The sequence below is a fragment of the Pomacea canaliculata genome, linkage group LG10, assembly GCF_003073045.1.
Source record: "Pomacea canaliculata isolate SZHN2017 linkage group LG10, ASM307304v1, whole genome shotgun sequence".
NCBI lineage: Eukaryota > Metazoa > Mollusca > Gastropoda > Architaenioglossa > Ampullariidae > Pomacea > Pomacea canaliculata.
In genome coordinates this window covers 25316604-25459329 of record NC_037599.1, presented here as the reverse complement: position 1 = coordinate 25459329, position 142726 = coordinate 25316604, and the positions used below count along the sequence as shown (strand labels likewise).

At 44.8% G+C, this 142726-nt stretch overlaps 10 protein-coding genes, 2 long non-coding RNA genes and 1 pseudogene across 21 annotated transcripts in view; 8 read left to right on the top strand and 5 right to left on the bottom strand.

The window, feature by feature from the left end:
* The window catches only part of LOC112574003, a 6671-nt gene extending 6381 nt beyond the window's left edge, over positions 1–290 (top strand). The window contains exon 2 of the mRNA XM_025254772.1: positions 1–290. This exon is cut by the window's left edge and continues 948 nt beyond it. The gene's annotated coding sequence lies outside the window, so the exon portion shown is untranslated.
* Positions 291–23753: 23463 nt separating this feature from the next.
* LOC112574288 (ADP-ribosylation factor-related protein 1-like) lies at positions 23754–28558 on the top strand. The gene is made up of 8 exons (XM_025255270.1): positions 23754–23905; positions 24968–25060; positions 25420–25507; positions 25765–25847; positions 26406–26487; positions 27474–27544; positions 27889–27989; positions 28409–28558. Exons 2-8 carry the CDS (start codon positions 24968–24970, stop codon positions 28497–28499), a joined length of 609 nt encoding a protein of 202 aa, XP_025111055.1. The 5' UTR covers positions 23754–23905; the 3' UTR covers positions 28500–28558.
* Positions 28559–32324: 3766 nt separating this feature from the next.
* LOC112574436 lies at positions 32325–43621 on the bottom strand. Of its 2 annotated transcripts, none has more exons than XR_003101441.1 (13): positions 42831–43621; positions 41565–41713; positions 40663–40785; positions 40372–40510; positions 40079–40226; positions 39767–39915; positions 39212–39255; positions 38680–38798; positions 38299–38370; positions 37294–37425; positions 36703–36826; positions 34451–34571; positions 32325–33993 (listed from the first exon to the last, which is right to left on the bottom strand). XR_003101441.1 is itself a non-coding variant. In XM_025255511.1 (13 exons), exons 1-12 carry the CDS (start codon positions 43587–43589, stop codon positions 34462–34464), a joined length of 2064 nt encoding a protein of 687 aa, XP_025111296.1. In that variant the 5' UTR covers positions 43590–43621; the 3' UTR covers positions 32325–33993; positions 34451–34461. The 2 variants fall into 2 exon arrangements, 1 of the variants encoding a protein (XP_025111296.1); XM_025255511.1 differs by having other exon boundaries at positions 36707–36826.
* A 727-nt stretch (positions 43622–44348) lies between these two features.
* Positions 44349–56625, bottom strand: LOC112574437. Its single transcript, XM_025255512.1, has 9 exons — positions 56620–56625; positions 55545–55706; positions 54799–54877; positions 54299–54527; positions 50834–51017; positions 50089–50241; positions 48846–48984; positions 48501–48647; positions 44349–44809 (listed from the first exon to the last, which is right to left on the bottom strand). The coding sequence occupies exons 2-9, from the start codon at positions 55671–55673 to the stop codon at positions 44373–44375; spliced, it is 1497 nt and encodes a 498-aa protein (XP_025111297.1). The 5' UTR covers positions 55674–55706; positions 56620–56625; the 3' UTR covers positions 44349–44372.
* A 224-nt stretch (positions 56626–56849) lies between these two features.
* On the top strand, positions 56850–60638 carry LOC112574441 (exosome complex component RRP40-like). The gene is made up of 4 exons (XM_025255519.1): positions 56850–57229; positions 58850–58999; positions 59267–59418; positions 60127–60638. The coding sequence occupies exons 1-4, from the start codon at positions 56999–57001 to the stop codon at positions 60338–60340; spliced, it is 747 nt and encodes a 248-aa protein (XP_025111304.1). The 5' UTR covers positions 56850–56998; the 3' UTR covers positions 60341–60638.
* Positions 60639–60943: 305 nt separating this feature from the next.
* Positions 60944–77736, top strand: LOC112574440 (RNA 3'-terminal phosphate cyclase-like). 3 transcript variants are annotated; one of them, XM_025255516.1, is made up of 12 exons: positions 60944–61083; positions 64539–64556; positions 68606–68706; positions 69580–69723; positions 72910–73033; positions 73525–73583; positions 73699–73840; positions 74126–74250; positions 74548–74606; positions 74902–74996; positions 75951–76055; positions 77045–77736. In XM_025255516.1, the coding sequence occupies exons 2-12, from the start codon at positions 64542–64544 to the stop codon at positions 77126–77128; spliced, it is 1053 nt and encodes a 350-aa protein (XP_025111301.1). In that variant the 5' UTR covers positions 60944–61083; positions 64539–64541; the 3' UTR covers positions 77129–77736. The 3 variants fall into 3 exon arrangements, with proteins under 3 accessions (XP_025111301.1, XP_025111300.1, XP_025111299.1); XM_025255515.1 differs by lacking the exons at positions 60944–61083; positions 64539–64556; positions 72910–73033 and adding exons at positions 68137–68461; positions 72486–72609; XM_025255514.1 differs by lacking the exons at positions 60944–61083; positions 64539–64556 and adding an exon at positions 68146–68461.
* On the bottom strand, positions 61238–68071 carry LOC112574443 (iron-sulfur cluster assembly 1 homolog, mitochondrial-like). Its single transcript, XM_025255521.1, has 4 exons — positions 67988–68071; positions 67552–67605; positions 66997–67102; positions 61238–63152 (listed from the first exon to the last, which is right to left on the bottom strand). The coding sequence occupies exons 1-4, from the start codon at positions 68069–68071 to the stop codon at positions 63004–63006; spliced, it is 393 nt and encodes a 130-aa protein (XP_025111306.1). The 3' UTR covers positions 61238–63003.
* LOC112574442 (dynein light chain 1, axonemal-like) lies at positions 77726–79890 on the bottom strand. Its single transcript, XM_025255520.1, is given in 4 exon segments — positions 77726–78247; positions 78898–79032; positions 79556–79629; positions 79632–79890. Coding segments are annotated over 4 exon segments (543 nt in total). The 5' UTR covers positions 79765–79890; the 3' UTR covers positions 77726–78046.
* A 1983-nt stretch (positions 79891–81873) lies between these two features.
* On the top strand, positions 81874–91552 carry LOC112574439 (L-threonine 3-dehydrogenase, mitochondrial-like). Its single transcript, XM_025255513.1, is given in 10 exon segments — positions 81874–82046; positions 85580–85780; positions 86021–86063; positions 87988–88058; positions 88183–88398; positions 88635–88741; positions 89040–89055; positions 89058–89129; positions 89389–89655; positions 89868–91552. Coding segments are annotated over 9 exon segments (1101 nt in total). The 5' UTR covers positions 81874–82046; positions 85580–85626; the 3' UTR covers positions 90023–91552.
* A 3723-nt stretch (positions 91553–95275) lies between these two features.
* LOC112574247 lies at positions 95276–112423 on the top strand. 7 transcript variants are annotated; one of them, XM_025255175.1, is made up of 4 exons: positions 95276–95448; positions 96939–97037; positions 109925–110177; positions 110612–112423. In XM_025255175.1, the coding sequence occupies exons 2-4, from the start codon at positions 96997–96999 to the stop codon at positions 111008–111010; spliced, it is 693 nt and encodes a 230-aa protein (XP_025110960.1). In that variant the 5' UTR covers positions 95276–95448; positions 96939–96996; the 3' UTR covers positions 111011–112423. The 7 variants fall into 7 exon arrangements, with proteins under 7 accessions (XP_025110960.1, XP_025110964.1, XP_025110962.1 ...); XM_025255176.1 differs by lacking the exons at positions 95276–95448; positions 96939–97037 and adding exons at positions 105023–106091; positions 106331–106398 and having other exon boundaries at positions 110612–112422; XM_025255179.1 differs by lacking the exon at positions 96939–97037 and having other exon boundaries at positions 95293–95448; positions 110612–112421.
* Positions 112424–116648: 4225 nt separating this feature from the next.
* On the top strand, positions 116649–117897 carry LOC112573856. Its single transcript, XR_003101291.1, has 2 exons — positions 116649–116915; positions 117115–117897. It is a non-coding gene; the product is annotated as an uncharacterized LOC112573856 (long non-coding RNA).
* A 246-nt stretch (positions 117898–118143) lies between these two features.
* On the bottom strand, positions 118144–120907 carry LOC112574601. The gene is made up of 3 exons (XR_003101462.1): positions 119731–120907; positions 118890–119084; positions 118144–118634 (listed from the first exon to the last, which is right to left on the bottom strand). It is a non-coding gene; the product is annotated as an uncharacterized LOC112574601 (long non-coding RNA).
* A 7265-nt stretch (positions 120908–128172) lies between these two features.
* On the top strand, positions 128173–141378 carry LOC112574610 (annotated as a pseudogene).
* The last annotated feature ends 1348 nt before the right edge of the window (positions 141379–142726 follow it).

The following is a 142726-nucleotide window of genomic DNA, read 5'->3' as shown; positions in this document are numbered from 1 at the left end:
AGTACCTGTAACACAGTACTCGCTGTAATATACTGCTGTCTGTAACAGTCACGTGGTCAGTACTCAGTTGTGTGCTGTGTATATATATATTGCAGTCTATGTCGACCTGCACATTTACCGCTATATATATACATGCCAGGTGTTTATATTTAACTGTGCCACGTGACAGATGTGTAAGTCAGCGTGTGGATAGTGATTGTATATATATATTGTAGTGTATATGGTGTACGATGGTTGATGTGCCGCTCTGGAGGTGTAAATGTGACAGAGTATATTTACTTGTGATATACACGTGGTCACCGTGCACATTGAGTGGTTCATACGAAATATATTTGTGATGTCTACATGTACACTAGAGGATCATACGGGAGGTGTATATTGTATATTTGTGATGTCTACATGTACACTACAGGATCATACATACAGGAGGTGTATATTGTATATTTGTGATGTCTACATGTACACTAGAGGATTATACATACAGGAGGTGTATATTATATATTTGTGATGTCTACATGTACACTACAGGATCATACGGGAGGTGTATATTATATATTTGTGATGTCTACATGTACACTACAGGATCATACATACAGGAGGTGTATATTGTATATTAGTGATGTCTACATGTACACTACAGGATCATACATACAGGAGGTGTATATTGTATATTTGTGATGTCTACATGTACACTACAGGATCATACATACAGGAGGTGTATATTGTATATTAGTGATGTCTACATGTACACTACAGGATTATACATACAGGAGGTGTATATTGTATATTAGTGATGTCTACATGTACACTACAGGATCATACGGGAGGTGTATATTGTATATTTGTGATGTCTACATGTACACTACAGGATCATACATACAGGAGGTGTATATTGTATATTAGTGATGTCTACATGTACACTACAGGATTATACATACAGGAGGTGTATATTGTATATTAGTGATGTCTACATGTACACTACAGGATCATACGGGAGGTGTATATTGTATATTTGTGATGTCTACATGTACACTACAGGGTCATACATACAGGAGGTGTATATTATATATTTGTGATGTCTACATGTACACTACAGGATCATACGGGAGGTGTATATTATATATTTGTGATGTCTACATGTACACTACAGGATCATACATACAGGAGGTGTATATTGTATATTTGTGATGTCTACACGTACACTACAGGATCATACATACGGGAGGTGTATATTATATATTTGTGATGTCTACATGTACACTACAGGATCATACATACAGGAGGTGTATATTATATATTTGTGATGTCTACATGTACACTACAGGATCATACGGGAGGTGTATATTGTATATTTGTGATGTCTACACGTACACTACAGGATCATACATACGGGAGGTGTATATTGTATATTTGTGATGTCTACATGTACACTACAGGATCATACATACAGGAGGTGTATATTGTATATTTGTGATGTCTACATGTACACTACAGGATCATACATACAGGAGGTGTATATTGTATATTTGTGATGTCTACATGTACACTACAGGATCATACATACAGGAGGTGTATATTGTATATTTGTGATGTCTACATGTACACTACAGGATCATACGGGAGGTGTATATTATATATTTGTGATGTCTACATGTACACTACAGGATCATACGGGAGGTGTATATTATATATTTGTGATGTCTACATGTACACTACAGGATCATACATACAGGAGGTGTATATTGTATATTTGTGATGTCTACATGCTCACTACAGGATCATACATACAGGAGGTGTATATTGTATATTTGTGATGTCTACACGTACACTACAGGATCACTAGAGGATTATACATACAGGAGGTGTATATTATATATTTGTGATGTCTACACGTACACTACAGGATCATACATACAGGAGGTGTATATTGTATATTTGTGATGTCTACACGTACACTACAGGATCATACATACAGGAGGTGTATATTGTATATTTGTGATGTCTACATGTACACTACAGGATCATACATACAGGAGGTGTATATTGTATATTTGTGATGTCTACATGCATAAGGATCATACATACAGGAGTATATTGTATATTTGTGATGTCTACATGTACACTACAGGATCATACATACAGGAGGTGTATATTGTATATTGTGATGTCTACATGTACACTACAGGATCATACATACAGGAGGTGTATATTGTATTTGTGATGTCTACATGTACACTACAGGATCATACGGGAGGTGTATATTATATATTTGTGATGTCTACATGCTCACTACAGGATCATACATACAGGAGGTGTATATTATATATTTGTGATGTCTACACGTACACTACAGGATCATACATACAGGAGGTGTATATTGTATATTTGTGATGTCTACATGTACACTAGAGGATTATACATACAGGAGGTGTATATTATATATTTGTGATGTCTACATGTACACTACAGGATCATACATACAGGAGGTGTATATTGTATATTTGTGATGTCTACATGCTCACTACAGGATCATACATACAGGAGGTGTATATTGTATATTTGTGATGTCTACATGTACACTAGAGGATTATACATACAGGAGGTGTATATTATATATTTGTGATGTCTACATGTACACTACAGGATCATACATACAGGAGGTGTATATTGTATATTTGTGATGTCTACATGTACACTAGAGGATTATACATACAGGAGGTGTATATTATATATTTGTGATGTCTACATGTACACTACAGGATCATACATACAGGAGGTGTATATTGTATATTTGTGATGTCTACACGTACACTACAGGATCATACATACAGGAGGTGTATATTGTATATTTGTGATGTCTACACGTACACGTGGTCCACGTGCACATTGAGTGGTACACCTGTAGACGGCAGGTGTATACATATATCTGTAATACACTCGGTGTACACATCTAGCGATACACGTGGTGAGTGTATATTTGTGTTCTAGACATCGGTGTGTAGATGTTGGGATGTCAACATCTACATGTCTATGGTGATTTGGGGCGAGATGTCGTACGTGTAGCTCGCTGACGGTCAGGTTCTCTCCCCTGACAAGAGCTACAAGGAGGGAATGAAAGATGGAAATGGGAGGACGTCACGTGCAGTCACTTGTCCTCCAGTTACGTGATGACGTCACGTGCAGTCACTTGTCCTCCAGTTACGTGATGACGTCACGTGCATACATACGTCACGTGCAGTTAGTGACCTCTGTAGACAAGAATACTGCCCCCCACTCTCGCCTTCACTGCCTCGTATCACTGACAGCAAAGAAGTAAGCAATCCAGTCAGCCTCTCCTCCCTCACAGCGGGAGGTACCAGTGCCTGTCCACGTGACCCTCACTGTGAGGTCATGCTGACGTCGAGACAACTGTAACGAGTGGTTGATGACCAGCCATTGCATGTGGAGAGGAAAGTCATCAAACTCGTGAGTTCAGTTCGGTGGCTGTTGTCAGTGACGTCACAGTCTTCACCACAACCTTGACCTGCGGGTCAAGAAGCCGATCATTGATCTCCAGGTTCACAGTAGTGACGGGCAGCTGCTCCCCCCAACCCCCAATCAAGCATCCTCATCTGAACCAGTGTCGTCTGCTCCACCTTTCCATCGACGACTTTCCCTCCCCCTCTTACCCCCCTGCTGCACATGCGCGCTAACTGCCGCTTGCCTCTCACCTCGTGCCGCCAGCGCCGCCCGGCGGAGTGAAGTGTGGTTGAGCGTGGGGGGAGGGCGAAGGGAGAGAATAGAAGGGAGGGGAGGAGGAGGGGGGCGACGATTAGTGTAATCGCCAAGCGGCCACCATGACACAAGGCGGCGAGAGCAGCGGAATGCGGCCCCCCCTGTCCTCCCCCCTCCCCTCACCCCCCCGCCCAGCCCCGGGAGGCGTGTTTACGGACGGCGAGCGGCGACAGTGAGTCTGGCCAACACCTGGGCCTCGCCGCTTATCGGCCCTTTGCTGCGCTCCTCCATTCTCTCACAAGCAAGCGTACGGGGGCAGATAACTGCGACTGGCTGCCGACCTCCTACGCCCCGCACCGGGGGCAGGGGGGTGTAATGTTGGAGGGGGGGGACGAGAGGTCCTACGGGGAGTGACACGCTCTCTTGAGTCGCTGGTGTGTGTGTGCTTAGCATCCAGCCTGCGGGCGCTACCCGCCTAGTCATCTGCAATCACAGTGTGTGTATGTGTGTGTGAGCAGTCTGCACCTCAGTCACGTCACTCGCAACCCGCGTGTCGACATCTACAAAGTCTTGGAGAAACATATCGACACACATATATCGACAAACACATCGACAAACATATCGACACACATATTGACAAATGTTTTAGTATTTTCAGCTTTGACAAGGGCTTACAGTTGAAATGTGTGGAGCAGCTGAACCTGACATTAGACAGTCAGCACCTCACCGCACTCTACAGCATGTAGAGCATCTGCACAACAGTTACAGTCGTCTTACAGTATATCTACAGAACACTTACAGTATGTCTACAGAATACTTACAGTGTATCTACAAAACACTTACAGTATATCTGCAGAACACTTACAGTATCTGCAGAACACTTACAGTATATCTACAGAACACTCACAGTGTATCTACAGAACACTTACAGTATATCTACAGAACATTTACAGTATATCTACAGAACACTCACAGTGTATCTACAGAACACTCACAGTATATCTACAGAACTCTTACAGTATATCTACAGAACACTTACAGTGTATCTACAGAACACTTACAGTATATCTACAGAACACTTACAGTATATCTACAGAACACTTACAGTGTATCTACAGAACACTTACAGTGTATCTACAGAACACTTACAGTATATCTACAGAACACTTCAACAGTGTATCTACAGAACACTACCTATGGTGTAGGTCAAAGACCAATGCGAACACTTGCTGCAATCCGTCAGTAAACGGCGACGGACGTCACTAACGGCTGAAACTGCAGAAAATCTACAGAACAAAAATGTTAGTGACGTCAGGAGCACCAACAGGTCACAGTCACAGTAAACAACAGTAGACACAGTGCACGACATTCACTTCACACTTCAGTGACAAACATGTCACGTGACTCACGTGTTTACAGACATCACACTCACAACCACAACAAACATCAAGGAGAACTACAATGAGTAGAAAACAAGCGCGCGCGCACACACAGACCATAAAATATCTCTTTATTCAGCAAATAAAAGCCGGAGTGATGGAGGCTGCACACAGACATGTTCGTCTTTCACTCTTCCCGTCGTCCAGGCCGACTATAGACGCTGCGTGTAGACAAAAACACTCGTGTAGTCCTCAAGGTCTGTGATTGCGTATCTCAATGTGTTTGTGTGCTTGTCCCTGCAATCCTCCGTCACTCCCTGTAGGACCGGAAAGGCCGCCAGGGGGCGGTGAGTGAGTGAGGGAGGATTTCCCACAGTCGGGGTCGCGCGGGGCCAGACAGCACGGCGCTATGAGGCGGCAATCTCTTTATCCTCCTCTCGCCACCGTCTGATCGACCTGAAAAGGTGTTAAACGATTAAAACTTCTTTGAAACACACTGGGCTTCCCCCCGGACTGGTGAGAGAGAGACTCACAACTCCACACCTCCTCCTGTCCCACGTGGAGACCTCGGCCCTCGCGTGTTTTCACGGAAGACCAGAGACAGGTGGGTGGGCAGGTACTTACACAAGTTACAGTAAGTGTCGGGACCAAAGGCTGACAGCTTGCTGATCTTCTGGCATCTTCTGTCGTCGTCAGTGCCAGACTGACCCCTAGTGTCTGCCGTTTGATTTCGCACCTGTTGCTAGCCTAGTCACCTGCCATGTGACGGCACGCTCACCTAGGGAGCTGTTTCCTTGTCTCCAGTTGAACCCCACCCCCACACACACCCGACCCTTGTGGAGACGATCGCCCTGAGCGTGGGAAGTAGACTATTGCAGCAGCAGCAGCCCGCAGGTGGACAGAGCGGACGTCATCGCCAGGTAACCGCCCGACAAGCAGTTGACCTGTCCGCGTGTCTGCTGACCCCTTGGGGTCAACACCATCAGCATCTAATTATCCCACTGAGCTAAAGGCACGAGAAAGGCACCGGATGGTCAGCCTTCCCTCGGACAAAGTACAGTCGCCGTCAGGGGCCGTGAGGTGGCGCCAGAGTGACCTCCCCTGGCGACATGTCGTCTGCCGACTTACGTGGCCGCGACGTACTTGCGACGTTCCTGTGTCTCGAGCCCCGTCCTCCCGACAGGTGGAGCCGCCAGCCTGGCGCCGCATTGCGTGGTCAGGGTCCCTCCTCTCCCTTGTCTACACCCCCTCTCCTCCTGGGGCCGCTCACCTGTGTCAAGAGGAACTAACTTCTCCTCCCAACTGCTCGCCCACCCTCCCCACCCCTCCACCCTCCCTGCTGAGTGTCGCTCACTGCCTCACTGTGGGGTGGGATGGGGTGATAACTCACTGTGGGGGGCAGGAGGAAGAGGAGGTTTCCTCCATCACTGGCGGCGCCGTGTAATGACGAGGACGAAATGTCAGCCCCGCACGTGCACGACACTACTGCGAGTTACGGGCCCTGAGCTGCGGCATTGCAGGACAGCTTGACCAGGCCGCCAGAGGGCGTTGTTATTAACCTTAGGTTAGAGTAGGTTAGAGTGTGTTGATTATTCCGACAGCAGCAATAAACTAGTCAGAGGACGAAAACCACATTTTGTAGGAAAACTTGGTTTTTGATGAGATGTAGCGGCAGTTGGTGTAGTTGATGAGATGTAGCTGCATGTGGCGCCATCTGGGATTAAAAACCGGAAATCACCTGCACACCTGTGTGGTGCTGACTGTATGGATGATGTAATGTTCATACATGAGGCTGACGTCTACATAGTTACATACTTACCAAATATTGTTTGATAATTAGTGCTTTGACACTGTCTGCAGTATACAAACTATCCAGGCCAGACGTCACGCCACTATGTGACGTGCATCTCGATGTCACTGCTACAGGTGGCTGGTCACTTCCTCCCCTCCCCCCACCTCGTCTCCGCCCTCGCACCACGTGATCAGAGTGCAGCCCAACGGCCAGACTCTGACGTCAGCCACAAAGTACCGTTAGTAGACTCGGCTACTCGGACAGCAGTCACCTGTCACCTGTCACTCGACACGAGGCGGTGCTGAGGAGATTAGGTTGATGTTTTAAATGTTAGGGGACAGTGGGGAGGGTCTGTACCTCCTGTTCATGATTTAATTTAAATGTTAGGGTCTGTACCTCTTGCTAATGTTTTAAATGTCAGAGGACAGCAGGGAGGGTCTGTACCTCCTGTTCATGATTTAAATGTCAGAAAACTGTAACCACGGCAACGCTTTCTTTCTCTGACATGCACAACACATGCTGTTGTTGACACATTGTAGTAACACCACAAGCACCACGACGATTCCTCAGCCTGTCGGTCCCTCCACCTGCCCTCTGCACCCACAGGCCCCTGGTCTTCAGGTGAGGTGGTCACGTGCACAGTGGCTTTGTGGAGACCACGTGACCGTTTGTGCAGACCCTGTATGGCACAGCAGCATGCTGCGTTTTTCACCTGCAAACATTTGTGACTGTCATCTCAACAATGACGTGCAAGCACCTGCGATATTGATTAAGAAATATTTGCATTCAAGGCCACCCCACGTGTTGACGGCTGACACCGCGTGTGAACGCTCACCGCCACACGGACGCCACCTGGAGGTCGATGACAACATTCAAGTGTCGAACTCCTGTCGTCAGGTCGTCAACATGATTATCGGTCATCCTCGTGCAGTAACCACCAGAGAAACCTCCTTGTGGACGCTGACATACAGTGGTTGTGCCGAGTCCCACTGGACCGCGGCCTGACACCGCCAGGTAGGTCACGGACGTCACGTGACACCAGAGCGCAGCACCTGTAGTTACCTGAGATGTGCACAGGTGGACGTGGAGTTGGATGGACGTGTGGCGGGGGCTGCTCAATGAAATGACTGTTGGCGGCGTGTCTGGCTGGTTGACAGTGCAGGTGTCTGCTCATTAGCCTGCCGCACAGGACACCCAGCAGATGGCGATATTAGAATTATTGTCAAAGACGTTTTTAACGTCTTCGCAGGTGGCGCTGTCTGTCTTTCTCTCGCTCGCTCTCCCGAATAATACAGTTATTTTTAGCTGTGTAGGTGTCCACTACATGTCTGGACAAAAAGTAAGATTATCCACCTGTTTGAACGCTCTGATCACGTGACTTTTGTGTGGGCACGGGGGGGACTAGTGACGTGATGGCATGACGTTACCACTTTCGTCACGTGACCCGGCAAGACTGTCAGTTCTCACAGTGTCGAGTTTTCTCGCGAGGAGGCCAGTAACATAACACACACAACATACACACATACAACATACACAACAGACATCCACAGTTTATGTTTGTACACACATCCACAGTTTATGTTTGTACACACATCCACAGTTTGTGTTTGTACACACACATCCACAGCTGTTTATGTTTGTACACACATATCCACAGCTGTTTATGTTTGTACACGCACAGTCGAGAGCTCGGATGACATTATCGTCAACAACAAACATAAAGATGCTAATGTGGACTTTGAGGACTTTGCCCAGTTTGACCTGACCTGACCTTTGAGTGTCTGACAATAACAACTCGCCACAAGACTGTGATTACAAACTATTTTCCCTCACTGCCACACCAGAGACCATCACAACCATCTGTTGTTGGAAACTATTTTGTTCAAACTGTCAAGACTGTTCTTGTCAACCATTCTCCGACTAATTTCTTAGACAACAAGACTGTCGGTGATTGTAAAATATTTCTGTAGTTTTGTGACACAACAAGACTGTCTGTGACTGTAAAATATTTCTGTAGTTTTGTGACACAACAAGACTGTCGGTTGTTGTAAAATATTTCAAGAGTTTTGTGAGACTAACAAGACTGTCGGTGATTGTAAAATATTTCAAGAGTTTTGTGACACAACAAGACTGTCTGTGACTGTAAAATATTTCTGTAGCTTTGTGACACAACAAGACTGTCGGTTGTTGTAAAATATTTCTGTAGTTTTGTGACACAACAAGACTGTCTGTGACTGTAAAATATTTCTGTAGTTTTGTGAGACTAACAAGACTGTCTGTGACTGTAAAATATTTCTGTAGTTTTGTGACACAACAAGACTGTCGGTGATTGTAAAATATTTCTGTAGTTTTGTGACACAACAAGACTGTCTGTGACTGTAAAATATTTCTGTAGTTTTGTGAGACAACAAGACTGTCGGTTGTTGTAAAATATTTTCCATAATTTTTAAAACTGTCAAGACTGTTTTAAACTATTTTTCATGACTGCCACCCACTGAGCAAGCTGACTGTTTTTCCCAAACAATAATTGGTGTGTGATGTAACATGTGTGATGTAACAGGTGGGGCGAACCGTGTGACATCACCAATAATACACATCACCACCATTAAAACTGTTTTAGCGGGAAGAAATCTGTTTTATGTCAGTTGTCATTAGCTGCACGGAGGTTGATTGCCATCCTGAGTGCTGTGTGAGCAAGTCAAGTCGTGTCATGTCATGTCATGTCATCTCAACGGTGGAATTAATTTCTCGCGAAGTTAGGAGACAGTCACATCCTTGCTTCCTCTTCTTCCATCTCTTCTGTCTTCCATAGCATGTTCGTTCACCAGGCGGCGCCAGTGGCAAGTCCACGCATCTACACACAGAGAAGGGGGTGCAGGAGGGGTGGGGGTATTCCCTCCCCCAGCCCCTCTACCCTCCCAGCCTCCCACCCGTTCTTAAGCTGAGCGACATGATTGCTGTCTCCTCTGTGACGAATTCACCTCTTGGAACACTGAGTGGAATGTGGAACCCTTACTTCATCTGGCAGTTGACATGTTTTCAGTTTTCGGGTATTTACTGGTATCATCACAGTCCTACCCTGATTGTCGATGTCTGACGTATAAAACTTTGTTGTAAATGGCAATAAGACAGATGTTTCCTACACACTTGGAAGATTGCTGTTCACCAATTAAGTTCCGTGTATTTCTGTCAGTCGGGTGGCCAGGGTCGGGCTCTGATCCTCTCCGTCTAGCTGTCAAAGCCGCTCTGTCCTCGTGTGTCGGGTGTATGGCTAGTCCACCAACGTCCGCCACCAACACCACAAACAACATTCATCGCCTGAATGTAACAACCGTCGGTTTTTAATGTATGCAAGAGGCAAAGATAATTATTATCAACGAAAATACATGTTTGGAGTCCGCAATGAGGTGACTGGACTTGTAGGAAGATGTGACAGCTTGTTGGGCTGTGGTCAGTTGACGGGTGGACACTGGGGTACTGGAGTATCAACACTTCTACAAATGTCCTCGCTGTCAGCATCGTCAATAAGACATCCTCCCCCACACTGCCTCGTCCACTATACAAGAGTATAGATGATAGAGATGAGTATGGATGAGTATGGATGAGTATAGATGAGTATACGAGTACTCAGGACGAGCACACGGTGATTACACAGGCTGACAGCAATCATCTTCGTGAGGGTCTTGACTGAGGCAACTGTGGCTACAACGGATGTCAATGCATCTGTTTATAACTGGGAGGGCCGCGGGTTATTGTCATCACCTCTGACCAAAAGCAGAAGAAAGACATTTCACTTCAGAGAACATCTCGATGGGTGTGACGGCCAGCCTCTCCCCTACCTCTCCTTGCTGAGCCACCCGTAGAGGACTGCTCATCTTGAGGACAGACATCGAAATTATCTCATGTTGCAAATATTCTGTGAAAACCTCGTCCGTGATTGATGATGTTTTACTGTTGCGGAGGTTGGTGGGATGAACACGTGACAATATTGGAGGTGAGTGGCGAGTGTCCACAGCCAGCAGTGTCCTGGCAAGTCCACCCGCCGTGACAACTATTACTTACCATCGCCACCCGCTCCTGGCCGAGGATGCACCCGGCTGGCCAATCACAGCCGCCGAGACTTGCACCTCGGGACACGAGCGAGGGACCCCTGGGCGGAGCCTGGCTGCGGCGGTAGGCGGGTCGGAGGTGCAAGAAGGGGCGGAGCCAGGGGCGTGCGGGGAGGTGGAGGGGCGGGTGGGAGGACTCACAGGTGTGCGGCGGCCACGCTAACACTTGAGACTAGCGGCGCCAGGCTGTCTGGCCCTGCGAGCTTTGCCTTCAATACCTCCACACACTCCGCGCCAGGTGTGTTGCTACATCAGCCAGCAACAGGACAAGTCGGCTCCACACCCCCTCCCCTGCCAGTCTGGCACCATCCCACCCCCCCACTGCTCACGTGCGAGAGTGGGATAAAGCAACACACCTTGAAGGGAAAGTAAGTGAAAAAAGAAGTTTGAAGACATGAGCGCATCTAATTAAAAAATACCGCAAATGGAGGGCGGCGATAAGGACACGGGGCTGGACTTCCTCTCCTCGCCGTCTGTAGCTTCGGTCGGTGAACCATCTTCACGAGGAAAGTCCACCCCCACCCTCATCATCACCCCCCCCTCCTACCCCTATGTGCAAGTGAGGAAAGTTGGTGCTGTGAGGAGCACGAATCCACCCCGTGTACCCGACACACGTGCTGAGGTGGCGCTGGTGAGGGACAACTGCAACAGCAACAACCTTCAGCTGATTGTTGGCATGTCACGAGTCTCGCCAGCGCCTTTCGTGAGATAAAGATGTTAGTCTGCCAGTGACAGGTCCACAACCATCTTGTACTTGACGTGAAACAATGAAGATAATGTGATGGAGGGCGATGATTGTAGCGATGGGTGATAACAAAGCCTGCTACAAGCCCTGGCGGTCCACACACCTCAGTCTCCGCCTGTACCTGAGGTCACAGGACTCTACAATCCTCGAGCTGGAGACTTCGGACTGGAGGGCTTCAATCAACAGTAATGAAATAGAACAAAAAGTGAAAATCAGACATAGTGGTCTGTGACGTGACATCGTCTAGTGACGTGTCCTGTCCGATTGCTGCCATTTGTGTGTCACGTAACACGTGACATCGTCTAGCAACGTGCACACGTGTCCTGTCCGACTATCGACATATTTGTGTGTGACGTGAGATTATTTTGTAATAACAGGATGCTAGGAGTAGCAAGGAATGAGCTAACTAACATGGATGTTTGTCCTACAAGACTTGCGGTGACGTTCATCCCGTGTAGGAAGCTTGTGTGAGTCTCGTGACTGTCGTGTTTCCCCGTGAAAATATTTGTAATTTGTCTCGTGCTATGGAGAGAGAATTCTCTATGATAACTCGTCACATTATGTGTGATCTAGTGAGAATATTTTGTGATAAAATGTAAATGTGTGGTGTTTTGTGATGTCATGTGAGTTGTGTGATTACACGCGGTGTTACGCACTCACTGCTCCCCCTGTTCATCCACTGCTCACCCTCTGTTCATCTACTGCTCACCCTTGTTCAATCACACCTCTGTTCATCCACTGCTCACTCTCTGTTCATCCACTGCTCACTCCCTCTGTTCATCCACTGTTCATCCACTGCTCACCCTCATGCACCCCAACCCTACGACGAAAGCGACTGAAGGAAGAGTAGACACGAACCGCCAGGAACAAGTCGGAAAACGCACAGACAAATACGCGAATAAAACACAAGACAAACGGGAATACAAGCAGACGCGCAGAGTAACATATGGTGAAAAAGTGGGAGACAGAGACATGGCCAGCCAGCCAGCCATCCAGCAAGGGCTGGTGTGGGGAGATGCATGGCTTAACGGCTTGTGTTCTACACAGATATCGAGTGATCACCTGCTTTGATTGCGTTGTTGAGGGATTGAGAGAAGACGGGAGGTGGCAGAGGTCAGAGACAGGTTCAAACACGAAAGGTCGGGTGTAAGCGCTTTGAACTGTCATCTGTTGGCACCTGTGCTACAGACTGACGCAGTCAAGCGGATCAGGACCCAGGTGGATCTCTCCCTCCATCCAGCCACCAAGGACGAGGCTACTGCACGGGTGTTACCTGTCCCTCCCCCACACACACACCACCCGTAAGACTTTGCAGGGTGTCACCGGCCGTCTTCATGTTCTACCCAGGATATTGCCTCCCCTTCTTCAAGGATTGTCTGCCGTATCCAGGCTATTGTCTCCAAGTGCCAGGAGGATTATCCTTGTTTCCAGGATACAGTTGCCAGTACTCGGGGTGCTGATACCCGTTTGTAGACTATGCTGCACCAGTACACTTGTTTCGTATGGGCGCCGAGCTACACCATGCTTTGATGTTTATAGAATTGATAAACAGCTACACCATTGTGTACCTACATAATGTAGTCTATACTTACACAATTCAGGTCTGTAGGTAGGGAATGAACTTGACAGCGATAGAATACACTGTAAGTATAAATTATAAAAACATTGTATACAGTAGGGATGAACTGTCGAAGCGATAGAATTTAAGTAAAAATAAATACATTGGTATAAAAGGGTATGAACTTGACAGAAATAGAATACACTGTAATATAAATTATAAAGACATTGTATAAGTAGGGAATGAACTTGACCAGCGATAGAATACACTGTAAGTATAAATTAAAATACATGTATAAGTAGGATGAACTTGACAGCGATAGGATGCTGTAATATAAATTATAAAACATTGTATAAGTAGGAATGAACTTGACAGCGATAGAATGACACTGTAAGTGTAAATATAAATAACATTGTATAGAGTAGGGAATGAACTTGACAGCGATAGGAATACACTGTAAGTATAATATTATATAATACATTGTATAATAGGGGAATGAACTTGACAGCGATAGAATACACTGTAAGTATAAATTATAAATACATTGTATAAGTAGGGAATGAACTTGACAGCGATAGAATACACTGTAATATAAATTATAAATACATTGTATAAGTAGGGAATGAACTTGACAGCGATAGAATACACTGTAATATAAATTATAAATACATTGTATAAGTAGGGAATGAACTTGACAGCGATAGAATACACTGTAAGTGTAATTATAAATACATTGTATAAGTAGGGAATGAACTTGACAGCGATAGAATACACTGTAATATAAATTATAAATACATTGTATAAGTAGGGAATGAACTTGACAGCGATAGGATACACTGTAAGTGTAAATTATAAATACATTGTATAAGTAGGGAATGAACTTGACAGCGATAGAATACACTGTAAGTATAAATTATAAATACATTGTATAAGTAGGGAATGAACTTGACAGCGATAGGATACACTGTAAGTGTAAATTATAAATACATTGTATAAGTAGGGAATGAACTTGACAGCGATAGGATACACTGTAAGTGTAAATTATAAATACATTGTATAAGTAGGGAATGAACTTGACAGCGATAGGATACACTATAAGTATAAATTATAAATACATTGTATAAGCACAGAATTCATTCATCAATGGAGTCTACACCTATAAATTCATTCTATACGTGTATAATGTATTGTATAGTTATAAAATTCCATTGTGTAAGTATAGAATGCATTCTGTAGCTGTACATTACATTCTGTACGTATACAGTGTATTCCCTGTAAGTACAGAGAGCGTCCCACAGTCACAGAGAGAGACTCATTTCACTTGTATTCTACATTCTCTACATCTACATCTACATCTACATCTACAGTGTGTAAGTACAGAGAGCATCCCACAGCCACAGAGAGAGACTTATTTCACTTGTATTCTACATTCTCTACATCTACATCTACATCTACAGTTTGTAAGTACAGAGAGCATCCCACAGCCACAGAAAGGAAGACTCATTTCACTTGTTTTCTACATTCTCTACATCTACATCTACAGTTTGTAAGTACAGAGAGCATCCCACAGTCACAGAGAGAGACTTATTTCACTTGTATTCTACATTCTCTACATCTACATCTACATCTACATCTACAGTGTGTAAGTACAGAGAGCATCCCATAGCCACAGAGAGAGAGACTCATTTCACTTGTATTCTACATTCTCGATCTACATCTACATCTACAGTTTGTAAGTACAGAGAGCATCCCACAGTCACAGAGAGAGACTTATTTCACTTGTATTCTACATTCTCTACATCTACATCTACATCTACATCTACAGTGTGTAAGTACAGAGAGCATCCCACAGTCACAGAGAGAGACTCATTTCACTTGTTTTCTACTCAGACGTCGCTCTCCTCATCATTTCATACACACACCTCCATTTCAACTGTATACTCATACAATGAATTCTGTAACCCATAGTTGAAACGAGGCTGGCTCATTTGCATATGGGCCAAGAAGGTCACAGATCAACCAATCAGCGCCCAGGAAACATGACCTTACATTCTTGTGTGTATAATATAAATGAAATATTTTGGTTTTTACCGAGTTCATCTGTCTAACTGTCTTTAGCTAGAGAATAACCTTCTGTAACCAGAGAGAGAGAGAAAGTTTGAGGACGTTGCCGTCATGGCGTCCCCGTAGTTTCCGGTACCCACACCCGCTGGCCAGTCAGTCGCCATGACAACCCTGTAGTGCAGAGACTCCAGCACATCAGTTGCAAGGTGTTCCGGGTGTACAAACCCCGGCTGGCGGGTGTTGCAAGAAGCAGCAGGCGGACAAGTTTCTCAGCGATGCTCTGCTGTTGACTAGAAAAGGTCACGTGGCACAAGGCATCAACCTGTTTGTGGAACTTCTGGACCAACCCTGCCTTCAGCCTCTTCCACCGCAGCTTGCAGCACACAGACTGACCGCCACGCCATGGAAACCTTGGAGACAAGCTGACTGCAGGGGTAGGATGCTCCCGTAGACATCACAGAGCAAAACACTGGCCGGCGAGGCGCATGCGCACAACGTGGGGACACGTCAGCGAGCGGACTTGTTGATAGAGTCGCCCCTTCTCCCACGCTGTCACCTGTCGCACACCTGCTACTCTACGTGTGCAGGCCGATTAGCCAGTGTCCACTAATCGCACACCTGTTGATTACCACCTGCAGCCACACAGTCGCCCACAGAATTAGTTGAGCAACATTGGCCACGCCCTGTGGGTGGAGGGCTGAGTCCCCGTACACACGTCATAGCGGTAAACACACCTGGTTAAATGTATGATTAGTATCATTACAGTATACACACCTGAGTGTTAGTATCATAGCGGTAAACCCACCTGGTTATATGTATGATTAGTATCATTACAGTATACACACCTGAGTGTGAGTATCATAGCGGTAAACACACCTGGTTATATGTATGATTAGTATCATTATAGTATACACGCCTGAGTGTTAGTATCATTACAGTATACACACCTGGCTATATGTATGACTAGCGTAGTTTAATCTCAGTTACTGTGTAGTTGATCTCAGTCACTGTGTAGTTGATCTCAGTCACTGTGTAGTTGATCTCAGTTACGGTGTAGTTTATCTCAGGTACTGTATTGTTTAATCTCAGTCACTGTGTAGTTTAATCTCAGGTACTGTATTGTTTAATCTCAGTCACTGTGTAGTTTATCTCAGTTACGGTGTAGGTTATCTCAGTTACTGTATTGTTTAATCTCAGTCACTGTGTAGTTGATCTCAGTCACCAGGGCCTACATGTACTCAGCCCCCTGTAACTCTGTGGCAGTTTCCAAGGACTTACCTTCCACTAACTAAACATTACATTACAGGGTCACCTCGTGTGAACACAATGGCTCTGTTCACTCTGTAGCTATTTTAAGCCTCACAGGACACATACATCAAAACAGCAGACGGCCACTGGGTCGTCAGACAGGTGTTTGTGATTTACACCTGATAAACACCTCACGGAGCTCAGCCCGCCACACACAGAGGACCACGCTTTGTTAATCAGATTAACGTCACGTGAGCAGAGCTCTCTGACAATTTTCCTTCTTCCTCTGCCACTTCCTGCTGTGACGTCACCAGACCTCGGCTAGGCCTCGTATTCATTCACTTAACACAGGCGCCAACGCCAGTCTGACTGTACGTGTTGTGTGCACGTGGGTCGTGACAGCGGTCACGTAGTGTGGTCAGGAGCTTGATGTAGTGGTCAGGGTGGTTGTCGGTCTATAGCTTGATGTAGCGGTCAGGGTGGTTGTCGGTCTGTAGCTTGATGTAGCCGTCAGGGTGGTTGTCGGTCTGTATAGCTTGATGTAGCGGTCAGGGTGGTTGTCGGTCTGTAGCTTGATGTAGCCGTCAGGGTGGTCCTGACCACTAGTCACCTATCGGCTATAGTGACCTGACCACTAGTCACCTATCGACTATAGTGTAGTGACCTGACCACTAGTCACCTATCGTCTTTAGTGTAGTGACCTGACCTCTAGTCACCTATCGACTATAGTGTAGTGACCTGACCACTAGTCACCTATCGTCTATAGTGTAGTGACCTGACCACTAGTCACCTATCGACTATATAGTGACCTGACCACTAGACATCTATCGACTATAGTGTAGTGACCTGACCACTAGTCACCTATCGACTATAGTGTAGTGACCTGACCACTAGTCATCTATCGTCTATAGTGACCTGACGACAAGTGACTTGCAGTCTGATGACCACTCACCACCGCTGCGCTGCCCTCAAGCAATCGGTGCGATGCCAGACCCACAATAATCAGCAGACAGCGGGCTCTGGGAAGTTTCAGTATCATTATTACTAGTAGAGGGGGAGGTCAAAGGTTGATATCACAACACAAGAACATGTGATGGTACAGCGAGAGAAACAAACTCAAGAGGCGACCGGTGGAACAATGTTGTCCAGGACAAGTTGCCGGCGGATGTAGGAGTCTGGTGGAGAAGCAGGAAGCAAGAATTTCCAGCTCGGTTTTTCCACCCGTCAGGTGTCTGTTCCACAGAAAATATCTCAATTTCGATACGACCTCCTGCCTGACGGTCAGAGTTGCCTCCCTCCCTCCTTGGCGGCGCTGGTCGCGGTGCTATCAGTGGCCGCAGTGTTTATTAGCTCCCCGTGACAACACACCACCCGCCTTTATCTCGGCCTGGAGCCCCACGAGCTGGCGTTGGTGACAAGCGGCCAATGGCGAGATGCCGTTTATCGGTGTTATGGCAGACCCCTCAGCGTGTGGACAAGATAGTACACGAGGAGAGCCTGCCCTTGATGCTTTCATGATGTACACTGGCGCCGTCTGTAGGCGCCACTGGGTCGGGTGGGGTCGAGAGGTCGGGTGGGGTCAAAAGCGCTGTACGCAGTCTGCAGTCTGGTCGTTTTATTTATTTCTTGGCTCGTGTTTTGGTTGTTTACTACAATTCAGTTTGTGGCGTCGGGGTTAACTTTACCCGTCTAACTATCTTACACACACACGCGCACGCACGAGCGAAACACAAACACATAGGTGTTCACATTTGCACACAGGCCCCTGCAAGTAGTACAACATCACACGTGTGACCTGCAAGGCACATGTCAGTCGCTTGCAACAAGAGGCGGCACGATCTGTGATAGTCTGCCTCCCAACAGTACCCTGGTCACCCTGGGGGGTACCTGCCCCCCTACCCGCATGTACAACCCGCTTCTCACCCCCCACCACACACTCACACACACACACAACCACACACACAACCACACACACACAAACCACACACACAACCACACACACAACAACCACACACACACAACCACACACACGACCACACACACACACGACCACACACACACAACCACACACACACACGACCACACACACAACAAACCACACACACAACCACACACACAACCACACACCACACACACACGACCACACACACAACCACACCTGTCCCGACATTTATAGACCATCACCATGATCCTCCATGTTGCCACCCCTATAGAGTCCCGTGGTTCACATGTAGACCTCTGTGGTCCACACTTTCTCAGACCTGAGTGTGTAAAGTGCACGAGACTGCACGTGAAACACGCGCACATCCACCGTCATCACACTACTTGCTACTAAATCCTTATTTGCGACATGTGCACGTGACACATTTTTCAGCTGCAATGTGTTGTTAGTGTCACCAAACTTGTCTTCGCTGTCCACGAGAGTCCATGGGACTCAGAGTTCTCTCCCCCAAAAGATGAAGTTGATGATGGCGGTCAAGACAACCAGCAGGCTCACTGGCTTCCTGGGAAAGACCACGAGGTGGTCCATACACCGGGATCGTGAGGTCAGCTGTCAGCATCACCACAAACTCCTCTCACCCATCACATCACGCGCCTCCGACAACTGCTGCGAGGAGGTGGAGGTGGGATGTAAGTGTACCTGTGAGAGTGGTGAGGTGTGACCGTGTTTTCTTTATCTTATTACTCACGAAGCGTTCCAACAAAGGAAATTTTCTATCTCTGTTGTGGATTGCTGCAGACAGACCCCAGCTGACCCCGACAGGTCTCGTCAAAACAACCCCAACCCCTGGGGCACTCGCTCATTGAGCGCATCTTTGTGATGCGGATACTAGCGCGCTACAAAACTACATCATCATCATCATCATACAAACTTGCAAGAACGGAATGAAGACTAGCGCAGTGTGTCCTTCCTTCTGGTTGTGTGTTCGCGCGCCCGCGTGCTTTTTGAAAATTCTAAGTTCCTCGGGATCATTGTTCAAAATTGTGAGCATGCGATGTGATGTGATGTGATGTGATGTGATGTGATGTGAAGATCAAGTTCACCGACACAGTGAGCTGTATTTTAATGTAGTTGCAGATGTCACTTATTATATTAGTTATATATACTTACATTAGTTTATTTATCGCTTACATCGTGTTCAGGTGCAATAGATGCAGTCCACTGTGTGCAGGTAACATTGTACCAACGCCGTTCTTGTCTTTCATCAAGCATCCAAGGCTTCGTGTTCTCACTGTTGCATCATGGGATGCTCAGCTGTGGACGAGGCGCCACAGTATCAGGGAGATAGCTTTCCGATGTCAGCAGTTTCGTGTCCTAACCTGCTTTATTTCAGACATTCACTAGGAAGATATTCGCCCAGTGACGGTAGCTGTGTCTTGAAGTCAGTGGGCAGCCATGACGGGAGGGAGCCGGTGGTGGGACGAGACGCGGTGCATACCTGTGCGCCACACGGGCCACACGACAGCCCCGGGGGCAGGCTTATGGCGGCGCCAGATTATCTGTCCTGTGTCAGCCATGTCATCACGTTTTATGCCGCCAGGTGGCGTTACTATCATAAACATGGCTTCCTGCGCATGCAAAATCCGGTTGCATAAATTTGCTGTGGCACGTGATAGCTAGCGATGCTGGGCTCCCCCTCCCCCCACACCAAAATGGAGCAAAGACAGAGGAGGTGGATGCACAACCTCAATGTGTGTAACCACACACTTGCCTCCCCCACCCCCATCCCCCTAGAGCCGCTAGCAGCACACACGGTGATCTCTGCCATAGCCTGCTCGCTAGTGAATATGGCTGAAGCTTCAGAAAACCTCCGCAGGTCAAGTTTATGTCAGGGGTGAGAGGTCAGAGGTCTACAGTGAAGACGTGGAGAGAAAGATGAACAGTTTTCCCAGTTTTGTAAGAGAAGTAGCGTTCCCCACCTCTCGATGTTGATATGAGCAAAAGTTTGAAGGTGTTTAGTGGATGCACCGTTATTATCCAATGACGTCAACCCATAGCTCAAGAAGCGCCATCTGTCGGCGGATTTTTCGGTGACTTCCGTCTCGTGCAGCGACACCTATAGTCGCGTCCACAATGGGTGATAACTGCGAAATGGTCAGCCGGCTGGAAGAGCTGCTGGTACGAGCACGCATGGCTGCTTGAGGTAAGCCAGAGACAAGAGGGGGACCGGGGTGTGCGTGTGATGACGGGTGGCGCTCGTCAAATCCAACCCTGCATGCATCATGTAGCGACTCTGCTGTCAGACCCCAGACAATAGCGCGACAGGAAGTTGCTGACCCCAACACTGCTTTATGTTTGACAATTGCTGACCCCGAACACTCCTTGATGTCTGACGATTGTCCTCGCACGCATCTCGGAGTGCTGTCTCGATCCCCCCCTCCTCCCACTCCGCCAGACAACTGTGACCTGTGACAAACGTAAGCTTTTACACCAGGTTCAGCTGATATTTACTCCCCCTGTCGTCAGCATGATGTACACAAGCAGCTACAGCTGATTCTCTGACTGACAGCCTCTGTCGTGTGCTACCCGAGATCTTGACCCCAGTCATCCAAGACAGCAATGGCCACCTTCTCACCTCCAGCAATGCTGTACTCAACCCGTGGACTGAGCACTGTAGAGACAGCGAACTTGCAGACCTACCAGACCCACAGGAAGAGGTGGAGAAAGCAGTACATAGTGTGAAGGGAGGAAAGTCGCCAGGCGTGGACAATGTGCTGACTGAGCTGCTGACACAGGGTGGAGAAATAACTACAAAGGCTCTACCGAGTCACGCGGAAGGTCACAGAACCGCATCACAACCACCGCAGGAGAGCTGCTAGCAGCAGAACAGGCTTCACACCAGCTGAGCAGATCTTCAACTGTCGCATTTTCATCGAAAGCATTTTCAGCACCAGCGGGACCTCTACCACAACTTTATTGACTTTAAAATGGCATTTGACAGTCTGGCACGTGGCCTATGGCAAGAGCTGCGAAAATTTAACATCGAAGAATGTGTCCTCGTGTCCTCGTTCAAGTCGTCGCAGTGCTGTACAACAGCTCAGTGAGTACAGCAATGGTCAACAACCAAATAGGAGATTGCTTTCACACCACAGTAGACGTACGTCAATGATGTCCACCCAACCCAATCACCGGTGTTCTTTAATATCTTCGCGGAGGACATATGATGGGGCTCTCCACGACGATCATACTTCACCTCAACTGATGAAAGACCGATCTGCAACCTACGGTTTTCAGACGACAGACCTGTTAGCAGGCACTGACACAGACACTGACACAGACACAGACACTGACACAGACACAGACACTGACACAGGCACTGACACAGACACTGACATCTGACTACTTACATACACAGACCTGCAAGACCTCACCCACAGACTGACTGACAGTTCACATTCACATGGAATGGCGACCAGCACTGACAAGACCAAAGTCACTGCTCGTAGTCTTCAGACACTTTCAGCAAAACCTCTTAATTCAGAAATCGTGTCCCTTCAGCTGTCCAGCTTCCCACTACTTGAAAACATCGATGTATCGTTGGGGTGGGGAAGAAACAAACGTGTCACTTCTTTCCAACCTAAGAGGTGACAATCACTGGGTCAACATCCTCCCAACTCGCCGTGCATGGGAGATAACCACATGGCTGTTTTATAAATTCTGATATTTACTTACCTTTACCTTTGCTTTTTTTCTGGTGTCAAACATCACATCATTGTTGTGCTTTGACAATTAAAGTTAAAGAGATTGAGAAAGTTGATGAGAAAGTATTTGAGCTTGAAGTTAGTAAGTCTGATGCCTAACCTCCTGTTCATTGCCAACTTTCCTGTTGGAGTCCACCTTGAAATCCCCTGACACTGCAACTTTCGGATTTTTCGTTGGTTTTCTTACCTGTTAGACGTAAACTCAGGGCCGTTGAGAGCCAGCACGGGCCCCGGGGCAGATGACTTGGTCAAACTAGTAGCTGGTCAAGCTCGTAGATTCCAGAGTGACAAGAGGCGACAGACAGACAAAAGTCATGTCAGACAAATTAGTGACAAATCATTGTATTAGTTCCTAATCTCAACTGTCTGATTCTCCACCAGCAAGTCAGCCTGAAGACATCACCTCCCCACCGTCGTCAGAAAACAAGGTGAAGGTCACTCTCAACATCAACGAGTCATCGTCATCAGAAGAGATCATCGTGCAGTTTGACAGTGTGGCATGTGTCTATCAGCTGTATGCAGCAATAGGCAAAGTCACAAAGATACAGCCACAGTGCATCTATCTCAGCATCACCAGCAGGACTGCAGGTGGTTGTTAAACGGATTGTTAAACTTACATCACGAGTTGTCTTGTGTACAGAGAGAAGTTGTATTAACCAAGCAGCTACAACATGAGACTTCTCTCACATTACGATATCTTCGTCCATTGCCATGAACTGTGGACAGTCAGTAACGGTGGGGAACGCGCTATACAAATAAACATTTTTATTATCAAGTTTGCCTTCTGTGTAAGTCTTTTTTTGTGAAAAAAATTCTCTCTTGACATCGAATTAATAGCTGACGGTATTTTTAAACAGAAGATTGACTTGAACTACAAGCCTGAGAGGGAGATGACAGACGAGGTAGCCGACGAGGAAAACTTTTACACAGAGAAATGCTGTGGTGGACTTGTGTGCAATGACTAGACACTAACTCGGGAGTTGAAATGTTGTGGTGGACTTGTATGCAATGACTAGAGCAGTGGTTCTTCAGCTTGTTTGAGGTACCGAACCCACAAGTTTCATCTGCACATTCGCCGAACCCTTCTTTAGTGTCATCACGAATTGCGGGTGTGTCTCGACCTCCGTGGCGGAGGCTCCGCCGAACCCCTGAGACCGACTCACCGAACCCCAAGGGTTAAGAACCACTGGACTAGAGACTTAGACATTAACTCCGGAGTTTGGTGAGAGAAGACGTGAACAAGAAAACTAAGACACACCCCCTCCCCCCCAAAAAAAAAATGTCTATTACCGTGAAATAGATTTGGAGAAACACCAGAAGTAATCATTATTAGGTATTCAGTTTTCAAGAACAGTATGTATATGATCACCACTTGAATATTCTATAGTTGTCCGTGTATCAGCCCAGCGAGCAGCGGTTCAGGGAAGACAACTCTGTGGTAGCGTTCGTCATTCACGACTTCCGGTTGCAGAGAGTTACCTTCCCGTGTGTAACAAGTGTTGTGTGGGCTGGTGATTCATTCCATTATCAATTTTTCATATTTATTTGTTTCCACAGGATATGATTTGTAATGTGACATAAAAACACGTAAACGTGAGTATTTTCATTCGTAGTATTTCAGTGCTTATCTGTACTAGGGTATCTATGATTCACATAAGATGGTTTAGTTTGTAATTTTACAATCTTATTCTGTGTCCCATCCCACCTTAGAATCACATAGGATTTATGTGGGCTATATGGGGGGTGGGGGGTGGTATCTGGTGACAATTTTTGCGTTAGGTCATTATTCCTGCTATTTTTGTTAAGTCGATATGGGCGATGTTGATGTCTTTAGGTATTTATAGGGTAAACTGTGTAACGTAAGTTTTAAGCAGGTTTATGAACAGTATTACATTTTTTTTCATAATAATCGGATGTTTTTATTCATGGCGTTATTCCGACGCTAGACCATGTCTCACTGTGTGACGTTGACGAAGTTTGGCTCAGCTGACACATATGAAGATAAAGCAAGGACTGCATCAACATATGTTTGAGATCATGGGGTGTTGGAGCATGTGAAGTAATCTTAGCGCAAATTAAAATTTAGATAGCAGTTGTGACAGCTCCATAAGATCGACAAAGCATTTATCATGTCACAGTAAAGAAGACAGTAAGCAAGTGATGTGTTCTGATAAACATAGCTGTGTGTGAAACGAAGTTGTTATCTTTTTAAATGTGACTTTTGACCTCTCTGTCTTTCCAGTGGCACAATATCTTTAAGGATTTTTAAAGAAAAATGTCTAGTGCTTGCCCACATTATTGAAATTTTCATTTCTTTGTGATGATCGAAAGGTTCTTGCCAGAAGTTGTATCTTTCTTCAGTGAGATTTTTTTCTTTCTGTACAAGCTCCTACAGAATCTCTTTGTTCATATTTTTGGGGTTGACATCTAGCTCTCTTGTGCAGACAAAACATTTGAGATGATAGAAGATTGAGAAAAAGTAGTGATAGTACAAATTTTGCAGTAGGTTCAGAATGTAAATGACTTCAGGTTTCAGATTGTCATAACAGTTCTTTTAATTTATATTAAATAACACATCGATATATTTACAATCATGTTGTCATTACTACTTCTGACACAACTTCCATTATCATCACCATTGTTGATTTTTTGCAGATGTACTCCCTGTTATCAGGACTTTGGAAATATTTATTCCAGAAGGATGAATTTTTTGTTCTTATCCTTGGATTGGACAATGCTGGAAAGACAGTAAGTTTAATCAACTCAAGGTATGCGGCATATATGCTATCTGGAAACAAGCTGCTTGCATATTTAAAAAAATACAGAGCAGGAAAGTTATTCTAGAAAAGCAGTTGTTGGAAAAAAATAAATAACTCCACATTTAGATCTCTACAGATGAATGTAATAATGAATACAAAGAGCTGAATAAACTAGATATTTTGATGACGATAATCACAGAGTGCCATATAATGACAGTTATTACAAGTTTTGTCAAGACATCTTCTTCTGTTATTCACTTCAAAATTCATTCACAAATTCTTCTAGTCACTGTTGGTATACATTCCCTTTCTAGTTGGTTTCTTTATTTGTAGAACTATTTCTTTCAGACATTTTTGGAGCAAACAAAAACAAAATTCAACAAGGGCTACAAAGGCATGAATTTGGCTAAAGTCACTACAACAGTTGGACTGAATAGTAAGATTGTGATGCACAGTGTCTGTTTAGATCAAATTTATGAAACTGCTCTGAGTTATTACTTTAGTGCTAAGATTCTAAAGTATTTCCTTTCTTATTAATGTTACTATTTAAAAAAGTTATACATTTTAGCATCACTTTAATACCATTTTAGTAACTTATCTTTAGAGTTGTTTTAGTGTGAATTAATATTAGAAAAATTGGTGTTATTTATTAAATCTTGCCAACTTAATAATAGTTTTGTCTCCTTCATACAGTTGGCAAGATTGACCTTGGGAAAACACGATTGAATTTCTGGGACCTTGGTGGTCAGGAGGAACTGCAGTCCCTGTGGGATAAGGTCAGATGATCTTGCAGGGTCAAGAGACATTTACAGTCCAGGTCACTGGAAAGAGCTCTTTGGCAGAGCCTTCCAAAATACAGACCTACATTTTTAAGTAGGCTACATTGTAGAAATGTATCAGTATAGTCATCGCTTGTTATGAAAATCAATTTCAAAACAATAAAGTGCCTTTTTTATGTTAACCACAAGATTTTCTTTCTGGAATTTAAATACGGGGATAGATATGTAGAGTTTCACTAGCTGTATTTCTATTTTTGTTTTCTTATTCAGTGTTTGTATTTTTGGTGTCTTATGCAGTGTCTGTGCTCAGTGTCTTATGCAATATTTATGTTATCAATTTTTCACATTATTAATGTTCTTACTTCTGTCAGAAGTGTTTGGGTTCTCACTGTTTTATATAGTGCTTGTTTTCTTGCTGTCTTATACAGTGCTTGTGTTTTCATTGTCTTAAACAGTGTTTATGTTGTTATTGTCCTATGAGTGTGCATATGCAGTTCATATGTCTTATGCAGTGTTTGATTCTTACTATCTTATACAGTATTTGCATTTTTGCAGTATTATGCAGAAACACATGCAGTCATCTATGTTGTGGATTCTTCAGACAGAGATCGGATTGAGGAATCCAAAATGGCATTTGGTATGTATCTGCTCGATTTTACAAAAAGTAAAGAAGTAGTTATCATGATTCTCACCTGTAAGTAATTAACCTGAAGACAAACAGTGATACAAGAACAGGAAGTGTATATTTACATTCTCCCACTTCTTCAGCGAAAGCATTCATCTCTTTCAATGCTTCAGCTGTGCCAGGAACTTCAGTCTTACTTTGTGTGCATCATTCTTTTTGCTATAAATGTGTTCAAGAATGTAAAAGTATAGACATGTTCAATAGTAATCATGTTTTGAGCTTTTATAGCTTAGCATCCCCGGCTCTCCATACTTTACAAATCACAAAAACACAAGACAACTAAAAAATTCCAGTGAATCTGTAAAGTTAATGGGAATGCCAGGTCATTCTTCTGCCGGATGACATTCATAGATCAAGATGTCAATGAGTGAGAAGATCTACAGTCATTGGACTGGCGCATAATAGACCAGTTATCAATCACATAGATCAAATTGTCAGGAGAATATCCAGGTGATCACAAAGCAGAAATTGCAGTGCAATAACTGATTGGCACTATCCCATGGACGACTTGTAAAAATAAGGAAACTGTGATGACGCTAACCAAAGAGAATTGATGGCGATGAGAAAGTTGAAATAAGCAAAGGAATAGATAAAAGCCACAGGCAAGTAAACAGTCAAACTCAACGCTGATGACATTTTTAAAAAAGTGCAGGTAGTACAACAGGATTACAAGCACAACAAATCCAAGAAAAAAAACAAATCCAGGGAGTGTGCCCCCTCAAGTCTTTAAGTCAAAGGGACACCACTTTCGATATAAAAATGTTGATGCTATTGCTATCCTAGTTGTTTTGCACGAGGTGTTGTCTTGCAGATTTCTACGATCACACTCTTATTCATTTGTGCTGCCCATTGTATTTTCATAATATTTTGTCAAGACATTGTAAACAGTATTTTCATGTGCTAGGCTTGTCATCGACAAGAAATGTTTTTTTCTGTAGACAAAATGGTCTTCAATTCCTCTTTGAGAGGTGTACCGCTCCTGCTGCTGGCTAACAAGCAGGACTTAGAGGTGAGTCCCTAACCCAGTGACATGCAAGCTGTTGTGTGAGATGGTGATTAATCATGACCTGATTTTGTGTAGAGAATGTGTTTTAAAAATGTGCATGTCAAAATGATTGTCATTTTTGGAATCTCACAAACTAGAAATGGTTTGTTGGCAAGCCTAAGCAATGAATTTGACTAAACCGGAAGCTTTGTATACGCCAGGCTCATTCTAATAGTTAAGCTGAAACATGGCTAAACCAAAAGCTTTGTATACACCTGCCTTCTTTAAGTAGTTAACTGAAAAAATTATCAGCAAGCAGTCCAGTAATACACATTCATGAGTAAACTTCTTGTGTCACTAACTTGCAGGATTGCCTGACTGTGAGTGACATCAGACATGTATTTAACCCGACTCCTGAGGTTGTTGGCAGCAGAGACTGTCGAACAGATGGGGTTTCTGCACTGAGAGGGTATGTAGAGGAAACCTTTTGCTGTGTGTACGTGGTGTACCTAGTTGTATAGAGGGTTATGATGTACAAAATTATATGGAGGGTGTGGTGTACATAGCTGTATATAGAGGTGTAGCTAGTTGAATAGGGCTAGTGATGTAACATACATATAGCAGGTGTGTGATATACATAGCTGTAGATGGGTATATAGTGGATACCGTTTGCTTCATGTACATGATGTACCTAGTTGTACAGAGGCTGATGTACATAACTACATAGAGGGTGTGTGATACGCATAGCTCTATATAGAGGGTGTGTGGTGTTTATAGCTGTATACAGAGGGTTACATGCTGTACATAGCTGTAAATAGTGGATGTATAGTTATGCTTTGCATTGAGCACTGACTTCTTTTTTCATGTGGGTAATATCTTTTTGTGCAGTGATGGCGTACAAGAAAGTATCAACTGGTTGTCAAACTGTATCAAAAGAAATACACACTCCCGGCCACCCACACAACGAGATATCACCTGAATGATTTTCCCACTTGTCACTCACTAAGACTATTTATTTTTTACACTGGCTTCCAATGTTGCTTGTATTTGAAGACACCTAGTCAGCATCATGATCTGTTGCCCAGTTTACTGTCAGGTTGACACTGGGTTTTCTTTCCCAGGGATAAGATTGATGGCATGTTAGGACCTTCTTGAGGAAGACTGTTATCAGAGAACACCAGCAATATGTTGATGAGCTCTGTTTGTCACTTATAACATATGAACCACTGATTTTGCTCATTGCAGTCAGATCTTCTTGATCAAAGGTAGGGACTATATCTGTAGTTGTTTAGAATTTTCAGGTCTTTTCTACTCTAGGTTAGAATGGGACTCATTATGAGCACTGGATTGTGCATCCTGTCTGTAAATATGCATGGATGTGCCTTTGCACACCTCTGTATGTGTGTGTATACGTGCACGCTTATACAAAAAAAAGCTCAACTGTTGGCATGTTGTTAAGGTGTTTGTAAAGAAGATCAAAAGAGATTTGCTGGTGGGCTTGGCTGTTAAGGGCATGGTCAGTAGGAACTGGTGATAAACACAGACCTACTGTGGACTTCTTGTAATTTTAGGACTGGTAGGTACACTTGCTGAAAGGCTAGGCAGAATACAGAAAACCCTTTTTTTCTCTTTTGATAAGATTTGGCTGTGCCCTGAGATTTTTAGTATTTTGTAACAGAACTTAGTACAATCATGGCCAGAATAGCCAAGATATTTCCTTTTAATGCTTTGAACAGGTAAGTTATCAGGTGAAAGGTACAATCCAAGATGTCGGGTAGGCATGAATCAGGTTATCATAAATTATTTGCTGCAATATTGAAAGAATTGTGTGTTAAAATCTTGTCACTTCTGTGGGTGGTAGTTTTGTACTAAGTATGTATCACCCATCATGTTAAAACAGACCTGAGCTGTTTATGTCCATGCATGTATATATGGAAAGAGTGAGCTACAAAGCTAATGTTAGTATTTATCTTGCTGGCTTAAGTGGCATTATCCTCGTACATTTTGTGTCCTCTCCGAATTTAAATAGTACAGTGGAACCTCGGTTAACGAACTTAATCCGTTCTGGAAAGCTGTTCGTTATCCGAAATGTTCGTTATCCGAAACAATTTTTTCCATAAGAAATAAAGGAAATAGATTTAATTGGTTCCCAGCCCCTGTTGACTCGCTAATATTTTAAAGTTACAGGCTATATAGGTATTTGTTTTAATGAGAACAGTTATAATACAACATGAATGGAGTTAAATAAACATAAAAACATTAACGAAAGCATTTAAACATAAGAAAACTCGCCGTTTTGACGGCTTGGGTGGGAGCAGGTGTGGGGAGGAAGGGGTGGAATGACTGCTTTGATTCCCCCTCCATGAGCACACGTGACATTATAAAATCGGGGGTGACTTCCCTTTTCTTTAACTTTTAGGTTAAAGGAAAAAGCTTGTCCAGTGTCTGTTCCTTCTGTCTTTTTTGTAAAACTCTTCGGTAATACAACATCACACATCCGACAGACGCATGCCACCTTCATACTTTGAAATCATTTCCTTTTTCAATTCATTTGTTGGCCGCTTCCTTGTCATTACCTCGCTACTATTAATTGCTCTTAATCTTCTTTGGAGCCATGATTGAGGATTATCTTATTAAAATAAAGCAAAAAATCACTAAATAAGAAGGATGCACACAGATAAGTAACGACCGATCGTAACTGTGTCTCGAGCGCGAATGATGACATGCTGGTCGGTCACGTGGCTGTTCGTTATCCGAAATTTTGTTCGCTATCAGAGACAAACTTTTAATGAAACTTTTGTTCGTTAACCGAAATATTCGCTATCCGAGGCGTTCGCTAGGTTCCACTGTACATATAAAAGGATGGATATCCTGCCCGGAACAGAAATTTAGGCACATTCTGGGTTATCATCATGGGAGATACATAGTGGGGAATATGGTGATGTGTTGTTGAGTTGCATTGTGGGAGAGTTTCAATGACTGGGTTAGGGTAGCATAGCATTGTGGGTAAGACTGTGCGTTTTGCTTTATTTTGAAATAAATGTAGTCATCTGCTGTCTGCAGTCTTGGCAGCAGAGGCTCTTGTACATAGCGGTTATAGGGTTGATAAGTATAGTTTACTCAGCAAGTGGGAGAAAATATAAGGGCCAAATGCTTGTGACATTTTTAGGTCAGAATTTTTAAGTGCTTAGTAAAGCCATTTAAAGCTAAAGGTACCCAAGTTATGCTGCTACACTTGCTGTAAGGTACAAAAATGAAGGTACCATGGCAGACGAGCAATAACTGTAACCAAAATGGGTTATGTAAATGGACAGTAACCGTAAATGGCTTGCTGTTTGAAAATCATTTTCTGTACTTCGTATTATCCGCCTTTCTCCCTGTGTTGTTGTGGTAGGACATGAGAAACAATTCTTTTATTGTAGTCTACCCTCAGCTATATGTTAGATGCTGTCTTCTGCAGCAGAGTTGGGATGTTAAGATGGGGTCAAGTCTGTGTTCAGACCAGCTTTTGGGCCATTTCCTTTTATTACTTATTACAGAATAATCTTGGCATGGCTTGTGTGCATGCCATAACAACTTCCTCTTCTCAAATGAAGAAGAATGTGGCTTTTTAAAGACTGGCTACAATGTGTACTCTGCTACATACATAGTTTCTGTGTGTGTTAAGATACTGAGAAGCTTCTGGAAGTAGCTAGATTTAATCATCTTCCTCAGGCTAGCTTTTAGGGTCCGTCTTTCACAGTCCTCCCAGTGACTATTGTAGAGACTTGAGTTTATACAGAAAGCAAATGTTACTATTTCTTCATATTCTACTGAGTTTGGGGATATTTTCTTCTGCAGTCAGAGAAAGTCTAGTCTTTAGTTGTTGATATGCCATTCTTTGGGAAAGTTGCTGCAAGGTATTTCAGTCTTCACTTTAGGTGCTCTCTCTTCACACCCGGTTGGCACCATACCGAGTATACAGAGATAGGTGTCTAAAAGGCATACTCAGCATGCGACAAAAGCTGTCCTGACGTTCCTGTAGTCTGTCACCGCATACTCAGTATAGTGGCCAGAGGGTTAGGGTTAGTAATATTATGTATATAATATTATAATGGGTTAGGGTTAGTAATATTATGTATATAATATAACAATGGGGTTAGGGTTAGTAATATTATGTATAAAATATATGATGTAGTCGGTGACAGCATACTCGGTGTTCCTGTTGTCTGTCGCCACATACTCAGTATTCAATGCTCTACACTAACAAGGGATTTAACTCTGTGGCCACTATACTGAACATGCGATGACAGACTACTGGAACGTCAGGACAGCCTTTGTCGCCTGCTGAGTATGCCTTTTAGACACCTATCTCTGTATACTCGGTATGGTGTGAACCGCCTGCTCTTCATGATGATGTTGGAGTGTCAGCTGTTTAACCATGCTTTGAGGTCACATCCATTGTACAAAGGCATGACCCTGCTGACATGATCAGGCACCTGCAATGGTTGCCTGGCTTCATTGGTCAGATATTTCAGGATTACCTTTTAGTTTTGAGCATGGGCCATTTTTTTCTCTCTGACAGGAGGTGAGCACTGTAACTTTATAAACATAAAGGGAGATATGGTGTCTATAAACACCACTTGCCAATATTACTGCTCCCCAATTTTTCCACTAGGAGCATTACTGGAGATGAAAAATATCAAATTAAAAAATGTGGTCTTGTAAGTAAAAGATGTTTGTGTAAGATGCAGAAGTGTGATGGCATGTTATATCGGCATGCTGTTTAATACAAATGTTAATAAACCATGTGCACCAATAATTGTTTTGCCTTTAACTTGTTTTAATCCTTGGATCAAGTTGTAATGAAACTATTGTCTTTCAGCATCAATTATAATGTCATGCATAGCAAGAAAAATGCACCACCTTTTAAAGACATATTGCTTTAAAATAACAAACACTTTTAAAACCTTTAACAAACAATCATAAAAAGTACTTCTATACAATATCTGTGCAAAGGCTTGCTTTTATCTTAAGTCATAGATTATGTTTTAATTATATTTTTTAAAGCTTTATTATCTGCAAAAAATGTACAATCAAAGAAAAAAGTCAAATCTACAGGAAGAACACAAGGACTGTAATTCCGCTTTTCAAGTAGTACCACCTTCCCTTGAAGAATGCTTCTCAAATTAAAAAAGTAACATTTGTGAAGAAAACTGATCATAGCAGTGATTGTTTACGTTCTTTATCAGACCTGAGCAATGTTTATGGACTGTACATATACAAGCACACATGGGCATGCTTACAGGTGGACACACACTATGGCAGGAGAAGTATTAAGTGTGTATCCAAAACATTGAGGTGGTGATGATTGGACTGATTTTACATAGTTTTTCAGTTATAAAGCAATATGCTGGTGTTTAATGCTGAGCCAGCCAACTGTGGACAAACAATGGTAATTAAGACATGCATGGACAAACAATGGTGATCAAGACATGCTGGATTTAAAAAACTTCTTGGGGATAGCTCAACACACTTGTCATTCTTTGCTCCTGATGTATGTATTCAGGCAACTGACAAAATGAGATAATAGACATTTCCCATAAAACCATTCACACTCCATCAAACCTGGAAAACATGATGCACGTAATAGTGGTGCTGGACAACAAGTACAGGCATGAAAGGTATCGCCACCAAGGGAACCATCTTTCAAACAAAAAAGCCCATCCTGACTGAAAGGGAGGCAATGCACCATCAGCTAACCAGAGGTGATGAGTGACTGACACCCACAAATTCTGGAGCATTTATTCATCAACATTCACCACAGTTGCAAAGATTGTTTACACAACATCAACATTCACACTAGTATATTTTCACTACACCAAAGCAAGCGTGAAAACCTGCATAAAGTTGTTTTTTTTAACAGCCAAGCCACTCAATCTTTACACTGCCATGTGGCAAAGAATGCACCTTCAATAATTCTTGAACCATACCACTGTCTTTTGGCTCCAACACAACATGCACACCTTCAGTAATTCTTCAACCTTATCTCAACATTCCAGTATGGTATTCATACAGAAAGCATTCCTTCAACAATTCATCAACCAGCGCCAGCTGAAAGTGTAAGCCCTGGAAGACATCTGGAGTGGTGATTTTGTGTAGATGTCTACATAAACATTTACTGTGAAACTTAGCCTTCTTCCTGGCTCTTGTTACGCTGTCTGCAACACCAACAACTTTCTCCTGACCTGCTGCAGCCTCATGGTGCCGAGTCAGCAGAAGACTGTGTTGAAATTGCTGACTGTTACCACCTGACTGCTGTAAGCGTTTTATCTGTAGATCAGCCTTCAGCACACACACAAGAAGATCCAAAAACTGTGCACAGTCCTCAGCAGAAGCAGTGACTGTGACGTCAGCATCCCCTAGCACCTGGCTGTACAGAAATGAGGAGGGTGGCAGGTGCCCTGTACAAGACGACTGGTGGGATAATAAATCTGGACAGAAAAAAAAAGGCTACAGGTTTCTTAAATAACTGAAAATATTCTTACAAGATAAGACTTCAGTTTCACAAAATTAAAATTAAAACCATAACCACTAAACACCAAACCTTAACTCAGGAAAAAAGCAAGGCAGTTTTGGGCAGCAACACAGCAACTGTACAGGTCTCTGGCATCAGTCATCACCGTTCTATTCACTTGTCACTGTCTGACTCTCCTTTTCTGGTGTCCTTATAAGAGCACATTAAACAGGATGATGATGATGTCTCAGAATGAGAGACAGGCTGTGTCATACACTAAAACAAAACACACCTTCAGCTCCATAGCAACCAAGATTCTTTGTGTTCACTAAGCTGCTCCAGTTGCAACATTCAATCCTAACAATTAGTGTGAGTAGGATACAGCCAAACTGTACTTTCCTGAGTTCTTGCAAGTTAAGCAAAGCCACTGATACCTTGTGACAGCTTAGGTGTCCACAGACTTTGCAGAAGTCAGCACCTGTCGCATCTCCTCTGTCCTCGCAAGATCCAAAGGCGTGTTGCCAAGGACAGTTCTAGCCTGGAGTAAACTGGTACCTAGTTCAGAGAATCAAAACATGATGAAATTAAGATCTGGTATGTGGGGATTACAAGAGGATTTGGCTTTACACAACACTTTATTCACAACATTAGACACTATCCTCAATAGTTCATTTCATTTTCATCTGAAATGAGTGTTTCTAGAAAACTAAAGGCATACAACTTTAATAAATCCACTTTACCTTAAAAAAAAAAACAGGAAGAGAAATGCTCTAGAAATATCTGATAAATATAGCAACATGTCACAACATACAGAAAGATAAAGATCTCCTCCAAAATCATACAGAGAAGATTAGTTCACTGAATGACTGATCTATGACTGACCTCATCCAGCAGCTTGAGAGACAGACCCTCATCTACAGCCTTCATACAGGCCTAGTGGTTTGAATGCTCATCAAGACAGTGTCAGTGTAGTGAGTTGTGGTAGGTCTTGTATTGTTTTGGTGAATGGTGTCTTGTGTCTGATGTCTTGTGTGCGTCATTTGTTCCACGTCACTTGAAGCAGAAAAAGACTCCCCAAAAGGGGTAGACCTTGAGACCTTCGGACCCAACTCTGCGAATAAGAAAGGACCACCGCCACACCAGCTTTTTACCTTGTAGTGGTGTGGTGACTTGCGTGCCTTGTCGATCCACAGAGCAGGTCTAACCAAGCCAACCAAGCCTGTCAGGGTAGAGGCCAATTAAAATGTTGCACCCTGGCTCATTAGGTTGGAGGTTTTGCTTTGGGCTAACAACCCACTCATGTAAAAAAGAGATGTTACAGAAACCGCAACAGTACCACAACAGGGGCCTGGTCGGGAAGATTCCTCATGTGGCCTTATGCTGCTCGAGGAGTAATAAGGAATAAACTAAACACCAGCTTTGTAGCATCCATTCATGAAGACCTGAGAGCTTAGTTGTCACATGCAGAAGAAAACGATAGTCCATTAAATCAGTTTTTTTGTTTGTGTCATCATTACAATTTGAATAGCAATAGAAGATTTTGTTAGTAAATTATAATACCGGCAAAACCCTTTGTTTCTAGTAGGTCATAGTACATAGGCTGTACTGCTATGACAAAAACAAAATACTGACTTTTCCGACTTTTTCCAGGATAGACTTCACTCATCCAGTCCACACACAAGCATATTTCAGAAGAAAGCACCAAATTTTATACATTTAAATAGTTTGCATTTGTCTATTACTTTGGCATAATCAAAAAAAAAAGCTAGCAGTAGTTGTCACTGATGATTTTTGTGAAAGGAGCCTTTTGTGCCTGCTACCTTATGCATGGCATCTATACCCATGTTTGAAAGTTTCCCTTCCTTGCCACAAAGATCAGATTTATATTTGGCTTTGTCGTTCTTTCTTTCTTGAACAACATTCCAAAAATTGTTGTATTTTTCGTCTGTAAACCACAGCTCATTGAAAAAAGTTCCTTTATTGACACTGTAAGAGGATGATGACGCCAGTGCAAACGGCGACACTAAAATCTGCAGCCATGTGCTGATTTTTGGCTTATACAGAACAATGAACAAGCACAGTAAATCTAAAAATATTTTAATATAATGCTTCAAAGATTTAGCATAAACAATTTTCAGCAGATATTATGGACCCAGATAACAGGTCATGATTTTTGAAATGATATTTCCCAAAACTTATTTCAATTTACTTGAAGTCATTGAATTTTGAGCTGAATTTTAAGAATATTTCCTCCCTAACAAGATATATAAAGCTAAATAAGGCATCCAGGATATTTCATCAAATTTTCAACAATCACTTGTGTGTCTAAGAGAATCAACAAAATTTTAGCCACGTTGCCAAGAACAGAGATGCTTGCTGTTAGAGGGAAAAGCAAATGGTTCATGTTCCAAATTTCAAACTGGAAACTTTCAAAAATAACCATTAACGGATCAAGAAAAGATGATTTGGGACCTTTAGAAATAACTTCAAGACTATTACAAGTTCAGGTATGTGGCTCTAATGATATGCACCAGCATGGCACAAATGATGTGTGTATAACAAAGGGTCAAATATGAGCCTCATTTTGGTTCTGATATAGTTTTTCAGGACAGTATAACACATACACAGCATATACATTGCACACACACACACACACACATACACATGCACACAGACTGATACATACCCACCTCCATATTGGAGAAGCAGTGTAACAACGCTGACATGGTTCTTCAGGACAGCATCATGAAGAGGGGTGATCTTCTCCTCACTGAGTGCTCGAATATCAACACGCTTCAATTTCCCTGCTCCTGGGAAGAACAAAAGCCGGAACTGATATTTTGTTTTAGAAACATCGAAGACATTTGTCCCTGTAATATGATTAATTTTCAGGAATAATTTTAGTTTGTATTCTTTTTAGATTGCAGTATTTTATTTTGTTGGCATTGTAGTCTTATGTTGTACTGTTGATGTTTCAAACAGCTGTTATCCTTCTCCTTGGTGCAGCTGACAATCACCTTTCCATTTAGTTTCAGTTTGAGTGAAATAGAAAAGCACCAGTCTATTTATTAAGTAACATTGGTGCATCCAGGTAAGGGTCCTCTTGAATGTGTGCAGCATCACTACAAAGAATCCTGGAAAGATAATCTGAACTGCAGTGCAAATGACAACAACTGGCTGACGTCCACTTATACTGATAGTTATAGAAATCCTTTTAGAGACAGTTAACAGATTTTATAAAAAAAAAAACAACAAAAAAAAACCGAAAAGACATTACCAGAAGTATATGCGTCAATAGTCTTCTTAGGAACAAACTTAAGCAGTGCTCTGACGCACTCCACATTGCCATGATGACAAGCTTCATGTAAAGGTGACCAACCAGCATTGTCCTGGGCATTGACATCTACACCTGCAAGGAAATAAAGTGTGCTTATTTTTCAAGAAAATTTCATTTTTTCAAAAAACCTAAGCAACAGATTTCAAAATGCTCCAAACTAAATTTCCACAGCTGACTTCAGTCCCCTTACCAGCGTCCCAGACACTAAGCCCAATACTTTAGTTGCTAAATCATTTACTTCCTAGTCCAGCTTCTAACACTTGCCACAGACACAGAATTAATATCCTTGATGTCTCTGACACTTTCCTATCCTGTCACAAAGAGTTACCCAAACTATGCCACAAGCTGTCAGAGATCTACCCATAGTGTGCCACAAGATATCTTACAGAGCTGCACACAACATATCAGACAGCTACACAGACAAGCACCTAGTTCTCCCCACCAACATTCTGTGTAACACTCAAGTTTGTACTTCTGTGTCACATTTACTTCTCTGTAAACGTACTCCTTGAACTCTGTCCTATATATAAAACTCTATAAATGTATTTCTTGAAGTCTGTCCTATATACAAAACTATTATATATATATAACAGACTTCAAGGAGTACATTTATAGAGTATATATGTATATAGGACAGACTTCAAGGGATAGATTTATAGAGTATGTATTATATAGGGCAGACTTCAAGTACATTTATAATGTCTCCACTGAAGTCTGTCCTATATACATATATACCCTACAAATCTATCCCTTGAAGTCTGTCCTATATACATAGTTCTACAAATGCATTTTATAGTAAACTCCAAAGCCAGTCACATATACCTCTCTAAAAATGTCTGATACAAGCCTCTTTAACACTGCAATGTAGACCTATACACCAGTTTCCCAGCTTGGCTTGTGCAAATGGCAGATATGTAACTACAGATCAAGCAAGGAAAGTTGTACCTGGGACTGATAACATTTGTTTCAGAAGGACAACATCATTTTTGATGGCTGCTCGGTGAAGCAATGTCTCCCCTGCCAGTCACAATAAAATGGGTTACTGGCAATAAGCATGATCTCCCTTGTGATGCAATATAATCATCAATCATACAATCCCATTTCTGAGCTTTGTCATGAATGCTTACACATAATCCAACTGATTGATTCGTCACTGACACTTACACATATACTGAAAGTCTACCCACCATACACCCAACCATTCCAACTAACACACCACAACACACATCTAACCCAAAGCCACCCCACATCACAATGCACAATGCCCACTGTTATGCCCAAAGCCCACATGAAATTTATTTAAACACTGGCTTTACAGTCGCATGCCTTTTGGATTCCTTTTGTTGATCCTGTCTGCAGTGAGTCGTTGGCCAGCCAATGATGTTGATACATCTGGATCCACAATGTCTGTTTCTGCTGTCTTTTTTCTGGTGAACTCACTGTCACTAAAAATAAGAAAGCACTTTGCTATGATAAGGGATGTGTAAGAACAAGGCAGACATGAACAAGATACTTTAAAGAAAAGGTATCACACAGCACAGAACACGAGACTCAGATTCTCTTTCCTCTCTAGAAACGAACAAGGTACCTATATTCTCTGCTCATATTGATTGCTTATAATTTCGCTTATTGTTATCCAGGCAGTTAACTGCTAAATGCTCATGGTTAAAGCATGGAAGAATGGAAGATGGAAGAATATGACAATGTATTACAAAAGAAAATATCATTACATGCATGTATGTGTATGTATGCTTCCACACTCATGAACTCACACATCCTACTAAAGAGATTTTGTTCAGCACAATGCTTAAGTGTCTGAGATAGATAGAGACACAGAATAAAGACAGCTATAACTTGCCTGGTGTGACTCATATTGGGCAGAAGATAAAAGAACTGCGACACCTACAAACAAGAAACAACCTGTTAAATAAGGGAGTCCAATGTCAAACACAAGCACAAACTTATTTCTTTGTTTTCAGTTACTTACCCACATTTGCTGTCCTGACCAATATCTTTGTTCTCAGCTAGCTACTCACCTATCTTTTTTTCCTGATAATATCTTTCATCCACTCCATATAGTTGAAGGTTACAGGCAGATGATCTGCCACAAACTTGTAGAGCCTACAGTATGTGCTACAGTGTATCATGTAATGTGGGAACATGCAATCCTGTAATGAACATGTAACCATGCTCCCAGAGCTGTGAAGGTGATGTAGCCAAGAAGCAGTCTACATGCACTGTCACTGTCCTGAGGCTGTCAACATGCAGTTTGACATGTGCAGGAATATAGTATCAAATAACAATTGTTAGATAGTGAACAATTTTTATTTGATTGACAAAATGTTTTAAAAGCTAAATACCTATTTCAATATATCAATCTCCATGAAAAGAACAAAACAAAACCTAAACTCACAATTTTGGCCAGTGACCACTGGTCTGACAACAAGCCACCAGGAACAAGGTAGTCATCGTAGTTGGACAGCAGGGCTGCTGACAACTGCCCCCGGAGCCAGGGCGCTGGGATTCTTGACAACACCAGCTGAAGGATTTGTCTGTCACAAACTGCAGTAGAAATCATCATATGCACATGATTCAGTTACTGGAAAAATAATTCAGTTTCTTGCAAAACAAAATAATAAAAGATAAATTCCTTTCACAAACAAAATAATAAAAGATAAATTCCTTTCACAAACAAAATAATAAAAGATAAATTCCTTTCACAAACCAGAGACTGATGCTGCAAGCTCCTGTACGAAGTAAGTTGTGCTAACCCCTCCTGAGCACACGGCCTCCCCCCACTGCCAGTTATTGTCTGCAAGATGGCAGCACTGAGCCACCATTGCAAGTAAACCTAGGATTTCCTCCCAGCATGCCTAAATGAAATGAGAAAAAAAACCACAATATTTTAGAAAACTCACAGAATACTTCAGACAAAACCTCTAATAATAATAATTCACAGAAGATATTGGCCAAAACAATCTAGAAACAAGAAAATAAAACTAGTAACTATTGCATCACCTGTGCTGATTTGAAGGCCTTAAGAGATCTCTGTAGAAATGTGAGAAGCCTTCGAATACGAGGGTTGCAGCAGATCTGGTAGGAAGGGGCCCAGAGGCAGCGGATGAGCAAGCAATTACATGCCCCTTGCTTGTTGATGCTAAAGTACAATGTGCAATAGTTAGCAGCTTCTCTGTAACATTGGTATGTTGTGGTATGCGGTGCAGAAATTCTTTTAATCAATAGGTGTTATAACGCAAATACCTATATAACAATAAATGTGCACTAAAACCTAACACAGGCAGTACTTACTTGTGTAGAAAGTGCAGAAAGTTGCATTCTAATGTTGCCAGCAGGAATTTTAGATGCAGCCGTGCCCCACCCCAAGATGCCAGCAGCTGCTCAGTCTCGCCTGCTGCTGTATCTACTGACAGCCTGCATTTGATAAAACAAACAACAAACCTCTTCCTTTAGATTATCTTTGGTCCCATTGTCTAAGAGTGATGCGACACCACCTTAGGTAAATGATTATCCAGTTTGAGAAGCTGGACACCTGAATATTAACAACAGCCACGAATCTCTGTCTTAGCAGATATACCAAAGACCATCTTTATTGCTTCTGTATGCTTTGTGCATTCAAGAACAAGTGCCTGAGTGCCTGCCACACTGGACACCAAGAACCTCTACTTTCAACAGTCAGACTGATCTTCTTTGATCACGTGACCCAGCACGACAACCTGCTGAAGACTGTCCTTCAAGGCACCTTGGAGGGTAGTGGACGCCGCGGTGGTCAGAGGAAGAACAGACAGGAAGACCAAAGACTGGACAGGTCGTCCTGTACAGGACCTGCTGACTCTCGCCCACAATAGGCAAGAGTGGCGGCCCTGTCAGCTGTCGTGTCTATCCATGTGATCCCCCCAACCACAGGTCAAGGGACGGCTGACTGTATACTGGTACTACTGGTACATCAGATACATACTGGGTATGACCTTTGACATGACCCATTTGATAACACAGCAAGTGAAACATGACTGATATCACAGTGAGGTGGTCTGAAGACTTCATAAGGGATAAAAAAAGAATGACAATACAGCAGCCATCACCTACATATGCTACATATTCTTGATCATTCATCTGTTGAAACTTTATCTATCACCACATACTCAATATTCTATGTTTCAACAAACACACTATCAACATCTGCGACAACTTACTCTATTATTTCTTGAACAGAATCCCAGTCATACAGCTTGAGTCCTTTTTCATACAAAATCCTGATGTCGGAATCAATAGGAGGATGTTGCTTCAGCCACGTCATAAGCAAAGAGTAAGCTGCATTCAATGTACTCTCCTCTTTAGCTTCCTGTTACAAACAGGCAGGTCATTAAGCTTCACACATTGATATTACATTGAATATTATAATACTAACAGCACAATATGTACAACCATTACACTAAACATCATAATACAAACATCAGGATCAATATAACCATTAATAGCAATAAATGCAAAATTTGTAAAGCTCCTACTCACACTCCTAAGGAGCAAGCTCTTAGTGCTTAAGAACAAGAACGAAACATGGACAGCATACGAGGGACAGGAAAACAAACAAATAACATATGAGCTATAACAGAATAAACAACCGTACTAAACGAAGAATTAAGTCAAATACAGAAAACACAAAGAGGAACCAAATAACAAGAACAAGAGCTGAGAGTAACACGATATTGCAGAAGAAAGGGTGTGACAAAGGTTGTTAAGAGTCATGTTTACAGAAGAGGTGTGTTTACAGTGCACGTGTAAAGGATTCAATAGTGGGTAGGTGGCGGGTTTCGCTGCACAATAACTAAACATCCTGTGGCCATATGCTGTTGTTCTAATGACAAGAAGAGTAAGAAGACAATCATTAGAGAAGGAGGGGAGTTGTTTAGCTGGGTCGTAAGGGAAATGCACTTCACATAATACAAGCAGCATATCATTACATTACACTATTGTGTCATTACTATATTGAAATGGCATAATACAAAGAGCCAGCACATCAAGCTTTACATATCAACATGTACAACCATTACACTAAACAGCATCAAAATAATTTCTGCAAATTTTAAACTTTAAATTTAATTACAAATTTTTATTTTTGCTCATTTTATTTATAATTAATTTATTTATGTTTGTGAATTTCACGCGCATCTAGGTGATTTTGAATGTCAAGATCACACTCCAAATAATTTAAGAAACTTAAGCAAGGAAATGATCCTGCCCAAACAATATTGCAGTTAAAAAAAATTGTCAGGTGTTTTTATGTTGACTGCAGCAACAAACTATACAATGAAAAATTTAGATTATAGATGGAGGTCAAACTTTCAGAAATGTTAATTTTACTATACATGTATGTTTCTGTCGAGGTCATGCGTCAACTAGTGTCTATGTGGCTTTACAAGTCTCTATGCACATTAACATTCATCTACTGAAAGTCTCACCTTTAATATGCTCACTAGACACCAAATCATCTGCTCCGATGGGCACTGTGATGTCAGCAAGTGTGCAGTGGCAATGGTAGTATTGTAACATCCCTCCTCTAAGCTGCTGGTCAGCAGAAAGTTGAGGGATGTCAATGTATTCTGATGCACAACATCAGGATCCTTCAAGGACCACTTGGCCCTGTCATTCATTAACACAACTCCTTCTATAGGTGAGTGCAAGAAATGCCATCGAGGTCTTACAAATATCTGCTGGCTAGACTGATTCCATCGGTTTTTGTTACAAATAGCAGCTCCACCACGAGCAGACTGAGAGCAAGTACTCGGCTCAAACTGTGAGCTTGCTCCATAGGCAGCAGTCTGCAGCAGACGATCTTCCACTGGCCTCAATCGGGATATGAGAGGTACAGATGCAGTGAAACTCTCCTTCAGATCTGAGCATTCACCGCACATTGTGATCAGGATGCTGTTTGACTTCAGATCTCCATGTTTATCGATGTTGACCATGTCATTTGGTCCATTTGTGTTCACTACATCCATCAGGCCATTAGTGGATACCTTTAAGAAGTCATTTTTGTCTACAGGCAAATCAAGATTCTGACTTTCACAGTGTAAAGTGCATGATTGGATCACTCTTCCATTTTCTGCACCTCTTGCAAGAGCAGCTTGAACTGTCAAGTCACTGTCTGGCTTCTCCACTTCATGCATCATTGACTTGGACACCTTTCTATCTTGCAGGTTCTGCATAAATCCTGCCATTCGAGATGTCAGCACCCGCTTTCTGACGCTAGATATGTTTTTATTAATACTGTCACTGCTGGACTGGAAAGATCTTAATTTTGCAGACCCCGAGATTTCAGTAACTATAGATCTCTGTGAGAAGTTTTTTTTCCTAGATGTCTTTCGAGGAAGTTCCACTAAGAACTTCTCTGACTCGTTGTCAGTACTGTGGACAGTGTCTGGACTTTTGTGGGCTGTACCAGCAGTCAAGCCATCTTGAGAACCCAGCAGCTCATTATCAACCTGAATATTTACACAACTCTTTTCATTCACTTTATCATCAGACTTCAAATCAGCCTGCCTTATAAGATTCTTATCCTTCAGCTCTCCATGCCTGTTACTTCTGGTTGCTATCAAGTCTAAATGCTCTTGATAAAACTCATCCCTTAAGCTTTACTTTCTGTCTAGTCCTACCTTCTGAAACCATCTGTGACAGGTGCAGACCATCAGCAGCTTTTTGACAACCTTCTGTTACCTTGGAGTCACCTTGGAGACCCTGCTGACACTCTTCCTGTTGATGAGCAATGACAGATTTCTCTGGCACATCTCTACAAAAGATTGATTTGCTTGACCGTTTTTTACCTCCACAACCATTTCTCTTTTTCTTCGACTGTACAGCTGACATAAATAAGGTCATTCGTTCTGTGGGAATGCTGCGTCTCTTTTGGTTTTGTATGACACCACTCACCTGATGGAAGCTGACATCACTCTGATGGCTAACTTGCAAAACCCTTGTAGAAGGCATCTCTACAGGTTTTCCTCTCAACTTTGTGTCTTTTTCTCTACCATATGCACTACAGGTTCACCACCAGATTTATGAGACTCCTTTGAAATCGGCTTTGTTTTCTCATTCTGGGACAACTTATCAAGATGTTTAATATTTCTTGTCATCAGTGCAACATAAGTTGACTGCATAAGTTCCCATGTTGAAACTCCCTCAACTTCTGAACTGCACTTTCTTAAACTGTGATTTTCTTGGTCAGTCGAGACTGTTTTTTTCTTTAGGAATTTTGTGATTTTGACTGGAGGCGAAAAGCATGCTTCTAATTTAAGTTTTTTCTTAGGAACTTCATGCAACTGTTTGTCAACTCCGCCTGTATGCTTGAGATTTTTCCCAGTCCTGCTGTTCATGACCTGGGCTGGGTCTACATCTATATTTTTAGATAACTGTCTCGTTGTTGGTCTATCTTGACAATGAACTGAAACAGAACAAAAGCATAAAAATTATTCCATACAGAAATCAAAAATTTAATCCAACGTAACAGGACCAACCCAAACAGATGAGAAAACAGATAAGTAAAATATTAAGACATCTCCTATCTCCACTTATCTCAACCCTCATCTGTCAAGAAGAGGTAAAAAAAAGGTAACGGTCATCCCCTAGCCTTTTCAGGTTGTTGAGGGGTGAGGTGTTAGAGACCTCACTTTTCTCAGGGCCAGTCTTTTACATGAGGGTGGTGGCCATCTCTCCCTCGTTGCCTTACCTTCCCCAACCCTCTAAGGAGTCATTCCCGCCAGCTGGGTTGACTGGGGGAAGTTTGCTGTTCTAATCAGTCATTGAACCAGTATGCTCTAATCACCTGCCTATCTGCTTACACCAAGAAGAGGGTTGTGTGTGTGTGGGAATTGGTGTTTTATGCTGAGCCAGCAACTAAGGCTATATCACAGCAAAGCAGCCAGCCCTGTAAACAGATGCCACATGCAGTGAAAAGCAGCTTGCTCAAGACAAGAGCTAAACCCAGGACACTGTATTGGTGACAGGCACTAACTGTTGCACCACCAGATGACCTATCTGACAAGAGATTTCTTGACACATGACAAGTCACCACTGCACTACGTCTGAAGCACTCTGCACAACAACTTTTTTTAGTGCATTTGTAGTTCAGGTTATTGAAGCATAAAACATTATTGTAATAAATGCTCCTGTTCCCATATGCATGCATGAATATTTGTAGAATCTAACAAGTGCCTGCAGGAATTACACCACAGAGGAACCTTATATTCATCAGATTGTTCTTACAGAGGATTTATGAGACAAAAGAAAACAAACCACACCAGAGCCAAACTAACAGCAGTGCATATGCAAACTCAGCCCTCTTGCTTCCAGCCTCGGATTTTATTGTGCATTTGCAGATTACTTCCCACCTGCACTGGTAGAGCAGATAGTAGTAAGAAAATGCTCTTGTATAAAGGAGAGGGTTCCATTGTTTCGCTGCACCATAACTAAACATCCTGTGGCCATATATTGTTCTTCTGGTCATCAGACAAGGAGTGGAGTTGTGTAGCTGGGACGTAAGAGAAGAGCAGTTCAGAGAAATAATAAAGGCAGGTGCCAGCAAAGAAATTAAAAGACAGCATGGACAGTTTGTACTAGATGCCAGAACGGATGTGAACCTAGTGTAGAAAACGAAGGATGTTTGTTTGTTTGTTTTTAATGCTGTGCCAGCAGCCAAGGCTATATCACGGCGACAAAAGTAATCTTAACTTTAAAAGTTTAGGGGAAAAAAAAAACCCTTCCAAGTAATACAACCATAACATTCTTTAAAAAATCAACACAATAAGTAATCAATATGTAAAAGATTGGGTAAAGCGTAAAATGGAGAAGTGAAGCCCAAAAAGGCCACCAACAGACCAAGAATCAAAAGAAAAACAATTATCAGGACATAAAATTTCATTTGATGATAAAGTCCTATCCTCCTTAAAAATGTAAAGACTGCTGCCAATGGGACGGACCTGAACAAAGAAAACAAAGAGTTTTCTGTAAAAAAACTGTCATCGGATAATCTGCAGCTAAGGACAAACAATCAAAATATGTACCACATTAAAATTTCCCCTACACCATGGGCAAAGAGGTGGTGGTTCACCTCGTGTCACCATAGGTGTGTCCTAACTTTAGTCTAGCAAGGACCACCTCCTCCTGCTTCTCAGGATGGCATGAAGGTAGGCGGTCAGAAAGACAGGGAAGAGTGGCGTAAAATTTATTTTGGCCTAGAGTGACCCAGTGGCGTTGCCATAAGGACTGAACGTAGGCCGAGAAGAAAGGTTTACAGTTTGATGAAACAAGTGTCTGTAATTTGCCAGGGGACTGACATGCAGCCTTGGCAGCCTGGTCTGCCCGAACATTGCCTGGGATACCAGCATGGCCAGGAGACCAAATAAAAACAATGTCCTTGTTTCGTTGAATGAGTGCTGCATGAATTTTATGAATCTTGATCACAAGAGGGTGGTCAAAATAATTTGAAAGGAGAGCTTGGAGTGCAGAAAGAGAGTCTGAAATAATCAAAAAGTTGTGCTCCAAAGAGCGGTGAGCATGCTGCAAGGCAAGCACGATGACGTGAAGTTCCGCCGTGAAAATAGAACATCCATCCACCAGTCGGATTGAAGCAGCCCGTTGCGGTTGGCAGGACAGAACTGCTGCCGCAGTGACTGGGCCACCACTTGAGCCATCTGTAAATACAGAACAGAATCCAGGATAGTCAGAAATGATTTCATGAAAATGTTGGAGCTAGATGGGATCACTAGTGTCCCCCTTTTCAAAAGCTGTAAGATCAAGGCGAATCTCTGGAACAGGAAGGGTCCAAGGAGGAGCTGGTAGTAGAGAGAGAGGCTCTACCTGTTGAATATCTACTCTGGCAGCTTGTAGGTGAGGAGTGATAATGGCTTTTGTTCCTTGGTACGAATGGCACATAGGGCAGCATGATGAGGTCTGAAAACAGCATGGTACGCAGGGTTTCCAGGATGAGCTTTTTAAAGACAGACATAGGATAGCATGAGTTTAAGACGATGGAGAGAAAGTGGGGGCTAATTCACCGCATTTTTTGCCATTTTTTACCGTGATTTTAAAGCTGCCCTTGTCATGTGTTTAGATGGGTATATAGTTTAGGATAAATTTGTTTTAAGTGCCTTTCCTCGTTCTCCAGCAGAGGACAATAGTCTCTGAGTGATTTTACAACTGTAAGCAGCAGGACTGGAGAGGGGTCCATTCTCTTAGAACAGACCTGGGCCTCACCCGCTCTATATATACAGTATCTGAGTTAACTATATTAGTCCGGCCCTCTAGAACCATCCCAGTGCCCTGGGAAAATTAATTGCCAGAAAGTACGCCACCACCTGCTAACACTTGCAGTCTGAGTTATGCAAAGAAAGAGAGTAGTGCAAGCAAGAGGCTGATTCTCCCAGAAAATAAACGAATGAGACAAGTGTGTTACCAGCAGCAAGAGGTGTGAGGCAGCGGCTGGTAAATCCCACCGTGCCACCAGTTCAGCTTGGTGTTGTGTGCAGCTAACAGATCACCACTTCTGTTTGGATAATCACCCACCGCTGTCGTCCATTGCCTGGGGCAATTGTTCAACGGCAGGCAACCATCAATGAAAGAAGGAGTCAGCAGTTGTAATAGTGGTGATAATGGTGTGTTCACTGTCCGTCTATGAGCACCAAGGGGGAGATAGCTGAGTGGCACTGCCATTTTCAGCGAGAGCCTGAGCTGAACACATCCCAGTGATGTACAAGGAGAATTCTGAGAACTGTGAACTTTTGGCCCAGGTCCAGGCGCATGTGTAAATATTTATGACATTGTCAACTTTTAATAATCGTCACTCTACATTATGTATCTGATTTTATGCCAGGGCTTCTGCTTACACAAAAAATTGCGTACAGTACGCATTAAAAGTTTGGAGGACCCCTTCAGTTTTCGTCAATGGGGTCCCCTTCAAATTTGGCCGAAGAACAGGGACCCCTTAAAAATCTGAAGAAGGGGTCCCTGGGACCCCAAAGAATTTAACCTTAGCAGAAGCCCTGTTATGCTAACCTCTTTTGTCGAAAAATTATTTGATATTGTTTGTACAACTGTACTGTTAGTTGTTGTTTGTACATGCAAATGGAAGTAGTTACCTGTGTGTGAGCATGTGGATGTGCGAAATCGGGCAAGTGGGCGTAAAAGGGAGGTAGGCGGGTGTGAGACTAGCCAGCAGTGTGCCTGCTTTCCCCTGGGGATATTTAGTCCATCCCTCTTCCCTGCATTTCTGTCACAATGCTGTGCTGTGGAGAATATTGCAGTCTTCTTGTACCAGCAACAATCATTTGTTTCTGTTTCATATAAACAAACTGGAATCTGACTGTCACAATTTTGTTCAAGATTTGTCTTTCCGATGAATGTTCTTACTTTGCATTCATCAAAGGTGCTTTTTATTTTTACAAGAAATAAAAAAAGGATCATTTTAGAGCAAATAACCTTACCTCCCTTTGCGCAGTCATTCTCCTTGTCTTGACGTCCAAACCAATCTCGAATTGATCTTTGAGAAGCTAGCACTGGTGTTGTTGTCAAACTTCCTGTGCTTTGGACTATCTCAGCTCCAATCTTGGTTTCTTGATTTTTCTTTGATAAGCAAAGATTGAAAAAAATTTTCCTTCTTTAAAATCTCTATAATAAAAACAATGATGCATACACATTAGTAGTGATAATGATGACTACAAAGAGTAGAATCCTAGCATGTGGCCAGGCTCTTTGTAATAAAAACAATAATGTATACAAAGAGTAGTGATGATGTCAGAAACGAAAAAGTTTATGCTATTAAGGATAGAGCAATGTACTACTGTAATATTTTTATAATCTAAGTGTCATGTACTACAGCGATGCTTTTATAACCTAGGCGTAGTGTACCTGATGTGAAATCCTCATATAATTTTTCTGTAAGAAGCGTTTGGTTATAGCAGCTAAGGAGTTAGTAGCTGTGGCAGTGAAAGATGGAGGCATGACAATATCTGTCAAGGCCACCTGGCAACAAAACTTTATAAAAAAATAAGAATAATTTAAGTAGTAGTCTTGGTGCTCAAGTGTTAGCCTATAGTTATTCTTAGTGCATATGTTCAAAAGTATTATTTTTAGTAACTGTTAGTGCTTAAACATGTTAAAAAGTATTATTAAGTTGTAGAAATACACTTTATGCATATGTGTAGGTTAATATATTTCTTTACATCCCATCCATTCCAGTCCCAAGAGTTTTAAACGACCCAGCAATGCGCTGAATAAAATAAGTCTGCCATCCTTTTTACTGCCCACTGCCTAGTAATTAACAATAAATTATAATTTTTTTAATCACTTCCTCATATAGTCACCACCAACTGGAAATGAGGCACAAAGCTGCAGGAATACAGCATTTGTACAAGCGAGCAGTAAAAACTTTGAAAATAGTAATCATTAATTGAAATATTTAAAAATGATCACTTATACAGATAACATGCTATTAGACTATTTTCTAAGTAATCTCCGCCAAACGATAAAATGACCAAACAAATGGAACCAAAACTGAAGAACAATCTTTTTTTGTGCTCACCAAGCATGGAGAAGATTGCAACAGGTGATAATTGCTAGCCTCACGCGGTGAGACAGTAGCAGACCAGTTAGATTGTGATGCTGGGACAGGAGCGGTGAGATAGTAGCAGACTTGTCACATTGTGATGCTGTGACACAGCTACCAACCTGTGAGAAAGAAAGCGTTTCATGCTGCTTCTGCAGGGAAGCAACTCTGCTAAGACCTTTAGGGAGGTCACAGGAAGTTCTGGCCAAAGCTGGAGTTGAGGGGATGCCATCCAAACTCAATAAAGTGTAGTTCAAGGGATCTGGTGGTGGATCCTACAGAACAGCATATTCCATTATTTTGAATTGAAATGATGAATATACACACGTCTGTATAAGTGTGCTGTATCTACCTCTTTAAAATACCGAATCAAATGCAAATTTAGTTTCAAATAAACAGGCATAATTTATGATAAAATGCTAAGTCTCAAAATGTTTAATAGACCGATAATAACAATAATGAATTTTTACAGTGCATTTGCTTTGGAATTTTTTTTTTTTGAACTTCTGCTTCTATTGTTGATAAGTATTGTGTGTTTATACACTTTACAACTATTACTATTATATACAAAACAACAAAATATTACACTCAAGTTAAATAAAGTGCTAGCTTCTCCAACCCTCTATGTAGTCAGATACTAACTCCATATCTGCATCAACTGGGGAGACATGCTGCATGACACAGGTATCAAATCAGCTAGTGTGCTGCGTGCTGTATGCTGCCTCTCAGTTTGAACACCCTTGCTGCAACCACACAGCTATCTGCTTCCTCCCTCTAAAACATGATATTTTAACATGTTCCTTGTTGCTCATACTCACCTGTTTTAAAATTGACCTCTTTTTTGCAATTTTGTTCATATAAACTTACAAGAATGAGAAAGTCACTGAGGAAGTCAACGTTGAGGCACATAACACCACATTTCTGCAGATCACATGCTAGCTGTGCTTTGGATGGGTCTGTGAAGAGGTAGGTAAGTTTCTCTGATTCAGCTTCTGGGTTGGTGGCTGGAAGTTTCAAGGTGAAGACCTTGGCACCCCCATATGCAAGTAGTCTGCAGACAAAAATATTTAGTTCTGGTTCGGTGGTAGGCTTTTCATTTTCAAAAGTGTAACAAACAGAAATGTTAATGCAGCAGAAGTGTAATATAACCACACAATTACAACATTTAATACCAGCAATTACATAATTGAGTGTACACACACAGTTGTGAATGGACACTTCTCCAGTGTCAATTCAAAAGAAAACTAATTTCACACATACATGTGTGTGTTGGCATTGTGGTCAATGGCAGGGACACCTTGAATTTTTTCAATGCCTCCTATAACCATTTCATGATCTCTTTCTGGGTTATTGTGCTGGTGGTCTCATGGCGATTGCTGTAGGCTATAGTTCATGGATTACTGTCCTGGTAAGAAAAATCGGGTAAAGAAACTCTCCGCAGTTTGACTATCACTCAGAGCCTGCCTGAACAGACGAATCTAGAAAAGTGATGTTCACCCCTCCCCCACTGAACCTTGCAGATCCTCTCCACCCTTCTTCTTCTATTGTTACATGGCCACTTTGGTCTTCCAGTAGTTTTATATTTCCCTCTTCTATTGTTACGTGATCCTGTTTGTCTTCCGCTAGCTTCATATCTATAATTATTTCAAACAAAACTACAGATAATGTTTCTGTTTCTTTCATTAGCTTTTAGATTAACCTCCTAGTTGCCCACATGAAAACAGTGTGTTCATAAAGTGTTTCTTTCTTTTGTATGTATGTGAGATATATATAAAAAAGCAAATGAATTAAGGTAGCAGTTATTTCATATTAAAATCTTCAATTGGTTTGCTGGCTTTAGTTCAACATCAAGCATGGAGACAAAACATCCAGTAAGAAGAGTTGTGATGCCAGGAGACAAAAATAGCCCCAGACACTGCAGCCTTGATAAATAGCACTGGTCAAGTTCAGTGGCCACTCTAGTCACGTCACCGCAATGCATACCATTTCACACATGGGCATACTTGTGGATGTGTGTAACCCAAATGGATGTGTTGCATTAGTGGTACTTGGAAGAAACAAAAAATGTGGTGCTGGAGAGAGACAAAAAACAGGCTACAGCTAAACTGGGATTGCCCAACATCTGTACCGATCTATCTACACAGCCCTACATTGAAACTGGGGTCACCAGACATCTGTATCTACATACCTTCACAACCCTACAAGAATGTAGGAATACATTGTATAATAACAAAAATCATCAATACAGGATTTATCAATGTAAGACAAATACTTTATCTACTGGTAACAACATACCAGGATGTTACAAAAACAACAGTTTTGTCTGGAGTGACTTTTTAATAATAGATTTCAGTTCCCATACATAAGAGTAGCACCCTCACTATCATACATCTTTCCCTTTTTCTCATCCCTTGCCATCCCTGGCAATCCTATAGTTCATTTTGTTGTTAGAATGCACTACTCTGGATAAGATATTATAGTTCACTTCATTTTTACTATGCACTATTATGGACAGCAAACTGCACTTTCATAAGCAAGCTCAAGATTTTGACCTTTTACTAAAATATATGCTACTGTAGGTGATAGTCAACAGGTCCTGTACAGGACGACCAGTCCAGTCTTTGACCTTCGTAAGTCAGTTCTTCCTCTGACCACCGCGGCATCAACTACCCTCCAAGGTGCCTTGAAGGACAGTCTTTGACAAGGTGTCATGCTGGGTCAGGTGGCCAAAGACCAGCTTACATCGCTTGACTGTTGAAAGTAGAGGCTCCCGGTGTCCTACGAGTGTGGCAATCTAGTTTCATACTGAGCAGTCATGAACAGCCTCCTCAGGCACTCATTCTCCAATGCCTGGATTCTCCTCTTTGTATCAAAAAGCAGAGTCCATGAGTCTCATCGATAGAACAGGATCGGCACTACCAGAGATTTGTACAGCTTGCACTTCGTAGTGAACCTTATGTTATGGCTATGGCAGATCCTTTGTAGTATAGCCATTGACGCTGTTGCTGTCATGATCCTGATGCGGATATCTGACATGGAGCTGTTGTCTTTGGTTAGGGTGGCTCCCAAGTATGTACTTGAAGCTGCTTACCTCTGCTGTTCATAGAGATCTCTCCTTTGCCACTGCCATTGACCATTCTCTTTTCAGTGCTGGTTTCCATTCCATATGCATTTGAGCAGTCTGTCAGTCTGTCGGTGAAGTCTTGCAGTCCTTTGTTAGTGCCTGCTAGCAGGTCTATGTCATCTGCAAACCGTAAGTTGCAGATCTGCCTTCCTTCAATTAAGATGGAAGCATGAAAGTCATTGAGGATTTCGAGCATGATGTTCTTTAAGAAGATATTAAACAGCACCACAGATAGAAGACATCCTTGATGCACGCATGTGGTTCGAAAGTAAGCTCTTATTTGGTTGTTCAGCAGTACTGTACTCATTGAGCTGTTGTACAGCACTTTGACTTAACAAGACCTTTTTCGAACTTGAATTTTTGCATCACATGCCAGACTCTGCCAGACGTGCCAGACTCTGTCAAATGCCTTTTTAAAGTCAATGCAGTTGTGGTAGAGGTCCCACTGATGCTGAAAATGCTTTTCTATAAGAATGCGATAGTTGAAGATCTGCTCAACTGTGCTGCTGTATGGTCTGAAGCCAGCCTGTTCTGCTGCTAGCTCCTGTGGTGATTCTGTATGACTTTCAGTATGACTTTATAGGGAGGGGTCATTCGCAACCCATGGCTGTTTCGTATTTATATGTTGCCCTAGAATCTCCTGGGCTGTTGACATTGTGGATTTGAAGACTTCTGCTGTGTCTGGGTCCTTAAACTTTTCTAAATCAAAGCAGGATGTGTTTGAGTCGTTTCGCTTTCAGTTTCATTAGAACAAGGTCATGGTCGCTATGTTAGCGCCTGGGTATGTCCTTGATTTGGCCTTGTTGATGCTGAATTGGAAGCGTCTTGGCAGCATGATATAGTTGATTGGATCAACCCCTCTGGTGTGCCATGTGGCCATCTTTGATTTTTTTGTGGGAGTGTAAGGTGTTAGCTAAAGTGAGTCTCTAGCTCTACGCAAATTCTAGGGGTCTGATACCCCTGTCATTGGTTTTGCCAAGGCCCAACTTGCCCACCGTTCCTGCCTGTTCCTGGCAGGCATCTGAGCGGACCTTGGCATTGTAGCCAACGAGTACAAGGAGGTCCTTCACCATCTAATTGTTGGTAAAACTCTTCCAATTCGTTAGTTACAGCTAGTTTGACCTTTAACATACCTAACAGCAGAATGGTCTAAAGACTGGGTCAACTGTAACTATGTCAAATGAAATGCACAAAGAGTAGCTCTTCACCTTTTGTATACATTTTGTCTTTTATGATCCCCCAGTACCACAGCAACTTGCCACCCTGCAAAGATTTTCTCTGCTGACATCTCTGCCCGCCTGCGTCCCCTTTGTGCAGCAGCTGCCAGTAAGGAGGACAACTCGGTATTATCTTCACTCCATTCATAATCAGCTTCATCTAGCCATTTCTTGGCCAGGAAAGAGTCTCCAATATACTCTGGCTTCACCACCCACCTGCCTGAAAAGCAACTACATTTTAGCAATGGTCATCCACATGCACAAGATTTGCAGTCACTCAAGTTATGCAACACAACTGCAGTCAAAGAAATTATGAAAGAACTTATAAAAGGAAAATGTACCAAAATATATATATATACATAAAATTTCTTCAAACAAATGTGCATACATGAATTATTGTGCAAAGACAGCACACATGCACATATGTATAAACATGCGCGCACACATACAAAACTTTTGTGCATATATTCACAATATTTCAAGGTCATTACCAAGAGCTACTGCTCCTAGGAATTTTTCAGACCGAGTCAGTTTTCTACAAACCACGTGAGTGGCATTGTTAGTGAAGACCTGCAAACAGAGAATAATGACTTTGGTCTGTGAACATGTCACACCCACATCCCTTTCCCTGTAATGGTTAAACCTGCTGGTACTACTGATCCAGAACATCCCCAAAATAGAATTTTATATTGTGTAGTGATCAAGACTTCTATGATGCTTGTACAATATTCTGATTGACTTCTGGCAAAACGGATTTGATGCTATTCTATTAACCTTGTTCTACTTAAGATATTACTTGGCAAACTGAACTACATGCATTTCTTAAGATATTGTAATGCTTTCTGCATGCATATGGTAGCTTAATTTTAATTACTGGAGCAAGACTGTTTATTCAGTCAGATCTGAGCTGTTCACTGAATGCAGTAATGGATAATGAGTGGTTCATTATATAAACTGTTCACATCTTTTTAACAAATCACTATTATTTGTTGATGTCATTATCACTCCTTTAAGGCAATTCACTTCTCAGTTTTGTGGCAAGTCACTTGTGCTTTTCCTTAGTTGAATTTGAATTCTTTAGTTCCTGTGTGAGACATTATTGCTATATATGTTGTCAAGAGATGAGTTTATTACCATGACTAATTAGACAAATAATAAAAGTTTAGGAAGTTTTACACCAATCCAAGATTTAAGTTAAAACAGTAACAATTAATAACAAGACCAAGACAGAACTTACATCCGTTTTCAAATATACAGCCCCAAGTTTCTGTATCATTTGTCCTAGCTCTTCTCTTTCTGTTTCAGGAATCCCTGATATCAGAAATACCCTAGATGCACTTCGGCGGGTTTGTCGTTGTGGCAGCATTGCAAGATGATTCTCGGCAGTATGTTCCTTAGTCTGCCAGTACAGCACATCATGAACCAGGACATAATGTAATCAGTCTACATACCAAACTATATATTTTCCATTAATTTATAATTTTTATGTTAACATCCATTTACTCAGCTTACAGTACAGCAGTTCACAATACAGAAAATAAGAATCACATACAGTCTGAACAATGGCAAACATGGACATTATCTTCAGCATCCACTACAATACCCTTGTAATCTATCATTTTTTGAAAATTCATAATTCTTGTTAATAGTTCTTGATGCCCAAGTTTTCTTCTATGAACTATGTTTTGCATGGAGACAATTTTCATTGTATTTTTATATTTTAGAATAATAAAGCACAGATGTATAAAACAGGTGCACACACAGTGGCAATGGATGTGAGCACCTCTCCACCAAATCAAGCTGTCATCGCAAATGGAATGTAATGCATTTCTTCCAAAATGCCAGTGTTTGAAAGCTCCAAGGTACATGAACTATTAGAATAATTAATGTATGGAATCCTTTCTCTTATCAAACTTATGTATTTTATGTATGTATAATTGATAAATTTTATATACTTGATACTTGCTATATAAATATATATACGATCTTTTCTGCGTTTGCCATGGAAGAAACACCTTTACGACAAGTAGATTTTGTTAGTACGAGGTCAACATCTTGGTCTTTAAAGATTTCCTCCAGCGTTCCGACAGTCTTCGTTAACACGCAATGAGAGGATATGCGTTTCTTTTGTACTTTGTGTTGTAGTGCGCAGTGAGCAAAGCTTTAGCAGGTGAGCCGCGCTATACAAAAAGCTTTTACATACGTGCCATAGAACTGCAATAAATAATCTGTCAAATTTCAAACTACATTTGTAGTTATCAAATTAGTGAAATTCTGCATCGTGCAGAATAAATTACTCGTCAGTCAAATACCGCGCTCCCGCGGGCACATCCTCTTGTGTCAATACAAAATGTGCACTGCCTGTACGACGAAACAATGATTTGGAGAAAATAAAACTGTAGAATATAAATGATATTTACTGACAGGCAAGACATATATGTTTTCGTAGTTTTTTATATGTATTATTTTTTATTTTTTTAAATGCAAACAACTTATAGTTGTGATGCTTCCGGTTCATTCATTAGTTCTAGATTAACCCTCTAATTGGCCATATGAGAATAGTGTGTTCATAAAGTGTTTTTGAGGCTTTTGTTGTTGTTTTTGTTATTGCTTATATCTATGAGATATGTATACATAAGAAAGCAAAAGAACTAGAAAGGTAACATGGTTATTTTCTATTAACTAATCGTCATGTGGTTTGCTGGCTTTAGCTCAACATCAAACATGGAGACAAAACAGTTAGCCAGAAGAGTTGTGATGCCAGGAGAGAAAATAAATGCTTTGAAGAACTGTGCAGACAGCAGTAAAATAATTTTGGGACCTGGACTGAGACTAGAAGATGAAGATATTTGCGTTGCTAAATCAGGGATTCTAAGATTTCGTGAGCCAAATGTATATTGGGTGGATTCTCATCAAACGCGTGTAAGCCAAAGTATAAGCAAAATTTTATGTTTAAAGTTTTGTTTTATAGAATTTAAATGTTAATATTTATCTAGAACAATGACAAACATAGTTAAATACTTGTACAATAACCCCTTTTCTTTGTCATAACATCTCTGATTGTTTGTTTCGAGACTCGTGACTTCTGCGAGGATTAAAGATGACATTCTCTTCATCCTGTCCAGAGGGTTTTTTAACAGAACAAGTTCTATAGCTGTTCCAAGTACACATACGCAAGGTTCCATGTCCAGATGGTATTTGTGGCAGAACATTACGTTTCCGCACGCATTAATTTGGAGGCATTTCCAACACCTATTTCAGCGCTTTATGGATTCTCACGCAATCCCTGCTGCTTGAAAATTGTCAGCCGTTGTCCCAGTTCCGAAGAACGCTTCAGATTACTAATAAATATATTGACTTCCCCTGCAGTTTGCATACCAAATGAAGTGTTGATGATGCCAAACTGCTTATCATCCATACTCTGTTCAAACACCTGGAGAATCCTTATTCCCATGAACAACTGTTGTTTGCTGACTTCTCATTGGCTTTCGACACCATACAACCACATAACCTAACTAGAATATTCTTTGACGAGCTTTCTCTTGTACAGTGTGCACCAGCTTACCCTAAGGCTGTGTTTTATCCCTGCTTCTGCTTATTCTGTGTGCATAAGTTCTACAAATTTCTGTTTATTCTATATACCGACAGCTGTCCCAGTAACCACAAGGATCAATATCTTGTCAAATTCTCAGATTACACTGCACTGCTTTCTCTTAGCAGGCCAATGGATACTCATTGTACTCAATGGCAAGGAAGGGAAATTTTCCAGCATGGGTATAGATGCTGTATGTAGTCACATGGAAAGAGCCAAACACTAAAAACTCCTTCAGTTAGAAAAATCATCACTAGCATTTTTTATTCTACTATTTTTTGTAGGCACTTAAGTAATTTTGCATTTTTGGACAAATAGAAGTTCCGAAATATGCTTGGGGTATCATTTCATTGACTGAATGAATGAAGTTTATTCAAGAAAAAGTCAGTATTTTGTCATAGTAGAATGGATCATAATTCAGGAAAAATGTAGTTTTTCTAAACACCTAACAAAGAGAGCAGAGGAGGTACTGACACTACTAAGGAATGAAGGTATTATCGCTGTAGCAAAACGCATAGCTGAAGCTAGTAAAATTAGGGCAAAACATTTCCAGTTCTAATTGTGCAAAGCTGTGCATTAGGCTATTGTTGATATAAGAATAAGCAAATAATGGCTTGAATAATTATATGATTGCACAAGAGATGTGTTTTTATGTCTGCATTTAGAAAGAAAACTGTACTTCAGTTAGAGCATAACTGCATAAAGGTCATGCATAAATTTTTTATGCCTGATGGTCACAGATGTATTTCTGGATTCAAACGGAACAAAAATGTTCATTATTACATGTTGGTTTCTATATTCTGCTTTGCTTTGTTAACATTATTCTTGAATCTTCCCCATGTCATAATGCTGAAATCAGTGGCATTTATGGAACCAAGTCTCTCTTGGTTTCTCTGTCTCACACATACAGTTAAACCAAAATGGGTTTCTAATGTTTCTTCCATGTCTAGTATGTTCCAGTTAAAGGAGAAACAGTGATTGGCATCATTACACAAAAAGTTGGTGATACTTTTCGGGTAGACATTGGTGGAAGTGAGCAAGCAAGCTTGTCTTTTCTTTCCTTTGAGGGTGCAACCAAACGAAACCGCCCAGATGTAAAGGTATCTATAAAATAATTAACAGCAATAATGTTTTTGGGACAGTGCTAATATTTGTATCACATTGCAAATGAATTACTGGCTGCAAAAGTCACAAAGTCAGGTATTGCTGTTCTTGAGTCAACCTGCCATTTTCATATTGTGCTAACAGTATTAAGACATTTAGTGCGTATTTATCCTGGACTAATTTGTCTTATTTGTTGCATTAATATCTGTACAATATGTGTTTTGACTTACACTAATGGTTCAAGTTTTATCCATCTTCCTCAGGTAGGTGACATTGTTTACTGTCGGTTGCTGGTAGCCAACAAGGATATGGAGCCTGAGGTTGTCTGTATTGATGGTCAGGGCCGAAGCAGTGGAATGGGTGTCATTCGTAATGGTGGCTTTCTTGTGAGGACATCACTCAGCCTAGTCAGGAAGTATGTACAAGTGAGAAGTGAAACTATGGTGGTTTTTTTTTTTCCTTTTTTTTTTAATGAGAAAAGAGGCAGAATTAAATTCTGACAATGTCACATATCTTTTCAGTAAACCAAACCGATACTGAAAGCGCAGAACATAAAATAATTTATGCAGTTTCATAATAAGTAAAACTGAATCCAATTAAAGCATAAACATGTGAAGATAATTTTCACAATTTAATTAAAGTAGAATGAGGTGGAGGCTCTACACATATGTAATATGGTTACTGTGTTCAGATATATAATGGGGTGGTTACTGTGTTCAGATATGTAATGTGATGGTTACTCTGCTCAAATATGTAATTTAAGGTCATGGTCTGAAGTTTACACAGGACTGTGACTAGAAAGCTTGTTCACTTTCCATCCAGCAAGAATAGGTACCTAATTTATTAGAGAAGGTAAAAGGCACCAGAAAGCGACCTTCACTTTTAATGGGGATAATGATTACACCATTTTATTAAAAGAGAATAGGCTGGGTTTTTTTTTTTCATTCATTTAAAGCGCAATAAGACCAGTTTGAAAAAATTCCCTCACGAAATATATTGATAAGAATACAGACTGTACACAGTCCATGCTGATGGAGCACCTGGGCTCGCACAAATATTTCTTTGTGTGATTTCGATGGCCTTCTAAGTGAATGCTGATAGTTATCTTCTTCATTTTCTGCAGGATTCTTAATGCCGACTGTGTCTTGATGAAGTGTTTGGGAAACAAGATTCCTTTTGAGGCAGCTGTAGGAATGAATGGCCGAGTGTGGGTAAAGGCCCGATCCAACAAAGAGACCATTGCTGTGGCAAATGCTATCCTAGCTTCAGAATACATGACCAATGAAGAAATCAAAAATATGTGTCAAAGACTGGCTGATGCATTAGATGGGTTTTAATAGAAGAGCTAATGACTTTTTTTAAATTTGTAAACGTTTTGTGGTGATATGTAAAGAATCAGCAGCAGAACATGATTTGCATCTGTCTGGAAATGTAGGCTAAATTCAGTATTGATTTTGGTAGTGTATGCCTAGCTGACTTAAGAAGAAAATTGCTTTGATGAAAACTTTATGTGGGACTCAGAACACAGATTGAAAAAAAAATGACACCTTGGTCTGAGGCTTCATTGTTGCAATTGTCATCTGGATGTGGCAAACTAACCAAATGTACAAGCTGGAGAGTAAAGCCTAATGTCAAGACAGCCTTTGGAAAGATTTTATGCTATCAGTCATAAAATAATGTGGCATTTTTTCAGTCTATGGACAGCAGAAAGAAGATTGGATCACTTTTTTGGAGGAGAGAAAAGTGTTTCCATCTAGCAATGATTCAATGCTCTGCTATATGAGCGATAACAGGAAGAGTGGGAAAATGTAAAGAATGTAGCAATAACCACAATCAAATTTCATGTTGGAAAAAAATCCATCCTGAAACAAGGTTTGGAAAGTTCTGCAGGTTCATAAATCGCAAATGGTGCCCAGCTTATGCTTTGGCCAGAAAATAAACAAATGAACATTATACTGACATCTCTGATGCCTCTAACATCACTTCAAAACTCTTCAGAGCAACCAGTTCCACATATAAAAAAAATAAACTGCTATCATTTTGCTGACTCCATTGACGCATCCATGAAGTTCTGTTTACAGTGAGTTATTAGTTCAATTATCAGATTTTTCTGGTTTTAAATGCCCTCTTGGTTTCAATTTTAATTTTGGTCTATGAAAAAATACAAGTGTACAATTGTCAGTCACAATATTCTATATATATTGCTGATACAAAATACTGCACCAGATTTATCAAGCCTTTCAAAATTGTTTATTCTTTCTGCAATACTGAACCACTGATTATAGCCATTTCACCTTCTGATCTTTCTCCCATGCTTGCTAACATATTTGTCTCCAAAACAGCAACAATGGTCTGGGAAGAATACAGCTTGCTAAAGAACAAGGTTTTTTAATGACATAAAGATAGCATGAAATGTACTTTGTGAGTTGATCTTTCTCTCATGCTTGCAAACATCTCCGTCTCCAAACTTAAAAAGTACATTTCATGCTATCTTCACGTCATTAAAAAACCTAGTTCTTTAGCAAGCTGTATTCTTTCCAGACCATTTAATATCATACTTAACAACTGAGTGATACAACACACAAGTATGTATGAAGTTATTAATCCTATTTGATGCGTTAAGTGTTCAAATATAAGCGTTCTTCTGAAACATCTTTTTTTTTTTAACTTAAAAGACATTTTGTTAACTTATTCACTGAATACATTTTAAATGTTGACAATAACTTTCACCTGTACATAATTTCATAACATGCTTCCCTGAGGAAACATGCAAAACATGTATACCTCTATGAATGGATTCAAAGATCTTAATAAGCTACCCTAACATGATATAAGGATACCTTTACATGTGAATCCTGTGTAAAGGGACAATTCACTCTGAGCTGTTTGTTGTATCTCTAGTCAAATTTATCTACAAGTGTTTTATAGCAGTCTTTTTCAATTTCGATTCATTCACATGTAGATGAATGGACCTTTTACTGATATTTAGATTTTTCTTTGCTAAAAATCTGTTGCTTATATATGTTAATAATCATATGATCTTTTCTTCACTGCATGCAATGAATAACTTTAGTTGTATTTCAACAAACATGTCGGCATGCAGCCTGGCATACAAATCTGTCTCTGCACTTGTGTGAGTGATCATACATGAATACACATCAAGTCAACAATCTTGCTAAATCATAATTCACAATACACAAGCACAGCATTATTATGCAAGGACTGAAAAGTTAAAACTTTTCAATTTAATTTTTTTAATTGTAGAAATGCAGATTTTTATGGAATCTTTTTATCAAAAGATATTAACAGCCTGCAATCAGTAAAGAAAACTTGTCTTCAGTTACTATGACACTGGAAGACACTGAGTGGCACAAAGATTATCAAGAGCTGACCACCATATGGGCCACGCTAGTACAAATGTCCTCTGGTCAAAATGCAGTAACAGAAATAGCCTGACCTATCATAAAAATCCTTTTGTATCAAAGTACTGGTAACTTTGCTAGTGATGCCAAAAGAAAAGCATAGCAGGCTATAAAAGACAAAAGCTGGGAAAATGGACTATGCAAGAGATGCTATAAACTTTGTTTTGAAGCCCACATTTTTGACTGCTTAAGTTGTTATGTGATGGAAGTGACAGAAGGTGACACAATATAATGTCTTTAAGCTGTAATTCAAAATATTAAACTCACTAATCAAATATATTACACAACAGGATGACTTTCAATAATTGCATCTAATTGTGCATAACCCCTTTTCCAACGTTCAGATTGCCATCTATACAACAGAAGTCTTTCACACGATCTTCTAGCCATCCAATCATACATCAGAACAATGAGATTAAGATTTCAACCAGTCAACCCCTCCTTATTGTATTCTTACTGAAGTTTTTGCACAAAAATAAGCTATTTTAGAATACAAAACAAAAAATGTTTAAAATAAATGTTCATTTGAAAGCACTCAGGTCGATGAACTCAGGATCTATGCTACCCTTTAGCTTTTGTCATACATTGAAGCTCTCTCCACAACCACAGGTGCCCTTAATGTTGGGATTGTTGAAAACAAACTCTGAAGCTAGTTTTGTCTCCATATAGTCCATTTCTGTGCCAAGCAGTGTTAACTGGGCCTTGGAATCAATGAAAACCTTGATCCCTAAAAATAAAATGATTCTGTAGTTTACAATACAACCTTATTTATCCACAAAGGCAATTCAAAGGCTTGTTCTAGATAATACACACATATACATGTTGAGACACTTTCTCATACACACACACTCCCACCAACAGTAGATGCAGTTGGTGATCTAAGGTCACCTCAGGCTAGTACAAGCTCACAGCCAGAAGAGTTGATCAATTAAATGGCACATGGAATAAATGAATTGAGAAAGTAGTTTTGACACAACTCTGGGCCTACTTACAAGAGCACCAGCTCATCCCCAAGCTCAGTCAGCATACAAACCTTTTCACAGTAGTGAAACAACTTTAATTAAAGTGAACACCAACATATTATCTGTCCTTGACAGTGGTGATGTTTCTGCCTTAGTTCTACTGGACCTGTCTACTGCATTTGACACTATGGACCACTCTCTGCTCCTTCATAGAGTACAGACCCTCTAAGGGATTTCTGGACCTGCACTAGCGGGGTTCAACTCCTATCTCCCTGATAGGATGCAAATTGTATTTGTTGATGGTCTAAATCTCGCCCTGCTCCACTTTCTTGCGATGTCCCTCAAGGGTCAGTGCTCAGCCCAGTTACATTTATTCTGTATATGAAGCCACTTTCATCTTGCATCCAGTCTCACAATTCTCATCATACGCTGATGACATGCAACTGCGCTGCTCCATTCCATCGCCCGAGTCTCACTCTGCTACCAGCACCATAGAAGTCTGTATTAACGGTCAAAGACTGGATAGTAACAAACTTAAACTCGATGACGATAAAGTGAAAGTCCTCCTATGTTCAAGAAGAAGAAATCTATCTTCATGTGTTTGTTCTATTCAGGCTTGATTACTGGCTACACATCCAGTACAAACTGTCCGTGTTGTGTTTTAATTACTTTGCTGGTTCCTGCCCTGATTATTTCTCTGAACTGCTCTTCCCTGACATCCCAGCTAGACAACTCCACTCCTCGTTTAAGGATCGTCTTCTTTCTCTTCCTGTCACCAGAACAATATATGGTCACAGGATTTTTAGTTATTGTGCAGTGAAACAATGGAACTCTCTCCCTTTTCATATCCGCAACCTAGCCACTATTAAGCATGGACTGAAAATGCACCTCCTCTGTAAACATTACTCCTAACAACCTTTCCCATAATACTAGCCCTTTTTCACACCCTTCCCTGCTTGTCTTCCTTTTGCAATATATCATGATGCTCTCAGTTATTGTTATTCGGTTCCTCCTTGTGTTTTCTGTATTTGTTTCTAGTCATCATTAGTATGGTTGTTTATTCTTTCATAGTTCATGTTTATGTTTTATAAATTTATGTTTTATGTTTTCCTGTCCCTCATATGCTGTCCATGTCTCATTCTTGGACTAAGAGCATGTTCCTTAGGAGTGTAAGTATGCACTTTAAAAATTTTGCATTTATTATTATTAATGATTGCGGTGATGATTGGTTCTGCATACAGTTTTTCAATTCTTACAATATATCCTGAAGGCTCATAGGTCACTTTGCCCCACACAAAAAGTCATATCATCCCAAGCCCTAAAGACGAATTGATTATTATTATTTAATTCATAGCCATGCTGTATTTATTGTAAACCTTCCACGGTTCAAAAGACTGGTCTAGTTATTCTTTAGTCTCTATTCAGGTAGTTATTTAACCGTCTCTGCCATGTCGCAAGCCAACATTTGTAGTGGCATGAAAGATTTTCGTCCTTATACAATCAGGCAGACGGCTACCCATGACCCCCTCCCATCTCCTATAAACATGACTGTTGTCCAACAGAAGTTCCCTATTCATCTGTTCCACAAGGACATACTATGTTCATGTCCAAAGTTCATCTGTTCATACACTGCAGGAGCACCCTATCGTCTCTGCTTCTCCAAATAAAAAAAAAAAGGAAACAGGACATGAGGGATGCAAAGATTATCACCCGGGCACCTCGTCCACGCCTTCTCAACTGAGCGATCTTGTGGTATCGAGGTCCAGCTCAACAGGCACGGTCCCGCGGGACACAGCATAGACCGCAGCCCAGTCCAGCTCAGTACCGTTGACCTATTGTAAGTAAAGCGAAGGTGACCATCGAAAGACTGCTCGGTGCTAACCAATGCAAGGCCCACACAATAATCATGATACCAATAACATATGCTTCTTATATACAGTCAAATCTCCCTACTATGCCACCTACCGGGACCGAGCAAAAGTGGCATAGTAGCGAGAGTGGCATAGTACCGAGGGTTCGTAAAAAACGGCGTTATTTGCTCAAGTTACCCATCAGTCCAAAGCTCTCAAGAATCGTCGGCTGGCATTAGCTGTCTCCTCTCATTCTCCCCCTCACCTCTTCATCCTCCACCCCTCCCAACCACATCCAAACACCTGCATCCTGTCGCTAGTCGACACCCTCCCGCTCTCCCTCTGTCACGTGACTGTCACCCGGCCAGCGACCACCCCTCATCGCCAGCCTCCACCCTCCCTGTGTGCGTGCTATGTTCCATCCACCTAACTGCGATGTCCCACACTACCATAGAGTATAATAATCGAGCACTGTGCGGAATTTCACAACTTGTGTCTTTTAACAGTCACAAAAAAAGTGGCATAGTAGCGAGAGTCTGGGGTGGCATAGTAAATTTTTTTTTACATTGAATTTATAGTCGGGACCGAGCAAAAGTGGCATAATACCGAGAGTGGCATAGTAGCGGGGTGGCATAGTAGGGAGATTTGACTATTGTATTTTATTGTCTTCTGTATTTGAAGTGTAAGTGCTTCTATATACAAGCACTGGACCTCGATACCACGGGATCGCTCAGTTGAGAAGGCGTGGAGCGGGTGCCCCGGGTGTGAGAACTAGCAAGACTGCAACAACTGGGCCATATCCTTTGCTCGGGTCTTCCAGACTTGCTTACAGAATTTGGTAGATCATGTCTACCTGGAGTCGTAATGCAGCTTCAGATCTAGAAGGTGCATTAACATTCCAAGTTAGCTGAGGTCTCTTCAAAATCCTTCCAAAGATCAGCTGTCTGCCAAAATTACTGAGCCTGAATGCATCTTTGCACAATGAGTGATATGCAGGGCAATTCGGTGGCATCTCCTCTGAGCCCTTTAGAATCCCTATCAGCATTAAGAATGGCTGCCTCCCTATTCCTTTGAGCCCTATACCATCCTGAGCGGTCCGGTGGCGCAACGGTTAGCGCTGTTAGCGCCTGTCACCAATACAGTGATGGTTGGCTGCCCTGAGTTCATTTCTCGTCTCGGGCACGTTGTTCTTTCTCTGCACGTGGCATCTGTTTACAGGGCTGGCTGCTTGCCGTGATATAGCCTTAGCTGCTGACACGGCGTAAAACACCAATTCCTCCCCCCCCCCCCCTTATACCATCCTCATCAGCATTAAGCAAGGCTGCCTCCTTTCTCCTGCACATTTTGAGATTTTCTTTGCTATACTCTTGAAACAAATTTTTGAGGGGATCTATCTCCACACCTGGTCAGACAGCAGGTTTTCACTCTTGCCCAAAGAATGATACTTGAAAGTATAGAGACATGCTGTTTGCACATAATTCAGTACTTATGACAGTAGACACATACTCAGCATCAGGCACTCCAGTCACTAATGGACCACTTCCTTATGACCTGTATTTGACACTCATTAGCCTAAAGAAGACCACAGTAAGTAGACAGAATACAGATGCACTGCAGTTAACATCTTTGTGATGGATATTTACTTTGATCATCAATATTTCTCAGCTTCGTTTTGATTTTGTTTAAATGGAAATCCCTTGTCCTATCATAGCAAATGTGGAATAAATACCAGAATTATCACCATCATTACAATACTCACCATCCTGCACAACTTCTTCATCAAATTTGCCCTTCTCTTGCACATACTCCAGTGTGTATGAGAGGCCATTACAGCCACGTGTCCTGACACCAATTTTTACACCAGCCTATGACAATGAATAATAACAGTGTTATTTGACTTCCAAAATTAAATTTACACACTTTGTATTAAATAAAATAGATGTTAAGAAGCAAGCACATGAGTGGGGGAGTTAATGAGTCTATTATAAGAGTGAAAAGTGTATGCGTGTGCATGTGCATGAGTCCAAAGCCCGCGCTAGGGGTAGGTGAGCAAGGGCAACTGCCCAAGACCCCATGTCAACAAGTGTGTTGAACTGACTTCCAAAGGCCCTGCATCCCCCCTAGTGCCTTCTCTAATAAGTCAAAGATATGAGGAAAAAATTAGAAGAGGGATTAAATTTGTTCCTCTCTCTTTTTTTCCCCCAAGCTCCATAAATTAATAACAGCAAAACTACAATTATAAAAGGAAAAACTTAAATGCAGATTGCACATTACTGAGAATAAAATTGTCTTTAGTTTTAAGATATCATCTTACCATTTCTGGTCTTTCTGCCATCATACTTTTAAGTTTTTTCACTGCATTGTCCGACTGGGAAAAAAAATCGAAAATTCGTTCATACTTTCTGTACTATGCACGTCCATTGTTCATTAGCATTATCCATATTTATTTCACCATTACAGCTTTACATTACTAGAAATCCTCTAGTTTCTCATTTAAGTTTTGGACGTGATCATCCAATGTGCTCAAAGCATAAAATGACTAAGGACTTGTCAAATTTACATTAAACAGTAACTCGTTAAAAACAAGTCTTCGTACTGGATATGTTAACTAAAGGAAAATCATTTTTACGCCTTTCTCTGAAATGTTATTTGATTATGGTAGTCCTTACGAAGTTCAGAATCAGGTAAACAAAAATAGGTAAACAAGTGAGTTACTACACTCTGCAAAAGCAGCTAGCTGCCAGGCATACCAAGACAAGAGGAGCTCTCTGTGGTGTCAAACGTTTCTTGGAAACAGCTCTCACAGTAGCTCGCCCGATAGCACGGGCAGCCATTTTATCTCGTAACGATGACTTTCACATATCCGTGACCAGTGTCCATGACCTTCCATAAAAATTAAATGAATACAGTCATTAACTGATTTTTTTCTTTAATAAATAAGCATAAAGATTTATGTACAATTCTATTCTTCAATGATTTGCTTGTTCTGATGTACTTATAAAATTTAGTGCGAACCACTTACCGGAAATTGAGCAGCCGACATTTCGCAAGAAGTAATACATGCCTGCACTGACTTTTAAAATCCTTAAGTCCATGCGACAGAGCCTTAACCTGTAACTACGTTACGTACAACTGTTATTAGTTTTCTTACAAAAACTAAACTATTTCTCTACCACATGGCTGCTTCTGGAATTATCACAATAGATGGAGGAGTTCTTGAAGGGGTGAGAATTAAACAATACAAAAAGTGAAAGTTGGTTAATTTGCATGAAACAATTTTAAAGTAAAAATTCTGAATGAGGCACAGTATTCACTCGTTGCTGCCGCACCTTCTCGCTTATTTCAGCTAGCTGTTTTTTTCTTAACAGGGAGGACAAATCCTTCGGAATGCTGCCACCTTATCATGTTTACTCGGCCAACCGATATCTGTGAACAACATTCGAGCAGGACGAAATAATCCTGGCTTGAGGTAGGTTGAGACACTAACAAAAATCCTTGATCTTCCTAGTTTTCATACCTGCCTTTCAAAAACATCAGCTCATTTCCTGGGCCGTCGATCGAGAGCCAACACGGGCCCTGGGGCAGACGACCTCCCTAGAATGAGGAATGTTAAGTCAACCTTTCTTTAAAAGAAAAAGAGGGGGAAAAAAAAGCAACTTAGAGATGTAAACAAGTAAACATACCTAAAGAAAGGATTACAACACAGGCACTTGTTCTCAAATGCCTGCAAGCAGAGAACAAGTGCCCGAGAAGGCTGCCTTGGATGTTGTTACCCTTCTCTCAGCAATCAAGCAGCACAAGCTAGTTCTGGTTCAGTTATGTAACCTGACTCAGGAAAGGGAATTGACACTGAAACGGACAAAGGAAAAACTGGCTTGAAGTTGTAAAGTCATGGAATGGTCATTTTATGCATGACCTGCTTACTGTCACCCCAGATAGGCCTAACTGGCAAGTCTTGGTGACTGCTGTGTATACTCAGTTGTTTCCTCTGAGTACTGGCAGACTGATACTAGTCAAGGGATGAATGAGTAAATATAAGTACTTGTAACTTTTTTGTTTTTGTTTTTGTTTCATGAGTTTGAATACTTTTTTTAAAAAATCCTGATCGTGATACATTTATACAGAGTAATGTAAATGACATAAGCTGACACAATAAAAGAATCAAGTACCTTTTATATTTATATACATAATATACAATGCTGTCTTTCTCTCCTGTCCTGACCACCACTGCTGCTGTACATTTGTACTGTCATGGTTCTATAACTCATTAAAAGTCACTGCCTACACCTTTTTCACCACAAATTAGTTCTTCAGTAGTTTAGTCACGACTTCTTTGTTGCAGACCACAGCATCTGTCAGGGCTTCAGCTAATAGCAGAGGTATGTGGAGCCAAACTGAGTGGTGCCACTGTTGGCTCAACTGAGATAATGTTTCAGCCAGGCCAGATAAAGGCAGGACAGTACACAGCAGACACTAAGACAGCAGGGTTAGTAACTTATTATGCTGTAGAGTTAGTAACAAGACAGCAGGGTTAGTAACTGAAGACACTATAGAGTTAGTAATAAGATAGAAGGGTTAATAATGTAAGATATTATAGAGTTAACATGACACCATAGATTTAATAGTAATAATAGTAGGATTTACATAGGTTCATTCCCTTAATGGTAGTGAGCTCAGTGAATTTTGCAAGATAGAAGGGGTAGTAAATAATGATGCCATATGACAGAGAAGGGTATTGCAATCATGCAAACACAAACATACGAGGGATGTTTAACTTCCACCCAGACTTCAGCATTTTGCTCTCTTTCAGTGAATGCAAAGCATGCGGACTAGATAGAGTGATTCTTTAGGGTGTTTCCACACTCATAATTTTTTCCTTTCTAGTTTTCCCAGGATGGAAAATAGAAGCAAGTCAGCGTGTGACTTTCAAGTGATCATGTTGCATCACTTTCAGCATGGCTTTTGGGCTGTTGACAGTTTGCAGGAGCTGAAAGAAGCTTATGAGGCTCCATTTAAAATGACTGTCATAGACTGGTTTCAGCAATTTGGCAGTGGTCATTTCAGTTGTGATGACAAACATTGTGAACCAAGGTCTAGACTCTAGAATGTCAAGAAATCCAGTTCCTTCTACAAGTCTTCACAGGATCATACATTATGATTTGGGCTTCTGCAAGAAGTCAGCTTTCTGGGTGTCAAGGTTTTGAAGCCTCCTCCCTACTCACTAGACCTTGCCCCATGCAATTTTTGGTTCCTGAAGCTGAAAGAACCCCTGCATATAGTGAAGTTTGAAACTTGAGAGAAACTCATTGCTGGAGTGTATGAACAGCTGAAATTGATGCCAAAATCGGCGTTTTTGGAGTGTTTTCAAAAATGGATCCATAGGACTGAAAGATATGTTTCAATTGGCGATGAATATGTTGAAAAAATGTTTAAAAAGAGTTGAAGAATAAGAGAATAATGTTCAAACAAATTTTCTGGGGTTTTGTTTTATTGCCAAGTCCAGGTGGAAGTGAAATATCCCTCGCACTGATATACATATATCCACAGTGAACATTGCCAGAAACACGAAGGAACCCAGAGAGGAGAAGGTAGAGAAAGTAACAGGCTAAACCAATTACAATAGGTATTTCCATGACAGCAGGGTTAGTAACTTAAGACACTGTAGGGTTAAAACACATGGTGCTGCATGCCTTCATTTGGTACCGAACACTTTAATTTTAATAAAACTAGTCTTGCTGATGATAGTTAATTCTGCCAGCATATTATTTGTGCAAGAATACTTTAAGGTTAGACCATAGGTGTTAAAATTTACTACCTTTTATTTATGCATAGACAATCTGTTACCTTATTTATTAATAGGGGTACAGGTGTATTAAAGAATATACCACTTTCATTGCTATAACTATATAAAAAGCATTACTTAGTTTATCAAAGATCGCCAACAGCTCATAATGGAGCATTAAACACAACCTAAATTCAAAAATATTTACAAAATACCCGGTCCCAACAGCTTTCACTTTCTGTAAAAGCCAGATTAATGAGGGAAAGTTTATTCTATCTGATGGCATTATAAATGATTTTTTTATCTTTCAGTTTTCTGATTGTACAAGATGACATTTCATTTTACATTTCTCTAGTGTTGGGGGTTTTCGTCGGGCAGACCTTGTTGAAAAAACAAACTGAAAAACCTGGTAACAATAATAACTTTGTAACTGAATCTTAGTAACTGTTGAACTGTGTTGCTTTAACTGGCATCAGTAATTTTCGCATAGTCTTTCTTCTGATTCTTTGGTTGGTTGGTTTAATAGGAAAATGCTTCCACCTTGAGATGAGGAAAAGGGATAGGGGGAGGAAACTGGAGTAGCTGGCAAAAACCCCCGACAAACAGCCCTGCAATCAGGTATCATGTATAGTAGCTTCACCATGTCAACATTTTCATCAACACAAGAAATAGTATTTGGGGAAAGAGTTTGTTGCGGTTTTACCCGATCATAAAAAGTAGTATTTGGGGAGATAATATCTTGTGGCTTTATCGTTCAAAAGAACAGTTTTGTACCCTTTAGGCACTCAGGTATCAGTATGCCATGACAGCTTGTACTGCAGCCTCTAGTCATTTAAGTATCAATGTGTCCGGACAGCTAGTTTGTACTGCAGCCTCTAGTCATTTAAGTATCAATGTGTCAGGACAGTTAGCTTGTACTGCAGCCTCTAGTCATTTAAGTATCAATGTGTCAGGACAGTTAGCTTGTACTGCAGCCTCTAGTCATTTAAGTATCAATGTGTCAGGACAGTTAGCTTGTACTGCAGCCTCTAGTCATTTAAGTATCAATGTGTCAGACAGGTTAGCTTGTACTGCAGCCTCTAGTCATTTAAGTATCAATGTGTCAGGACAGTTAGCTTGTACTGCAGCCTCTAGTCATTTAAGTATCAATGTGTCAGGACAGTTAGCTTGTACTGCAGCCTCTAGTCATTTAAGTATCAATGTGTCAGGACAGTTAGCTTGTACTGCAGCCTCTAGTCATTTAAGTATCAATGTGTCCGGACAGCTAGTTTGTACTGCAGCCTCTAGTCATTTAAGTATCATAATGTGTCAGGACGGCTAGTTTGTACTGCAGCCTCTAGTCATTTAAGTATCAATGTGCTAGGACAGCTAGTTTGTACTGCAGATGTAGTTTAACAGGCAATCATTGTAGTAGATTCAATAGTGCTAGTAGGTTTGTTCTGACGGTCCTTTTAACTGTGTGGTAGGAGTGTGTGCCTTATGCTGCAAGTGGCTCTGCCATGTGCAGCATTTGCTAATGGAGTTGTGACTGTGACTTTGTATGGTGGCACTGATACTGACATGGCACCTCCAATAGACCATTACTGCTGTGTGAGTTGAAGGACCTTTGGTTGTAGTTCTTGTCACATGTACACTGATTGGACGGCAACCACACAATTACTGTACTTTCAGCAAAGTCTTTTACTATGAAAGCACTGGGTCAGTGTTCTGTAGGATGGAGTTTGCATAGAATGAAAAGAAAAGACCTACTTAATGAAAATCAACAGCACAAAATTGAAAAAAGACAGCAACTGGTAAGTGCCTGTAGGAAAGTCTGAACTATTTTGTGATAAGAAAGGCATTTCGAGAAGAAAAGGAAAATACTGTGCAAAATTGTGTTGTTGCCAACAGGAGTATTTGCCTCCTGATGCAAGCTGCTCTACCTTGCCTGCTTTTTGGCAGCAGTAGTACTCAGCTTTCTCTGCGGGGAGGCACAAATGCAGAGATGGCGCCGCAGGTTGACTACACTATTATGGTTAGTTGGCTGTTCCATGCTGTGTATTTAGGTTTTTTCTTTCTCTGCTGTTTTTTATATATATATAAAATCCGTTTTTGTTTTTTTTTTAATGAATACCATGGTCTTGTACGATCTAATCTTAAATCTGTTTCCAGTGGATTTAAATCACAGGGATATTCATTGAACAGAGCAGCTGATTCTGTACATGTGACAAGAAGAAAAACATAATAATTTTTTATGCATGTGTAAAAGAGTTGCAGTTTTACCATATTGCAAGTTTGATCTGTACTCACTGTCACTCAATGGTGACAGGAATTTGCCGTGTTGTCCTGTAAACAACTCTTATACCTCCTTGAAGAACATGTTCAGTATTTTGAGTATCAAATAGTAGTGAAGAATGTGTTTATATTTTGAGTATCACAGTGTAGAAGACTGAGCTACTCTTGACCAGTTCCTACCTTTGTTGATTGTTATTTCTCATCACAGTCTTAACATCTTCAATTCTGCAGGTTTTTCGTCCAATAGCTGAGAAATTTGGCATGAAATTTGACTGCGTCGTCAGAAAAAGGTATAGTTAACAAAGATTCAATATTTTTCAAAGGTATTCTTTATGTATGGCATATTGACTAAACCTCTGGTGGACAATGTCATCACAGTAATTGTCTCCTTTTTTTATTTTTTAGAGGATATTATCCTAAAGGAGGAGGGGAGGTTGTCACGACTTCTCACCCAGTCAAAGTCTTAACTGCCATAGACTTGACAAACAGGGGTTCTGTGACCCGAATCTTTGGCAGGGCTTTTGTGGCAGGTGTCTTACCTATCAAGGTACGTATAGAATCTAAACATTGTGTAGGTTTCATCCTGTTTGTTTCTAGTCTTTTATGATCATTCTGTGTCATAATAGTATTTTGTGATCTTTCTTTGGTAGAAGACCAGGAATCATGTTAGTCAGTCACAGCTTCAGACCTGACCTGTGGTATCAGTCCAGTCATACCTGTATGTTCCATTGCTTATTATGAGACTTTTTATCAAATGGGATAATACCTGTTATTTCCTAGGGAAGATATATGTATGTTTGTGTGTGTAATACATTGCAGTCCATTATTACAGGTTGCCCACATTATGGCACAAAGTGCTGAACGCTTGTTGAGGGAGGACCATGCAGGACTTGCAATAAAGATCGATGCACTGAAGGAACCAGATGGCGCTGCTGTGGGCACAGGAACTGGCATCATGCAAGTCCATTGGCGTTTTTTTTTTTTTTCCTTTCTTTTTTCTTTCATTTTCTGAGGGGAGAGTGGAGATGTGTTATTCTATTTTTTTCACTCTTTGTGACTCTATTCTAGTTCAAGAAGTGGCAAGTAGAATATACCTCTTAGCCAATAACTAAACAGAAATGAAAAAGAGTAAATGATGTTTCTTGTGGACAGCTTGTCCTTATCATCGATTTAACTATGTCAAACTCAGGTTTTGTCCTGTCACACTCACTGTGTGTGTGTGTGTTTTAAAGGTTGTGTTGCTGCACATTTCAGACTTGTGGCAGAAACCAGCACTGGCTGTTTGCTTGCAGGTTCAGCTCTTGGCAAAAAAGGTCAGTATTCATGCCACCTGCACATATCTTTAGTGATCATCAAGGAAAAATTCATTTTCTACATTGCACAAGATTTTTTTGAAAACCATTCATCTTTTTGTACCCTCTCAACTTTTGTTGTTGTTGTTGTTGCGCTTAGTCTCGCACGCACACTTTGCTGGTATCTGGGGACTTTAGTCAGAACCGCTTAGAGATGGTGGGTGGAGGCAGTGAGTCAGCTCTGTCCACACCCTTCCTTTATAGTTATCACAGCTGACTGTGTTACCAATTATGTAGCAGTTCTTCTTGTCTTCAGGTGTGCCTGCTGAGAAAGTGGGTTTTGATGCAGCGCAAATGTTATTAGACAACCTGAAACATGGTGGAGCCGTGGATGACTATTTGCAAGACCAGGTGAACTATACATTCTCAAATCTCATGTTTGTTGCTCAGTGCAACCTCATTTCAGCTAGTATGAACACTTTATGAACTTACTAGAATATTAAGAACTTAAGAAATGCATTTTTTTCTTTTGCACCATAACATTCAAAAGTATGTCGAGCTTGTGGTGTTCCAGTTCTTAGCATGATATTTAACGTAAGATAAATTTGCCTGGTGATAAAATGTGTTTCATGTCGTCCTGCACCTTCCTCCATGCATGTTCGTTTCCTCAGTGCCGGGTTAGTTCTGTATTTTCAACTATGCTGCCCTAAAACTTCAAATGCAGCATTCTGACAAATCTTTCATTTTGCTGGCTGAATTTGAAATTCAAGACAATGCTTATACCAATCCTCGTTTTCTGAAAGTCAACTTCACGGTAAAGTCCAGTGCTGGCAGAAAGGAAGTGAGCATAAATATTGACAAGAACTAGTAAGGTCATGTTGCTTATGACATTTTGGTTGTGGATGTCTCTAAAGCCGACAGCATATAAGGTTTCGATGACCATATACATGGTTCTTAATCCTAGTGTCCATGACATCTGTGCACCTGGGGCATACTCTTGATGTGCCTTCATCCTTAGAGAAATGTCTCCTTTGTGGTTGTGACTGTGCTGTTAGCTATGAAGGTTGTGCAAGCTGTACATTGCATGCATGCTAATGGAATTCATCATCTTTTTAAGACGAGTAGCTCACAGGGCTCACTATGAACGTTTTACTTTGGAGACCAACTCCATAATTATGTTTTCCTTTGGTGCAGTGCTTCAAGCTTGCCTTTGATTGTGGGGTAAAGTGCTGTATAAATCAACTTGTTATTAGGTAGCTTTAAAAGGAGCTCTCTCAAGAAACTTAGATGTTTGCATAAAAAAAGAAATAGTGAAGAAGATTTTGATAAAAATATAAAATCTGAAGTTTCAGGATATTTTTTCAGCTAATTCTCCTGATGGCTTTGGCAAGTGGTAAATCACAAATGCTGTGTGGGCCAATAACATTGCACACAGAAACAGCCATACACGTGGCCAAGCTGCTCACTCAGGTGAGACTCCAAACCACCTTCCTTTACCTTCCGCTATTTCAGTGCATAACATCAGGTGCCCAGCATGACACTAAAAGAGAATGTCTTTCTTTAGATTACCAAGGACTATATGTCTGTCAGACCTTTTCTTTTGTGATGAAGAGAGCTGTTATTTATTATTTTTTTAAATATAGTTTTTCTTGATGCCCAGAGAATTCTTAGTCTGATAGACTAACATTGTGCATCTCTCTGAAACTAGTTTGTGACCCTTAGCATTATGCTCCAGCAAGTCTTCATTATGGAACCATATTTCTGTCTGCAAAAATAAAGCCACTCCACCAAAGATTGGCAGTTGAGCTTCTGTAAACATCATACTAACTCTCAGCTACTTTTTAAAAACAACTTTATTCTCTTACCAAAGATTTCATGCAAAGGCAAGGCTGCAGACCACATGTGTACTGATGGCGATATTTAACATGAGTGGCCACACTACGTGGACAAGTAATGATCTTATTGTGTTTGAGATCAACGTTTATTATTAATATGTCTGTGATTTTCTTTTTTTTTTTTGATTGTTTTTGTAAAGCACTTTGAGGCTGCCTTTGCTGGTCGTGTAAAGTGCTATATAAATCAACTTTATTATTATTATTAATTGTTGAACTGTTTGTGATGTTATTCTTATTGGTCAGGATTTTATTGTCTTAGCCCTTTGACAGCTTGTATATTTATGGATCTCACTAAGTTGTGATCCAGTTATTTCTTCAGCTCATATATAATGATCAACCAGCAATCTGTCTTTATTTCTTTTCTTTACCTTTTTTTTCTCTTTTGAACCTAATTTTTTGATATTCCCTGTCTTCTGAAGCTTCTAGATTTGTCATCAGCTGAGCATTGATTATTTGGGATACAGTCCAGTTACTCTTATCAGTTATTACATTCTGTAATCAGTCCCCCAAGCCATTTATATATTACAGTTGTTTTGTTTCTTTTTTTTTTTTTTTTTGGTGCAGGCAACGTTCAAGATCAAGAAAGTCACTGAAACCTCCAACATTGTAGAGTGCGAGGGTATAGGGCTTACAAACAGCCATATTTGATCATATCAATGCTGACACCTGTGTAGATGATTATTGGATTGTAAAAATAATAGCTGTGTACTAAGAGGTTTTGATATGAATACTTTAAGAAAATGTGTTTCAAAGCTTATCTGTACACCAGCCTTGACTCTGACCTTTTTATTGTCAGCTGCTGCTAACATTTGAATACAAACATACAAGATATCCTTTGACAGTTGATCGATTGGGTAGAAGTGTATTGGTATTGTTTGGTTGCAATGAAGTTAGTGTGTGTGGACACCATATTTTAGTTTCAGTTGATGCTACGAGCTCCCCCAATTCAAGGACAGGTGTGTGCATCATAAATAATCATGGTTATTAAAAGTCTGGGTAGAGATTATGTTTCATGGGGCTGTGCTACCTTGTGATTTCTAGGATCCTAGGTGATAGCAGCAGGTTATGCAGTTCTGACATGCTGCATTGTCCTAGCACAGACTGCATGGCTGACATTCCAACAATGTGACATTCTCCTAGCACGGACTGCATGACATGTTTTCATTCACACAGGACAGTTTGTGGAGGGAGATTTGAAAATAGTTTGCTCCTGTGACATGCAGAAAAACTCCTGCATTAAAGGACAATCAACATGCTGCATATCTTTGTTTTGTTTTGTTTTGTTTTACACATGGTTGTAATGCAGAAAATACGTAAGACTGTCTGAAGCAAGGAACAAATGAATGAAATCGGACGATGGATCCATGAAAAGATGTCTTATTTGTCGTGACTGGCAGCTTGTCAGTAAGTGATGTCATATTTGTCAATCCTAACTTCCTAACAACAACAACGTAGCTAAACATTGCTCCTTTATCCAGCTGTGTCATGGTGCCCAGTGGCCAAGCACATTTAGTGCCGGCGTTTGCGGCAAAGACTGCGACAGGTGAGAGGTTGTGACCAGCAGGTCTACTCGCGAAGCAGGACGAAACCGTCGAGTTTTTTTAGGCTGGGTATCAACTTGCTGATGACGTCGCGGTAAGTTTCCTGTGCCGACAGCGTCTCCTCCAGCGGGTTGCCCACGAAGACTAGCTCCTCCAGGTTTTGAAGTTCACCTAATTTGTTGAGCTCCGACATGTCCCGCACGTTGTTATTTGCCATGTACAGTACCTGTCACACCAGAAAAACCTGACTCGTCATTGCACCAGGCCTCAGGCTGACATCTAGTGGGCTTTTCTAAATTTAGGATTTTTTTATGTCCAAATCTGCCCTCCCTCGGTTTCACCTATCACCAGGTTTATGTTTGCCTCAGAAAACGTTTATTGTCATGTCAACCGTGTGTTAGGGGGTGCGCATAACAGTCATCTGTTTTGGAAGGAGATGAGTTGACAGGTGTGCGGTGAGAGAAAAAAAGTTGTTTGTGTGGTATGAAAATGCAGTATTTTTCTTATTATGGAGCAGTCTTACGTATTTTTTGAGTTGCTATGTGAATGCTTACCGATTATGAGTCGTCGGAAGTGTGATTTGTCTGAGTTACGATATCCTCCATAAATCACGAAAAAGGAGAAAGGCTAGGCAATTTTATGGAGAAACAATGAGATTAAGACCAGATTGACTTTTACTATTTAAACAAAGTGACCAGAACATGAGCACGAGACACGCAGTCTGTCTTCCACAATGGTGATTGACTGTCACTTGTCTACCACGTGATATGCAGGGCGAAATAGCTTAATATCAAATTTATTCTGTTCTTTCACTCCTTTGTTTCGCATCGGTGTGAGAGAGGGGTTGCTTGAATGTGTGTGTGTATATATACATACTCGCAGCTTCTTGAGGGATCCTATTCCCTTGGTCTTTTCAATCATGTTGTTGGAGATCCACAGTTCCTCTAGCGTGTCGCCCACCGCCTCCAGCCCCGCAAAGGCCTTGATGTTATTCCTCCCCAGAGACAGGATCTGAGAGCCAACAATGGTCAAGGTGCAGGTGATTGTCAGTCAGTATAGCTCTACCCGTCCCTCCCCCAGTAACCTTTATAGGAACTCGTTGATTGACATCAAAGAGTGAAGTCACCGGGTGTGACAAGCAGCCAACCGTAAGTAGGTTGCGCGCCCACAGACTGCTGCCCCAGGGTTCATTCTCCACAGAGTGCACCTGAACTGTTAATGAAAGGTGGCTGGCAGGATGAAATGTCACTTAATTATTCAAGCCGCACATTGGTAGTGTAGCTGTGCTGTACTTTCCAAAATGGTTGCGCAGAAAGATGTGAGATTCTGCCAAATATATTTTAAAGTTTGGAAAAAGGTCATGCTATACAGTTCTATTGCTTGCTGTCTTATTGACCTGCGTGCTTCCTTGTGTATGTGGGTTTCGGCAAGTAAACAACAGTTGTTTATCTCAAGTAGACCCTAGCACAGGGGGGAGAGTGGTTAGTGTATACAGTCGGTGAGGCGCATAGGAGAGAAGGGGGAGTGCATGTACCTTGAGATTCTTTAAATTGCCGAGGTTGGCGATCTTGTCGATGTTGTTGGTGGACAAGCTCAACTTTTCACAGTGATCAGCTGCCCCAGGGTGGCGTCCATCTTCTCGATGGGCGGGATGAGGCCGCACAGCTTGATCTCCTTGGAGCTGACGGCGCTCATGGCGTTCTTCTCCTCCCACTTGGCCAGCGCGTCCTTGATTTTGGTCATGAGTGAGTGGACTTGTGACTACACACTGCTGCTGCTGCTGCAAATATGGCCTCCTGCACACGACGTCTGGGTGCTGTCATGGCAACTGATGTCACATGACGTAGCTCACTGACGTCACGAGAGGATGTTGAACACTGACGTCAGCACAAACATTGGAGAGCGAGGGAGGGGTAGAGGGGAGAGAGAGACAGACAGAAGGTTTGTGTGAGAGAGAGACAGAAGGTTGGGGTGAGAGTGACGAGGTTAGGGGTGGCCGTGTGAGAGAGAAAGAGACAGAATGTTTGTGAGAGAGAAAGAAGGCTGGTGAAAAAGACAGAAGGTTGGAGGTCGTGAGAGAGAAAGACAGAAGGTTAGGGGTGTGAGTGAGAGAGACATACTCAACAACACACTGATATTTAATGTGTTTACCGTGTGTGCTATCGTTGTTTGTGTGACTAGCGACAACAGACCAAAAGCAGGGGGAGAGAAAACTGAAATGCGTTGGTAGACGGGTGGGACTGGAGGAGGATGTACAAGGAGGGCAGCTCCACGACACCTGTCTGCTTTATGACGTCTGCAACGGCAACAACGGTAACATGTCCATACGACCATACCCGCCACCTGCCCACTGCTCAGTCCTGTACACGTGCACTGAACACACGTCATCCGTAAACATGACTCCTGACACCCTATCCCATAATGCTCGTCCTTTGTCTCACCCTTCCTCTTGTAATATGTTACTCTCAGCTCTTGTTCTTGTTGTTTGCTTCCTCTGTGTTCTGTCTTTGATTTTATTCTTCCTTTACTACGATTGTTTATTCTTTTATATGTTCCTATATGTTGTTTGTTTTCCTGTCCCTCGCATGCTGTCCATGTTTCCTTCTTGTTCTTAAGTGCTAAGATCATGCTCCTTGGGTGAGTGAGCTGCGCTTTATAAATTGTGTTTATCATAATTATTAAAACACTGTGGCACTGCATGGCCTCTTTACACATTTATTGCCTCATTCAATCAACTGGTTGCCCGAGATGCTAAATAATTGTGATGTCGATACACACACGTGTGGCGCTTGTAGAACATCAAAGGGAAGCCTGCGGCTGCTGGGAGATAAACACGTGACACGTGGTGCAGGTGACAGCGGGCTGTGGCCGTGTTTTCGTCCACCTGACGCAAGCTTTCTCTCCGTCTAACGGCAAACCTTCACAGGGCAACCGTTATCTTCTGCTCGTGTGGCTTACAGGGAGCCAGCACCTAGCAACACATAGACATATATATAGACACACAGTGTAGACAACTTACAGCAGGAGACACCAGCAGCCCGCAGCAGACGACACACGCAGACCTCAGCATCACGTACAAGTTATCGCCGTCCGTCCGTCCGTCCTTCCGTGTAAGACTTTTAAAGACTTGCATGTCAGATGGTTACTAAGCAGACATGAGAGTGAGAAGACGGGTAGAGCTCAGGTTTCTCTGTTCTACAGACACCGATCTGTAGTGCAGACGTTGGTGGTGCTCAGTCCTGACCACTCCAGCTTGATGACGGCCGCCATGTCCGTTCTTTGTTTTGTTCTTGTCAAACTCCATCACGGCGATATGGAATGAAGCGGCCATGAACACGAGGAAGGAAGGATAGCTGCTCCGTTCGTGCATCTCGCACCTGATGTACATGTTGAGTGCAGACGGTCAGCGAGGTGTCGTCACGCCGTGCGCTCGGCGAACTGGGATGCTGCACGCGCTGTGCTGAACCTGGGAAACTCCATCAGCGACTCCATCAACCTCTGTATGAATCCATGGGTAGTAGGGGGGATTCACAGGGATGTCACATCGTGTGTGTGTTGGGGGGGGGATGTCCCTGTACGTAATCAGTCACACCTAGTGGGGGGGATGTCCCTGTAAGGAGTGACATCAAGTGGGGGAGAGCCACACAGCCCTGTCCCCCTTTAACTGACATGCAGTTTGCCGTTGCGCCAGCAGACTTCGGGTGTTTATTAGGGGTAAACACTGGCACAGCGTACCCGTGATGTCAGGCTGGGTACAAACTGTGGAGCGCTGACACATCAGCAAACACCCCCACTACCTCCCGGCCTGACAAGGTGAAGGAAGGCCGGACCTAGTTTTAACCAATCACACGTGGAGCTGTGGCCACACCTACCAAAGGGCGCCACGTGATTGGCTGCTGTGTTGGTGGTTACCGAGTCGTCGTGACACATGTGGCACACGGCCTGTCGTCTGTCGATCCGTCACAACCGGTTGATCAGACAACCACTCACACCGTCTCACACCAAACGTCTGACCGACACCTTGGGTAAGTAACTGCTTCTTTGATTAATTTCACTGTCGTCATCGCTGGTCGCTGTAGCTGATTTGGGTGATTAACTAGTGTCATGGCCACATGGTCACGCTTGACTGACAACATGTCACACGGCGGTCAGTGGATGTCCACTCACCTTCCCACCTCTCAACCCTGTAGTTTCTCTTGTCTGCCAAAGTAAGCGGAGGTGTGTAGGCAAGAAGGTCGGGAGGGTACTTCAGCCTGACACTGTGATGGATGAACCTGATGGCGCTCCAGTCAAGCAGAACGTGACACGCGATCAAGTGTGGCGACCCACGACTTCAATCAAGCAGAGAAATTTGCTGCATCATCGCTCTCCTCGTCTATGATGGCGGCCAATAGAGGAGAAAGACGTGAAGGAACTGAGTATTACCGTTGAGCTGACTGTGGTCGTGAAGCGAGAAGAAACAACGGAATGTAATGTCGAGTTCACTGTGGTCGTTAATTAGCGAAGTCTGATTGACAGATGGAGGCAGGGCTCGTTGGTCAACGGCCGGACTAACACGTCACAGTCTTTGAGGGACACGTCACCCACAGCAGGTTATGATGTAATAGAATGTCGAGCTGAGAAACACGATTTCTAACACTATTTGGACTTTACAAACTGTGTACAGAGAGAGAGAAGGACGAGACTGACTAGAGAGTAATTAGTGCGTTCACTCATGTCTCAGCTGCCGGCAGACGAGTAACAGCAAAATGTCGCGTGTCCGTCATTGCGACAGACAAGATCTCGGGCTGTGTGTCAGTGAACAGGACCTGTAGCCGCCGATCACTGTTCACTCCTTGCCTGCACGGCTGTAGCCCCCAGCCACCCACTCCGTCACGTGACCAGTCAGTGGGCAGCTGCGCAGTAGCGTGTCCGGGCGCACGGTGAACTTTATGACCTGCGGCCTCCTCACCTGCCAGCGCTCACGTCGCCACTCGCCACGAGAATATTCTGGTGTGTGCGTCACAGAGCTGTGTGTCTGTGGGTAGGGACGTGCGTCCACACACACACACACAGATAAACCGTCACACACACACAGACAGGGCCAGACGCGGATACAGGACACTCGGGTGACATCTTACATAACCAATTCAAAATGTTTGTAACTATAGCAACCAAAAACCGTCATGATGCAAGTTAGTCTCCGCGACGTGGCGCCACACGTCACTGGATGCGCCTGTGGGTGGGTGGGGCAGCCAGTGACAGGAGGAGGGACACTCCGGACCCTGGGGCTCGCCTGGCGTTTGTCGGGACAACGGACCTGCACCCGCCGTCAGGTGTCGCCACAGGCTGTGTGTGTGTGTTGTCTTGGTGCGTTCTGTATGTGTGTGTGTGTGTTCTTTTCGTGCGCTCTGTATGTGTGTGTGTGTGTGTGTTGTCTTGGTGCGCTCTGTATGTGTGTGTGTGCACGTCCTCTAGGTCAGTGGTTCTCAAAGTTTTTCGGACCGCGGACCACTTTACTTAAGTAAAAGCTATGGCGGACCACCAAGGCCTAAGTAAAAAATAATGCGGACCACCAAGGCCTAAAAATCAGTCTGTACTATGAATTTCAAATTTAAATTGCCGCATTTGTTTCATTTTAATTCAAAACTAAATGTCCTTTTGTAAAAGTAATATAGTAATAAGTTGACATAAAACTACGTATACCTCGTTATTTGTAATTAAAATGTTAATAGGAGGAATGCATCCCTTTAAACATCACTTTGCTGACATATGACAACTGTCAGCCGCGGACCACATGACTTATGCCCGCGGACCACTAGTGGTCCATGGACCACACTTTGAGAACCACTGCTCTAGGTGCTCTGTGTGTGCGCGCTCGTACTTGACGCGCTCTGTGTGTGTGTGCACGACGTTTTCCTGATATCTCTGTGTGTGTGTGTGCGAGTTGCCTCCCGCTGTTTGACGTGAGTTGTGCTCAGTGCGCGGCGCTGACTCACGACGCTGCACGACACTAAAGACATACAGCTGGAGACACCTATTACAATAAACAGTTGAGATGGAGGCTGATGCTAAATGCTAAATGTCAGGCCTGTCGTCTGCTTCAATGATAGGAGGCGCCTCTGTCCCCGAGGGAAGCCCGATAGCTTAGAGGTACATTCGTCTGTCGCACCCACAGACCAGACCATCGTGCGTTCCGATCTCGTCTCGGGACACTTTCTCTACGTCATACCTGTTGGCAGGCTGGCCGTCCGGTCTTCAGGTCCTGCCGCCCTCCTCGCCATCCATCATCCCTCCTCCTCATAGTGAGACATCGCCTCAAGCAGGAAGCACTTTGCTACTAAACCAGCCATCCTGCCAGCCATCCTGCCAGCCATTTCCTGTCGTACATTGCATACCATTGCACTGAGTTGTCCGCGTACAACGTGCAGCACCGAGCTTCGTCTGATGGCTGAACTCATCAGCAGCTTACAGACCTGTCCTCCCTTCATAGTCACTCAGCTGTGAGTCGTGTTGTCTGGCCCTGGGGCCTAGTGACCACCAAACACGTACACAAGTACACACGTACACACGTACACATACACAAGTACACACATACACAAGTACATAAGTACACACGTACACAAGTACACACGTACATAAGTACACACGTATACAAGTACACACATACACAAGTACACACGTACACAAGTACACACGTATACAAGTACACACATACACAAGTACACACGTACACATGTACACAAGTACAAACATACACAAGTACACACGTACACAAGTACACACGTACACACGTACACAGCTCAGTGCCGCCACAGAAAGAGTGAGTGTAGACAGGACACGTCAGCTTTTTTAAAAAGGAGTCAAACGTTATCGAACAGTTATCTTGTGTCAAGGAGAGAAGCCTGCAGTTACAGTTATCTGACAAAAAAAGCGAGAAATAAGTGACAGATTACTGCACCCAGCGCCACCCGCCGCCACCCAGTAAGCGGACAAGCCGGGTACGCTGCTGCCAGTGAGATAACGGGAGGGTTGACCTCCTTGCACGACGTTCAGTGAGATGTCACAACTTTGTTTACATGCGGTACCCACCGTCTGATGTCACAGATGTCACAAATATGTCACCCTCACTGCGCACCCAGGAGCGATGCACTGTAACCAAGGATACGGAGGGAAGCAGAGCAAGTGTACAAAGTGTACACATCATGTACAGATCACACATTGTACACATGTACGGATCACACAGTGTACACAAATTATGTACAGATCACACACACATATTTCTGTCCGTAGACAGACTCTCAAAGAACACCAACAACCAACTAGAGAATACACAAACATGTCAAGACCCTGAGACAGACTTGTCCTCATGCTTTAGGACGACAATGTTTTGTCTGAGTGTTTGTTGTTGTTGTTGTTGTTGATGCTGCTGCTGCTGTCAACATGCAGGATAATAAATGTAGTTATACCAAGTTGAAGTACACATATTGAACGTGTTATTGACGTAGCCAGTCAGCTGACCAGTTGCTTGACACCTGTACACACAGTACACACTGTACACTGTACACTGTACACACAGGAGGCCTCCAGCCATCGCCACACCTGCGCCTGGACAAGTAGCGGACGATGGCCGTCAGCAGCATCAGCACAACCTGCGTCCGCTCTATGAGTAGGGCAACCTTTCCACCCACCACCTTCACCAGGATGACGCCCTCAGCCCTCGGCAGCGTGGGCCGCAGTTACAAGGACTTCTCCGCCAGCCCCCGAATTCTCATCACAGGTGGGTGACGTACTGGGTGTAAGCACGTGGTGTCGTCACAGGTGGGTGACGTAGTGCGGTGTCAGCACGTGACTGCAGTCTGTGCACGTGGTGTGTATGCAGAGATGTCGGTGTTCATGCATGTAGACAGATGTTGTGAGGAAGATGGTGACAGTAGCTCCTTTACAAACAACAAATGACATCAACATGTAAACAACACACTGATGTAAATAACAACAACTTCTCTTTGTCCTGCTGCAGGTGCACTGGGACAGCTGGGGACGGGTCTGGCGAAACTCATGAGGTTTGTTGTCTTTTGCTCCCTGATACTTTCTCCCGCCATAAAGGTGCCCACAGACCAGGGATTGCATCACTGTGTAGATGCCTGTCTGTCATGTAGATGTATGCTGTCTACCTTGTTTACGCTGTCTAGATGTATGCTGTCTACCTTGTCTACGCTGTCTAGATGTATGCTGTCTACCTTACATAACCGCTCCTACAGTCTAGTCCAGTGCGCAGACAGACGAGCAAACACAGCGGTTAGCAAACAATTAGCCGCCAGCGGTGTTTATGTCGCTGCCGTCACGTGACCGGCCTTTTGGGGTGGAGATTTTGTCGGGGTGGGAATCAACCCGGCTAGACAGTGCATGTGCACCTTTTGGGCGTGCACTGACCTGAAAGGTGCATCGACCATCAAAGGGTGCGCAAACACACTCGTGACTTGGAGGAGTGAAGCTCTACGTGCTATGCTCCCCCCACTAGCACCACCACCACCGCCGCCTGCAGGCTTGTTGTCAACGGCACTGACAGAGCCTCGTCTGTTGCTAGGGGCAATCATGCTACCTGTCCCACCCTCCCTTCTTTTCAGTCCACACATCACATGCCCACCACACAGCCACACCTTTCTCTCACACACTCTCACACCTTCTACCTTCCCTGGGCTGACAGTCCCGTGTTTGTCTGCTGCTGACGTCAGCCTGTGTGGCAGGACGCTGGTGTCCGTACAGTCGCAGTCCGGCATCTCACGCGTGACTGTCCGGTCAGCCCTTTATTCTGTCTCGGACACGGTCCTGTGACTCACACCTCACTGACCCCTTTGTCTGTAGACGGTCGACTATATATCACACCTAACGATACATCTCCGTCCGCAACACACACGTCACCGGAAACAGTGAGTCACTTCACAACCATCGGAAAGCAATAGAGAGAGTCGCACCACAGGAACCACGGACGTGTAGAGGTGGACTGCTGTCTGTCTGCCGAGACCAGCGTGTAGCCTGTTGCCACTGCTAGTCTCGGCGAGCCTGAATGAATGTGACTAAACCGGAAGCTTTTGTACGCACCAGCCTCGTTTTAGATGTTAACTGGGAAAATCGTCTGGCAGCAAGGGAACGTCACAGTCTCCAGGCGGCGCTACCTCCTCCTGCAACAACGTCTTGTCTCCCTTTCTGTGGGCCCCCTGCTGGCCACCCCGCCAGCCCCGTAATGGCATCACGTGATCACAAGCTGAGCTCGTGGGATGGTGAACTCGTTCTCTCCGAGCCTTTGTGTCGGTGTCGGCCAGTAACAGCAACATGGCGGCTGGTGTCGGCCAGTAACAGCAACATGGCGGCTGCTGTCGGCCAGTAACAGCAACATGGCGGCTGGTGTCGGCCAGTAACAGCAACATGGCGGCTGATGTCGGCCCAGTAACAGCAACATGGCGGCTGATGTCGGCCAGTAACAGCAACATGGCGGCTGGTGTCGGCCAGTAACAGCAACATGGCGGCTGCTGTCGGCCAGTAACAGCAACATGGCGGCTGATGTCGGCCAGTAACAGCAACATGGCGGCTGCTGTCGGCCAGTAACAGCAACATGGCGGCTGATGTCGGCCAGTAACAGCAACATGGCGGCTGATGTCGGCCAGTAACAGCAACATGGCGGCTGGTGTCGGCCAGTAAAATGTTGTGGCCGGGTTCAGTAACATGTCTTGGCTGACATTCGTGACAAAATGTTCGCCCTCGTCAAGCGTTCAAACGTTTATGTGATTGTTAGTGTGACACTGAGATGACAGTCACCGCAGTTTTCTCCCTTTGATGTCGGTAGTTGACTTTCCGCTGGTGCAAGGTATGGGGACAGTCGTCAGAATACATTTTGCTGCGGATTCAGGAGATCATAAATTATTATTTCTTTTTAGCATTTTTTTAGGTGATTCACAGCAGTAAAGTTTTGTTGTTTTTTTCCGTCAGAGACCGTTATGGACGGGAGAACGTCATCATGTCCGACATCAACAAGCCGACCCGCCAGGTGCTGGAAGACGGTGAGTGGTGCAGTAGACAACAACAGTGTCTGTTCGTGTTGAACTTTCAACCTTTGCTATTTTATACCTCCACCTCCTGCCCTCCATACACATGCAGGCTGTAACGTTGGTGCTTGTCCCTCAGGACCCTTCCTCTTCGCCGACGTGCTGGACTTCCGAGGGCTGAAGGAGCTGGTGGTCAACTACGAGATCGACTGGCTCGTGCACTTCTCCGCCCTCCTCAGCGCCGTGGGCGAGCAGAACGTGGGGCTGGCCATGCAGGTCAACATCCAGGGCGTGCACAACGTGCTGGAGGTCAGCAGGCAGTACGGCCTCAAGCTCTTCATCCCCAGCACCATCGGTATGCGCGTGCACGCACACACTCACACTCACATGCACGCACACACTCACACATGTAGGCAGACAGGCATGCAGGCAGGCAGGCAGACAGACAGACAGGCAGACAGACAGACAGACAGACAGACAGACAGGCAGACAGACAGGCAGACAGGCAGGCAGGCAGGCAGGCAGACAGAGACAGAGGTAAGTAGCGTTTAGACTGATATTACCTGACAAGATGGCGGCGACTGTGTGCAGGTGCTTTTGGCCCCGACTCACCCCGTAACCCGACCCCTGACCTCACCATCCAGAGGCCGCGCACCATCTACGGTGTGTCCAAAGTACACGCGGAGCTGATGGGGGAGGTAAGTGGTGTCAGCTGGTGGACAAGGAGCTCAGTTTCTCATTTATTCAAGCTTTAGTCCCAGTGAGTAGCCTCCCCTACAATCGTGTCATTCCCATCATCATTTGTCTAGGGCCAGTAGACCCCCGTGGTGTCAAGTTAACACGCAGGTAGAGAAGAGGGTAAGTGCTGATAGGTGCTGATAACCTCATTAACCTAATTAAGAAGACAGAGAAGAGGGTAACTGTCGCCACTACATGGCCACGTGGACTTTAAAGTGCCAGTTGCCCCCAGTGACGTCACAATGATTGTGTTGACAGTACTACCATCATCGGTTCGTGTGGACTTCAGAAGTCTGCGGTACCCGGGTGTCATCTCTGCTGATACCATGCCTGGTGGCGGTACAACAGGTGAGGTCCGATGTTGTGTGAACAGCTAATTACAGTAATTACAGTAATTACAGGTAATCAGTTACGTCAGGCACAGTGAGTCGTTTACAACACCAGCTACTCATTTTTCACCTTTATGTTTGGAGCTGTTGAACGCTTGATGGACGACTTGTAATCTTTTGTTGACACCTTGTCCTGTCTTAACCCCTCCGCGCCCCCTCGACCTGTGACCTCCCTGGACCTTTGGTGACCCCTGTTTTGCTTGTGTGACCTTTGGCAGACTACGCTCTGACGATTTTCCACGACGCGCTGAGCACCAAGCATCACGTGTGCTACCTGCGGCCCGACACGCGGCTGCCGATGATGTACGTGGACGACACGCTGCGAGCCACCGTCGACTTCCTGGCCGTCTCCTCCCAACAGCTGAGCATGCGCACTTACAACGTCAGCGCCTTCAGCTTCACGCCGCACGAGCTGGCCGCCCACATCCGCAAGTACGTGCCGGACCTGCAGGTCACCTACAAGCCTGACCACCGCCAGGCGATAGGTGAGTAGTCTTCAGACACACACACACACACACACACACACACTCACAGTAGTGTTCACACACACACACAGTGTTCACTCACACACACGTGCAAGTCTACAAACCTGATGTCCGCCAGTATGTACGGAGCTGTTATGTCACTATTATGATATCTCACTCACCTGTGTGGAGCTATTTATCTTATTCTATATCTCACTCACGTGACTGTGCAGCCGACCAATGGCCTGAGGTCTTTGATGACTCACGTGCCCAGCAGGACTGGGGGTGGCAGCCGCGCTACGACGTCGACCTGATGTGCGACACCATGATGCAGGCGCTGCTGCCCAAGTACAGTGGCAGCCAGGTGGTGGAGGCCATGGAGAAGTAGACAGGTGCACACCGCCACAAACAGCCAGTGGGCTGTGGTATGGGTAGCAGCATCGCAACAGTTGCCATGGAAACAGTCGGGTGTTTGGCTAGTGACGGCGACAGCAAAGGTAGACAACTGTGCTGCCGCAGCTTTGATCTCATTTGAGTTACTTCCCTTGCTCCAGCGTCACCCTGCCACGTGACACTGACTACGTCACTGGGGGCCTGGGGTGTGGGGTAGACGTGTGATGTATCATCTCGCTACCCGGACATTGGTGAACTTGTTGTTAGCTCTTAGCATCCTGAGAATTTTAATCCCTGGGCGCCGACACCTGCATCACGTGATCAAGTGGCTTTGTGTCTCTGTCTCTCTGTCTCTCTGCCTCTCCCCCCTGCCCCCACCTATGAGCACAGCCGCACTTTGACGAGAGCTTCACAGGGTCTCAGCTGTCGCCATCTTGACGATGACATCGATCACAAAGACATCGGTTGTCGCCTCGTCTGATGTTGTTAGAAACTGCTGAGTGTTGCTGAGGTGAGTGTTGACTGTGTGGCGGTTGTTGACTGCTGCAGGTGTGCAAACAAGCACAGACTGCAGGTGTACAAACAAGCACAGACTGCAGGTGTACAAACAATCACAGGAAGAGCCAGGTGATCGTCACCTCGTCACTCGCGTTGTAACCGACACTTATCTGGATGATGGGGGTGGAGGGTCTGGATTGTCGACTCCATGGCGGGTGTGGGTTTTCTTCTTTTTGACGCTTTAACTGTTGACACGTTACCTGGAGGCCAGGTGTTGGAACATGGAAATGTCACCACAGGACTGCAGTCGCTCCCCCCGCCTCATGTCCATAGATGCTGCTAGTGTCATGTATGTCAGGGTTAACGTGGGTTCATGTCGCCATCTTTGTCATTTCGTCTCATTTCTGTCATCACTTTCCGTGACTGCATTGAGTGTGTGACAGATGGCGCTGTCACACCTGTCTCTCGGCGTCTCTGTATTGTCAGTGAGTGTGTGACAGTTGTAGTTAGCTTGTTACAAACACTTCAATGGTAGCCGCCATCTTTAGTACACACGTTGCTCTACAGGTGACAGTGTGACAGTGTGACAGTGTCTGCAGGGACGACTGGTGTCGTCACACGGTGTCAACAACACTCTACTCACTCTACTGTCTGTGTCGGTCATGTCAGGGTTCACAGAGCAGAGGGCGGAGTCACGTGCAGTCGCTGTGAGGTCGATGATGTTGTCTTCAACTCCTGTTGTTTGTAAGAGGCGGGGGCGGTACTTGTTTACATGTTTACCTTGTTTGTTTGTAGCTTTGCCGTGCTGACAATGTCCGTAGGTCAATGAATGTGACATGTTGACTACACTGAGCGGAGGTGGTGGTGGTTGTGGTGGTTGTGGTGGTTGCGGTGGTGGTAGTGAGATATTGCTTGCTGTGATGTCAATAATAATCTCATGTCTCTGTCTCACTTTGCTGACCTCTGGTCGTATTCTCAGCCGTGAAACAATAAAGTCTGGCACTCTGTCAGTGCCATGTACCGGTGAGCTGCGTCTTGTGTCAGTGAACTGTGTCGTGTGTCAGTGAGCTGTGTCTTGTGTCAGTGAACTGTGTCGGTGAGGTGTGTCAGTGAGCTGTGTCGTGTGTCAGTGAGCTGTGTCGGTGAGCTGCGTCTTGTGTCAGTGAACTGTGTCGTGTGTCGGTGAGCTGTGTCGTGTGTCAGTGAACTGTGCCGTGTGTCAGTGAGCTGCGTCTTGTGTCAGTGAGCTGTGTCGTGTGTCAGTGAGTTGTGTCGTGTGTCAGTGAACTGTGTCGGTGAGGTGCGTCAGTGAGCTGTGTCGTGTGTCAGTGAGCTGTGTCGGTGAGCTGCGTCTTGTGTCAGTGAACTGTGCCATGTTTCAGTGAACTGTGTCGGTGAGCTGTGTCGTGTGTCAGTGAACTGTGCCGTGTTTCAGTGAACTTTGTCATGTGTCAGTGAGCTGTGTCGTGTGTCAGTGAACTGTGCCATGTTTCAGTGAACTGTGTCGGTGAGCTGTGTCGTGTGTCAGTGAACTGTGCCGTGTTTCAGTGAACTTTGTCATGTGTCAGTGAGCTGTGTCGTGTGTCAGTGAACTGTGCCATGTGTCAGTGATCTGTGTCGTGTGTCAGTGAAGCGAATGAGAATGACAATCACTTTATTGAATAGCCATCGGCCCGTCTGAAGGGAGAGCACGACAAAAGCATCAAAGGTATGCGATACATGTAGACACGTAATGTGTATAGTGTACAACTGGACTGTCATCAACACCAGGTAGTGACATTTACAGCTGTACAAGATCTACCAAATAACTTGACTAATTGAAAGTACAAGCACAAAGACAAGAGAGAAACACGCTATGAACACCAAACTTAAGGCCAGGTGTTCAAGAGTGAGTAGACACAAGGAGTGAACACAGTCACACCCACGTATGTGTACATCTTAGTCTTCAGTGTCTGCCATCATAAAACCTTTTTCTCGTCCAGCAATAAGCCAGCAGTTCTACAAACAAGGTGACGTTTATCTACCATCTACATCACCCACAAGGTCTGAGGTTTGGCAACTTGACACAAGACACGAAAGTGAGTTTGCAGACACACCAGCACTGACACACCAGCACCGTGTGACACACTAGCACCGTGTGACACACCAGCACTGACACACCAGCACCATGTGACACCAACACAATGTCATCAGTAAAACAATAACGTAATCGAGTCACACCAAAGCTGAACGCGTGAATACCTGTCTGTCGCATTTCATTAGTTATTCATTCATAAAACAGGACTACAACTTGTACGTCACATGTCACAGACACTAATGAGTGCAGTGTTGATGTCACGCCAGTGTTATTGTTTCCATGTCACGTGGTCTGTGGCTGACAGTCATCATCTGTCACAGACACTAATGAGTCCAGTGGTGATGTCACGCCAGTGTTAACTGTCTCCATGTCCAGCTGCCCGTTGACATGACACGCTGGCTGACTCACTGAGTCTTGACGTCACAGCGCGAGCATTGCGTGATGTAACCGCGTCATCCGCGACCCTAGTCACGCAGTGCACGTCGTTATGTGTTATGTGACGTGTACTTTACGAAGTGTTGTCAACTCATTACTGTCAGAAGTACTTCTTACTTGAGTCAAGTGGTCCACCGGCCCAAATACTTTGACAAGCACTAAAACAAGTGACTGAAGAAGGGACGACAGCAGTTGAGATGTTGACGACTTTGCCCAGTCATCCCGTCACGCTCTGCTGAGAAGGGGCTGCCGCACCACCTCCACACTGACAGGACTACATCCTGTAGGCAGCAGCAGCAGGTGTATGCACGATGGACTTGCGGGGATGAGTCAAGGAGTGAGAACTGTGTAGACTGTAGACTGTAGCGTGACCAGGCAGGTGTCACGCTGTATATGTGTCACGTGCTGTATATGTGTCACGTGCTGTACACTGACTACCAAGTTCTTTCTCTCCCAGTGTGTGCGTCTAGTGAGTCAAATGTTCATCTTCATGTCTTCAGTCAAACACCTGTTTCCTTCGCCTCATCACAAAGGTGGGTAGAGTGCAGAGAGGCTAAAGGCATGAATAATAATTAGTGATAATTAACAATAAGATGCTCTGTGTGATGAAGTGTGCGATGAAGTGTGTGATGAAGTGTGATGAACTGTGTGATGAAATGTGTGATGAACTGTGTGATGAAGTGCGTGATGAAGTGTGTGATGAAGTGTGTGATGAAGTGCGTGATGAAGTGTGTGATGAACTGTGTGATGAAATGTGTGATGAAATGTGTGATTAAGTGTGTAATGAAGTGTGTGATGAAATGTGTGATGAAGAGCTGACGACGTACACAGACGCAATCAGGTGGCGGATGAGATGACGTGTCGCACGTGCAGCCACTTGACGTACCTGTCGCTGCTGTTGTTGCTGGACAAGGCTGTCGAGACAACTCTTGCTTTTGACTTGGCGGCCTAAGAATAATCTCCCTTGGACGAAGCTGTTGTAGCTAAACGCTTGAACTGGATGTAGGAGTTATCTCGCCTTCTCCTGTTGATTCTGTTCTTCCTCCCGTTGTGCCTAGTGTTGGGGAGGTGTGTGTGAGGGAGGTGTGTGTGTGTGAGGGAGGTGTGTGAGGGAGGTGTGAGGGAGGTGTGAGGGAGTCATAAACAATGTCTGCCATTTCACACATCTGTGGCTGCCAGCAGTGCAGATGACTGACGCAGCGATGGCGGAAACGTCCAGCAGGGACTGGCACAACCATCGTGGGCCCCAGGAGCGAGTGAGGTGTGGGTCTACCACTGACGGCGTCTCGCGAGATCTCGTCACTACGCAAACTCGCGCCTCACTTTCCACATTGCGCACGCGCCTTGGGTAGTTGGGGGGAGAGTAGCAGGATGGAGCACACATTAACCATGGGGGAAGATGGGGGTCTACAGTACGCCATCACCCCGACCCCGCACTCAGGCCGACGAATCAGTTTCTCATCGTGAAATGACCTCCCACTCACTCAACCGATCACTTCCGGTATAAGAAAGTTATTTATTCTCATCATGACATGACCTCCCGCTCGAAGTGTCAAAGCATCAAACATCAAGGAATGCAAGCGACCTCTGACCTCAGGCACCCTGCAGCACACGTCAGGAGCGATAACCGGTGTGTGACTGACAGAGCAGCGCCATGGACACGTGACAAGAGTTGAGTAGTCGTCACAGGAGCAGCTGCACGTTAGACTGACGTCATCAACCACGCGCATCTTCACAGAAAGTCGTGTTGTGACAGACATTGTTTACACAAACAGACCTCTAAACACGGCATTACTACAGCTGTTATTTATAGACACGTGTCAGTGGGTATGAATATGCTTGTGTGTGTGTACGTTTGTGTCTGTGAGTGGTTGAGTGTCTGTGTGTCTGTGTGTGTACGTGTGTGTCTGTGAGTGTATGAGTGTGTCTGTGTGTGAGTGTGTCTGTGTGTCTGTGTGTATGTGTGTGAGAGAGATAGAGGTGTTGTGTAAAGTAGAAGCATACGATCTCACCGTGTAGACTGTAGAGAATATCGATACATTACCCAGGCCACGTATCGCAGGCCCTACATAGCTACACCCTGACGGTGAACCCTCCGTGCCGACGGTTGGCGTATGGCGGGAACAGCGGGGCCGTGAGGCGGGGGATCAGCTTGAAGAAGGCGAAAACATTCCAGAGGGAGGAGGCAGGCAGGGGGTACAGGGATGTCAGTCTTGTGCACCCCCCCATACCCCCAAACCCCTCTCACGCGCTGCACGCTTCAAATTTAAACGCGCGCGATGCCAGCAGCGCCACCTGCCGCCAGCATCTACAAGACATCTTCTCCACCCGACTACAGCAGCAGGCACCACGAGCGTCCGGGTAGCCAGGCCAGCCAACGTGCAAGCACCCGGCTGAAGGCGAGGCCAGAGGTCAGTCGTCTGTAGCTTTACTGGGTGTCAGGGTCAGGGGTCAGCTCACGTGGTAACGTCTTGTGGCAGTTGATTTCAGCGTGTGGCGTCACTCAGTATGTGTCATAGTGTCAAAAATATGTGTCAAATCTCTCTTGAGTTTAGTGGTGTGTGTTCGTGTGCGTGTTCGTGTGCGTGTTCGTGTGCGTGTGTGTGTTCGTGTGCGTGTTCGTGCGTGTGTAGAGAACTCAGTTTCTCGTGCTTTATTGAGTGAGTAGTGTTTCGCCGACCGCGCATCACTTAACGTGTAGAAGTAGTCGGTGTCACGTGGATGTAGTAGTCAGTGTAATATCAAGAGCTGTCGGTGTGATTGTAGCTTTAGTCGGACTCATGTAAAGTGAGCAGTCGGTGAAATGTTACATAGTTGGTGTGAAGTAGATGTAGCAGTCGGTGAAATGTTACATAGTTGGTGTGAAGTAGATGTAGCAGTCGGTGAAATGTTACATAGTTGGTGTGAAGTAGATGTAGCAGTCGGTGAAATGTTACATAGTTGGTGTGAAGTAGATGTAGCAGTCGGTGAAATGTTACATAGTTTGTGTGAAGTAGATGTAGCAGTCGGTGAAATGTTACATAGTTTGTGTGAAGTAGATGTAGCAGTCGGTGAAATGTTACATAGTTTGTGTGAAGTAGATGTAGCAGTCGGTGAAATGTTACAGACTAGTTGCTGTCCGTCAGTGGCGATATTACGTGACGTGACGTAGCGCAGGTGGTGACGTGACATCAGCTTTATTTGCCGCCAGCTAGGGTGGCAGTGCGGGGCTGGGGGAAGGAACCAAAGAGCGAAAGTCGACTGGGATGCTGCGTGTGACCTGTGACCTGTCTTGTCAGTGTCATATCGGCTACTCCCTCTCTCCCCGCCCCCACACACCTTCCATCTCACCACACCCCCCCCCCCACGCACACTCTCCATCCTCGTCTCTCCCCCCACTTCGCCGCCAGCAGCCCACACGACGCTTGGTGGAGGTGAGGAGGTGCTGTGTTGCCCCTGGCTGCCCTGGGAGGGTCGCGTGGTGACGTATTAAATAATGCTACAGCTGTCTTGTTCTGTGACGTGTTTCTACCACTCTGTCACTTGTTGGTTGTAGCCATCTATGCTAAGTGCTAAGTGTTGTGCATCACGATGTGTCGTTGTTAGCTACCTGCAAGCTTTGTACCTGAGCGGTGTTGTGTTCGTCACATCAGGTGAGTGTCAGCTATTGCCAGGGTCAGTGGCTGACAGTGTTGTGTGCGTCACATCAGGTGAGTGTCAGCTATTGCTAGGGTCAGTGGCTGACAGTGTTGTGTGCGTCACATCAGGTGAGTGTCAGCTATTGCCAGGGTCAGTGGCTGACAGTGTTGTGTGCGTCACATCAGGTGAGTGTCAGCTATTGCCAGGGTCAGTGGCTGACAGTGTTGTGTGCGTCACACCTTGTGGATGTGTCGTGTATTGACAGTTCATTGGTGTCTTGCAGGTTTGTGCGGTCGGCCGCGTGTCGTGGTCAGAAGACATGTCAGGGTGTGTAACGTTCCATGAAGACAGAAGCTCAGCCGACCGCTTGCTGGCATTGTTGGTGAGTTTGTCTACCTGCTGCTGTCAGTGGCAGGTGTCTGTAACCGTTAGTGACACCTGTACACGTGCACGAACACAGCACAACGTAACGTACACTATTGTGGTAAGCATGGCGGACTTGACTACCCTGTCGGCGAAACGTCACCTGTGGGTGCTTGACGTTGTGCGTCAAATGGTGGACAGGTATGTCACTGTCAGATTGTGGATTAGGAGTGGACTGACATGTCACTGTGAGATTGTGTGTCATGGGTGGACTGACATGTCACTGTCAGATTGTGCGTCATGGGTGGACTGACATGTCACTGTCAGATTGTGTGTCATGGCGCCATTGATGTAAGAACACCGGTGTCAGCAACCAGGAGAGTCGTGACAGAGATAATGCGGTCAGCAGTGAGAAGAGACGTGACCTAGTGGCGCCACCATCAATGCTCTGGAGGTTAATGAAGGTCAACCTCTTCTCCCTGTACTACTGTGACGTGCACTAGCGACATCTGTCATGTCACTGACCAGGTCCTCTACGCTGTGTGTGGGTTACTTCCCCATTCATGCAGCAGGCGGAAACGTCACAGGCCGCCCAGGTTCTCATGGCAGTTGACGTACGTCATGTCCTTGACCTTTGATAAGGCCTGTGTTTCCGGCTCAGGTGTCACGTGACGGTGAAATGTCGAGAAATTGAAATGTCGTGACGAGAGGAAAATAGGCCCTCGGCAACGTGATGGCAACGTGACGGCAACAGCGCGTGCGTAAACATCGCCATGATGGTCTGATGGATGACCTTTACAGTGGGTGGCTGGTGTAACACTTGTAGGACAGTCAGCTTGTACTCCAGCCAATCTCTGTCACACACACAGCCACAGGGATGGTCACAGTTCAGTTGTGTAATGTTATAGGAGGGTCACAGGTCAGCTGTAAGGTAAAGGTCACAGTTCTGTATATTTCACATTAAAGGTCACAGGTCAGCTGCATAATGTGAACAGCGAGGCTGGCGGCCATTTCACGATGTTGACGGATCTGGCGGTGGTGGAGGCTGTGGGCGCCTGTGGTGTCTGGTCGTGATGGAGGACAACATTCCTGTGGAGTCTGTGGGCGGCGACAATACTTCGTGATACTCATCGCTTGTCGTCTCTCCCTCCTGTCACGTGACCTGTGACCTGGGAGGTCACGGCATCTTTCCACATCAACTCTGCTGCCATCGAGTAGACCGGGCTACATACCGGACATTGTTGTTGTTTAGTGCGTGTGGCTGTTGTTTACTCCCCACTGAGATGTTGTTGCGTGACAACAAACACCGTGTCGCTTTGTCGTCTGCTCACAAGTCCTCCAACACCGTCTACACCACCTCCCACCTGCCCCTGCCCCCCCCCCTCCAACCCACCACCACCGCCACCACCGCCACGACCTGTAGGAACCCTGTAATGTCCTGTGCGTGACCAGCAGGGGAGTGAACTCTCTGCATTGCTCAGGTTTCCTGGAGACAGCATCACGTGACTACCTCAGACCCGATATGACTCGTGAGGAACTGCTCGTGCGCATGCGTCATTGCAAGATGGCGAGAGCAGTCTTCCAATGAGGAAGTCTGTCTATTATAACATGTAGACCACCGTCCTGAAAAATAGATGACGTCACTCCGACAATAATTATATCCCGTAACACGTCACTCTGACATTTACATCGACTTTCTTCCTTTTTCCTGAGTTTTTCTTTTATTTTGTACCGCATGCCGACAGCTGCCCATGACGTCAAATTGAGACGAGAATGGGTGGTCCGGTGTCACAGTCGCAAGACTACACGTCACGGTCCTGTGCGCTACAAAGCACTTGTGTCATGTGACGTCACGGTCCTGTACGCTTGGTTCAGTCTAGTAGTTCCCCCATAGTAGATACCCTATCAGTCTAGCTGATGTCTCAGTCTAGTAGATACCCGCTGTCTATGTCGGTCTAGTAGATACCTGCTGTCTCGTGTCGGTCTAGTAGATACCCGCTGTCTAGCTGCTGTCTCAGTCTAGTAGATACCTGCTGTGTCGGTCTAGTAGATACCCGCTGTCTATGTCGGTCTAGTAGATACCCGCTGTCTAGCTGCTGTGTCGGTCTAGTAGATACCCGCTATCTTGTGTCGGTCTAGTAGATACCCGCTGTCCTGTGTCGGTCTAGTAGATACCCGCTATCTTGTGTCGGTCTAGTAGATACCCGCTGTCTATGTCGGTCTAGTAGATACCCGCTGTCTATGTCGGTCTAGTAGATACCCGCTGTCTATGTCGGTCTAGTAGATACCCGCTGTCCTGTGTCGGTCTAGTAGATACCCGCTGTCTAGCTGCTGTGTCGGTCTAGTAGATACCCGCTGTCCTGTGTCGGTCTAGTAGATACCCGCTGTCCTGTGTCGGTCTAGTAGATACCCGCTGTCTATGTCGGTCTAGTAGATACCCGCTGTCCTGTGTCGGTCTAGTAGATACCCGCTGTCTAGCTGCTGTGTCGGTCTAGTAGATACCCGCTGTCCTGTGTCGGTCTAGTAGATACCCGCTGTCCTGTGTCGGTCTAGTAGATACCCGCTGTCTATGTCGGTCTAGTAGATACCCGCTGTCTATGTCGGTCTAGTAGATACCCGCTGTCTATGTCGGTCTAGTAGATACCCGCTGTCTCGCTGCTGCTGGCTACTGTAGAGTATGTTGGCCACCCACCAAGACTGTGCTGCTGTAGGGGCGGTCTCGGGGTGAGTGGAGGGTAGAGATGTAGGAGAGAAATCAATATGGCCGCCAGAGGCAGTTGGAGAGCTGACAGGGCCTGCCTGCGTCACCGGGGGGAGGTGGTGGAGTGGTAGTGACTGGAGGCGTGTGGAGGGGGTGTGGGTAGATGCCAGGTACCTGGGGTGTGCAGGGCAGGGTGTGGGTAGAAATCTTGCCAGACATCCACAGCGCCGCGCTTATCCTGGCATCCTGGTGCCTGGGGGAGATAACTGCTGCCTCCGACTGAGTACATGTGGAGTACATACGTACTGTACTTACGTTTAGTACACGTGCACTCTGTGTAAAGTACAGGTATAGTGCATCACATAGCGCGTGTAGTGTATTGTAGAATGTAGAGTATCTTACAGTACATATGAGGTAGTGTATAGTGTAGTAGGTGTAGTATGGTATAGTACATATAGAGTACAGTACATGTGTATAAAGTAGTGTATAGTACATATAGAGTACAGTACATGTGTATAAAGTAGTGTATAGTACATATAGAGTATATAAAGTAGTGTATAGTACATATAGAGTGCAGTACATGTGTATAAAGTAGTGTATGGTACATATAGAGTACAATATAGAATATGTGTAGAGAATGTTTAGAGTAGTGTCGCATAGTGTGCACTCTCATAGTACATATAGAGTGGTGTAGTATACGTGTAGAGTACGTGTAGAGTGCATATAGAGCACACATAGTGTACATTACAGTATAGAGTGCTCTACACAGTATGAAAGTGCGTATACAGTAGTGTGACGTGCACATACTATACATCTCTAGTACTATCATCTCATATACATTACGTAGCTGTGAGTATTTATGTCTACACACGTGTGTCGTGTGCTGCTGTCAGTGGAGTGACGTGTACTGACCACGTGTGTTGTACACCGAGGGACGGTCATCTCCACTTAGCATCCAGCCTACCGCCATCTTTCTTCTATCTCGACATCTCGCGTGTTATCGCGATGTAGCGTGACGTATTGTGACATCTCGTCTGTTATCTCGATGTAGCGTGATGTAGCGTGACGTATTGTGACATCTCGTCAGTTATCGTGACGTATCGCATACGTCATCGCACGGTCTTACACAGAGCGCCCTCTAGCGACACCCCGCTATACCAGCAGACGGCGGGCGCCGGGCGCTCAGCGAGTGGTTGTGGTTGTGGTCGTGGTTGCTGGTGTGGGCCAGCGCTCGCCGCGTGTTTGCTGTTGATGTGTGCGGCGGCCGCGAGCGTCACTGCCCGACACGCGCTGGCTGCTGTTGCTGCTGCTGCTGTGACTGCTGCACGCACTTGCAACATCGTCTGTCCGTGGGAGCTCGTCTGATCGTCTGCTCCCGCGTGGCGCCGCACCAAGGCTGCTGTGTGTGTGGTGGCTGTGGTGGTGGCTGTGGTGGTTGTACTGGTGTAGACGTGGTGGCCGGCTTGTCGACCTTGGGATCATGAACGGTAAGCTCAGGTCTGGAACCTCCTGCCTCCGGCATTGTACGTCACCTCCGTCTGTACTCTCCTACTGTACAGCACACCGCGCGTGCTCTCTCTTGTTCCTCTGTTTGTGTACAGAGTACACGTTACACGTTACACCGTTACACCGTTACACCACAGTACATGTGATAGAGACAGTGTACACCTTGAATGTTACTGTATGGTACTGTGTGTACACTGCTGTATATGTTACTGTGTGTACACCACTGTACATGTTACTTATGTTACTGAGTGTACACCACTGTACATGTTATCGCATAGTGTTCTGTGTGTACACCACCTTGCATGTTACTTATGGTGCTGTGTGTACGCCGCTGTACATGTTACTGTATGTTACTGTGTGTACACCACTGTACATGTTACTGTATGTTAATGTGTGTACACCACTGTACATGTTATCGCATAGTGTTCTGTGTGTACACCACCTTGCATGTTACTTATGTTACTGAGTGTACACCGCTGTACATGTTATCACCTAGTGTTCTGTGTGTACACCACTGTACATGTTACTGTATGTTAATGTGTGTACACCGCTGTACATGTTATCACCTAGTGTGCTGTATGTACTTACACCACTGTACATGTTACTGTGTTGTGTTCGCTGTGTACATACTGTACTTTATTACTCACAGTGTTCTGCACGTGTACATATAGTTTATCTTTACTGTATAGCATAGCACTGGACACCACCTTGCATGTTCGTGTACAGCGACCCACGTGTACACCACCAAGCGAGTTACTGTACAGCATTGTACACAACTGTACTCGGGTTACTGTACACTGTACAACACGTACACAACTGTACTCAGGTTACTATACACTGTACAGCATTGTACACAACTGTATTCGGGTTACTGTACACTGTATAGCATTGTACACAACTGTACTCGGGTTACTGTACACTGTACAACACGTACACAACTGTACTCAGGTTACTATACACTGTACAGCATTGTACACAACTGTATTCGGGTTACTGTACACTGTATAGCATTGTACACAACTGTACTCGGGTTACTGTACACTGTACAACACGTACACAACTGTACTCAGGTTACTATACACTGTACAGCATTGTACACAACTGTATTCGGGTTACTGTACACTGTATAGCATTGTACACAACTGTACTCGGGTTACTGTACACTGTACAACACGTACACAACTGTACTCAGGTTACTATACACTGTACAGCATTGTACACAACTGTATTCGGGTTACTGTACACTGTATAGCATTGTACACAACTGTACTCGGGTTACTGTACACTGTACAACACGTACACCACTGTACCTGGGTTATTGTACAGCATGCACACCATTGTACTCGGGTTGCTGAGTAACATTGTACACCTCTGTACCTGGGTTACTGTACAGGTAATGCAGTCGTTGTCTTCACACGTCACACGTGCTCACAGGAATGAAGACCAAACGTTGAAGAAGACACTTGACAGCAAAATGTTTGTTAGGGGAGACGGGTTTGTGTGTGTGTGTTTGTGTGTGTTTGTGTGTGTGTGTGTGTGTTTGTGTGTGTTTGTGTGTGTTTGTGTGTCTGTTCACACAATATGATAGAACAGCCTGTAACTGTATTCCGTCCCCCGGGGCTGCTGCACCCACACCACCCAGTCACGTGAGTGCAGGAGAACTAAGGTCTGGTTGGCGAGTGAAATGCAGGCCGTGTGACGGCTTGTAGTGCGACCTGCTGCAGGGGAATATTCCCCTTGACAGGCAGTGAGTTGGGTTCATACTCTGTACTCAGTAGTCTATACTCTGTACTCTGTACTCTGTACTCTGTACTCACTCGCTCAAATATCCTCCCAGTCCAGTTGAGAAAGACCGCCAGCTGAGCTGTGCATCGCCATGTACAATGTACAATGTACCCGGGATACATGTCACCTCACCTTTGTGGTTGGACCTGCCGCTAGACATCGTTTATGTCTGACCTACTGGTAAACATCTTCATCGTCGTCTGACCTACTGGTAAACATCGTCGTCTGACCTGTTGCTGGATAACATCGTCGTCTGACCCGGCCTCAAGCAGCCCCATGGTGGGAGCTAACCTACAATATCGGGGGCAGACAGACAGACACAGTTTGTTTGTCAGATAAATGTGTTTATTCGTCGTTTTCTTTTCATCAACAACAGGAAGAGCTTTTGGGGAAGCGGACAGCTTCGATGTTGGAGCACTGGCATCCCAACTCGGAAGATGGCCGGTTCGATACCCGTGTAACGCAGAAAACTTTTCCCCAGTCAACTTTGCTGCGTGAACTGACAAAGAGGAGAGGGCTGGGAGGAGAGAGGGAGGAGAGAGGAGATGTGCGCCGCCCTCATGAATATCTGACCTCACAAACATCTGACCCCGACAGGAGCGTGGCCTCTAACACCTCACCCCCATGACCTTAAAAAGAAGAGAAGTTGGGGGATGACCTTTACCCTTTTTTACAGCCGTTGTTCGCTTTTTCCTCCTTCTGTGTTTGTGTGGAGTAGGTGATGAGGATGTAGGCGCGTGTCAGTTTATGGATGGTTGATGCGGAGCTGGGGGCTGTCCCCGTCAGCCGCTGCACGTCGCCATGACGGAGGGCAGGCCAGCCAGTGGAGGAGAGGACGGCTAGTGACGCACAACACCTCGGGCGTGAAACCAACAAAAGTTTTATTTCACCTTTGTCCTCATCCTCTCCGCCACCCACCCCACCCCCTACCTGGAGAGAAGAGGGGGGGGGGACTAAGACACGCCCCAGTAAACTTCCACAGGTGGGAGTCTGTTCGCAGGTACGAGACGTGGTCCCAGTCGACACCTACCTGTACGTCACCTGGCAACTGATGTTACAGTTGATGATGCGACTGTAATGTTGTTGTTGTTGTTGTTGTTGTTGTTGTTGTTGCTGTTGCTGTGTGAACAGATCGTGTCGCTGGTAAGACAGGTACACAAGCAGGACAACATTGTCAAACAGGCGGCGGCCACGCTCCATATACACCTGGTATAGTGACGTCACGGCGTCTACACCTCAAGTCATGACGTCTACAGCTGAAGTGATGACGTCTACACAAAATGATTTCCTACGGATGATATACAAGATGTAGGTGGATGGTAGGCGTCTATAAATAGCACACGACGACTACCTGAGGCTTTGGGGGCCGGGGGAGAGGATGGTGGTCTGGCTGCGCGGTGGGGGGGGGGGCAGTGCAGTCAGGTGTGGAAACCCTCGCTGCTCCTCCTGATACCTGAGGCTGGTAAACCCCGTGGCATGCTGGGATAAACAGGTGTGAAAACCTGCATACTGACTGTAGAGGCATAGGACGTGTAGACAGACTGTAGAGCATAGGACGTATATACACACTGTAGAGCATCAGGTGTATACACACTGTAGAGGCGGGGGGGGGGGGGCAGTGGTGTTTTACGCCGTGCCAGCAACTAAGGCTATATTACGGCAAGCAGCCAGCCCTGTAAACAGATGCCACGTGCAGAGAAAGTACAGCATGCCCGAGATGAGAAACGAACTCTAGGCAGCCAACCTTCACTGTATTGGTGACAGGCGCTAACCGTTGCGCCACCGGGCCGCTGACTGTAGAGGCACCAGGACGTATATACACACTGTAGAGGCACCAGGACGTATATACACACTGTAGAGGCACCAGGACGTATATACACACTGTAGAGGCACCAGGACGTATATACACACTGTAGAGGCACCAGGACGTATATACACACTGTAGAGGTGTATATACATCAGGTGTATATACACACTGTAGAGGCATCAGGTGTATACACACTGTAGAGGCATCAGCCAACAACTCAATGCTGTCGTCGACAAGGGGTTAGAGGTCACGTTGACGAAAGTCGTCTCCAAGCTCCGTGAACTTTCTGTAGAGAGCGTTGACTGCTTTTGATTACAAGAAGACGGTCACGTGACACGTTGACATCACACCGAGAGAGATCAACCAAATAATTTGTACGACAATGTATTTAAATGTATTTTGCATCTTTACAAAGTCTCCCTCCCGCTGCTGTCTTCTGTTTACTACGTGGCAGTATGTGATGGGGGGTCACTAGGGGTCAAGTAGGTGCTGCCTGTAGGTCAGCCTTGTCTTTGCTGTGTACCTGTGTGACAGGGTCACAGTGCATTGTTTGTTTGTTTATGTGTTTGTGTGTGTGTGTGCTTACCAACAGTGACACAGTGAGGTCAGTGACTAATGGCTTGTGGGTCAGACGGAAATAAATATTAGGGGGTGGAGGCGGAAGGAGAGAGGAGAGTAGGGTACAAGGAGATGACACGAAGCTACAGGCTGCGAGTAAAGTCCCAGCACTGCGCATGTCACTGCGCATGTCGCTGGCGATTCTGTCAGCCCATTGGATGTTGGATTAGCGAGGTGGCCACAGAGTGTGATTCACCATTCCACGTGAACGATTGGAGGAACTAAGGTGGTCTTATTGATGATACCCCCCGTGAAAGCACTCTCGTCTGCTGTATCCCTCCCTCTCCCCACCCGCTCTCTTTCTCTCTCTCACTCTCCCCCACCCCCAGCCTCCCTCCAACAGTTGTCTTCCCTTCTGTGAGTGGCTCATTGACTGCAGTGTGGACTTTGTCAGCTAATACATTGTCATACAAGTCATTCCGCTCTGTCGCCGCTGTGGAATAAATGAGTACAAGACAGAGATAACAACACCCGGGGTACCTCGTCGATCACCCCCCCCCCTCCATCTGTCAGGCTGCCAGGGGGCGCTTGTACACCCGCAGTCCCCTCCAGTGCCAGTCGTGAAGGATCATTCCAGGCCCTGGAGACGCCTCAACCCTCCAGACGTGTTGTTGCTTGAAGGACCAGATCCTCCACACCTACAGGACCACACCGGCGTAAGTATACTACAACCTGTAGGACCACGTCACTGTAACATACTGCAGACCTACAGGACCACGTCACTGTAACATACTGCAGACCTACAGGACCACGTCACTGTAACCATATTACAACCAGTGTAACCACACGCTAGCCTGCAGGACCACATCACTGTAACCACACTCCAACCTGTATGATCACGTCACGGTAACCACACTCCAACCTGTATGATCACGTCACTGTAACCACACTCCAGGCCTGAGGACCACAGAGGATCGATCTCGCCAAGTGACGCCACGCACGACTGATGGCAGTCCTCCCCCAGTGAGTGTCATGTCGCTAGTGTTGGTGTCAACACGTTTGTTTGTATTGACGGTGACAACAGCTTCACTCGTCTTTGACACCAGGACAACGAGGACCCTTGTTACACCTACAGCACCTCACCCCCCACATTGAAGGTGGGGTCAGCTGTAGAGGCAACTGTCAGGTGCATTGTGGGTGCAGCGGCTTTGCGGACTACAAAGGCCTTGTTGTCCAACCACAGCATGGAATGTAACGTCAGCGACAGTCGTCACTCCTGCCGCCATCTTGTCAGTCATCTTACTTCGGTAGAACAGTCAGGTGTGTGAGTAGTGTCTGTAACAGCCCATTACACGGTCACAGGTGTGTGAGTAGTGTCTGTAACAGCCCATTACACGGTCACAGTCAGGTGTGTGAGTAGTGTCTGTAACAGCCCATTACACGGTCACAGTCAGGTGTGTGAGTAGTGTCTGTAACAGCCCATTACACGGTCACAGTCAGGTGTGTGAGTAGTGTCTGTAACAGCCCATTACACGGTCACAGTCAGGTGTGTGAGTAGTGGTCTGTAACAGCCCATTACACCGTCACAGTCAGGTGTGTGAGTAGTGTCTGTAACAGCCCATTACACCGTCACAGTCAGGTGTGTGAGTAGTGTCTGTAACAGCCCATTACACCGTCACAGTCAGGTGTGTGAGTAGTGTCTGTAACAGCCCATTACACCGTCACAGTCAGGTGTGTGAGTAGTGTCTGTAACAGCCCATTACACCGTCACAGTCAGGTGTGTGAGTAGTGTCTGTAGCAGCCCATTACACGATCACAGGTGTGTGAGTAGTGTCTGTAACAGCACATTACACGGTCACAGTCAGGTGTGTGAGCAGTGTCTGTAACAGCCCATTACACGGTCACAGTCAGGTCTGTAACAGCTGTAATGCAAACTTCATCACACGGTCCTACCTGCGACACCTGGCTCAAGTGAGGACGGTGACGTGTAATAGGACAGGTTGCTTTGTTGTGATCAAGCTGATGTACGTTTACACGACAGGTAGTCATCCAGATACGCCACAGGTACACGTGTACTTACAATGCAGGTATCCCTTACTGACCACCTGTAACACCTGTACAACACACACCTATACACACCTATACACACATACACACATATATACACACCTATATATACACACCTATACACACATACACACATACACACACACCTGTACAATGCACACTGCACGCCAGGTGGCCAGGCCGCCATTTTTCTCACCTGTACCCGGCAGCAGGGGGCTGGCCACGCTGATATTTGCTAACAAACTTCCTGGTGAATGAAAATCATTAATGCAGCGTGACGCAGCGGGCCGTGACGTGTTTGATTATTGATGTCTTGTTGACATGTTTACGTGTTTACTAGTGTGCTGGCTTCAACGTGCCTGGAGTCTGAGCTCGGGCTTTGTTGACACTTGTTGTTTACTCTCAGCATGCAGTTTGTTGTCTCAGTTCTAACGTGCGTTGTTTACTCGTGTGTTGGCTTCAAGACCCCGAGTCACACCTGGCCTTTGTGTCATGGCCGTCATCGATGTACTCGAGGGATAAACTACTCCGTGCATTTACCCGTTGGTCCGTAACCTGCAGCAAAACCTGCCTCGTGGACAGTTGGCTGGTCACGTGACCGTCCAATGGGCGACCTGAAGGTGGACGAGCTGTACTCTCACCTGTCGAGCACTAATTATGCTTCACTCAGTTTTGTGTGTGACGGCGCTAACCGCATGTCACACCTGTTCCTCTTGTTGCAACTTTCACCTGCTCCACACTTGCTGTCACGCGATGATGTTGCTGCGCCACGTCAGGGCCTAGGAGGTGTGAAGTGAGCTGCCAGGTAATAAATGTTTATCCTCTCTACCTTGGCAGGTAACAATGGGACCTCTTGTCAGCCTTGCCAGATCAGACACGTAAGTGTCACGTGGGCCCAGTGTGGGCCACCCCTAGAGTCAGCGAGGACCCAGTGACGCGTGCAGGTGTCATAGTGTGAAGACGCCAGCAGTCAGACGTGTCATGTCAAACGCAGACAGATCTCTGGTGACTCAATGTCACATTTGACTCCGAGGTGTCACACACCAGTGCACGTCACACATCTGATGTGTGCTCAGCGGAAGGTGTGTGTCTCCACTGACAGGCCCACCTGCCCACAAGGTTCTTGCTTCACTAAACGTCTTTTGACAGGCCCACCGGTCCTCATGTTACGTGACTTACATTCTGGAGAACCAGCGACCCTCGGTGACGTGCAGATCAACGTGACCTGGAGTGCGCTGTGTGCTGTGCACGTGTGACAGGTGCTGGTGTTTCTTGCTGCTACACCTCACTTCACCAACACCACAGCCAGGCTGTAGCACGGATAATGTGTGACGTGTAGCCCCGATAATGTGTGACATGTAGCCCCGATAATGTGTGACGTGTAGCCCCGATAATGTGTGACGTGTAGCCCCGATAATGTGTGACGTGTAGCCCCGATGATGTGTGACATGTAGCCCCGATAATGTGTGACGTGTAGCCCGGATAATGTGTGACATGTAGCCCCGATAATGTCTGACGTGTAGCCCCGATAATGTGTGACATGTAGCCCCGATAATGTCTGACGTGTAGCCCTGATACTGTGTGACGTGTAGCCCCGATAATGTGTGACGTGTAGCCCCGATACTGTGTGACGTGTAGCCCCGATAATGTGTGACGTGTAGCCCCGATACTGTGTGACGTGTAGCCCCGATAATGTGTCTGCGCCATTTGTGTACACCTGTCTACAGGTGCATCGATGTTCGCACATTTGTGTACACGTGTACATTGATATCCTTACGTCCACCTAGTTGTCGGTGTGTCTGTAGACGTGTACATGTGTCTGTACTTGTGCTGTGTACCTGTATACCCAACACCTGTATGTTTACCTGTGTGGTAGATACCTGTATACCTACATGTGTATATTTATGGAAAGATGCGGTAGTCGTATTTTTGTATCTCGAGTTGTTTGTACAAACTGAATGTCTCCTTTACTCTTGATATACATACGTTAGTAAGTGTTTGTGTCACTGTCAGTACACGCAGTGTGTGGCCGGGTGTGCTCTCAATCACGTCACTGACAATGACTCACGGCTCTCAATCACGTCACTGACAATGACTCACGGCTCTCAATCACATCACTGACAATGACACACGGCTCTCAATCACATCACTGACAGTGACACACGGCTCTCAATCACGTCACTGACAGCACACGTCTGTGACAGTGACACACAGCTCTCAATCACGTCACTAACAGTGACACACGGCTCTCAATCACGTCACTGACAGCACACGTGTCACCAAAGACACACGGAAGGAATGCTAATAAGACAATAGATCAACAACCAGCCGAAGAGACAGTTGTTAGTCATGTGTCTAACCATGTCATCGCCATGTCATCCCCGCTAACTTGACACATGTAACTGTCATTCTCCTCCCGCCGTCCCTCATGAATCCCTCAGACAGCACCATGCTATGTGAACTGTGACGTCACTGTGTGCAGCGCATGCGCGGTGTGTGACGGGGCCATGGATGAGCGCGAGATGCTGAATGGCGTCATTCCTGTCCGCCATGCCAGTCTGCCGGGCCACGTCAAGTTGCCAAGGCGATACGAGAAGGCCGCCATGGGAACCAGCGGCATCCCAGCACGCATGCGCAAGATCAGCATCCAGCCAGGTCACACTCCGCTGAGGGACTCGCTGTCCGACCGACTGACCGACCTCATGACCGCCATCTTGTGGATCAAACAAGAACTGGTCAGTGACGTCTGGTGCTTATGTGTCGTGTGCAAACGTGGGCGTGGCTTGGCCTCGTGATGCTTCTGTTCACTGTCTTGCTCTGTGTCGTGTGAGCTGTGTTCACTGTCTTGCTCTGTGTTCACTGTCTTGTTCCTGTCTGAGCTGTGTTCACTGGGTCATGGCTGCCGTGGTCACGCTGATGATCATGGCCGTTGTGTCCACTGACTTCACGTCATTCAAAATCTCCTGATGCTGTTTGATGTCTGTTGACGCTGACGTCAGATTATTCCATGTCCTCTGACCTCTTGCTTCTCTTCACTTAGCATCTGCATTAGCTAAGCTGGATGCTGGCTAAGTTAGCTATGTTAGCTATGTCAGCTATGCTGCATGTTAGGGCAGCTAACCCTGACTCTGGCTATATCTGGCCTTGACCTTGCTGCTGTGTTTTTCAGATCATGTTGCGGCAACACGACATTCTGCTCAAACGCCAGTTCTTTGACATCCAGGACTCCATCAGCTCGCTTCGCAGGCCCAGACCCCACGACCCCAGCTACCCCGTGACTGCGGCCTTCGTCTCGCCACCCGGCCCCGCGCTCTGCAACGGAAGCTGTCAGCCCGACTGCAGTGCCGCCACGCGTCTGCAGCTTCCTGACCAGATGGACTTCCCCCTGGAGACCTACGCTGTGCGCACGTCCTCCAGCGTCACCATGCTCAACGACCACAGCGACGATGAAGCCGAGGACAGCGATGTCTTCTTGGAGAACTACTTCCGGCCGCGCACGGGCTCCATGAAGACGTCACGTGACATGGCGGCCCTGGCCAGACGGCGAGGCAGCAAAGAGCTCATCTGATGGCACTGTGACTGACTGACAGCAGGAGACAGCGAAATGACACTGACAGCGAGCAGCAGGGACAGCGTCTGATGGCACTGCCATGTCAGTGTCAGAAGGTGAAGCTCTTTGAAAGTCGCTTCCGCTGTCAGACTGTCAGTGAGGCCGTTATGCTGCAGCAGCCGGAAATGTGAAAGGTCGTGTCACCGATCAAAGACTTGTGTCTTCCCGAGTGTGTCTTGAGTGGACAGGTAAACACACAGGTAAACACACAGGTAGCCGTGACTGTTGGCTGCTCACGTGCAATCATTTCAAAGCGAGGAACAGGACAATGTGCGGCTGGCTCTCTGATCGCTCCACTGCAGCTCCGTGAAGCTGCTGCTGTTGTTGTTGCTGTTGTTGTTGTTTCCTATGCAAACGTCTGCCCATCGTCTACGTGAGTAAGGAAGGCGCTGGCAGCGCCACCTACAACTTAGGCTCCACCTACTTACCAAGTTCTACAACTGACGAAGATGGCAGTCGCTAGCCTTGAGTGTTCCTCCAGCATCAACAACACACAAGGTTGTAGCGGTTCTTGTTGACATGTGGCCTTGACACCTGAGTGAGCCGCCACTACGTTGTGTCCTTGACCTTCTGGCCTTTTGGCCACCGACTGGTCTGTGACACTGACACTGACAGTGGCATCGATGGACCTCGACACAAGCGTCATTACCACATAAATAAACAGTCATCTTCTGATAACGGCGATGCTGACATTTCTATAGCAACGTCATCGAGTCTGTGATGACGTCATGTCTGTGACCTTGGGGTCACCGGAGCGCGTGCACTCACAGTGGCAGGGGAGGGAAGTCAGTCTCCTCATCTCAGGAAGTCGCTCGTGTCGGACAGCTACAAACCACGTGACACGTCACTTTCTTGCTGAAATCCGCTCGTGCGACGGGAAGACAGACTACGGCAGTCGTCACGCGTGACTTGACAGACTTGGGTAGTCGTCACGTGTCAGTGCCGCTCGTGGGTCATCAGACAGTAGAAGGCGGGTAGAGTAGTCCGCCCTTGTGTCGCCCATGTAGAGAAGAATGTGTGTGACGGGGAGGAGGATCTGTGGGTCTGTGTCAGACTGTGTGTGTGCTTATGTTAGAGTGAGAGAGTGTGAGAGAAAGTGTGTGAGTGTGTGGGTGTATATGTGAGTGAGTGTGTTTATGTGAGAGACGAGAGAGAGTGTGTGTGAGTGTGTGTGTACCTGATGATGTGCGACTGTGGTCGCTGGTCGCGCGTGAGACGACGATGTGGGTGAGAGGTGGGGGGGGGCGTCACTTTCCTCCAGACGGAGAATAAATCTCTGTAGATATTTTTTCGATCGTCATTTCGTGCGCATTCCAGCGCTCGCGTGTGTGGATGTGTCTCTGTGTGTGGGTGTGTGTGGGGGTGTGTGTCTGTGGGGGTGTCTGTGTGTGAGGGTGTCTGTGTGTGAGGGTGTGTGGGGGAGTGTGGGGTGTGTGTGTCTGTGTGTGTCTCTGTGAGTGTCTGTGTGTCTCTGTGTGTGTGTCTGAGCTTCAAGAAAAGGCTGCAGTCTTCAAGAAAGCTTTCACCCAAGCAGCAGGAAACATCTGGAAAAGGAAGACGGAACAACTGAACTTAGATATGCAGAAAGTTATGGAATATACAAAGAACAAGAACAATGAACAACCAGCAGCCGCTATAATCACTACAATCATCTGGACACGAGTACAGAAGTTACTACATACATGCAAGCTACTGCGAAGTTAATCATTCTTTGCTGAAGCCAACGACAACAACATCCCAGAGGAAAGATGGGGACATGTTTCAGGAGAACAGAACTGGTACAGGATCATAGAATTCGAAGAAGAAATGGCAAAGAACCCCTTTACTGAGAAAGATTTAAAAGATGCAATCAAGCAGCTATAAAATAAAGATCCCACGGCCTGATGACATCACCATCAATGAACAAGGAACTAATTCACTCACATTAGCCTTAAAGCAGCCTGCAATAATCCACTGAACATCAAGTTTTAAGCGGATTCACTCATTGCAGTTTCCCTGGCAACGAAGCAGCTGACAGACTGGCAATGGAGGGAGGAGGCTGGCCCAAGCGTCACTCTCCCCCCAGGTCAGCTTTATGGAGGCCAAGCAAGAGCATAGATGGTTCTAGCAGCATCCCATCTACAGCAAGGACTCACTTTACAGGCGAGAGAGAAGAGGAGGTGAATGTGAGAATGGGTCACTCCAGGCTCCAGCATCACCTGTTCACCAGACCTGAGTGCCCGGAGTGCGCCTGCGCAGGTCCCAGAACAGTGACCTGCATGACTGTCCAACCCACCACAACCCAGCAGCAGACACATGTCCTGCCGACACACTGATGACAGAACACACCGATAACACTGTGGTGTGTGCAGCGCACAGCAGACTCTGGAGTCTGAGCGTCCCAACAAGATGCTCTTTGAGGAATCAAACTTGATTAGAAAAGTCAAGCTTCTCCCCCACTTGCTGGATTTTCTTAAAGAAAGAACAAATAGAGACTGCTGAGTAACAAGTATTGGCCTTTATGTTTCACGGAAAGGATCCGGGGACCGGGACTTTTGTGTTTCGTTAGCTGGTGGCGCCAACTTCGACTTCGACTCGCACTGTGTACAGCAACACATCTTACAATAAATTGTCTTCTGACATTTTCAACACAAGTGATTTTTGAAAGAGTTGAACTTATGCAAAGCCGTTATACACTGATGATTTAGGCCTACCAGCCAAACAACTTGAAAACAGTTGTTTCCAACCTTTACATTTAGTCGTCATAACACATTCACATCAGGGACTACAAAAGGTTTTTGTCAGTAACCCTGCGAGGTTCCTATATTCTTAGGTGTTGAGAAGTTTTTTAGTGGCCTTCAGTTCAAAATATGTCATTAGCAGTCGTTATTTCTCTCTAATGTCTGCACACACCGCGCACAAACCTTTTCAAAGCGAAACTTTTCAAGGGAACAAACTCTTCTGTCCCTAATATTGTTTAGGCAGTTGTTTCCCTTTTCATCATTCATTTTGGTGCAGTCCAACTGCATTGGACAGTTTTTAATGGGCTATCGTTCTAATTAACTGAATAAATCTCACAAATATTCATTTCCATATCACCACAAAAAATAAAATTGAGTTTAGATCGACTGACTTAAGAAAACCGATTTTCTATAAGTAATTTTCTGAGCGGTGAGAAAATAATACGTAGAGGACCTGAGCGAGAGACAATAACAAACAAACAGTAATAACCATTATGGAACAAACAATAAAAATAAGCAGAAGCTTCTGTTATGTTGCGTATAAACTGTCCCAACAGATAGCAACTCTTCAACTACAATTATACACATAAAAAGGAGTTGTCTCTCTTGGAACCAATGGTCGTGGAATAAAATTGCGAAGTTTAATTATTTTTCAAGTGTTACAAAGCTGTTTGGAATATTTCTCTTTAACAATTATTTTATACGAGATATTATGATAAATTTCTGCCCCAAAGTAAGGTCTTGTTTGTATGAGGACAGTGTCCAACATTTGCCTGTAGTGCATTTCCAGTTTATGCGTTCATCTGTCGAGACAATAATTTTAGAATAAACACTTTGTTTAGATCGCAGAGAAGGAAGAGAACTTATTACATTTGTTTACACCGAGACAATGCTGAGCTCCGCTGCTTGGTTTACTGCGAGTAGTGTTGTCTAGCTGAGTGTACAGACACACAAACACATGAACACACAGAGAGGTCAAGCGGTAGCACGCGAGGTCGACCGGCCGTCCAGACAGCCGACCGACAAACACAAAAAAAAGGAGACAACCTAATGATGCAAATGAAGAGAACAATGGTCGATGACAGCGGGTGAATCAAGCGCCGGTGACTCAGCAGGTTTCAGGTCTGAAGGAGAAAGTGGGTGAATGGCAGCGAGTCTTGTGTTGTGATGATGCGAGCGGCGCGTCCTCCTGTACGATGTACGACCCCTGACCTCTAACCTCGCGCCGGCCCCTCGCTTAGCGCTGCGTCAGCTGTACGTCAGCAATAATCATCAACGTGTGTGTGTGTCGGAGACTGACGCCATCTCACTCGACTCCTCATAAATAAAATAACAAAGTTTTCTATTGTCTGACTTTCTGAATGTATCACTTAAGTTCAAATCCACCTTGAATTAAAAAAAATTCTTTCATTTGCTTCAGTCATATTTTCGCTGGTGGATGTTGCCACTGCAGCGGTCTGCGACCAGCGCCTGGGTCTTGTGGGGGACGTGCTCGTTGTGAGAAGAAAGGAGATGCCGACAGACACTATTGCCGGCTACGGGTAGATAGCAATCGTGTACAGACTCATGCGGGTGCAGACTAACGCAGACATTAACAGCGACACCTAGCGAGCCGGTGCTGCTACTTGAGACACGAATGTGGGTGGAGACCCGTAAAATATTGCACCCGGTGTGCCGCTCCCACCCCTACACACACCTTGTCACGTGGTACGTTTTGGTGTGTGGTACGTGGGCCATGAGGTATTCTAGAAGTGTGTATGTCGCAGCATATTTGACTAACTGGACCCACCCGGACATTGCCACTGATGGCGACAGTCATTCTACAAGTGATTAGAGTACATGTACCTATATATGGCGCCAGTCACCATAGTACCTATATATATCTATGGCCGCAGTGACCATATAAGGCCAATGCCCCCAGTGACCATACATGACTACAGGCGGCAGGTGATGTCCTTACAAGTCCGTGGCGATGGCTGCACGGTGCACCAGGCGTGAAACAAGGACGATGACTGTGACGAGGATGGCGAGAGGCTGGCGGAAGGACCACAGCCACACATCAGCATCGCTGGGCCAGGATGAGTCTCACTCATTGTCCTGTTTACTGCTTTTGGTTCTCATTGTCAGGGGCAGGTGTCTCTCTCTGGGGTAGATGACGTGTGATGTCACGAAGTGTGCATGCATGTTTCTTTCGCCGCACGGAGACTCTTGACCACCATGACCTCGCCTTTCGCAGGTCACGGGGTCGTCACGTTCATGGAAGTCGCTGACCTCAGGGCGCGCGTTGACCTGTCGCAATGCCTCCACTTCCCAGTCTGTCCTGCACTAAGTCTGCGCGTGTCCGAGGTTGTCAATATGGATACGTAACTACTTGCGTGTGTCACCTGTGTGTAAGTATGGGTATATGACGATGTACACATGTCACTGTAAGTATGTGACGATGTACACGTGTCACTGTATGTAACGATGTACACGTGTCACTGTAAGTATGTGACGATGTACACGTGTCACTGTATGTGACGATGTACACGTGTCACTGTAAGTATGTAACGATGTACACGTGTCACCTGTGTGGTACGTTACCGAACACAGTCTCGGGTGTATGCTGTCGGCTGCTGTGTTGCGAGTTTTGACCGCATTCAACGTCACGATGTTGACGACCTCTGACCTCTCTTCCTGTTCCTCGGTTACCAGCGAGGTGTCGGTGTGGGAGGAGGCGGGAGGGATGGGCAGGTGTTGTCACCTGTGTAGGCTGGCGCACGTGAACAGGTGAGCAGCTAGCACGCCAGTGGCGTGTTGCATAGCACGTAGCGAATCGAGCGAAGCTAGCCTAGCGAATCTAGGGTTAGCGAAAGCTAGCGGTCCCTGTGCAACGCAGTGTAGCCGGAAGCCAGAGTTTCAAGATGGCCGACTTACGGCGAGGTTTGAGTGAAGTCTTTGTTTTGCAAGCTACACCTCGCCGTGCTGTAGCCAAGCCGTCGCAAATAAATATCGAGCTTGCGGCCCACCTGTCCACTGAAAGTAAATCAGGACAATAATGAAAATTTCAATGCCCACATGATTGGTTTCGTCGAAGTCATCGTTCCAGGATACTTGACATACCAGTTCAAATCTCACTTCGAATGTTGCCGGACGCCTTTGATGTAAGTTAACGTAATAAAATAAAGTAAAATGTAATAAACTTAATGAAATATAAATAAAAATGCCAAAATCAATTTTAAGGAATGTGAACGTCCAAGATATATATATATGCATAAATGTATCCACTACACATATCTATAATAATGCTCTCACACACAATAAACACAAACTTTCATAGAGATCTTTTGTGAAATTTTTCAGGCTCTCCAGGCTTGGATTGAGCCTCATCTGCCACAGCAACGTGGTTCAACAATAGAACAAAGCTGCTTGCCACCTTGTGGTTACTGGCACCAAAACACCCTCCAGAATATATTCACCTATATTTGCCATACCACGTCTATAGCAAAGCATCCATCATCAGTGTCTGCTTTTCTCTTCCACCAACATTTATTATTTCATTATATAATTTGAATATTTTGCATAAATATCTCTTGCATTTGTATCAACACCCATAATTTCTTTCCCCCATGCAAATTGAGGTCTACATGTCTTTTGTGTCACCATCATTAATAAGTTGTCCACCATGTGCATATATTATCTATGTGCATTTATATTTATGATTGTGTGATTTTTGCAGTTGTGCTTATATGTTGTCTACATACTGAAGTTGACACAGCAGCAGCAAAGTATTGTCATATACACCATATGGCTGTGTATTTTTTCATCACTGTGTACAGTTCTCTCCCAGCAACCTTTATTATTTCCATTGCATAATTTGAATTTTTTATACATATCTCTTGCATTTGCATCACCACTATGATTTGTTTTTATTCGTGTAAATTGAGGAGTGTGCGCGTGTTTAATTCCTGTCACCATCCTTAATAATTTGCTTTGTCACCAGATGCATGTCATGTTCTGTGCTTTTCAAATGAGTGTCACTTTTCGTGTTTAGCTTTGATGCAACACTTTTCCAGTTATAATTTCTCATTTGATTATCATGTAATGTGTTTATCATATAATAAATTTTCATTTGATTTTACTAATTCATGGTAGAAACAAGTGTGCTTCATTGTGTACATGATTATCAGGTAAATCAGGATTTTTTGGTTTTTAACGGTCACAGTGAAAAAAAAAACCATTTGTAAGGGCGTGTAAGTTTTTTTATTTAGTACTAAAACCAAGACAGTGACAATATCCTTTATTCAGTAGGGTCGTACTAATAACCGATACTGGGAGAGGTGAGGAGTCTCCTGAGACATTCCTTGCTGTTCTTGCTTCTTTGTAGGGTGGCACATTGCTGGGTATTGGAGATCTCGGAGAGAGTGTTTACTGAAAAATAAATATTAATGAATTATGACCAATATATGGGCATGGAAAACCCAAATATGTCTAGCCTGTATGCCCATGATAACTGCTCTTGCTGGAACAGTGCATGAATACAAAAAGTTCCTAACTGAGCTTTTTACATATCTAGACTCATCTCTTTGTGGCAGAACAGACTTTTGTCACTACCCTCCCCAAATACCTGTAGGAAAAGAAGCATTAAACAATTAATACTTGAACTGTCAAATGTTTTACTAAATATGGCTATACTAAAATTATGCTTTACTTGCTTATTTATATTATAAATGGTTCACTCACCTTTTACACTCCCCAGTGATGATGTCAGTGGTGAGATGAATGAAGGGTCTCCTTCCAAGATTTCAGCCATTCTGGAATAGAAATTCCATCGTGATCTTCCCTGGCCCGTTTTCTTGTTGAAATCTAATATAGCTTTGTACCTGTTGGGATACAAGTACCAAACATGCTTACATATCATTATGTATCCAGACTAATTTCACACAGCTACCAAAAAATCTCTACTAAAGCTTGGTTGATACTGGTGGGGTCTTGTTTACAGGTTAAATGAATGAATTGTGGTAACAAATAAATAAGAACTTGCACAACCTTAAAAACCTGTGATGTTTTGTTTCTCAGATCTATGGAAAAATGTTGCACTCTAAGACAGAAAGCCCAATGATTTTGTAGGAACTCACCATATTTTCATATTGCTCCATTTTTTTCTCAAGTGCTGCTGGAGCAAAGTGGCATCCTGAGGCTGCCATTTCCGAAGAAATCCTCTTCCATACCTCTATTTTCAAGTTGGAATTGCAAATTGTTCCTTATGTTTGGCATAAGTGTCCATGAGGAAAAGTATGCCCCCTTGGTCCATTGATTTCCCACATTCGTTTCTGTTAAAATATGAAATCAATTAATCAGGAATAAAAACAGGAAAATAAAAACCAGAATAACATAGTGATATGTTTAGTAAATGCAACAGCATCAGATTCAAACTTAAAGCTTTGATTCTAAACATCAAAGAATAGGGTAGTTGTACTATTTTATTCTGTTGGAAGGATAGTTCAATAATGTGCACAATATTTTCATAGCTGGGTTATTTGTGAAAATAATTAAAGCCTTCCATTATAACAGCTCTTCATGCATTTATAACACTGAAAAAAATACCTTTATCACCACCTTCAGCCTTTTCATAACTTGAGATAATAAATTTTGGAACTAGAAGCAGAAAATAAAACACACACACAAGAAGCCGGTACACGCGGAGACTGCAGATTGGAGGATACTGTCGGGGCTACAAGTTGTTATAAAATTACTCTCGCTAAACATGTGAATATTTGTCAACCTTGATAATAGGGCATTTTAAATAGCAATCGCTAAAAGACACCACTTTGTACACGGCCTTAATCGTAAAGCTCGTACTCGGCAAACGCCAATCCGACTACACATTGTCTAAAATTGCTCCCGCTACACAAATAAATATATGTTTCCACATAAATAATAGAGTATTTTTATTACTTATCATTAAAAGATACTTACCACTTTGTTTCCGGTCCAATACTCCTTTTTAACGGGAGCATCAAAGAAACTCTCATCTGCAAACTTGAAACCGACAACAATGTCCGCCATTTTGAATAGCAAGTGTAGGACCTCCAGCGGCCGCTAGCTTTGCTACGCTAGGGGTCTAGGTTCGCTAGCTTGTAGGGGCGCGCTCTTTACACTTCCGGCTAGATTCGCTAGCTTCGCTCGATTCGCTACGCCTATGCAACACGTCTCAGGTATCTGTGAAACCTGTCACAAGAACGTTCGGCATGCGTACTTGGCTCTCGGGCCAGACTGCAGTGCGTCTGTGTGTGCGTGTGCGGGCTGAGGAGAGTTGACTGTGGACGTGTACTAGTGTAGCTAACGACTGTGTGCGAGGTCACCATGCAGTTTGTACACGTGTACTAGTGTAGCTAACGACTGTTTTTTAGCTTACTTTGCTTGTTGACACAGACTTGTGTGGGTCTTGGTTCACTCTTGGACCTTTGTCCCTTCTTACTGACTGACCTCTGACCCCATCGCACACCAGTGGGGCAACATACAGACACAGGGTAGAGCAGGGAGGCAGGGAGACAGGGAGCCTGCCAGACAGCCGGCCGGCAGAGTTCGATCCAACAGCTCGGAGATGGACTAACATTGCAGATGCCGCGCGGTCAGGGTGGGGGAGAGCGTCTGACTTGACAACAAACAAACAACGACAGTCACACATTCTTCAGGTGGGTGAGGCAGCCGGTGACAGACTCAACACTGAACCTGCACCCAGCGATCGACTCCCACTCGCGACACCCCCCATGTTCCTTGCAGCTGACAGAACTGTCGGTGTTGACGTGTCGTCTGCTTACATGTCAGCGGTCACCAGTGTGTCAGGTCCCGCTACCAGTCCATATAAGGTCATAAAGAAATCAGTCACATGATGACATTTGATGAACGTCCGTGTCAGTCTTCATTCCCTGTCACCCACTGTCGTCTGCTCCACGCCATTCAGTCAAGGTCACTGCGTGTCAGCTCAGCACGCGCCATGGACAAACAACAACAACCACGTAAACAGTTTATGTGTTTGTGAATGGGGACACGTGTGTGTGTGTGCGCGCGTGCTTGCGTGAATTAATGCTGCGTGTGCATTGACTTAGTCTCTACCTTGCTGACAGCTGCACAGAGCACATTACCCATTACCCCATTACCCACACTATTGTGTGGGGCGTGCACCAGGTGTTACCTGACTGCAGCACACACGCACACACCAGGTAAAGGTAAAGGTCATCCCCTAACCTTCTCAGGTCATTGGGGGAAGGCGGGTGAGGTGTTAGAGACTCACTTTTCTCGGGACCAGCTTTACGTCAGGGCGGTGCCTTACCTGGCTCACCCTACCTTCCCCAGTCCTCTGTGGAGTCAGGTACCCATACCCGGCAGCTGGGTCGACTGGGGTAAGTTGACTGCACTAATCGGGAATTGAACCAGCGCGCCCTCAGTTCGGACGTCAGCCCAAATGAGTTCAGGTCAAAGGGCAAAGGGCAAGTGTCCAAATACATGACTTGTTTACTGGGCCTAACCGCCTCAAGCACCCGGATACCGTCATCAGCAAAAAAAGCAATGATGTAAACAACAGGTCAAGATAATAAGCAAAAACCAACCGAGTCAGCGGTCCTGTTGTACATGTGACGTTTGTGTGTGACACTTGGCCGTGCTGAGTCGGTCTGTGGCTCGTGTGTCATCACGTCTGTCATCCATAGGATCAGACCTGATCTTTCTCTGCAGCAAGCTGGTGGCAACACTTTGAGAGCCTGCCCCATGTTAATCACGACAAAGACCTGAAGTGATTATCGACGTTTACTTCCGAAAAAGGAATATTTCGTCCCAGGTAGTCACGTGGGGAATCCCCAGTCTCCCCCGCCCTTTCCTTCCTCGTCCTTGCCCATCAGGTGTCAAGACGGATGCGGGTGGGGGCGCCAACGAAAGGCATTTCGTTGTAGGCGGGGTATGGGGGGGAGTGTTGAGGGGGGGGATGCTGACCTCACAGGGGGGTATTTACACTCGTGGTTAACAGATCCTGAATGCCAAACGTTCCGGACTACGTATTGTGTTGACACCATTACCGTTGATAACCTTCGCACGAGAAGAGTTGAGGAAACAGAGAAAGAGAAAACATCTCAAACTGTTTCTCAAACATGTGGGACGCTGACCTCGCCCTCGTGAGGTGAGGTGTCTACAGTCTACATCTGTGGTGTGGACAGACTGTAGGTGTTCGTACTACAAGAGCTGTGCCCACAGTTCACTTCGCATTAGCTGTTCTCGAACATTCGTGACAATAACCCTTTCGGTGCTATTTTGTGCTTGTGCATGCGTGAAGGAACGAAGGTGAATGCAGGAGAAATAAAGCAAGTGACAGGCGCGCCATGACACTCGCTTCTCTCACATCCTTATCTGTATGAGCATGTGTGTGAGAGAGAGATGAGAGAGGGGGTTGTTTGTGTGCCATCCATGTTACAAGGAAGTCCTACAAGGCAAGGGTCACGTGACTGAGAGGTCAGAGGTCGCGCGCGGCGTGACGTTTAGCTGTGCGCCACACGGATTTCAAGCCCGACATCCGCGCCGCGGAATTTGCTGGCCTGGCGAGAAGTGTCCGCGTGTAGCGGGGCTACTACCAGGCTAGAGAGATGCTCTGACCACAGCACACAGTCCCTACCCCCGGGGTAGTCAGTAGGTCGGCTACCAGCCTCTCTGGTCCTCGGGTTAAACCTCTTGGTGAGGTCTAGTACACGGACTTTTCTGTACTGTATAGTGGTGTGACATTGCTATGGCTATATGCTATAGGTCTACAGTATAGGAGTGTGACATTACTATGGCTATATACTATATCTACAGTATAGGAGTGTGACATTACTATGGCTATATCCTATAGGTCTACAGTATAGTAGTGTGACATTACTATGGCTATACACTATATCTACAGCATAGGAGTGTGACATTTTTTTTTTTTTTTTTTTTGTCGTTCGCCTCTTTCACACTTGGAGACCAGCTCTTGATATGAAATCGGTGTCTTCTGCAGAGACTCCACCGGCCCGTACAGCTTGTTGTGCAGGGTCTCGACTGTGGCCACGTCTCTTTCCTCAGTACGGAGATTCCTACAGTCCTGTAGGATGTGTTCTACAGTCTGGTCTGCCTCTCCACAAGAGCATCTCGGGGACGGCACTAGTGCAACTTCCTGTGTAGGTGGTGAAGCAGCTGCCTGTGCAGTCCTGAGGCGGAAGATAGCGACCTGGTCCGATCTGGACAGCTGATGGTAACTGTCCAGTGGTTGCTGTGGCCTGTACAGAGACTAATGATGTTTTTCATCTCTGACATGTTGACTGCATTGTCTTCTTTGCTCGTCCTCTGCACCAACTTAGCCATCCTGTCAGCTTCCTCATTCCCATCTATCCGCAGTGTGATGGGATCCACTGCAGAGCCGTTCTGAGGCACTTGATGTTTAGCAGCGCGGCTTCCAGGTCTGGCAGTTTGTTATTGTTGACTGCTGCAGCACCGACAGAGCATCGGTCAGGAAGACGCCTGGCTGTCATGGTCTGCTCTGCTGCTGATGATGTTTGCTGCGTGGACCAGGGCTTCTACTTCTGCTCTATAGTTTGTACAGTGGAGGCCAGTTGGTATTGCTGCTGCCTGCCACTGTCCATTTGGGAACTGGATGTACACGCCGGCCCTCCCCTCTGGATAGCGTCTGTGGCTGACCCGTCTGTGTAGGCCCTTATCCATGATTCCTGGGGGTACCTTTCTTCTAGCATGGCTAGCGTCAGGCTCTCTTGCTCACGTCGCTATGGCTCATCCTTTGTTGTGAGGTGAGGACTGTGGTGCACATGGTAATGTTCCTGTTCTGTCTTTCCAAGGAGGAGGATCGAGGTAGAGAGTCGGTACCTGGACCTGTGCAGGAAGCTTTGTTTGGTATTTTCTGTGTAGTGCCTGCGTCTCTCGTGCAAAGCTGGATCTTTTCAGCCTTCCCGAGGACAGCTGTTTCTGTCTGGCACTCATCAGGTGGTCTTCACTGTGCCTGTACTTGGTGGCCTGCACGAGTGCTTTGCATTCCCTGTGTGACATTACTATGGCTATATACTATATCTACAGTATAGTAGTGTGACATTACTATGGCTATATGTTATAGGTCTACACTCTACAGTACAGTGTGTGACCTAGACTAGGTATGGTAGTGTAACATAACTGTCGAGTGTCAGCGATCAGTCACGTGTTTGCTCCCGTCACCCTGCTGACCTGTCGTGAGGTGTAAGGCGTACGGATGAGGGAAAAGGCGTGGCAGGAGGCGACATCTCACCCCGTGTGACCCCATCCGTCACGCGATGTCCAAGGCTGCGACTCGCGTAAAGCCCACGGCGCTTGTCACGCGTCGCCTGCTCGCCTCCCCTGGCTGCACCCTACCCCCGGACTACAGCATCTGGCGAGTGTTTAACCCTTTGTCCACTCGACCTCCAGCAGCGGGCAGCGGGATGGTGTCACACCCTGGTCCTGCCAGTCATCGCCTTTGTGGTCTTGATGGTCAACCCGCGAGGTGAGCGTGCGGCTGTTGTTTCGTCATCATCCACGTTGTAGCGGACGAAACTTGCGAGCAAATGTTTCATGTGTTAGGATTCATCATGTCGGTGAGTTTGACAGCGTGACCTCGGTAGTTTACGTCAACCCCAAGGCAGAGATTCAAGGAAAGAAACTGACAACTGACCAGCGAAACTGACATCCTTTGATGACAGTAAAGTGAAGTTCACGGCCACAGGTGCGCTCAGTCACCTGCTTCTTCGCTCATAGTCGTCGCCCTTCTTTAGGTCTTGCGCATGTGAGGCTATGCCCACACTCAGGTCCTGTCACAGCTATACCTGTGTCGTGCATGTGAGGCTATGCTGATGTTTGGGGAGTGTACATAGGAGGTCACGTGGACATCTGTCATGGACTGCTGATTCAGATCACGTGACCATCAAAGTCCTGTCTGCAGAAAGAGAGCACGTGGTGTAGCAGGCATAGCTGCAGGTGTAGGACTGCTGTAATGCTGACTCTGATTTCACAACAGCCAGGAGGTGGACAGGTATTCAAAAATGGCTTCCTGACCTGACTTGACCTGACCTGACCTGACCTGATACAAGAAGTAGCAGTACTAGCGGCTACAAATGCTGCTGAATACAGCGCTGACCTCGTGACCCTGAATGCCAGACAGCAAGCTGAACTTTATGTCTTGCGTACTCTTCTGACGTCAGTGTAGACATACGATCACTGTGTGAATATAATGACAGTTGTGATGATGATGTGACGTGTGCTAACGTTCACACCCAATTTGTTTTACCTGAGCCGTGACGAGCACTGGTGCCCCGCGTGCCCCATGACGTGGAGCCAGACAATCTAGTGACTCCTCGTCTCCACTTCACTCCTGATCGAAGTGACTGACCAGTGTCCATCTCATCAAACACACTCGCTTACTTCTACACCTCTATTCTTTATTTTCTCTCCTTCTCTCTCACACACACACAATCATGCACGCACGCGTACTCTCAAACTCACACATGCAGCAGGCCACAGTATGAACACAGTATCAGTGACAGTATAAACTCAGTCTAGGTCCCAGTGTAAACACAGTATGAACGCAGTATAGGTCACAGTATGAATGCACTACAGGTCACAGGTCACAGTATATCTCGCTCACACACGTGGCGGCTTCAGTTCCGCAGGACATGGTCCTGCACACATGGCGAGCTCGGGCTCCACGACCCACAGGCCTGACTAACGATCGCTTCCTTATATGGAATACACTTCTGGAATGACTCATTCCAGCACGGCGAGCTGAGAAACAACACACACTCACACACACACTCACACACACACACTCACACATGTGCGGACTATGCAAGCAAGCACGGGAAGCTGTGATGCAGGCAAACATCAGAACAATCACAGAGTTACTGCCACTCAATGGTCACCATGGAAACCTGTATGGAGGCTGCCAGCCCGGGTGCCACACACACATACACAGGTATATCTCCACACAGCACCACCAACACGTCTACATCTAGTCATGCATGTCTGCACTCCACGCGTGATGCCGCTGCACGTGAGGTCTGTGACGTGTGTCTGCGGTCGCCGGTCTCGTGGACCTGAGTGTTTGGGTGATGGTTGTAGTCGACAGCCACGAGACCGCGAATTTCACTCACGTTTTCTAGAAACCCAGCCACCAGCGACTTTTGAAAGTTAAAATGTTAAAAAAAAAGAAAAAAAAACAACTTCTGAGGTCCTTCTTGCCAGCGGACATTGTTAAGCCTCGGGGTAAGACCCAGGGTTAGCAACATCCTGTTAGTCTTTATTCACAAAGTAGTTTTGTTTCGATATTTTCAACATTCTTTGTCGTCCTCTTCCGTCATGTCGGCATCACGTGACGCACAGACAGACAGACCAAGGTTTCAAGGTCACTCCTGCTTCAGTGACGTCATTTTCGAGGTATTTTTAGATGGGGAATCCCACCACCCTGACACCTCATTGGACTGCAGGCATACTGGACACACCACTCCACAAGGTGGGAGGATTGGTGTTTTACACCGAGTCAGCAGCTATATTTCATCATGACATGGCAGTCAGTAACTATACATCATGACAAGGCAGTCAGTAACTAGACTACATCACGAGATGGCAGTCAGTAACTAGACTACATCATGACATGGCAGTCAGTAACTATACATCATGAGATGGCAGTCAGTAACTAGGCTACATATATCATGACATGGCAGCCAGTAACTAGGCTACATACATCATGACAAGGCAGCCAGCCCTGTACACAGATGCTACAAGCAGACAAAGAACAGAGTGCACGGGACGAGAGGCGAACCCAGGACAGCCAACCGTCACTGTACTGGTGACTAGATGTTACCATTACGTTCACCGGACCGCCACCCACAAGGAAGCTGCCCCATATTTTTTCCTGCCAATTAAATTGTAATACTGGTACATCAGGGGGCATGCCCAACCTACGGCCCGCGGCCATATCCGGCCCGCGACGCCTGTCCCATCCGGCCCGCGAAACTTCTGCCCACAGTGCAGGAAATCGGCATGTTAGTAATAATAATAAAAAAAAAAAAACAGAAAAAAGGAAGAAGTATTTATCCCTACGTAGGGGCGTCTCTCAATCTTTTTTCGATGGACGAACATTCGATTCAGTTCTCTGACTTGGTGTCTCTACGATGAGGCCGGACATTCAGAGTTGGTTTCGGGAAATATCCCAATATATCCTCACTAATTAGTACATAAAATGTCGTAAGTACAACTTGTTTCTAATAAAAAATGAATATCTGCTCTATTTTTTCTTTCTTTTTTGTATTTTTTCGGTGAAGTGGCCCGCGACACGGCTGTCCCAAATGGATATGGCCCGCAGGCCGAAAAAGGTTGGGCATCCCTGCTGTACATCAACAACTTTACAAACTGAGTATAGTAAGCTCCACCTTCATAGTGCTGTACGTGTAAAGTAGTATTACTAACATGTAGTCAGCCAATATCTCAACGTCACGTGTCAGACATCGCTGGAACCTGTCCACCCGTTACAAACGCCATATGTAGGCGGTTGTACGGTACCTCCCTCAGTGCCAACAACAGTCATAGTGTAGACCTTGTAGGTTAGTGAATACACTTTCGCTTACAAGTCAGTCCACATATGGTCTGCATTCCCACGCATGGTTCATGTCAGGCACAGGCCATGGCAGTGAGCACTACAGCTTGTGAGTCTTCCGTGGTTTCATTGTCAGGACATGTGAGCACTACACTCAGTTTCCCGTGGTTCATGTCATGACATGGCAGTGAGCACTAACAGCTTGTGTCAGTCTTCCCGTGGTTCAATGTCAGACATGGCAGTGAGCACTACAGCTTGTGTCAGTCTTCCCGTGGTTCATGTCAGGACATGACAGCTTGTGTGTATAATCTGACAGTGTATGTAAGTAACCACTCTGCACGACACTAGGACAGAATGAAGCTGATGTTTGAGACATGCGATGAGATAACCGCCAGATGGCATATCACCATGGCACACCGTCCTTGACTGCCATTTCAGTCGCGGGGTCGCAGAGGAGAAGTCCGGGGCGGGGCGGCGCCCTAGTGAGGCAAGTCGACCTCCTGGTTACGGAGCTGGTTCGTGACCCATGTATGGGCACAGGGACAGGCGACAGTGTCGAGCCGGAAAGCTTCTCACTCAGCCCGAATATCGCCATTGGTGGGGTGCTGGCCAACAATCGATCCGGCTGAATAAAGCCACTCGCGCGTCTCGTCCCGCATTTCCACCTGCCGCCGCGCCCTACGCGCCTCGTGCCCCGAGTGTAAATGCCTGCTGTAACCTGTACTTGCAGTCCTAGAATAATCCACCTACACCACAAACACCATCAACATGAGTGACGAGGATGTTGCTGCTCTGTGTCGTCGACAAACGGCTCCGGCATGTGTAAGGCCGGTTTCGCCGGTGACGAATGCTCCCCGCGCTGTCTTCCCCTCCATCGTCGGGCGCCCCGCCACCAGGTACACTGTCTTTCAGTTTATGCCTTGATACTCAGTCCCCACCTTCTAGCACTTAAGACATCGCTGCCAACCTATTTCAGACAGGTACTATTATGACACTACTATGACATGTATATGGCACTACTAAGACACACACATATATATAGCACTATTATGGCACAGGTATATATATAGCACTACTATGACACACATATATGGCACTACTATGACACATATATATAGCACTACTATGACACAACTGGTTAGCACGTCGTGAATGATATAGCACTACTGTGAGTTTGACAGAGTTGAGTATTATGCACTACTCAGCACAATGTGGCAGTGGCAGTGGCAATGTCACCCTGAAGGTGTCCATCAACGTGGGCCACGGGTGTCGCTCACACTAACCTGCTACGTTGGGTAGGTAGTGCAGCAAATAGTCGTGTCAGGGCTCAGCGTAGACGATTTTAGAGCACAACATTGTTAATACACAGACATTCATGACTTATCCTCAACATTGCCCTCAGTGTCATCTACAGTCATGTCATGACTTATCCTCAACACTGCCCTCAGTGTCATCTACAGTCAACAGACTTATCCTCAACATTGCCGGCGGTGTGATCAATGTTTGTCTTCACTTGAGTTCGTGAAATCGATGACACGACTATGCTAATGTCTGAGTCAGCGCCTGCACGAATTTCGTGTCACGGGTGCTCTCCCTGGGGGTCACGAACCGCCGGCAAGAGGCTCGAGCCACTGCGAGTTTTGGAAGTCGTTAGGAAGGGGTAGGGTGGTGGTCTCCACACACACTCCACACACACACAGACCCAGCCACTGTGTGTCGACTTGGTGCTGTAATCAAAAGGCGTCTCGACCACGCGCCGTCTGTCGACCTCCAACCTCACCCCCACCCCCCACCCGCAGGCCAGTGTACACGAGGCTGAGAGCCGGCGACGGAAGTTGAGGCACTTGTACAATGTCCGCCGCTGTCTGCTGAGTTGGCTCAATTCAGTCGTTATTCGGAGGTCCAGGCGTGTATGGTGAATGGTGGGTGCGTGTGGGGGTCACCTGACTCACATCCACTTTCTTCATCGAGCTGAGTGGCGGCGACGTCACGTGGTTACACGCGCTAGTTCGGGTGGGGTGGGAGAGTGCATGTGCTGGTGTTGGCGGGGGGTGCATTTTCGGGTGTCTTACATTTGCCGTGGCCTTCAAAATCGCTTTGTATCACACGACTGATATCCACAGTCATGTCGAGTCGCACACCTCCAGGGCCCTTGTGGATTAATAAAGTTGTAATGTTGGCGAACACGGGAATACAGAATACAGGGAAACCATGACACACGTAGCAGGTGACGTGGTGTGGTCACCAGGGTCAGATCGTCTCACACACTCACGTGTCCCTGTATGACCGACATGTTTGGCCCGTTAGTGTTCAGAGGATGACAACAGCTTGCTATTGACGCCGTTAGCAGTGCGTGACGTGCAGTCACGTGGGCTCCGCCATTCCCCACTTCACTCGCGGAACCCAGATACTGCGACACCAGGACTTCCTCGTCAAGACATCATCGTCAGCACATTTGACCTCACCGATGATATCGGTGACCTGTCGTCACTTCCCTGTCCGTGCTTCCTGCAGACCCACTGACGCACGCACAATGTCGTCCTGTGCACGAGCGTGACTGACTGACTGACTATTTGCCTACAAAATGTAGTTTTCATTTTAACATTTGACCTCTGTAAGTCAACGCGTGAGCCCAGTGATCTGCTGACAAGTGCCACTGCCATCTTGTAGTGCCATGTCGAGGGTTTCCTCTCTCCTCCACTCACACACACCATCCCCCCATCCTCTCGCTCTCGTGTCAGCCAAAGCAGACTTATAGGTACCCCCCCCCTGCTGACAACACAAACACAACATTATCACATCTCTTTGGAGTACCTCCCTCCATAGTATTTGTCACGCGGTGAAAAGATACTGTAGGCGCCCATGGTCGTTAAGAGAGATTCAATTCTAAGGTAAACAAAAAACCTGATGTTGATGAAAATTTCTGAACAATGACTTACATGCATACCAGCAGTGATTTCCACGTCCTTGTCATGTTTCCTCTGTTTCAGGGTGTGATGGTGGGTATGGGTCAGAAGGACAGCTACGTGGGTGATGAGGCTCAGAGCAAACGTGGTATCCTCACTCTTAAGTACCCCATCGAGCATGGCATCGTCACCAACTGGGACGACATGGAGAAGATCTGGCACCACACTTTCTACAATGAGCTGCGTGTGGCCCCAGAGGAACACCCTGTTTCTTCTCACAGAGGCTCCCCTCAACCCAAGGCTAACCGTGAGAAGATGACCCAGATCATGTTTGAGACCTTCAACTCTCAGCCATGTATGTGGCCATCCAAGCCGTGCTGTCCCTGTATGCCTCTGGTCGCACCACAGGTATCGTGCTGGACTCTGGTGACGGTGTGACCCACACTGTGCCCATCTACGAAGGTTATGCCCTGCCCCATGCCATCATGAGGTTGGATCTGGCTGGCCGCGATCTGACTGACTACCTGATGAAGATCCTGACAGAACGAGGCTACAGCTTCACCACCACAGCCGAGCGCGAGATCGTGCGTGACATCAAGGAGAAACTGTGCTACGTGGCCCTGGACTTTGAGCAAGAGATGCAGACTGCAGCCTCATCCTCCTCTCTGGAGAAGAGCTACGAGCTGCCTGATGGTCAGGTCATCACCATTGGCAACGAGCGATTCCGTTGCCCTGAGCCCTGTTCCAACCTCTTTCCTGGGAATGGAGTCGGCTGGTATTCACGAGACCACCTACAACTCCATCATGAAGTGTGATGTAGACATCCGTAAAGACTTGTATGCCAACACCGTACTGTCTGGTGGCTCCACAATGTTCCCTGGCATTGCAGATAGAATGCAGAAAGAGATCCAGAACCTCGCCCCCCAGTCCATGAAGATCAAGATCATTGCACCCCCAGAACGCAAATACTCTGTCTGGATTGGTGGTTCCATCCTGGCTTCACTGTCCACCTTCCAGCAGATGTGGATCTCCAAGCAGGAATATGATGAGTCGGGGCCCTCCATTGTGCACCGCAAATGCTTCTAAACGAACTGCAGGCAAAGCCTTCACTCGATTTATTTGCTCAAGTAGTTGATATTCTCCGTGCTCCCAGTATTGAGCATCAACAACAACGACCTCGCTGAAACTGCATCGAAGTTGTCATTGACTGTCAACACCTCATGATAATGACCTCGGATCAAACAATTTATTTTGCGATCTACCTTTTACACCCGGTCATGATTTTGTATTGTTGCTGTCATGAAACCTTCATACCTGTGTCCATCCCTTGTTCTAACAGACATTTTCTTCGGTCATCCGTGGCGCGGCGTTCACAAAGCATAATTCTCTCTGTATTCACCGCCTCTACCTGTTCAGTAGCTGACAGTTGCGATGTGGAAATACCTTATGCTACATTCCAGACTCTTTTACCACCACAGTGTCCCAGACACAGTCGTAGCTGTTAATGTCCTTGTATTAAATGAAAGGCGGTCTTTTGTTAACTGAACTAATAAATTAAAATAAAATTAAAACGATGAGCTGTTTGTGTTTATGGTGTGTGTGTGTCAGAGAAAGAGAGCGTGTAGGAGGAGCAAGGACACACATGTACTGTCTCGTCTCCTCTTTGTAATCAAAGACTGGTCCATCTGTTTCTGATGACCGGTGAGAAGCGCAGACGACATAACCTGCCACAGCGCCCCTGTGCAGTGACACCTGGGGACAGAAGGACTTGCATAGTGATCTCGTCAACACTAGGTGTCCATTAGTTTAACCATTTGTTTCATTACACACACTTCTCCCAAGGATCAGCCCTTTGTCGTGCCCGGGGACTTGGCATGTCTCGCGACCTCTAGACGACTAGCCACCAACGACGGAAGGATCAAAGGGCAGAACCAGAAGAAGACCAATCTCTAATTTCCTGGTTCTCTAGGATGAAGATTGAACACGTGGTTACCAACCACTTACAAAAGATTACATATTATACAAACAAAGATCAAAACAATAAACACAGTTACTGTTGTGTGCAAAGGCTGCTAGAGCCGCCCCAAGACATGAGGATGGACGATCTGACCACAGAAGACACAACTAGGATTGGATGCTGGAACGTGTGCACCATGCGTGAGATGACACGCTAACAGCCGAGGTGCAACATCCTAAGCGCTAGTGAGCAGCAAGTCTGGATCAAGGAACAAAATCAGAGCAGGAAGGTTTATATCAAGGAACAAAATCAGAGCAGGAAGGTTTATATCAAGGAACAAAATCAGAGCAGGAAGGTTTATATCAAGGAACAAAATCAGCAGGAAGTTTATATCAAGGAACAAAATCAGCAGGAAGTTTGGAATAAACATGGCAAACAAGAGAACTATGTTGCTCTTGGGAAGAGAACCAACACAGCCCTAATCATTGCAATCACTCTAGAAAGATATTGAGAAATAATGAGCGGAACCCTATCAACAGCACACCGATGATGGTCAGAAAGGAAAGACAGAAGCTACCAGTCAAAGTGAACAGGTATATGAAGAAACAGCTGAAATAACACCAACACTACACTATAACAAATATAGTACTTAGCGACACTAATGTTCAGGTAAGATATAACAAGACAGGTGTGAGGAGGTCGGGTGGAGAGACTAGCGATGTTAGCGAGGACAGACCGGTGGAACTGTGCTGTGCACTGACCTCCTTATAAGATGAACTCCGCCCACAAGTGCATTCTAGTGACGGGGGTCTTCCCTAGTGGAGGTAAGGGTAACCTGAGAGGTGGTCACCGCTACTTGACGTCAAGGTCAAACGAGGTGAGGGGCGATGGAAGTGTTGAGGTCAATAGTTCATCCCTGGAGAAAGGAGCTAAAGACACAGAAAACGAAAGGTGAAACCTTTCACATCAGATAACCAGAAAAGCAAGGTTACAGAAAAAACACATTGAAGTTCAACTCCTATATGACAGGTAACAAGCGAAAAACAATTTCAGTTCTTGGTCTCAGAAAATCCACTGCAACACATCTGAGTTCAAGTCGCGTACAACAGCTTCGTGCTACAGGCCACGAAAGGTGATGGGTCAAGTTTGTGCAGTTTAACTTTTCTAAAAAAAAAAAAGGATTCATTGGTTATCAAACTAACGGGAAAATACACTGCTATTTTAAAATAAAAATTAAAAATTGCCTTGAACTATATTTTACTCGCAGTAACCCCGGCGATCCGTCTCCATTTCACCGGAAAATGACGAAATCAAAACCATTCGTACCATGGCAGAACCCCATCGTGTTATACTTGCCAGAGAGCTTTGAGTCTGTATTTTCAGTCTCATTAGAGATTCATTCAATATTAACAAATTAAAGATTTTTCTGAAAATGTTTAGGAGTAAACAAATCTGGTCGTTGATCTCGACGCTATCCAATGGGAGAATCACACACTGAAGTTTCCATGGTAACGCAAAGAAAGGCGCTGAGCGATTGGCTAAAGGGGAGGAAACTCGTTCCTTCCGCCAGGTTTGTTGACGTCTGCTGTGAGAAGTGAGAGCATGGAGAAAAGCGACGACGCTTTATTACTTTGTAATCCGTGAAGCCAGTGGAACATTTTCCGCTTTTTATTGAATAAAGGGGAAAGTGTTTATTCAGTGCTGAGTGAATTAACAGTCTATGGTCATAAGCAAACACAAACTGACATGAAAGTTGTGCTTCTAGAAATTTCTGGTTTTGTGTGTGTGGCGCCTTAGTTCTGCAAGTATTGCGGGATGTCAGCTTGCACTTTACTTCATCTTTTATTTCTTGACTCCTTTTTCCACTCTAGTAGATACTTTGTTAGTATTCTACTGTTTCTGTGTGAGGATGCTGATTAGATTGAAATAACAGTTTTCTTCCATTTCCGATTATTTTGCTAACAGGCTCCGACACCACAAGCACGCAAATGTTCGTTCTGTCATTTTGTGACTTGAATGATGGAGTGTGCTGTATTGCATCAGCCTCCAAAGGTAGCACAGAACAATCAGAAGTACCCGGTGCTAAAGAAAAAAACTGGTGGAATTGCTGACAATCTTTGAACCAGGGTTCCCAGGTCCTTGCAAGGTCCTTTTAAGTCCTTTATATTGAATTTTCGCCAAACGCCATGCGGTCCTTTCAAATTCTCACACAGGTCCTTACATTTTCTCTGTGACCCTTTTAAGTCCTTTATCGATAAAATATTACCACAAATTTATTTCCGGAGTCGACTTTGGCGCAAAATTTTTCGCCGCACTACACATCTGTACAACACTAGTTGCCCTTCCGTATTCGCAAAAAACACTCTTTTTAAAAAGTCTTAGAAACTTACTCTTTCTTGAACTTTGATCTTCTAGTACTACTGTGCATAGCTCTATTTCTCTCTCTCTCTCTTCCCGTTAGAGTGTGTGCGAGAGAGAGACACGTGAACGACTTTTGTATTACACAAAGAATGGCTTTCAGGTTTGCAATTATTATTACTTAGATTTCTAGAAAACTTGGAACATTAACGGTGTATGTTATCAGCGCGCTAAGGACACTTTTTAAGTTATCTAATTAAATATGGCAGACAGGCATCAAAATTAACTCTTTGATTATTTATTACTAGAAATGTATTTGAGAACATAGAGAAGACCACAGATCATAAATAATACATCTTTCCGACCACACAAGAGAAAAACATAAGCATTGATGACTGTCACTTAGGTCCTTACGAATGCATGAAAGGTCCTTTTAAGGTCCTTTTTTGGCACCATCCCTGATCCCTGGGAACCCTGTTGAACTCGCTTTTTTCGAAATGACCACATCCGTACTTCCACACTCCACACCTTTATACCTCCCTCAGTGTTAGGCACAAGGTAACTGTGGTGTCAACAGAAAGGCCAAAACGTGCACATTTCGAAAATATGTCTTGGTCGTCTGGAGCCGGTGCCGGACTACTGTCGCCTGAAATCGTCACCGCATCTGTGTCCGTTGCCTGGGGCAACCAGAGGAGCAGCAATGCCAGTGAACTAGGGACAGTGCGTCAGGAAACTCACTTCTAACGTCGTCGCCAGGGGTAACGGTGTGTGACTTGTGATCTCAGCCAGTAGTGACAGTAGTGGGCCAAGGCAGGTCTGTGGCTGTCCACCACTGGTTGTCCAGAGGCGGCTGTCGTGAAGACGCTGCCGTGTAAGCACTGTCCAAGACTGGGGGAGTGTTCGTCGGGTGCGTACTGGGACTGCTGGAAGGAAAGTGTATTTTGTTTCTTCACATTAACTCTAAGTGACCTGATGATAGTTCGTGTATTTAGAGACCAATATTGCGTCTCGTATGATTCAACATTAATTTCGCTTTTCTGTTTCAATTATAATCTCTTACGTTGTACACTGTTTTGTCAGTTGTGTTTGCGCATGTGGGTGAGAGTGGCTGTTAGTCAGTACGCGTGCGGACGTGTGAACAGGCGGGTGACTGAGTGTGAGGGAGAAAGTCGGGTGGAACGAGCCGACTAAAGTGACCCCTTCACCCTCGGGTGGTAACCCATCCTGCTGCCCCGCCTCGTTACATCACAGTATTTAAAATACCCTATTATGGAGGCTGAAAAAAATATTAATGAGTTTAGCGGGAACAATTTTGTAATAGCTCTGACAGGATCTTCCACTCTGCACTGTCCTTGTGCACCTGTCCCTTCCCCTTAGATGTTGATATTTATTAGTTTGGTGCTTTCTAGTTTTGTCTCCAGTTATGATTAACTTTCTTCTGAGGATTAACACATGATTGTACATTGATAGTAATTACCTTGCGAAAGTAATTATTGCAGGATATCTTAGACACTCAACGTACGACACAACATCCTGACCAACATAAAGCTGCACCAACGTCTGGTGGGGGGGGGGGGGATTGTGTTTTACGCCGTGCCAGCAACTGAGGCTATATTACGGCAAGCAGCCAGCCCTGTAAACAGATGCCACGTGCAGAGAAAGAACAGCGTGCCCGAGACGAGAAATGAACCCAGGACAGCCAACCTTCAGTGTGTTGGTGACAGGCGCTAACCGTTACGTCACCGGACCGCTGACTGGCGGGTGGACCAACTGTCTGTGTGGAGTTTGCACCATCTCCCCGGGTCTGAGCGGGTTTCTGCAGCTACTTCGCTTTTCTCGCAAGTTCCAGGTCCTTACTTGAAGTGGTGATGTTTTGTGACAATAATATACCGTAAAAACTCCGCCAAGGACGGTCCCAAGCCCGGCTGAAAAAGGAGGAGGGTTGGGCGTGGGGCTAGCACCCCCACCCCGTCAAACAAACCCTTGCTACAAAAACATCGAAAACAGTAAAACAATTGCCAACAGTCCTGGAGCCCAGGACCGGAGGCGTTGGAGGACTGTCGTGGATGGCCTATGGACCTGGGGAGGAGGGGAGGAGGGGGGGGGGCGAAGGGCCTAACTAATAATATACCGTAAAAACCGTATTTACATGTATTTCAATCACCGTAACTCTATTTCCTACTTACATCAGTCTACCCATGGCGTCGTTATCACTGCATTTCGCTGCAAGTCGCAACAGCAGCAACATACTACTGTATGGACACAAAGACACAATGAAAGTAAAGAACACATACAGGTACAGTGAATGAGGCACACGAACAATGAGTGAATGAGGTATAAAGACACATTGAGTGAATGAGGCACACAGACAAAGAGTGAATGAGGTATAAAGACACATTGAGTGAATGAGGCACACAGACAATGAGTGAATGAGGCACACAGACAATGAGTGAATGAGGTACAAAGACATTGAGTGAATAAAGCACACGAACAATGAGTGAATGAGGTACAAAGACACTGAGTGAATGAGGCACACAGACAATAAGTGAATGAGGTACAAAGACACTGAGTGAATGAGGCACACAGACAATGAGTGAATGAGGCACACAGACAATGAGTGAATGAGGTACACAGACAATGAGTGAATGAGGTACAGACACATTGAGTGAATGAGGCACACAGACAATGAGTGAATGAGGTATAAAGACACATTGAGTGAATGAGGCACACAGACAATGAGTGAATGAGGTACAAAGACATTGAGTGAATGAAGCACACAAACAATGAGTGAATGAGGTACAAAGACACTGAGTGAATGAGGCACACAGACAATGAGTGAATGAGGTACAAAGACATTGAGTGAATGAGGCACAGTGTAACAATGGCACATTGAGTGAATGAGGCACAGGGTAAGTGAATGAGGTACACAGACACAATGAGTGAATGAGGCACGAAGAAAGTGACATGTTGACACTGGAAGAGTAATTAATCTGCTTTTAAATCTGTCAAGCGAGACGGCAGCCATGTATGACTACGCTGCACGTACAAATAAATCAGTCAGTTATCTGTAGACAAATAAATCAGTCAGTTATCTGTAGACAAATAAATCAGTTATCTGTAGACCATGCACGTATCTGTGGAAACAGGCCGTCACAGCTGTCAACAAGATGCTGCACTTTCACAGTGGATAACAGCTTGCACATTTATCTGCGAGGACAAAAGTATGAACATTTATCTGCGAGGACAAAAGGTTGCACAGAACATGCTCGCATCAACAGGACAAAAGGCTGAACTCTCATGCTTGATACTGATAACAGACTACGTGTTATCTGTAGACGAAACGCTGCACTTCCATATTTGATAACAGGCCACACACTGGTATCTTGACCAACATGCCGCACACCGAGACCTGGGGCAGACAAAGCTTGTGGCAAGTGTCCGAAGCTACTTCACGATTCACCTTTGACATGTCTTGGCCTTCGTCAAGAGCTTTGCGCACACGACAAACACACACGCGCCACCCACGTCTCGTGCATGCACGCATGCGACACGCCATACGACCGCACGTACGTCAGGTGCCCGGTGTCCACAGCACCTCGCCAACTGTCACAGCTCGCCACGACACAGTGCTGTCACCCTCCTGTCTGTCAGCTACAACGTACGTACTGTGTACACAAGCGGGTGACATACTTCAGGCGTGTGGGTGGGGGACTCGGGTGGCTTGACAAGGGCGAGGGCAGTAAAAAGCATTTTGATTGCTTGCAAACACAGAGCTTATCAACACAGGCTGACACAGCACGGCGTGCTGCCATCGTGGCTGGGTGTCCATCTTTGGCAAGCTGTGGGAGTGCGGCCGACGACAGGCTGTAGTTGCCAAGAGTTCAGAGTTCAAGAAGGGGGGGGGGACATCTTTCCGCCAGCGACAGCAGCACAAGATGGCGGCGGCGGAGGGCGAGCCGGTCATCCCCCGTCGCCGTGATGTGACAAGCCACGTGACACAAGCCCCGCCTCTCGCCAGCTTCTCACGTGGAAAGTAACGGCGCAGTATGCGCAGCCGCAAGACGAGCACACCATATATGGGCCTGTTCACTCTACCCAGCGCCGGGTTTCTAGGAAAAGTGCTGAATGGCGCCTGACGGGTGACCATATATGGAAGTAAAGCGCCTGAGTCACAGGAGGCTCATGGGTGCAGTGTGTCTGTGGAGGTTGATATAGCTCGTCCTGACCATACCATCCCCACACAGCCTTCCTAACCTCACAGAGAGACGGAACTGCCCGGTGTTGGCTTGAGCTGAACTTGATTATACACAACCATCAACATGAGTGACGAGGATGTTGCTGCTCTGGTCATCGACAACGGCTCCGGCATGTGTAAGGCCGGTTTCGCCGGTGACGATGCTCCCCGCGCTGTCTTCCCCTCCATCGTCGGGCGCCCCCGCCACCAGGTACACTGTCTTTTCAGTCGTTTTTGTTTGACTGTCTGTGCGACCCCCAGCGAAATTCATACATTTTTGTGTTGGCGAAACCTAAGTAAGAGTATCGCAGCGATAACGCTAAACAAAAGATCACACCAACAGCTGTACAATAGATATTCTATGTTGATGCTTGAAGTTAAAACTTTCAACATCATACGCGTTCGCTTGTTAAAACGATTTTTATTCTCTTCCTGTAGATATCTGGAAACAAATGTTGCTACTAGAACATTACTATTGCGACAATTGAGCGTATTCTAGTGGAGCATGATCTCGATGGTCGTTAAAAAAATCTGAAGTTATTATTTTGTACTGTGCCACGTAAACTGACTGCAGTGTCGTTGACTAAAGGAATAGTTAGTGGAGCTGCATTCATGACACGAGTGAATGTGAGTGGTCGGTGCCAGGCGTGCCGCGCCCAGTCCACTCGACATGACATGACATGACGCGACCCTCCACAAAGTAGGTCAACACGCCGGCTGACGGGGCGACCGGTCGTACTGTGTACAGGCTACAAACATGACCCAGCCATAAAATGTTCACAACTTATTCAAAATACATTTATAGATACTTCATTAGCAAATAAATTAAGCGACGTTTCCCCCCTCCCCCCACTCTAGTGCCACTGTACAGGAAGAATGGGGCGAGGCGCTTACAACCTTTTCTCGTATCATTTAACTTGAGAAACTCTACGTTCAGTAAGTCATCCTTAACTCTGCAGTTTTGTATAGTTAAAACTTATTAAGCATGATTTTATTTTTTCAGGGTGTGATGGTGGGTATGGGTCAGAAGGACAGCTACGTGGGTGATGAGGCTCAGAGCAAACGTGGTATCCTGACTCTTAAGTACCCCATCGAGCATGGCATCGTCACCAACTGGGACGACATGGAGAAGATCTGGCACCACACTTTCTACAATGAGCTGCGTGTAGCCCCAGAGGAACACCTGTTCTTCTCACAGAGGCTCCCTCAACCCAAGGCTAACCGTGAGAAGATGACCCAGATCATGTTTGAGACCTTCAACTCTCCAGCCATGTATGTGGCCATCCAAGCCGTGCTGTCCCTGTATGCCTCTGGTCGCACCACAGGTATCGTGCTGGACTCTGTGACGGTGTGACCACACTGTGCCCATCTACGAAGGTTATGCCCTGCCCCATGCCATCATGAGGTTGGATCTGGCTGGCCGCGATCTGACTGACTACCTGATGAAGATCCTGACAGAACGAGGCTACAGCTTCACCACCACAGCCGAGCGCGAGATCGTGCGTGACATCAAGGAGAAACTGTGCTACGTGGCCCTGGACTTTGAGCAAGAGATGCAGACTGCAGCCTCATCCTCCTCTCTGGAGAAGAGCTACGAGCTGCCAGATGGTCAGGTCATCACCATTGGCAACGAGCGATTCCGTTGCCCTGAGGCCATGTTCCAACCCTCTTTCCTGGGAATGGAGTCGGCTGGTATTCACGAGACCACCTACAACTCCATCATGAAGTGTGATGTAGACATCCGTAAAGACTTGTATGCCAACACCGTACTGTCTGGTGGCTCCACAATGTATCCTGGCATTGCGGATAGAATGCAGAAAGAAATCACTGCTCTGGCCCCTCCAACAATGAAGATCAAGATCATTGCTCCCCCAGAACGCAAATACTCTGTCTGGATTGGTGGTTCCATCCTGGCTTCGCTGTCCACCTTCCAGCAGATGTGGATCTCCAAGCAGGAATATGATGAGTCGGGGCCCTCCATTGTGCACCGCAAATGCTTCTAATGTGTCTTGGGGGACAGGATTCACCAGGACCCATGGGTTAATCAGTGACAGTCCTCTCTGCATCCATTTACAGGAACAACTCTGCTGCTGCTCGTCCACAACCAGTGACTGCTTCTAGACTTCACGCTGCCCTGTAAACCATTCTATAGCTAGTAGTTTTTCCAGCTATACATATCTTTCAGTTGTTGCAGGCTTTTATGTGGTTTAGAATAAAGCTGGAAATTAAAACATTGCATTGCAAATATGCTTTGCAATTGCTCTTGTAGGGAAACTTCTCACTTTTAAAAAGTAAAGTATGAAAAACTCTACATATTTTCAGCAGTCCAAATCCAAAGTGAAGGACATAAGCAGCTAGGTGCTGTGCTGCAGGCATTCAGCAACCCTTCCTGTAAAGGGTATGAACCCTGGGAGTTACATTTGCTCCCACTGACTGTTGAACATGTGTTCAACCATTTCAGGCAATTTCTGTGGCATTTTTTTTTTTTTTTTACTGTTCCTGAACTATTTTTATATGCATTTTCAAGGTGATAAATAAATACCAAAAAATTCCACCTGGTGTGACTAACTTGAGTGAAAGATGCAGGATGTGCTTGAATGATACATGATGATTGTAGTCAAATTCTTATAAAAGCGGTAATGGTGGTGGTAAAATCTGGCATCACCATATTGTTCAATTAGTATGCGATGGGGTGACCCTAAAAGTCTGGACTCTAGTGGTTTGAAAGAAAGGAAAATAAAAATCGGTTTGCAAATACGACTTCCTTTGGTTGTAATTGAATTTAGCTGTTAACAGATTTTTCGCTTCAGTCTTGAAGGGGGATTTTCACAATATCTCGGGTGTACGGGAAAACGCTGCAACTGGAGTCTCGCCACCAGCGTCTTTACTGAATATAGGTCGGGATCTGTGACTAATTTAAAACATCTTTAAAATAAAACCTGCTCCACTTTTCATAAAACAATTCGGCAGGTGATGGAACAATCACGGCTACCCACACTGTGTCGTACCTTAATATTGGAGCAGGGGTGAGAACACAATGCCAAGCAAAACAACCAAACTTTTTTTTTAACCTTTCTGCAGGATTACGATACGTGATTCTGAATATGACTTGAACTTAACATATTTATTAAAATGTGTAGTCAAAGTCCATTCTTTTAAAAATTCACACAAATATTGTGTACAATCGCAGCCTAGTATTACACATGCACGCACTCCGACCCAAATGAATGGTGGACATTAGTTGACACCCAAAACTCCTGCAAGTGAGCAACTTGAAGAATTTCTCAATCCTTAATTCACACCTTCGTGTTGCTGCTGTACGTGCTGCTGGAATATTTAGCTGTTGTCTGAGGTAAGTGGTTCCTCTCTGATAAGGTAAATAAAAAACGTTGTGTAAGGTCATGATACACATAGCACACATACTTCTGCGGGCACAAGACGCGATCAACCTACGCCATCCTCGACTGCTGCCACAAAGTCGTCTGCACAAACGAGCGACGACGTTGATGGGTGGCCAAAGGGAGCGAATCACTGCTGCAAGTTCAGTGGCTTTTAAAGCCATGGAGATGATGTGTCTGTGGGAAGGTGCCACATCCCTATTTAAAAGAACTTTAGAGAATTCAAAAATCCTTTTAAATGTAAAGATTTTCAGAAGAATGCGCAAAAGAAAATTTTTATTGTTGGTGTATGCGACTTGGCGTCTCCTGTGTCAACAGGTGTTTTGATGTCAACAGAAAAGTTTGTGTTGGTGTCAACAATAAAGTTTGTTTTGGTGTCAGCAGATAAGTTTGTTGGTATTAACAGTAAAATGTGATTTGGTGTCAGCAGATTAGTTTGTGGTGGTGTCAACATGCGTGGTGATGTCAACCGGCAAGCGTTGGTCAAAGTGGAGACAACTCCAG

What these genes read in the sequence shown, in the direction of transcription:
- LOC112574443 (XM_025255521.1), bottom strand. Translation starts at nt 68,071, where the DNA reads ATGGCTGCCCGTGCTATCGGGCGAGCTACTGTGAGAGCTGTTTCCAAG. An exon ending in AGAGAGCTCCTCTTGTCTTG is followed by an intron (nt 67,606 to 67,987) that starts GTATGCCTGGCA and finishes TTTTTTTCCCAG; the next exon opens with TCGGACAATGCAGTGAAAAA. An exon ending in TGAAGAAGTTGTGCAGGATG is followed by an intron (nt 63,153 to 66,996) that starts GTGAGTATTGTA and finishes TTTTATTTTTAG; the next exon opens with GGATCAAGGTTTTCATTGAT.
- LOC112574436 (XM_025255511.1), bottom strand. Translation starts at nt 43,589, where the DNA reads ATGGCAGGATTTATGCAGAACCTGCAAGATAGAAAGGTGTCCAAGTCA. An exon ending in GCTTGCAGCATCAGTCTCTG is followed by an intron (nt 39,916 to 40,078) that starts GTTTGTGAAAGG and finishes TTTCTACTGCAG; the next exon opens with TTTGTGACAGACAAATCCTT. An exon ending in CAACAAAAGGAATCCAAAAG is followed by an intron (nt 38,371 to 38,679) that starts GCATGCGACTGT and finishes TGTGACTGGCAG; the next exon opens with GGGAGACATTGCTTCACCGA.
- LOC112574437 (XM_025255512.1), bottom strand. Translation starts at nt 55,673, where the DNA reads ATGCTGCCACAACGACAAACCCGCCGAAGTGCATCTAGGGTATTTCTG. An exon ending in CTGTATATTTGAAAACGGAT is followed by an intron (nt 54,878 to 55,544) that starts GTAAGTTCTGTC and finishes CTCTGTTTGCAG; the next exon opens with GTCTTCACTAACAATGCCAC. An exon ending in ATCCACATGCTCACACACAG is followed by an intron (nt 44,810 to 48,500) that starts GTAACTACTTCC and finishes GTTCTGTTTCAG; the next exon opens with TTCATTGTCAAGATAGACCA.
- LOC112574440 (XM_025255515.1), top strand. Translation starts at nt 68,414, where the DNA reads ATGGCTGCTTCTGGAATTATCACAATAGATGGAGGAGTTCTTGAAGGG. An exon ending in GGCACAGGAACTGGCATCAT is followed by an intron (nt 74,251 to 74,547) that starts GCAAGTCCATTG and finishes TGCACATTTCAG; the next exon opens with ACTTGTGGCAGAAACCAGCA. An exon ending in TTCAGCTCTTGGCAAAAAAG is followed by an intron (nt 74,607 to 74,901) that starts GTCAGTATTCAT and finishes TCTTGTCTTCAG; the next exon opens with GTGTGCCTGCTGAGAAAGTG.
- LOC112574441 (XM_025255519.1), top strand. Translation starts at nt 56,999, where the DNA reads ATGTGGTTTGCTGGCTTTAGCTCAACATCAAACATGGAGACAAAACAG. An exon ending in TGGATTCTCATCAAACGCGT is followed by an intron (nt 57,230 to 58,849) that starts GTAAGCCAAAGT and finishes TTCCATGTCTAG; the next exon opens with TATGTTCCAGTTAAAGGAGA. An exon ending in TCACTCAGCCTAGTCAGGAA is followed by an intron (nt 59,419 to 60,126) that starts GTATGTACAAGT and finishes CATTTTCTGCAG; the next exon opens with GATTCTTAATGCCGACTGTG.
- LOC112574247 (XM_025255175.1), top strand. Translation starts at nt 96,997, where the DNA reads ATGAAGACAGAAGCTCAGCCGACCGCTTGCTGGCATTGTTG. An exon ending in ACCGCTTGCTGGCATTGTTG is followed by an intron (nt 97,038 to 109,924) that starts GTGAGTTTGTCT and finishes CACTGTGTGCAG; the next exon opens with CGCATGCGCGGTGTGTGACG. An exon ending in TGTGGATCAAACAAGAACTG is followed by an intron (nt 110,178 to 110,611) that starts GTCAGTGACGTC and finishes TGTGTTTTTCAG; the next exon opens with ATCATGTTGCGGCAACACGA.
- LOC112574288 (XM_025255270.1), top strand. Translation starts at nt 24,968, where the DNA reads ATGTACTCCCTGTTATCAGGACTTTGGAAATATTTATTCCAGAAGGAT. An exon ending in TACAACAGTTGGACTGAATA is followed by an intron (nt 25,508 to 25,764) that starts GTAAGATTGTGA and finishes TCCTTCATACAG; the next exon opens with TTGGCAAGATTGACCTTGGG. An exon ending in GGAATCCAAAATGGCATTTG is followed by an intron (nt 26,488 to 27,473) that starts GTATGTATCTGC and finishes TTTTTTCTGTAG; the next exon opens with ACAAAATGGTCTTCAATTCC.